This window comes from Saimiri boliviensis, chromosome 2 (genome assembly GCF_048565385.1).
Source record: "Saimiri boliviensis isolate mSaiBol1 chromosome 2, mSaiBol1.pri, whole genome shotgun sequence".
NCBI classification, from domain to species: domain Eukaryota; kingdom Metazoa; phylum Chordata; class Mammalia; order Primates; family Cebidae; genus Saimiri; species Saimiri boliviensis.
The window spans coordinates 207,771,737-207,915,915 of record NC_133450.1 but is presented as its reverse complement, the minus strand read 5'-3'; the positions used below and the strand labels follow the sequence as shown (position 1 = coordinate 207,915,915).

Genomic DNA, 144,179 nt, shown 5'->3' with positions numbered 1-144,179 from the left:
GAGGCTAAGATTTAACGATCCTCTAAAGAGAGTCTAAAAATGTGGATGTCTCAGAAGAGCTTAAAACAATAGAAGAATTTTCAGCAGAAATGAAATATCTTTATATTTGTCTGCTATGTGTAGAATGGATTGGAGCAGCCGAGACTGAGGGCAGAGAGACAAGATGAGAGGATATTGCCATAATCCAGGTAAGAAACACTGGCAACCTAAAAAAAAAAAAAGTTATTTCAGCTTCAAAAGATTCATGGTCCAAAACAGACGATTGGAGATTATTACAAATATTCTGAAGACACAAGCAGAGATTTAGATGCAAGAATTAATGATGTACAGTCCATATTTGTGTACTTTTGTAGACCCAACTACAGAAAGATACAGAAACCTGAGTTTGTATCTTAAGAACAGTTGATCTTGAAACTTATTTTCCAAATAGTGTTTTGAAGGAGGATTTGAATGCAGGGTCCACAAACACAGCTGACAGGCAAGGGAAAGATAAGGGAGTTTGAAATACCTTAAGGTAGCAGAAAAATCTAAGGTGATCTCTCATCCAAAGCTCCATACATGCAGATGGAACTGGTCTCATCCTGGGTCTTTCTGTGCTAAAGACATATTTATGCATGTATATTTCCACTGACAATAAGGAAGGATTCTGGTCATTGTCACTGTCCCTGGCTCACTCCCTTACTGGCCCCTGTAGATACCAAGCCCCACACAAGCCAGGAGTCGATCTTTACAACCGACATGTGCTGAGCCAGTGCTGGCTGACAAGGATGTCTCTGGAATCTGGGCCACCAGCCTCTACATCCTGGGAGAATTTCTCTCCAAACAATGTTAGTAAAGAGACAGATGGTGAAATCCATCTTTCTACCTCCTAAAAAGCCACATCCTGCCAAGATCTTTCCAGCTCTGGATCCAGGCCCCTTCCCTCAGTCTCCCTTCCTGAACCAGGTGGAGATGAAGTCAGTCCCCTGGCTCTTCCAGCTCATCCCTGGCGACGCAGCTCAGCCCACAGCTCTCCCACACTAAGTGAGGTTGACGGCTCATCAGGGAAAGGAGAAAGATGGGGAGATAAGCCAGAAGGAGCAGAGCTCACCGTCAGTTAGGCCCTGTCTTGGCTCCTGGTAGTAGATGATATTACTGTACCTCTCGCATGAAGGATTATATACCCTCATCCTGTTCAATTCTGGTGGAGTCACAGGACTTGTTTTGGCCAAAGAAGCGAAAGCGGAAGTGGTGTGTGTCACTTATAGGAAGATGCTTCTAAGAGGCAATGTGTGGTTGCTGCATTCTCTGTTCCACGTGACATAGAGTTCCAGATAGAGGCAGCTCAGTCGGCTTGGGCCCTAAGCAGAGAATGAAGTGGAACGGAGCCACAGATAAGCAACATGGCCACACAGCACAGTAGGGAGATGAAAGTTGTAGTCGCACATTAAGGCCCTCCTTCTTCAACCCTCTAAAGTGGGCCATGTGTTTCCACTCTGGGTTCCCTTAAAGAGTCCCGTATGTGTTTCTATATTCTAGCATGTACTATGGCATATTGGAACATCTATGTGTTGAGTATCTGTCTACCAGTTTCTGGGCTCTACGTTCCTTGCTCTGTACCTATACAGTTCCTGGCATGAATGTCACACTTAATAAATGCCTATTGAGATGAACTAAAGTTATTTATTCTTGCGATGAATGTTTTGTGTTATCCCTTCTTTGAACATGACACTATGCTCTATACTAAAAAGACATAAAGAAAGAGTAAATACCACCTCTGCCATCATAATCTTCTAGGTTGGCAGGAGTGATGGAAGACCCAGTGGGCTAACCTAACCTAACACACAGTCCTGGTGGCATTCTCGCACCATAGAACCTGGAGAAGCAACCAAGAATGGCTACATTATTTGTCTTAAAGCCAGTATCTACTATACAGTAGATGTTCAATAAGTAAAGACGCTCACTGGATTCCCCTACTAGTCCTGAACACTGGAAATTTTCTGGGTATTTTGGAAATATTTTTCCTTTTCTGATAAAAATGATTGAGTGCAGGTAATACCACTCACTCCCCTTCCTCCTGACTTGAATGAAATATCCAAAACTGTAACTGCCAACCTGAGATGATTATAAAAAATAAAATCAAATACAGATAGCAACTTTGATATTGTTAGGGCCAGATTTCTTAATAAGTGGGAAAAAAATAACTCAGGGTTGTTTTATCCATTGCTAGTCAGATTTTCTGTCACTGGCAACCAAACACATCGTAACTGATACCAGGAAGTAAGTTGTTCATTTTTGGAACATCAACTTTTACCACCTTCGTTTATTGTCTAACTCGTGCTAACTTTTCAGGATTCAACTCAGTCTTACATCCCTCCTGAAGTTTAGTTTGTATGTCAGAACACAAACTCTTGATTCATTCTGCCTCGGTCAGTGAAACAAGTTACATAAATTTTCTATCAAGAACTAGTTTTATTATCTCTACACTTCTTACAATCTAGGAACAAATTCTGCCTAGATCTTTGATTTCTGTAGGTGTCCCCAACTAATCCATTTTCTCTGGTTTGCATACCTTTGAAGTTTCCCCCTACCAGAACTTGAGAATCCTTTCTGTGGACTTCCAGGGACCTTCCTATGACCTGGGGCCAATCTGAAATACCAAGTGAGCAGTAGGATCTCCAGAATCTACCACATACTCTATATTGATGGATATTTTCCAGACCCAAGAGTTGTCTATGGGGATACCTTTTAGTTGTTGTACACTACTAGAAAACACCTAATCATTTCCCAGGGAACATTAGTTTTTCCCCTTGCCACTGAACTTGAACTAACTATGCCTTTTGCTTGGCTTCAATGAAGGCTGTCAATTACACTGTCCCCTACGCCAGTGATTTCTTTCCTATCTGCTAGCTGGGTCATCCCAGAAAACCATCACATGTATCATTGTGTAAAATGATCTTGGAGCTCAAATGCCTGCCATAGTAGATAACTGAACGAAGAAGAGAATGGTGCTTCAAATAAGAAAGCATAATATAAAAATATTTGCCAGATCACTCAGCATGGAGATCATAGTATAACCCAGGGCTAACAAGCAATTTATGGGCTCAGATAACCAGAGCTCAGATGTTGGCTCCACCACTTACTAGCTGGGTAATCTTGGAAAGGTTACATAGCTTCACTGTGTCAGTTGTTCACATCTAAAAAAATAGGGATTATAACAGTATGTACTTCATAGATTGCAGTGAGAATCAGGTAACACATATAAAACACTTAGCATTTTATCTGGCATATAGTAATTGCACAATAAAGATTAGCTGGCAATATCAAGCCATAAAACTAGAGATAAATTGGTTGGTCCCTAGCATCAGAGTATGGAGAAGCAGCTATGAAATTTTGAACATGAAAAAGGCATACAAGGAGTCAGAAAACGGAAAAGCATAATGCCAATGAAAATTAGATTGGTGAAAATACAGTTCTGTAGGCCAAGATTTGTTAATGAATAGAAACTCTTTTTGGCAGGTGATCAAGTAATCCAACCTGGACATGTAATTAGACTGTAGACTGAAAATAAAAATGACTAAAAAGAAAAAAGCGTTAGTTTAATATCATAGTTAAGAGGACTTCCTCATTATACTATGTGTTTTCCCTGGGATGAGCTCAGTTCATGATTAAGAATTTGGTCCCCTCCACAGAGAGGCTGAACAGCTGCAATTCATTTTCAGTTCCTGTCAAAGAAGTTGGATGCAAGAGGCTGGGGCAGGAATACAAGGATCTGACATTGAGAGAGGCCGTATTCACCAGGGAGCCATGAGGTAGATACAGAGGCATCCATGATTACCAGGCAGAAAAATAAATTAGGAAATCTTCAATGTGCTCCAAATATGCATTTCCTCTGTTTCAACTTGGAACTGGTTAAAGGGTGCCCTGGTTGTGTTGGCTGGATGTGTGGGTCTGAGCCCAGGACTGGGAGGCTGCTATCTCTAGCTACTTGCTGAGTGACTTTGAGAAAATGCCTTCCCCTTTCTGGGCTTCAGTTGCCAGCAACTATAAAGTGAGCTAGACCACTCCAAGGCTCCTTCAGTCTTTAGAATGTACACGATACATGGCCATAAAGAATAAGTAACTGACAATTACAGTGGTTTTAAGGGGTCCACATTTAGACACCACATCATTTTCCCACCTGTGAATTCAGAACCAACTTCATACTTTGAAATTAGAGTCATATTTAAACAAGGGAATAAAATGTCATCTTCATTAGATAAGGTGTGGTTGGAGAATATGGTTTAGGTAAGTATGTGTGAAGTCACGAGATTTTTAACACTGCACCTGAAATTAGCATACGGGAACATCTATTCAAGGGCAGCACTGCATAACTGCATGTCCTTCCCCAACTCCACCAGGCAGACCCTTTAATAGCCACATGGCAGAAGACAGACACAGCCTCTCTGTGAGCAGGCAGGCCCAGACAGGATGAAAGAACCAGCTAACTAGTGGTTCTCAAACTCAAATGGCCATCAGAACCATACGGTGGGCTTGTTAATACATAGATGGCTGGGCCCATCTCCACAGTTTCTGTGGAGGCTGGAGGGGAGGCCTGAGAATCTGCATTTCTAACATGTTTCTTCATGTTATTAATGCTGCTGGTCCTGGGACCACACAAAGAACATTGAGCTAAGTGTATTCAGCAGCTCCTAAACTCATCAATTGAATGCATAAACTCATTTCTCTTCTGCTGGAGGCAAAGGAAAAGAGGGAGGGGAGCCAGCATTTCCAGGGACTCTATAACATCTCTCTATGTGGAATAAGGAGTAAGTTCCCTTCCACATCAGCTATTAAGTTTTAGCAGGATGTAGTCATGCAGTACTTACTGATTTTTTGGCAAAAATAAAGAAAAACAGTGCTATTATAACTGTGCTTCCTTAAGTGTAGGAATTGATAATTTACTAGAATACTAGTAATATAATTCCTAAAAGAAGTTATACCACTCTTCCAATCAAAAACAAGATTTAGTAATTTTCAATGTACTGACCAACAGTGAAACAGTATAAGGAACAGTTGGATCAGGGTAATAATTCTTATAATTATTAGCTTTCAAATTATATCGGTGTTGAATTAGATGTTACTCTGGACCTTGCACATGTGCTACTAATTTAAACAATTTGCAGTTTTCACTAAAGAAAGTCAATGGCCTTATTTTCTTCTGGTATGCTGTGTGCTGGCAAAAGTCATTGCACTAGAAGTTATAAGCCAGGATTATTGTCCACGTTGGCTATTTTTTCAGTTGGATTGCCTTGGGCATGTCACATTCCTTCTCTGACCTTCTTTCTTCACATGTCAATTTCAGATGATAGCACCTGTAGACAACTGAAAGGTCTATGCCCCCTTACCTTTGTCTGTACAGCCTTGAGCGCTTTATATTTTTGCAATCTGGAAGTTCATCTGTTGATTGAGAGCCCTTAAAATTAAGCAACTCCTCTCATCTAGTAAAGCAGACAAAATATATGTAAGCGCTTAGAGAGGTAGAATGTTAGTGAAATGCTGGCTGTCAACTTGGCCTTCTTTTCAGTCTAAATTCATTTGGTTAAGGGAGAATATAAGAGTCCCTCACATTCCCAGGTCTAGAAAAGAGCTCTTTACACAAAACAGGCAGCTGGTAGAAGTTTAACCATTCCTCCAGCTTTAGAATTCTTGTAAGATTGAAAAAGCTAAATCAAGTCAAAATATGTCATCATCAAACATCCAAGAGGAATAATTTCAATTATGCAATTACTAAGAGAGCACAGTTTCTCTGCTCTCTTAAGGAAATATCTAGAAGGAGAACTTGAAAACAGGTAAAGAGAAAATAGAAAATGAGACTGAAATAGAAATAAGGAGGTACAACAAGGGTCACTTTAAAACCCACTCATCAGATGAGAGTGTGAGTTGTCTGAGACCTAGCAGCCCATGCTCACAGCCAGCCAGCTATCCAGTACAGGCAGAGCATAGAGATTCAGAAGCTATTAGAGTCAAAGCCCAGGCCTGAATGAGGGCACACTGGCAAGGGAGGATGGTGCTAGACAAAGAAGGATACCAAAAACCCAACCCACAAGAAGCCAAAAAATTTAAGGGACAGAGAAGGAATAGACAGGGCGGTCCAAGCAGAGGAACCGTGCAAATAGATGTCAAAGGAGACTCACACTCCAGCCAGCACTAACTAACATTCTATATTTCAGTGAAGAGGTCTAGCAAAAGAAGAAACAGAAAGATGGCCACTGAGTTTAGTAATATGAACACTGGGTTGACCTCAGTAAGAATAGACTCAGGAAAGGAGAGTGGAGGGAGAAAGCTAATTAAAATGGATTGACAAGTGACTACAAGAGGAGAAGAGGCAGCGAATAAAGACTCTGCACAGAGGAGCTTAAGAGAGCCTGACGCACAGTATGTGATCAAAAATATGGGAATAAAGAAGAAAGAAAGGGATAAAAGAAAAGCAGAGAAATGTATACTCCAGTGTAAGAAGAAAATGCCATGAGAAGCACTACAGAAGGATGAAGAGGCTAAGGTTTCTAGGGGATTCTTTTAGGCAAATTGATAGTTATGTATTATTCAAAGACATGTATCCATGAATTAAATTACAAGCCTGAAGAAAACAACAAAGAGAAAGGTCTCTTCTTCATCTGGACAGATTATTTGCATCTTTGGCACACTTTCTATTCAGTCTAAATATTTATGGAGACAACTTTACTTGAAGTTGCACCATCTTCCATCAAGGGATGTTAGCAACATGACAAAGAACCAGAGAAAGAGATGATGAATGTGGGATGCCTGATGGGGTAGGTGGGAGAGCTCATGGCCTTTCCCAAAAAGACGCTTTGATGGAATCTGGCCTTGTGGGCAGGAACACATTAATTGTGATCTATAGAAATATCTCAAGATGCATGATCACAATGATTCATTTGTTAACAGCTTTGCCTTCCTCTATGCATTGATGCCATAGTATTGCCAGCAATGCTGACCAGGAAGGAAATGATTGAAAAGCCCTACCAACCTGTGACTTGTGTAGTATCTGCAATCTGGTCATCGTCTACGTCTGTATCTCCACCTCTTCCTGTAGTAATCCTCGATAACTCTACTCTATCCATACTGGCTTTTGCTCTTTTCCAAATAAATCAAGTTGGTTTCTAACTCAAGACATTGGTCCTGTTTTTGACTCTGCCTGGAAAGCAGATATTTGCAAGGTTATTCCCTGTCACTTTCTGCGTTCTCTGATCAAAAGACTTCCCCTTGAAGAGGCCTTCTCTGGCCAAACCTTATAAAAAATAAATCCTCAACCCAATATCATTCTGTAGACCTTTGCCTTGTTATGGCCTGTCACTGCTGTAAATTTGAATAATGTTTTGTTTAATTATACTTGCTGCATTTCTCCCATGAGGGTGAGGAATATTTTTGCTTTCTTCATGCTGTATCCCTTAATATCTGGAAGAGTATCTGACACAGAAGAGGTACCTGTTAAATATTTGTTGTATGAATGAAATCATGAATCACTGTAATCAATTAATCCATAGAATCCTCTAATTTTCCAGGCTGGGGTTGGTATCCTCATATTCACTTCTACATACCCCCAGCTATATATTACATAAGATTGTGTAATAATGTATGAAAACAAGCTGTTCTCATGTCTGACTCTCCAACTTGCTCCTAAGTTCTTGAAGCTCATGAACCAGGACTGATTTATCTTTGCATCTCCAATGTCTCCCATGGTCACGTGGGAGAAATGAAGTTGAAAGGCTTTACAGATGAAACAGTGATAATCAACAACAAGAAAAGGAGCTGGAAGAAAAAAGGGGACTCAAGATTTAGCAATGATTTGCCTCAAAGAAAGAGAGATGGTTCTGCCACACATTATTTTTAACCAACCAGCAAAATACATTAACTATCCACGTGAAGTGATGGGCCTTGTTAGAGTGAGCATCCTGAACTGAGGGGTCGGGTGATGTCTGTTCTGGCCCTAGCCTTTGTGTGAGTCTGAGCGAGGCCTTTCCCTTCTCTGGACCCATTTTAATCTGTACCATGAGAAGATTAGACCATGGGATGCCTAAAGGTTCTTCCAATCCTGTGTTCCAGGATTCTGTATACCTAGGACGGTGAAGGTGGAACAGAGCAGGAAAAATGTGTACAATGCATAACTCGGCTTTGAAGAAAGCCAGCCATGCCAGATTTGGAGTCAGACATGCATAGATCTAAACCCAGAGTCTGGGACTTAACTAACTTTGTGAGCTTAGTCAAATTCCTCAACCTATTTAAGCCTCCATAAAATGGAAATAGTAATTCCTAACTACTCACTCCATAAATAACGGCTTGCTCTGCACTCCTTTCTCATACGTCCCATGGCTGGCTGTTTTAGTCACGTTGACTTGAGAAGGAGAAGCTTCTTTTATAAACACCATCCTGGCAGTTTGGATAGCTCAAATGCTGCTGAAACTCCAGCTGATCCCGACACAGGGGTAGACACCCTCCCTCACAAGGCTAAAGTTTTCCAGTCACTGTCTTGGGGTCCTCTGAGCAGACTCTATTTGTGTTACCCAGAAAGCTTCGTGAACCATTTCTTTTGCTAGAATTCCATGGTAAACATTCTTACAGATGACTTACCGCCTGTCACAACATTGTACTGCTCTCTTTCCAGAAAGAATTCCTGCCGAATGAGGTCAGTCACTTACTAACCATAACTTCCCCTTCTTTCACCCCTTTCGGTATTGCCATTAAGATGCTGAGTGACTGGCTCTGGCTACATCAACGGGGTCACTTCCAACAGCTGTGGGAGCAAAATGTTCCAGAGTTCAAGAGAGAGCCCAGAGGATCCACAAGATGAAGAACAGACTCCAAAATATAAGGATACCTACCCCAGCCTGGAAAATTAGGTAATCATAACAGAGGGTCAATGGGAAAATGCCAACTTTGGAATAACATGTCTATTTCCAATAACCATGGAGGGGAACTAAGAAGTTCTTAGATATATTTTTAAAAGGTTTGGAAATGTATACAGTGCAAAGATGCTTGCTTTTTATGAACATTCTTGTTCATCAATGGCCCCATGATGCCAGGAATGTTGTTTCTTTTTTCTATGCTTCCAAAATGCTAGAGGCCCTTAAAAGAATTGAGATAAGGACACTGTAGAGCAGGCATTCCCAAACTACGGCCCGGACCCCGCGGGCTGCATGCGGCCCCCTGAGGCCATTTATCCGGCCCCACCGCCGCACTTCAGGAAGGGGTACCTCTTTCATTGGTGGTCAGTGAGAGGAGCACAGTATGTGGCGGCCCTCCAACGGTCTGAGGGACAGTGAACTGGCCCGCTGTGTAAAAAGTTTGGGGACGCCTGCTATAGAGTATGTAAGTCCTACTGGACAGGGCAGCAGCTCCCTCTCTTCAGCTATGGGGGAGCACAAACCAGGGGCCTTCAGGTAAACACCTTTCACTATTTCCCTGAAGAAGACAATGGATGTCTCCTGTGATCTCAGAGTGGGCTCACAGGAATGTGCTCCCCTTCATAGGCTCATGTTGCTGAATTATGAATAAATTTGCTAAACTGCTTCTTTATCTTTCATCTTGTATAGCTCATGTTGACACATGATGGTTGCAGAAGTAAGGGCTTATAGATTGAACTAAAGACTTGTTGCCAACCCTGATTTAGAAAACTTCCTATTCCCATCTCTAGCAGATAATAATTTCTCTATGGTTGCTTACTAAAATGACACTTCCAAAAAGGCAACAGAACTATATGTCAATCAATCTATCATCTAATCAGTTATTCAACAGACCTTTGCAGAGCCTCTAAGAGAAGCAAAGGCTCTTACACTGTGTTACTTGAATTTCAACCCAGACACTTTAAAAAGCCACCTTACCTCTCTGATTCTCAGCTTCGCAAATCATGAAACGGTAATTGTAACAGAATCTATCTCCTAGCGTTGTTAGTAGAGTTAAGAGTCATATCAACTTTACTTCTTTATTGTTTGCTCAGTCATTAAAACAGTAAATAAAGATGATCATCATTTGGTGTGTAAAGCCTACATGTGACAAAGTGCCTGACATTGTCTGTGCTGTGATGTTCAGTGGGTTAGGTATATTAAATGCGTTTTTGACTTATGATATGTTTAACTCATAATGGGTTTATTGAGATGTAATCTCACCAAAAATCGAGGAGCAGCTGTATTTGGTTGGCTAGTATGACAGACCATGAGATCCCTGAGGATGGAGTTTTATCTGATTTACCACTATAGCCTTCATACCCAGTGCAATGACCAACACAGGGTACCTAGTTAATAAGTATTTGTCAAATGACAGCATGAATGAACAAACAATAAATAAAGAGCAAAATGCTTGGGGGGAATTCCTCTATACAAAGTGGTATTTTTATTTCAAAGGGATAATTTTATTCCCAAATATTGTGGGGATAATTCTTTGGGGTTGATTTTGTCTGAAAACACAATTTATAGGGCTTTTTACATAAAGAATTTCCCCATGATTTTCAGTTCCATGGATTCAGACTGAGAACACATGTTTGGCATTTTATAGATGAGAAGGGTGAAAAAAAAGGCAAATTCCAGCAAAGGATCAAGCTGAGCTGAGCCTAAGCGATAAGAGAAATGTCTAAAGAAGAAACAACATTGAAAAAAACTTTCTGAAAATATCCAAAGTATATAAATCATTCTGAAACCATGGTGTCCTGGTAAGAAACACAGAATAGAAAAAAAAATATTTTCTTCTGTGCTAATATTTCATCATAACTGGCAGTTCAAAACCCATGAGAGCCTGGAGTTTGGAGATCGTTGAGATGGGAGCTGGAAGGACTGATCTCAGAGCATTACCTTGAAGCCAGTTCTCAGGGAAAACACAGCACATTGTGTTGGTTTCTGGAACGCTTGCGGAGACCTCTCATTCAGGTAGAGTTTCAAGGAGGATACAGGGCTCCCTCAGGGTGTTGGCTGATAAAAGAAAGAAACCGTTGAAGGATAAAGTCATACTAGGCATGGTGCCAAAACCCAAGTAGCCCTCGGGGTCACTGTCTATCAAAGAGGCTGTCAGGAGCCTGCCACTCGGTCATTCCTGCAGCGCCCTTCATGCCTATGACTTTGCCTAGGCAACTGAAACCTCGGTCTCTACCCAACATGATGTGACATGATGGGTGGCAAGAGATGTAGATCTAAATGCTGGTTCCATCACTGTATGTGGCTTACCCAAGCTGAACTTCAAACTCCTTCCCTGGGCATTTGAAAAGAAAGAAGGGGAAAAAGGAGAAAGGAAGGAAAGAAAGGAAAAAAGGAAGGAGAGAGGGAGGGATAAAATAAAGAAAATGAAAAGAAAAAAGAAGGAAAGGGAAACAGGAAGGGGGGAATGGGAAGGAAAGGGGACAGGAGGGAAGAGGAGGGGAAAACAGGAGAGGAGAAGAGAAGAAAGAGGAAAGGTAAAGGGGAGGGCAGGGAGGAGGAGAAAGGGGACGGGAAGGGAAGAAAAGGAAAGGGGGAAAGACAAAGGGAATGGAAGGGGAGGGAAGAGGAAGGGGAGGGAAGAGAACAGAACAGGGAAGGGAAGGAGAAAGGGAAGGGAAGGGAAGGGAGAGACAAAAAAAGAGGAAAGAAAGGAGATTATAAAGACTAAGTGGAATTATAAATTTGAAGCATGGTCCCTAGCACACAACATAACTTTGTCAAATATTAGTGCCCTTGCCTACATTCATTCATTGTCAGCATAAGGGTCTTTTAGAATCCCCTTGTTACTTAGTTCTAAATTAGTGCACATGCAAATAAATTAGCCCTACTGCTTGTCTCCAGATGAATATGATTTAATTAACACTTAACATTTTGGTACTTGCTCACTTTGGTGAGAGTATGGAGGAGTTTCTCTTCCTGTTCAACATGCCGTGCTCACCTGGAAATGTCCTTGATGACTACTTTCCTCGCTGATTGCAAAATGTTTTAATGTTTTTGAGCTTAAGATTGGATAAACTTGAATCTCAGTGTTCTAAAAAATAGGTTTAGAATCAATCAGGTCTACATGAAATCTCCGTTTTACCAATTACCAGTTGGGTGATTCTGGAAGCATTACTTAATCTCTGTGACCCAATTTCCTTAGCTATAAATAAAGATAATATCTATATCCCACAGAGTTTAAATATTAAAATGTCATCACATACATTAAATTGTCCAACACAGAAGGTGCTCATTAAATTCATTCATTCATTCAATAAATATGTATCAAGCACCTCCAAGGTACCCAGAGGTATTCTAGAAACTGATGATGCAGTTATAAACAAAACAATATTTCTCCTTTGTGGAGCCATTTCTTTCAGTTAAAAAAAATGCTATGATGAAAAAGAATGCAGAATAATAGGATGGACAGCAATAGTAATGGTGGTGCTAGAAATAAACACTAGATTCTTTTTCCCTGTGCTCACATAGTTCTACTCTTTCTGAATCTCAAACTCTACTACCCACTGACCACAAGTCTCCGGAGTGGATGAAATGAATAAAGGGTTAGATTCTGCTGAACTGAGTCATCTGACATCATTTAAATAAAGTTGTGGACGCCAATAGAAGAGCACATGGTCATCAACAGGATGGATAGAGTTGGGTGTCGCTTTGGAGACCCTTGGAGATGCACAGCTATGCTCGGTCTCCAGGCTTGTCATAGTTTAAACTACAGAGGCGATTCTTGGAGAACGACACTTTCCCCAAAAAAGGCAGTGCTCAATAATGCCATCTTTGTTGCAGCAGAACATCGGCAACCTTGTTCTGAGCTGGGTCCAAGTTGAGGGGAAAGAAGGGAATAGCCAGCTGTGAAAAGATCAATTTGTTTCCAATCCATTCTTTCTTATGGTTAGAGAGGCTGGCTCACTACACTGGCTGGGTCTGTCAGGGACAGATGCCAAGTAGGGCACACACTGAAGAAACACCCCCTGTTCCCACTGAAGCAGCAGCATTCAGCCTCTGCTCTGAGTAAGCCTCAGAGTCTGTGGCATTAGCCATTCCCCAGTGACATTGCTCTGGGGAGACACAAGTTGGGGCAGATGAGAGGGATGCCTCAAGTCTAATTCAAAACTACAGCTATTCGAACCCTCCATTTATTTATATTTGTAAATACCCAGTGTTGGTTGGTTGTGTGAAAGCAGGGGTTCCCATATACCATAGCTGAGAGTGTAAATTGGTATAACCTCTTAAGCTTAAGGCAACCCACTTGGCAGAATTTATGGAAATTGAAAGTGCATAGAACCTATGTTACAGTCAGTTCACTAGGAATGTATCCTTCAGATAAATTCTCAGAAGTCCACCCAGATGAATGCACAAGGAGGATGTTTATTACAGCATTATTTGTTATAGCAAAAAGTCCAGAATCAACTGAACGTTATGTTGTAGAGTAAAAGAATGAGGCACACATAGATTTATGTAGGAAAAGATCTAAGAGAAAAAAAAGGAAAGCAATATTCAGTTTGGTATGCATGGTAAAATCTGTTTGTTATACATAAAGTTAACCCCTCCATTAACATGTATGTCCTGCATCCTGTTGGACCTCTGCTTATACCTTTGTTTCTTACCCCAATCCCAAGATTCAATAATACAAAGCAAGAGGACTCCTATAAAGCCCTGTGGATGTGCAAGTGCTAAGAATGAGTGGATATTACAGATATACATAAAAGTAGAAAACTTGCCAGCCTCTATTACCTCTCCTCAGTAGCTCTGTCTTCCTGGGCCAGGGTGAGGAAGAAACAATAGCCAGATGAGTATTCAGTGGCTTGTATGGTTTGGCATTTTTCCTGGCTCCATTTGGAGAGGCAACTCAGACCATACTCAGTAGTTTCAGGTGTGCATTCTCTTTATAATTGATGGCCCGTTTCCTCCTCTTATCAAGTTGCACAGAGATCAATTGTAAAGGCACCTAAAAGAAAGGGAAGGTTATATTTACTCAGTTAATAATTTGCTCCCTTCCAGTTCTAAAACATCCTCCAGTTTTTCAGTTGCAAATGTTACCAAGTTTACAATGACCGCCAAATGTTCAATAAAGCATAGGTAATTCTTCCCATCCTGCCGCTAATTCACTGTGGAGTTTGGGTCAATCTTCCTGCTCTCACTGGGCTTCAGTTTTCCCTGTGGTCCATGTGATAAGGACTGTATGTAACTAGGGTAGCAAGTGCAGATCACCTGTGCGCCTCTCTCCCAGCTTCCTCTGACAGGCATAACTAATCAATCACAGCATTCTTTCCTTCAGATCTCAGATGATTCCTCTGACTCCTTGACACATAATTCTAAGCAATTACAAATATTTAATCCAAGTTGATATAAAATTCAACATTTAATTGTCCTCTCCATACTAGATGATATCTGAAGTTCATTCCAGATTTAACATTCTGTTTCCACAATTTAAGGATTCATTTAAATCCCAGCTTGTTCATGAAGTCAACCTCGATTGCTAAAAAACAAGTTAGTTTTTTCCATTTCTGAGTTACGGACACCGATCTATATAAATCAATATGAGCTTGACTTCTGGTTTCTTTGCATTGTTTTCTCATTGTCACTTGCATAACAACGCTGCCTCATTGGGGAAATTTAAGTATAGAAAGGATATCCCATATAACAATTTTCAGACTGTGATGCACAGTACCCCCAGAGTTACTTAAAGATTTTCCAAGGGTTCTAGTTGGCAGAGATAAGGAAATTTTCAGATTCTCAGCTTTCCTTTGCACTCTTTCTCAGGAATCTCAAGAGACTCCCATTTTCGGAAACGCTTTTCTCTCATTTTACAAAGGAAAGTCACACCTCTCACTCATCTTGGGTTGCCTTGAGATATAAAAATTTATGGGGGACCAAACAAAAGTACAATCCAAAATTCTTTTGAGAAAAAGTGTTGAGAAAGTGAATGACTAATGACCTCACAGCAAATCATTCTGCAAGTCAGCTGACTTTCAATGCTTTGGTTACCACAAAACTGAAGGGGAACCTAATTAAAATGTCAGCTGAGAAATTATTAAAAATGCTATTTGATGACTGATCTTTATGTAATTTTTGGCATACAACCTGGTAAGAGGTTATACCACTGCTATAAAAAAAGTTTTTCTTTTCCCATCTACTTACTTCTGTGAATAGGTTTCTCAGTGCTTATAACCAAAAAATGAAAAGTAAATATAATTTATGAAATGCCATCTCACATTAGCAATAATGAATATTCCTCAGCAGAAATATAATCTAATTTTTTTAAAAGTTCACCTGATTCAGAGAAGCATTTCTAGTAAAACTTTGTTTCACATCACATTTAGCAAAATTTTAATAAGTGTATGGTAGATTGATCAATTATATGCTTCTAATAATTGTTATGTTAATTTAATCCAGAAGAAATTGAGTTTTGTTAGGATCTTATATTTACAGAAAATTAAAGAAATTTTAATGTAAATTTATATACACATTTTGTTTCAGAATCATATAATAACATGATCAGTGAATGAATTTCCAGTATTAGAAAAAAAACACATTAGGATAAATTTCTACAGAGCAAATGAAATGGAAATAAAGATTTAAGGAAAACAAAAAAAAGAATGATGTGAACTTTCAACTGTTAAGGAAGATTTTATTTGTATATTTTTAAATGAATGAATGATAATATCAAATTAAAGTGGAATTTTGATTCACTAAATCTATAATAGTAAGACAGTTTTATTTTTAAATAACTATATTTTCAATATGCTTTATGTTATATCCCTCACAACTATTTAAACTTATAATAAAAGCACTTATCAACTTAAAAAGTTTCATATTTTTCCAAAAATATTTTAGAGAGTTAAAGCAAACTACTAAGGACTGTATTTTATCAGAGTAAATTCTCTTTAGTAACTATAATAGGGGCATCAAATGGTAAGTGTTTAAGGAGATCCAATGTACTGATGGATAAATCTGTATAAAGGAGGTGAGAATGACACATTTTCTAAGTACAAATATTGCATGCCAAGTTTGAGCTGCAATTGCACTAAGTCTACACTGCCTTATTTATCCTCAGCCAGTCAGTCCAGGTCTTATGGCCCTACCCTTTGACCTATGCTACCCTGTGTCACTGGTCCCCTTAGCTTGCATTAGAAAATTGAAAGATTTTTCAAACTCTAGGTCTTTGTTGAGAAATTTTTTAAAAGATCTCTTTAATTACAGTATTTAATGCTCCATATATAATGCTAATGCCTAGGAATCAATGCTTTATCTGGGAAACACATGCAAAGCAACATGTAGTTGCATCATTTCTTAAGATATTCATTTCTGTTTTGGTCAGTTCTGATGCTCTCTTTTCTGAGCTGGAGTGAAGGCAAGTCAAAGCAAGAAGGTGGTGGGAGGAAAAATGGTATGTCATCTACCTACTGTTGCTTCAGTTTTAACTTGAATTGGCTGATCCTGTGATTCATTCAGTAAAGTTTTCCTAAACACTTACTCTGAGCCATGTTCTGGGTTAGGACTGGGGGCTACCAAGACCAAGAAGATATAGGTTTTTGCCTTGAAGAATCAAGTTTACAAAGGGAAAGACAAACTCAACAAACAATTGAGATGCTTTGCAATAAGCTCTGTATTAGAAGAACTTCAGGGTACCAGGGATCAGAGAAGATAGAATGATCAATTCTATAAGAGGTGGCAAAGCCTTAGTTAAGGAGTAAGAACTGAGGACAGTCCCAGCAGAAGGCACAGCACACATGTTAGCATGGGGCCATATGTGGTCATGACATTTTGATGAATGGAAAGTATATCTAAAGCAGAGGGTAGAGTCAGCACTTAGCAGGTGGAGGCAGGAGATAAGACTAAAGAAGCAAGTTGGGCATATGTTACAAAGGGTCATGAAGTTTATCTTAGTCTTTTCAGGTGGCTGCAGCAGAATACCATAGAAGGGTGGCTCGTAAACAACAGAAATATATTGCTCACAGTTCTAGAGGCTGGGAAGTCCAAGATCAAGGCAGCCGTATATTCAGTGCCTAGTGAGGGGCACTTCCTGATTCATAGATGGTGTCTTCTTGCTGTGCCCCCATATAGTAGAAGAAGAAAGGCAGCTGTCTGTGGTCTCTATTATGAAGGTATTAATCCAATTCATGAGGGTTTCACCTCATGACCTAATCATCTCCCAAAGGCCTCACCTCCAAACACCATCACATTGAGGATTTGGTTTCCACATGAACTTGAAGAGAACACAAACATTCAGACTCTGGCAAAAGCCTTGTTCAACATTTGAAAATTGAGCTTGATCCTTTGCGCAACAGGAAGGAACATGATGAGATAAAGACTTTAGAATGATAATCTGAGGTTAGAGGACATGAGAAAAATGCCTAACCCTAATGCCTAACCTAATCTGTATTGGATAGTACAGATTATCCAAAGCACTTTAACTGACCTTTCAACTTCCTTTTCTCCCTTAAAGAAAGCAGGGCTCTGAATCCCCAACATACAGCACATATACTGCGAAGAGAAAATTAACCAAGAATAAGGTAAGAACTATTCATTTGTTTTGTCAGTATTTATCAGACGTCTACTCCTTTACATATAATTCTGCTTTTTTCTTCACTCTCTTCAACAAATTTGTCAATTAAGAGCTATGGGCTCTACTTTATCAACGTGGACCCCAAATCACAGATGTTACAATCAGTAACTTGCCCAAGCTCACGTAGCCAGTTAAGAATTAAACTACCTGCAAACCCAGCAGTCTGACTTGCACGCACTTGACCATGGTGCCACCTCTCTGTATGCAATATGATTATTTTACTGGACTATGAGAATAAAGACATGCCAGATCAATAGGGTAAGGGCCTCTAAAGGATACTTTGCCTGCCCTTAGCTCCATCTTAAGTGAGAGGGTTCTATATATACACGTGCTGGCAGGCCAAGTCTGGAGATAAAGCACAGGCACGGTCTCCTGCTGAGACCAGGTCTACAAAGGAATCTTTTTGTTTCTATTACCTCTCTTCCTAAGCTGGGACTACCAGGTCCAAACAACAGTCACTCCTCCCTCTTCCAATTCCATTTCAGGATATTACTTCTCTCTACTCTTTACCCATTTCTCACTGATCACCAAACCCTGGCAAGTTTGTCTTTAATATCACTAGACTCTGCCCACTTCCCTCCATCCCCACAACTCCCACCCTGGTTCAAGCCCCATCCTCTCTTGCTTAAATGACTATAGCATTCCCTCACTGGTCTCTCCAACTCCAATCTGCTTGTAATTCTGCTTCACAATTATAGCTAAGATGATATCTTTAAAGCACAAATCTATCTTTATCCCTCCTTGTTGACATCGCAAAATGGCCTCCTATAACCTTTCTAGAGGAGAAGAGTTCAAAATCCTTCCCAGGGCTCTCAAGGTCCTACATGAGATTCTGCCAGTCTCATCTGTCTCACCCAAACCCTCCCTCCATTCTTGACCCTCAGTTCATGGACATTCCCAGGGAGCATGGTGCTTCTCATCTTCACACTGTGGTGTGGATAGACCCCTCTGCCTCTCACTCACTGCCTCCTTTCTTTCCCTTTCCTTCCAAACTGTAAATCATATTCAAGATTCTGTTCAAGTGTAACCCTTTCTAGCAAGCCTTCCTCCCCACATCCTGAGCCACCATTAGTTCCTAGATCCCATACCTACTCTCTAATGACATTAATCACAATAGGTTACAATTGTCACTTTGCTTGTCTGTCTCCTCTTCTAAGCTATGAGCCCCTTAAGGAAAAGCCCCCAGTTCATCTAAATTTCTTACTTCCCAGAACAATGCTCAATGCATAGCAAGAGACAGGTAAATATGTGTTAAATGAATAAATATTCTCATTATCATCTTTAATTCCTAATGAATGTTAAACATTCTCCTAATAGATGCTATGCATTTGCACACTATGATTACAAAAGTTAAGTGAACTTGACCATTGCCATTAACTCATTAGGGCCACTCCCAGCCTCCCTCTTTCAAGTATGGTCAACATGACTTCATCATTGCCACGAGAATAAGTTCCCTTTAGTGAAGGAAACCCACATAACCAGCTTACCGAAAACTAGGGCTAGAAAATGCTTCTGCTGCAATTTTAAAAGTCTGAACAATCTGTCTGACCATACATGAGAACATGATGTATTTTTCACACCTGCACTTCAAAACAGAAAAGAATCCACTCCAAACTCTATAAAAGAAGAGCTCTTGTAGCATTTCCTTTTGGGGGAAAATTTTCCAATAGATCAGGCTTCAGACTACTGAATGGAAACTATTTCCTCACTCTTCCCTCCAACCCCCCACAACACACACACACACACACACACACACACACACACACAGATGTTTGAAGATTTTCCAAAATCAGGGATTGACCTAAGGAAGGTTTGTGTTTCATTAGCTGTTTCATCAAGGCAAAGAGCCACAGAGCCTGCTAAAGTTCAAGAGAGAAGAAGAGAAGGAGCAGAACACGGGTGGCCCAGATACCCAGGCCCTGCCCTGCATTGTGACACACAGCCATTTGGGAGCACAGTACTGCAAATCTTATCCTAAAATATTTCATGATGTTACTGATGTTCTTTCTATCATGATGAAGCACAGAACAATACATGTCCTTTACTTCACAGTAAATGCCTGTGGCAGGAGCCCAAGATGTTTAACGCTGTGACTGCTTGGATACAACACTGTTGAGCTTTCCTAGCATATTTTTTTAATATATGATGGACCTTCGATGGAGATTGCCTTACTTCAGTAGGGAAAAGAAATAGTCCAGGGGTTTCAAGAAAACTCATTTTGTTCCTACCATATCCAGGGAACTGTTATGTTATGCTGATGGAGCATACAGAGCTAGATAAAGGCATAAATTTTAAGCCCACCAGGAGTTCAAATCTCAGAACCTCCATTTTACTCATTTTGTTATTTTTTTTTTAAAGATGGGGTCTTGCTATGTTGCCCAGGCTAGACTCAGTCTTCTGGGCTCATGTGATCCTCCCGCCTCAGCCTTCTGAGTCACAGGAGTACAGGCACATGCCATCACACCCAGCTTTATTTTTAATATGGGGATGACAACATCTGCCCATAGTTAATTTGGGAAGGTTCCATGAAGTATAATTTATAAAACAATTATCCCAGTGTTTGCCACATAAAGGCTCATAATAACGTTACTCTCTTTATTTTATAATCTCATGAGAGGGTCACATAAGAAAGCAATTACTTAGAATCCTGGCAAAGTGGGGTAATCAAGGAATAGAGATAAAAGTAAAATATAAAGAGGCATTCTGGGCTAAATATAGAGGAATGATTTATGGAGCAGGTGGCATTTGGTTGCACACTGAAAGATGAAATGGCATTTTAGACAGAATGACAAGGCCATCTTATCGGAAGTCTATGTTACTGAAGTGCATCATTTGAGCATAAAAAGAAATACTTCCTGGCTTCACTAGTTATTATTGTGTCATTTGTTAACATTATCAAATCTTTTCCATGTGGCTCTGCTTCCTATCCAAAAATAGATTACGAACAAGAAACTGAGATTCTAGTTCCCAAAGCATCCTCATCCCGTCTCCTCCACAGATGCTGGTGGCGGGAAGGGGCTGATTTTCTTCATAGCAATTGTACAGTAACTTTATCTTCTTCTCTGAAGAAAGGAAACAGCTAACTAGTTCCCCAGGCATGCGGGGAGGAAGGACATCATTGTATTAGAGAATGCTTGGCAAAACAAAATGGTACCTAAGTAGGTAAAGAATCAGTGCCTACTCTGGCACACCTTATAGCCATGAGAGACTAGAATGTGTAGCACATGTTATATGTGGGCTACAGCCTCAAGAGTCACGTGACTAGGAGTCCTTAACCTAGTAGCAAGCACACTGGGGTGGCTGGTGGTACCAAAATCATTATGGAAGTTCTCATACGAGTTAGCTGTGGACAGTTCCGTTGTGAAAATCTCTGTTCCTAACTGGACATTGCCATTTTGGGGAGGTCAGAAAAGCTGAATAACTGCACACAGTATGCATCATGATCTCTCTCCCATGAATCCTCTGCCCATTTCTCCTGAACTACCCAGTGCTCCTGAATTCTCTTCCACGCCTCCTTGCTATTGCATGTGTTGTATCTTCCACCAGAATACCTTTCCCAAACTGCTTTGCTTTGAGGATGTTTCAAAACTCAGTGCGGAGATAAGTCAGCTAATCCCCCTGTAGCTTGGGACGACCCTCATCTAGCTTGTACCTACAGTACTGAGATTCGGAGTGAAGTGTATGGGCTCGGCATTGGACAATTCTGGCTTCTAATCCAGACTCCAAAATTTACCAGCATGGCTCTCAGCAAAACACTCGGTCATAGGACTCATCCTGCTGGATTGTAATAACATTGTTCCTTGTCTCGTTTTCACATTTGACTGTAAGCTTTGTGAAGAGCAGGTACTGAATGTTTAGGTCCCTGGTTCCTAGCATGGTATCTAGTATAAAGGGAACTCCTGAAATTTGAGGCAGGAGGCAGCAGTAGCATGTGTACATTGGAAAGGTGTAGAGTCCATGCCCAGGTGAGAGACGGGAGGCTTTAAGAACTCATCTTACCTGTTTCACCCATTTGCTAAAGAGCAACGTCAACAGGAATCAGAGATACTTCCATCACTTCTCAGTTCCTGGAAGATCTTGGATTAGTCATGCTTTCTGCAAAAGATTAGCTATCTTCTCACTGGCACCAAATTAAACCATTAGTGAGAAGCATCTGGCTTAGTGGTTAAGACATAGGTCTTGCCGGAAGTGAGAAATGAGTTGGAATCCTGACTTTTCCACTTAGTAGCTGTGACCTTCAAGTGAGCCAGCTTCGCTGATTTTCCATGATATCTGCTTTCAAGTGGAGAAGCTAATCTACATATCATTGTTTTAGAATTATATGAAACAATACTTGTTAAACACATAACACAGTACTTATTATATCTGCTCAAAAATTAGTAGCTGTTTTGACTCTTTTACATTGCTATAGGCCTAAAATTATGTTGAAACCTAATCCTCAATGTGATGGTAGTTAGAGGTGGAACCACTGGCAGGAAGTTAGGTCCTGAGGGTGATGCCCTCACGAGGGAATTAGTGCCCTAATGAAAGAGGCCTCGGAAAGCTTTCTTGTTCCTTCTGCCAAGTAAGGACACAGCAAGAATATGGTCATCTATGAATCAGGAAGCAGGCCCCCACCAAACACTGAATTTGTTTGTTGGTACCTTGATCTTGAACTTCCCAGCCTCCAGAACTATAAGAAATAATATTTCTATTGTTTATAATCCACTCAGTCTGTGGCATTCTGCTATAACAACCTATAACAACGACACATATGAAATACAGACTCCCTGGAGATCGCTATAATTGATATATTTCTGCAAAAAGATTACTGAATATGTATCACCTGTCATAATAAACACAAGAAATATGCAGGCAGAAATAACCAGGTGCCATTCTCAGCAGAAAATACCAATATCCTTTTGGCTTTTTCTGTTTCTCAGCTTTTGTCCTTTTGAGAGATAGAACTGCAGGTAAGCCCCTCTCGCCCTGTGTGTTGGGGTGACTTTGGATCCTGGAAGGTGAAAGGCCAGCCTGGAGCTCATCAGGCAATTCTGGTCTCTCAGAGCCAGAGCTGCTGGCAATGTAATCCAATCTGGCTACAGAGAATGTGACTAAGTGAAACCCCATCTGCTGCGAGGTTTCCCTGGGTTCCCAGGAGGGACCTGAGCAGGATATGAGGCGGCGGCGGTGGTGAGGTGAGGGGTCTGCAAGGAAATGGTGCGATCCCCCACGTGTAATGTGTCTCACCACAGGCCAGCGTGGGTCTCCCCCAGCATGACATCATCTTGGAGCTCACCCGGGCTCTGGTCTGCTGGCCGCTATAAACCAGGGTTTCTCAATCTTAGCACAACTGACATTTTTTCAGCTGGATAATTCTTGGTTGGGAAGTGTGAGGGGAACTGCCCCGTGCATAGCAGGAGGCTCGGCAGCATCCCTGACCTCCATTCACTAGTTGTCAGTAGCATCTCCATCCAGACTAGTTGTGAAAACCCGAAATATCTCCAGTCATTTCCAAATAATGGGGGACAAAATTGCCCCCACTTAAGAACCACTGGCACAGAAAAAGTAGAACGAATCAGATGCCCTTTCCACTAAAAGCAAGGGAAATAATTCCAGAAAAAAATAAAATACAGTAAGTTTTAAACTCCCTATGTAGTTTTAGAAATGAACTGAAAGTTGAGCAGCTCGCTTTGATGGTTCAGGTGAGAACTGTTAAATACAGAGGAAAACCTAGAAGTAATAAGTGCCATTTATTTAGCACTTTCTGCGTCCTAAGTATGGTGCTACGCACTTTAACTCACTGACCCCTTAAAAGAGCACTGAAAGTTAGCTGTCTAATCTCCCTTTCACAGATAAGGACTCTGAAGCCCAGGGGTGTGAAAGTTTTGCCCAGAAGCATATAGCTAGTAAGGACTGAGCTGGGATTTGAACACAGATCTTCACGATTTTAAAGGAACTCAGAGCCATTTGGTTCTCTTAGTCCATTACTTTGGAGTCTATATCCAACACCATACAAATTTCAAGGTCTATGCTTTACACCAGGGAGTATTTAATAGGAACGTCTACAGCCAGCAAAAGTCTAGACAGAAGGTAGGTAGATTTGAATGGGAGAATCAGACTTTCCACATCCTTACTTAAACAAGACTAATCCACATTTATAAATCAACATGATATAGCATATAATTAACCCCTACATGGGTGGTACATTTTAAAGGAGTGTAAAGTAAATAACAGGCTGAATAGAAAGAATGTGGTTTAACAAGCATGCTTCTAATACATTAGCGAAACTGTCCCTGAATGGGGTGGCTCATCTCTCATGAGCTCACTTATGAGGACTTGGAGTGAAGTGCATGGGCTTGGCATTGGACACTTCCGGCTTCTAATCCCAGCTCCAAAACTTACCAGCCGGGTGGCTGTTGGCAAAACACTTTACAGCTGGAAGCCTCAGTTAACTCTTTAGCAAAATACAGATTAAAATACTTACTTCTCAGGACTGATGGGATTAACTAAAACCAGGAAGTAGAAACTAATATAGAGTGTCTCACAGTCAATTGACTTTTCTTTCAATGCACTCGTTACTATTTGGAATTATATGCTTGTTTGCATATTTGTGTGTATCATGATTGTCTCTTTTATTCACTGCCTCTCTGGAACCTCCCATAGTACTTGGCATATAGTAAATACTCATTTAAAATATGCTCAATGCATGGGAAACATTAATGCACTTTCTGCCTCTGGAGTTCCTTCTATGACAATGAATTTTCAGACACTGGAAATACTCACACAATGGAAATATAAGATCCTCTATCCCTTTGTTTCCCAATCATAGCCTCTTATGGTGACTTGTACTACAGCACTTACGACATTGGTTTGTGATTACTGTTTCTTTGGTTATAAACTCTTTCAGAGCTGGACGGATCAAACTTTCAATCCCTATGACATGGCCCCATTACTTGCACCCCTGGTGTGATACGTGTCTGAATGCAGTAAGTATCTGTAAAATAGAGATATTGATGCCTTAGGGGGCATTGGTCCACTGAATTGGAACTCCAACAAAATTACAATTCCAGGCATTGGCGACTCTACTGCCAACCCTGCTCAGACAACATCTAATGACCAAGAACAAAAGATTGGGTCTGTTATTTTTATTGTTCCAGGAAAAAAATGTAGATAATTAATAACTCTGTATTGAATTTAACTGGCTGCTTTTACAAGGAAAATTGTAAGCCAAATTTTTCATATCCAAGCTAGCACCTCAAAGATGATTAGGTTCAACCATTCATTCTTATAACAAATATTTATAGAGTGCTTACCATGAGCCAGCCACTGTTCAAGATACCGGTTAAATGTTGTTGGATATTTTAAGACTTGGAGAATGATTTTGACATTGAGCATTCTTCTCAGTTACCCAAAGGAAACCAGCTGTTTCTATTGGATTGCTTGAGGCAGGCAGCAATAAGGGGCTCAGGAATCTTGGAGACAAATTCTTAAACCTCTGGTCCCAGCATCCTGGTCCTTGGAGAAGGGAACATCTAAAACACAAAGGAAATAGTTAATAAGCCAAGCCATATATACTTCCTAACTAGAGGTTAGCATCCAAAACATAACGCTTAGGCATTGGAAAGTTTATCATACCCATGGGTCTCATCTCCCCATCATGCAACTTTCATAAAAACAGGGAAAGCTATTACTTCAACTGCAATTGTTTTCTTTTGAAATAAAGAAGGAAACTACCATTTTCTGTGGCTGGCCAGAAGCTGGGCGATACATATATATCTCTTTCCCCATAGTGGGTACATTACAATATTTGAGGGTAAGAGCTATCTCATTTCTTTCAACCGTGCCATACTCCTTTGAGTTCTCACACAAGTGACTCGCAGAAAATTCAATCTCAGCTGTGTTGAGTGTTGCTTCTCTTGTCCACTGGTTCATTCAAGAATCCAGAAGTCTTATATGGCCCAGAACATTTAGCAACCAGTTACATGCCTCTCTGGCCTTAGCAGATATCCTCATTTTTGGGGTCTGTACCCCTAGAAGTGAGTAGCCCTGCTTCTTCCATCTCCAACTATGATACTGAGATCCTGGTGACTCATTTGGGACACAGCCCCTCTGAATGCACCCCATAGCATGATCAGTTGAAGTCTTCTCACCTCCTAAGACACTGCATTAGAAGAGGGTGTTTATACCATCTCATGAAACCTATGTCTCTCACACACCATCTCATTGCATGTCCATTGGGTTAGTTCTGCCCAAGGTCATAAATGTTAGAGTGACTTGGAGGTCCAAGTTCAGGTCTTTTCAATCTCCCATGTGTTGTGGAGGGACTGGTGTGAGGTAATTGAATCATGTGGGCAGTCTTTCCCAAGCTATTCTTGTAATAGTGAATAAGTCTCATGAGATCTGATGGTTTTAAAAAGGGGAGTTCATAGGCCGGGCACAGTGGCTCACGTCTGTGATCTGTCACAATTCTACATCCTACATCCTCACTAGATCAGCATTATTGAAATAGCACTATTGACATTTTGGGACAAAGAATTATTTGTCGTGGGAGACCATCCTCTGCATTGCAGACTTTTAGCAGAATCTCTGGCCTCTGCCCACTGATGCCAGTAGCAAATCCCCAAACTCTGACAGCCAAAATGCCTACAGATATTACCAAATATCCCCGAGAGGGAAAACCATCCCTGGTTGAGAAACATTACCCTAAAAGGTAAGCCTAAGAAGAAAGTGACTGCATCTGCTGTGTTTGTGGCTATATTGCCACCAGCTGTTAACACAGGGCCTGTGTATCCCATCAATATAAATGCAATGAAGAAATGGCTGAAATAATTAGTCAACAAATAAATAGAAATAAATATTACCATGCCTTTTCCTTGCTTCCTCCCCTTTTTCTTTCTTTCAATAAGAAAAGTAAAGCAGTAAAACATTAATATGGTTTGACTATGTCCCCACCTAAATCTCATCTTGAACTGCCGCTCCCATAATTCCCGTGTGTCATGGGAGAGACTGGTGGAGGGTAATTGAATCACGTAGGCAGGTCTTTCCCATGCTATTGTACCAGTGAATAAGTCTCATGATATCTGATGGCTTTAAAAAGGGAAGTCCCCAGGCCAGGCAAAGTGTCTCATGCCAGTAATCCCAGCACTTTGGGAGGCCAAGGCTGGCAGATCACAAGGTCAGGAGATTGAGACCATCCTGGCTAACAGGATGAAACCCCATCTCTACTAAAAATTCAAAACATTAGCCAGGTGTGGTGGCATTCACCTGTAGTGCCAGCTACTCAGGAGGCTGGTGTAGGGGAATAGTTTGAACCCGGGAGGCAGAGGTTGCAGTGAGCTGAGATTGCACCACTGCACTCCAGCCTGGGTGACACAGCAAGACTCCATCTCAAAAAAAGGGGGGAGGGGGGCGGGGGGCGGAGTTCTCCTGTACGTGCTCTGTTGTCTGCCGCCATGTAAGATGAGATTACTTTGCTCCTCTCTCACCTTCCACCATGATTGTGAGGCCTCCCCAGCCATGTGGAAGTGTGAGTCCATTCAACCTCTTTCCTTTATAAATTATCTGGTCTCTGGTATATTTTTATTATCAGCATGAGTATGGATTAATACAAACCTCCTCTGCAGGAAAGCATAGTGAAGAGGATCCTGTGCAAAATAAAGAGTTTTGGGTCCTAATCCCGTATCTGACACCAGCTATTTATTATTGATCAATTAACTTCCTCTTGCCCATGCCTTCATTTGGGACTTATAATAGTATCTATCCATAGACACATTATGAAGATTAAATGTAGTGTATGTAAAGTTCTAAAAACGGTATCCAGCACATAGTAAATGCTTAATGAAAATTAACAATTGCTGTTTACGGAAGATTCCCCAGTGTCATAGAAGTGATAGAGTAAAACTCCATTCCCTTCTAAGGGGCTCATTGGAAAGCAACTATCCATTCACACGTTTGCCCAGGTGTAGCCTCAAGAACACCATGCGTTTTACTCATGCTATCCGGTCATGTCTATGGCTCTCCAAGGGCCTAAACCTGTACTCTGATACTCAGTATCAGCTTGTGATATCTCTTAATTAGGTGTCTTCCTGCTCTACCTAGGTTCTACACATGGTGTTGATATCAGTACAATATCCACAGGTGGGAGAAAAGAATTCATCTGCCAACTATGGCTGTTAGAACTGCAAGCCTGGGGCTACCTCACTGCCCTTCACATATACCCTGCCCCACACCAACTTGGCCTGTCTTTCTGTCACAAGAGTGACAGTGGGTAAAACCTTTTTAAATTGCTCCAAGGTCTGGTCTCGAATTTATCTTTGTCACAGAAGTGGTAGGGCTTATACTGTATTAAGTTTAATCATATTAGAGTAACATTTTCATAGGTCAAATATGGTTGAACAAGAGCAATTTCATATGAATTACTTAGATTAACTGAGCAAACAAGATTACAACTTGCTGAAGAGCCAAAGTACTTCCACTTCCTTCAAAAGCAACCACTTAGGACTGATTTCTTCTCATTAAGCCAGTTCTCAGAAGATCTCTCCTTGGCAATACTTTACTAGTTTAAAGAAGCCACTGGCAGAATATACTTCAAAGTAAGCTTCCCTGGATTGATCTTCCACAATGCAGCTGTCTCGCTGATTCATCCCGGCCCCCACCCCCTCCTGTCCATGGGGATTATTAAGGCTTTGCTATAATTTCCTTATAAAGTATTTCCACAAGGGAAATCTTCTATCATCTGCCTGAAATGATGAGTCATTCATCTATATTCACTCAAGAGGACTCCCCATACACCATTCATCCGTATGTTGAGTCCAATGTTGGCCTGGGCAGGTGTTCCAAAGAATTTAGAAAGTCTTTGAACTTCCCCTAAGACTGCTTTCTGAGATGATGTCTGAAAAACTTGCCTGGCATCTAACTAAAGGGCTCCTTTAGTCGCTAATACCACAGCCACATAGATGAGGGCACCGCATACATACAAAATCAGAGAAAAGCAGGAGAGAGAGGAGGAGTGTCGTACCACTCACAGAACCTCAGAGGGAGTGGAGAGGCTGGTGTGCGCTCAACTACTCCTCTCAGTCCCCTTTTCATGTCATTTCTGAGGGAAGAAGCTGAATGAGTGTGAAGAACTTTTTTAAGCAATAACATCCTTAGGTTTTGGCTGGTCTTAACGCTAATCTAGGCAAGCTCCTTCCTCCACGTGGAACACAGTTTCTCAAATGAGCAGACCTGGATTTTAGCTCCGAGTAGGCAAGACAGGCAACTGCTTTGAGCCCTGCTTTCTTATCTCTAACCTGAGCAGGATTGTCTCGTAGCTCTTTTCACACTTGTCAAAGTGTGCTGTGGGTGAATCCTCTGAGTTATGGATGAGCAGTGACCCAGATAAGCCTGCCGCTTGCTAGGTTCAGACTGACATTGCAATGATAGGAATGTCATGTCTAAGTCCAGATTTACTCCTCACTGTGGGCTAAACCACTCGACACTGCAAAGCTCCCATGTCAACAGGCCACTTCAAAACTCTCGGGCTAATGGTGGAGGTTGCAACTCCCACCAGCTTCCCTTTCCTTCTCTGTCTTTCAGCCTACACCTAAAATGTCATGGAGGAGCTGTGACAAAAAACGACTTGAAAATCTAGCTATGTGCATTTACGTCATAGAACCACATCTCTGTGGAAAAGCATTCTAGTTTCAAGTGAAGTTAATGCCATTTATACCAGAAAAATAATCTCTCAGACCAATTCTAAACATTGCCTTTTTAAAAATTCATTCATCTTTGTGGGTACAAAGTAGGTGTGTATATTTATAGGGTACATGAGATGTTTTGTTTAATAACCATGTCATGTAAAATGTGGCATCCATCCCCTCAAGCATTTATCCTTTGTGTTACAAACAGTCCAATTATACTTTTTTAGTTATTTTTAAATGTACATCTAAATTATTGTTGACTATAGTCACCCTGTTGTGCTATCAAACACTAGATCTTGTTTACTCTTTCTAATTATTTTTTGTGCCTATTAACCATCCCCACCCCCTACCTAACCTCCCACTTCCCTCTCCAGACTCTGGCAACCTTTCTTCTGCTCTCTATCTCCATGATTTCAAGTTAAACATTACTGTCTTTAAGGTTCTATTATGCACAAGGCAAAGATAATCTCTCATTTATTTCTTGTATTGGATTTATATTGCTACTCTAACAAATTATCACAAACTTAATGACTTAATACACTAGAAACGTATTATCTTACAATTATGGAAACTAGAGGCCTGAAGTGAGTTTTAGGTAAAATCCAGATGTCAACAGGGTTGGTCTTTCTGTAGGTTCCAGGGGAGAATCCATTCTTTGCCTCTTTCAGTTTCTGGTGTCTGCTGGCATTCCTTGGCTTGTAGCCACATCACTTCAATCTCTGTTCCCTGGTCACTACCTTCTCCTTCTCTGTAGTCAAATCTCTCTCTGCCTTCTTCTTACAAGGACACTTTTAAGTATGTGAAAAATCATCTCCCCATCTCAAGATCCCTAACTTAGCCACAGTTGCAAAGTCCCTTTCGCCATACAAGATAATATTCACAGATTCCATGGATTCAAACTCACATCTTGGGAATCCTTATTCAGTTTCCCTTAGCCCTTCCTTTATCCCTGTGAAGTAAGTATTCTCACTCCTCTTTTACAGACTCAGATACAAGATGGAGTCACATAGTGAAGGAAATTGAAAAAGGTCAAATGCCAATAACTGGCAGAGCTAAGATTGACCCACTGTCCAGTGTCAGATCATGAGCTTCTTCTTTATACCACTGTACCCCATAAGACCGATAAAATAATATTCTTTACAGATGGTTCTGCAATAGAAACCCAAAGAGCCCAGTAAGTTTCATGTGTGAAACTTCTGTGAGACTGCATATCAGCTGTGTGGCTTTCAGCAAGTCTCTTGATCTCTCCTCACCTCAGTTTTCTCACTTGTAGTAGGGGAATGGCGTGGCATGAAGACTGGGATAATGCCAATGCTTTGTCATGTTATTTGCAAATACAGGTAGGTATATTTGATACTGCCCCTACTATCAGAAAGTTGTGGGGTAATGAACTTGTCAAGGTAAGGATGGCCCAGTATGTGCTCAGTAAAATAGTAAGGATTAATTTACTCTCCTCCTTGAGAAGGGTAAGGGACAAAGGGCCAGCCCAGAGTGCTTCCCAAGGAGGAGAGTGACTCAAATACCTATGTGATGCCAGTCCATCAACCTCTTGGCCCTGACGAGGGAGCTTCTGGCTCTGAGGAAAGTGAAACCACCCAGCTGTCTCTGAATAAAGGCATTTTTTGCACCTCAGAAACAGAATGTACAAGGTTTGAAAGACGATTAACAAAAATAACACCCGCTATTGAATGGATGAGCAAATGTAGTTCTACTTTTCAAAGAAAGTTCAAACACTATGTCTCTCTCAGAGCAATACTAAACATCCCTTCAGGAAAAATATTCATTTCAATGAAGAGAGAGAGAGAGAGAGAGAGAGAGAGAGAGAGAGTGTGTGTGTGTGTGTGTGTGTGTGTTGCATGTGTGTAGCAGGTTGGAGAAGAATTCTATGAAGAATGTTTAAGCACATAGGGTGAATAGTACAGTTCAGTCAACCTTAAAATCTTGTCCTATGATGAAAAGAGCTGTATATTTTTTATTTGCCTGTGTATTTGTTTTATTAACTCTTCTTATTTTAGTGAGCAAAGTTCTGAAACATAGCTAAGACAATATCTTTTCCATCATTTTACAGATGAGGAAGTAAAGGCTTAGAGTAGAATAAGGGACTTATTTACAATAGCCAAAGTCCACCATTTTGAGATTACTTAGAATGTGGCTAGCAACAGCATAAACACTTGACAAAGTATTGTTCTTTGAATCCTGAAACTAGCTCCAAGGAGTATCAGTTATTATTGCACCTGTTTTACAGATGAATGACCTATAAGAAAGGTGTTAAGTAATTTAACCAAGGCCCTACTCCTTTTTGTAGCTATTATTGGTTCAATGAAGGTTTGAAATCAAGTCCACGTTAGGTAATCCCACAACTCCAGGATTAGCACAAATAGAGAGGGACAAAGCAAAATAAGCAAAGCCCTCCTTGCCTCATTAGATCTTTATGCACAAGCTCCAAAATCACTCAGTCTGGTTCATGAATCAAAGAATATCATCTTTGCCTTTGGGCAGTCGTTACATTAAATACATAAGGAAGCACCTACAATAATAGAAAATTGGGAGCAGGAGTCCTCTTGGTGGCTTTGAATCCTCTTGCTACTATTTACTACCCATGTAATCTCTCCATGTCTCACAACCCCCATCTGCAAAATAGGAACAATGATAGGACTAACCCAATAAACTCATTGTAGAGATTAAATAATGTAATACATGCAAACTGCTTCAACAGTGCCTAGATCACAGGAAGTACTCAATCAGTGCTACTCACCATTATTCTTTGTTGTCCACAAAAGAAATCTTAAGAAACCCAAGAGAGAAGGAAAACAGGCAAATTATGCTTCTTCGCCAGTATCCAACCCAGCTGTGGAAAATCAGACAAAGAAATTCAATTTGCATTGATTTCAAAGCTGTATATTCCTTCTGGGACCTGTATTAAGCCCAAGAAGGTTTGACTCACCTGTATTCATCACCGCAGCCTGAGCTCAGACTGGTAAACGTGATCAAAACTGCCTCCCCAGCCCTCTGTGGGGAATACACAACTCCAGATCTTCTAATTTAGCTTGAGCAATGCTGTTTTTTTAAACTCTGTCTCTTTACCTTCAACCTCCAAAGAGGCAGTCTTTAGAATGTGTTAACAAGACTGCCTCAGGTGGCTTCAACTCCCCTCTCCCTGCTGCTAGCCCCTGAAAAGCCCAGAAGTGCTTCAGATAGAAGCTGGGTTCTATGCTTGCATAAGAGGAATACAGCTCTGCAGAGATTGAGCTTTCTATTGGGATTTGGAGGATGGCGTGGGGAAGGGAACCACATCATTTAGCATCAGAAAACGCTACAGAGGGCATCCCAGTTTGCTCTAAACACTTTGTTTTATACCCTCTTATTTGGTCTTCACACAAATTTTGAAAAGGACTCAAGATACAGATTTTTACCTCAGTTTTATGAAACAGGAAACCAGATGAATCCCAAGAAGAGGAGGAGCTTCAGAGAGGGGACATGCTTTTCTCAAGGTAATTCACATTGTAAGCACTTGAGCCAAATAGAACCCAAGACTGTGTGCTAATATCATATATTTTCCATTATGCAGACAATTAGTTGATCAGTCAATCATATCATGGGAATATAAATCGACCTCCAAGTGCTTTGGGTCCGTACAGGTGAAAAGCACAGTACTTGCTGTCAAGTAGTCTGCACAGACCAGCTGGGCAAATGAATGAGTGAATCGATGATAACAATTAAGGTCTCTAAACATCTCAAAAAAGTCACTTCGAGAATGTTTTTACTGCTTACCTCCAAAATCTGCTACAGGTCATATGCTATTCTAAAGACTATGATATGCAGAAACAATATTCAAAGTAACTAACAAATGGTATGGCATAGACAGCAGCCATCAACAGATGCTGATAACAAACAGAACTGCTGACAGATGGAAAGGCACAGTGCCCACCCTCAGGTGTCCATAATCTAGCAGGGTAAACAGGCGAAAGAAATAAAATGGGCAACATACTAAAAATTAGAAAATGATGGTGTGGATGAGCCTGAAAGAGAAGCCCTTCCATCTGGATGTTAGGGTCATAAAAACTTTGTAGAAGAAGCACTATGAAAGAAATCTCAAAAAAAAAAAAAGAAAAGAAAAGAAAAAAAAAAAAAAAAAGGAATTCGTCAGGTTCTTCCTAGGGAAGTGGATGTGCATATGCTTGGAGACTTCTAAATTATTTCTTTAAAAATTTTACTTAAAAGTTTTGAGTTGCTATAATCCATGGGAATTGCCCACATGGTAACCAGGACACTGGGTTCCCAGGGGAAAGGGAATTTCCCAAAGTCACACAGCAAGTTGATGCAGCATCAAGACTTGGACACTCAACCAATGCTCTCCACTCTGCTGTGCTGACCAGACATGACTTCTTGGTTAGTGGTGCAGCTAAATTGCCATAGTCCATCCCTCAGAGAAGCTCTCATATGTCTTGCCACATACTCCATACAGTCTTTGACCTTTTTAAAAAATTGTCCTTTGTGGTCTAAGGAAAAGTGAGAAGAGATGGAAAAGACCACTCAAGAAAGATCTGCAGGCAAGTTGGGAAACCTTGACTCTAATGAAATGCATTTACTTAAATAACTGGTCCACTGTGTGGGATGAGAGATCCATCCTGGCTTTGGAAAAGATTTCTGGTAATTATGGAGTCATATGAGATTTTTGGACTGGAGTTAGCACACCAGATGAATCCCAAGAAGAGGAGGAGGAGGTTGGGAGCAGTGAAGGAGTACGTAATCAGAGTAGGAAGCAGGAGATTCCATGGGGAAGTGGACACTCAGCTTCCTCAGCACTAGTCCTGGCCAAAATGCCACTCACTGGCTGTTCTGTCTGGAAGAAAAAGTATTACATGTAACAGACCGTTAAGGAAATGAGAATGATCTCACCTGAGGCAAACCCCACATTCCTCTGGCCTCCAAACCACAGCCTCCACCAGCAACTCCTGAATGAGAATTGCAAACAAGCAACAACAAAATCCATCTTTGGCAGGAACCTCTGTGCAGAGGTGGTGTTTACACGCATTCTGCCCTCTCACGTGGAAAAAAGTGCTTATGCTTCTGAGAAGGATGCAACCATGAGGGATCAGATGCCAAGAGGTATTGCCTCTGCCAAGCAGGAGGATAATTTCCATAAACATCCTCCGCTGTAATGTCTAGCATGGTTTGGTTGCTCAATTCTGACTGTGACAGTTTTCTTCCTGGAAAACAGGCATAGTGGCTTCAGGCAAGTCATTCTTCCTCTCAGTGCCTCATTTTCTGATCTGTGCAATGGAGGCATTGAACATAATAATCCAGTTTCCTTTTCAGGTTCTATGGTTGTAAAAGGAAGAATTTAATAATAAAACACAATGTGTTAAACATTTATTTGTTCCTCCATTACTTCATTCATTCTATAAATATTTGCTGAGCTTCTATGATATCCAAAGCTCTATGCCAAACACAGAAAAAGCAAGTGTGATCACCTGCCTTGGGCAGCCTAGAGTCTAGGAGGAAAATCTAGACACACACAGGCATAATTATACCATGTAGATGCAATGGATGTCCTAATAGAGTTATAAATGCCATAGCGCGTGGGAGCATTTCTTCCTAGACGGACTTCTTCCGTCTAGGAAGCGCTATAGTGAAATCAGATCAGAATTGATGATAAATAGATGTGAGGACATGGCGGTGAGGATCCTAGGGCTTCCTCCTAGCATGAACAAAGGTTGAGGTATTATACAGTACATGATACATATGGACCCACCTACCAGAAAAAAAGGCTGCAAACAGTACAGGGATGGAAAACACATCCTTGTCTGGGCCTTCCTTACTCAAATGCCAAAAAGCTATGTAGCTTAAGATGCCACATGGCTTTTTGGAGAAAATGCCTTTTACAGGCAACCTCTCCTAAAAATGCATAAATAATCTCTTCCCTATGTTATCAGAATATATTTATATGATAGTTGTTAATGAATAATAGTATTCTTGTTTGTCAGCTCCACTTGGGGGCCAGCCTGGTCACATTTGGCTTTAGTTTCCCTGTGATTGGCTATGCCACTTGCGGTAGACACTAATCAATGATTGTAGAATCCTGAGAGAACTGGGGAGAGGAGTTCAAGTCTGGGATATTCCCTGAAAAAGCCACATTTATCATCCTGTTCACTAGCATGCTCTCTTGTCTTATTTAAAAATTCATACAGAATTATAAATATATATTGATATGTTATATACAAATATAGTTTATATACCATACGATGTGTATGATACACTATTCGAATATTTTACTCCCTAACCCAAGAGATTAACTCAATAGCCTTAGGAAAGCCAAGAGGAGTGGAAGCACTCACTGCTGGTTGAAACACAGCTTCATGCTACTGAAATATGCTTTGGCTAAAGCACAGATTTTAAAATTTCCCAAACAACCAACATTTGAATCAGCCAAAATGGATCAAAAGTTCAAATGAGCAGTTTTATGACATGACTATTTATGGGCTTTCTTGCTGTCTGGGAGGGTCATTTTAGCAGAGGATCTTAAAATACTACACAGCCAAAGCAACCATAGGATGACCTAATCTTGTTTTGTTTTTTTGTTTTTTTCAAATGGAGAAACTGAGGCCCACAGCAAACAATAATAACTGTGGGGATGCTATCATTTAACGTCGAAAATAAGTGGATAGCTGAGACCTCCATTATTAGCAGTTGATTTTTAAAAATCAAAGATCTCTCCTAATTAGCTTTACGTAACAAAGAAATATATTTTCCATATTCAAATATGGCTGTAGCTTCTACAAAAATGGTGTTAACAGTCTAACATGGCATAAAACATTGTTTAAATATCATCCTTCCCTATTCCTAAACAGTAACATGTCATAGAATTCTGGAGCCCAGGTTCTAATATAAACACTTCCCAGGTGTCTTCCCTTGGTGGAGTTTTCATTACTTCTCTAATCCTCAGTTTTCTTCTGTAAAAAGGAGACACTTGTGCCTATCCTACTTAGTGGTTGCAAGGATATAATAAAAATAGTGAATAAAAAGACTGTTCATAAAGTGCTCTGCACAGCACCTTTATTATAGACTTAATAAGGGAGGGCTCAATGGTAGCTGCAGGTTGGATTACATTTGATGTTTCATTTTCCTCCCCTGTCACAAACTACCATGTTCTGCCACAGGCTCAAAAGTCTCTAGGCACGGGTGAAGTGCCACTTCTCCGCTCCCTTAAACGCCCCTGTGTGCCCTGCGGATCCTCAATGCATGCTAACCACCAAACGATCTGATGACTCAGAGCTTGGAAGCGATCCAGGCAGGCTGGAAAGCAAAGGCGCGGCTTAGGACTCAAGGATTAGGTTGTTACCTTTTTAAATGATTAGTTTTCTTTAAAGAAACGGCCGTGGGGGACGCCTTTCAGCACTGAGAGAAAACCTCAGAAACCCTTCCCCCTGGAGATCCAGCTGAGAAAACCACACCAGGCACAGGGCATGAACAATGTCAAAAAGCTACCGCCCTGTAGGACGCTGGGGCTGGGACAAAGTTGCCTCTGAGCAGCTGGGCAAGGCTGGCTCCCACTTAAGAGAGGCAGGGCTGGTGGGAGCGCTCCCCACCTGCTGAGAACTAATCCTGGGTTACCTCTCTGCTGGCCCGGAGAAACCTGAACCGCCCCAGGCTTTTGAAGGACTTTATCTCCTCTTTCCAGGAACTGGGCTCAGTCCCTGTGCTCGCTCCGAGGTGCCACTGAGCAGCTGCTGCCCAGAGCCCAGGCGAGCCCTGGTCCCCCGTTTCCAGCTTGACCCAGTACAGGAGGGGAGTCAGGGCTGCGGCCCCTGCTCCCTCCTGCTCCCGGGTCTCCGTTTCACAATTAGAAAACCCGTGCGGCGAGCGGGGCAAAAATCACGCTTCGCCAACAACGACTCGGGGTCGGGGGCGGGGAGGCGGGAGGGGAAGCAGGAATTCCTACTTTCGCCATAAATTGTATGCAAATGGGTTCCTTCCCTGGCCGAGGGCCAGGAGTGAGTGAGTCTTTCCTGAGCTAACCCTGTTCCGCTGGGAGGGCTGTTCCTTTAATTCGCCAACTGAGAAAGTGGGAAAGGATGTCTGGAGGCGAGGCGTCCCATTACAGAGGAAGGAGCTCGCTATATAAGCCAGCCGAAGTTGGCTGCACCGGCCACAGCCTGCCTACTGTCACCCGCCTCTCCCGCGCGCAGACACACGCCCCCGCCTCCCGTGGGCACAAAGGCAGCGCGGCTGGGGGGGCTCTAGGGGCCGCGCACCTGGGAACCGCCGCTGCTGCCCGCTCCAGGTACTCACTTCTTCCAAGGATCTAGGTCTCCCTCCCATCGGAAAGGTAGGTCTGTTTCTCCTTCATCACTAGAGATCCTTATGATGTACGGATTGCATTCCTGGTACCACATGAGTTGTGGCTTTATATTATTATAAAACTTTGGTTTTTTTTTTTTTTTTTCGCCGATGGAAAAAAATAGGAATATGTATTGGTTGTGATCACATGCACCTTGACTGTTCTGGTTTTGTAATTTTGTTTGTTTTGTAACTTTATGAATAGTCACACTTGGAAGGAGCTTCTTGTAAAGTTACTACCTCTGCTGTTCTGCAGAAGAGTAAGAATTCTCTCCTAAACTGGCCCCCTACCCTAGCCTGGCTGATTCACCTGTGGAGATAGAGAAAATCTTCTTTTATGTTGAGGTTAGGGAAGTAGAGTTTTAAGGTAAAGTTTGCTCACAGCCTGCCTCCTGGGTTGGGTTAAAGGGAGGCTGATAAAGGAGTGCAGGGAGAATACAAAAGTTTACATCTAAACGGCCCTTACGTGAAGTTTACAAAGAGTTTTGTATCCATTCCCTAATTTGGTCCTCAAAATCTTCACCCTGGAAATGAGAGTTGGGGGACAGAAGAGGGGAGGTGGTTCCTGGCCAGATGAATAACTGACAGGCAGCTAGAGAGTGGTGGAGAGCAGCTTTATGGGGGGTGACTGGAGCCAGCGGCATCCCACCTGTCTCTAGAATCACCAGCAACAACTTCCCCCAGGTATGGGAACCCTGCTGCCCTTGGTGTACCTTGGAAAGAAAACAGGGGTTCCTCTCACCCATCAGTGTTGTAAGGGGAATAAGAGCTTAGGTTTGAAGCCAGAGGTGTTTGGTATTGTCCCCACCACCATGCATATGACCCTGAGAAAAATACATCACCGCCTTAATTCTCAGTTTTTACATCTCTGAAATGGGGACAATGGCGTCTGCCGTCATTTTGAGGAGACAATGAGGTCGAGAAAGATCGGCAGTGACTGCTCAACACCTGGAAGTGTGGATAATCATTGTAATTGCCGAAATCTGCCATCACTCTGGAAGTTAAAGAAGGCACTTCGCCAATCGTGGCTCATTTCTTGCACGTTGTTCCTCAGCCCACCCCCAGCCCCCACTTTTTATCTCGCCCAATCTGAGGGTGAGACACTAGGCTGGCAGGTCTGAGACTTGGCTGTATTTTACAAGCAGGAGGTTGTGTTGGCACAGGTTGGAGAAAAGGTAGCAGCCCGGGGCTGGATGCAATTGTCAAATTCTGATTTCAGTATGTCAGGAGGTTTTGAGTTTAGGCATCTGCAGATTCTAAAGCTGACAGCTGTGAAGTATGGTGCTGTTGGAAACTTTGGAAAAGCTCTCTGTCTGGAGGGAGAGCAGGACAGGGAGCCCCACTTGAAGAATGAATGCCTCTTTTTCATGTTTTGGGGGATTTTCCCCCCTATTTTTTACAGAGCTTTCCCGTGTGTGTTTTAGAAATGAAAACTACTACCCACCCCATCCAGGCAAGCCCAATTCAGGACTGAAGATTTATTCAGTCTTAGATAAGCCAGTGAAGAGTTTCTGACATTGTGTGCATATAAGCCATTTGCAGGAGAAGGAAATTAGTGTGTTCTGGCCTTTTGTATTTCAGGAAGGTGACCTCTTTGGGGAGAAGTGAAAGTTGCACAATATGAATATTCTCTGGTTTGCTCAGACAGGGGAAAGGATTGAAAGGGATGTCACCAAGCTCTACAGTCATTAAATATTTTTTTCTCTATGCTTTGTTTTAAAAACCTAGCTCCCCTATTTTATCTCTCACTCACCTTCTCCTTCCCCACTCTAAGAAGTTACTAACCTTTAGCCCTCAGCTTTGTCATTCATATAAAGGAGATGACAAACTATGTCTCACAGGGCTCTTGCAGCATTCAAATGACATGATATATGGCAAACTCTTGGCATAGTACCTGCCACGTGTTAAGGTTTCAATAAATGGAAACCTTAGTTTCTCTATTTATCATTTTACAAGGACTTGTCCAAGATTAATGTTCTAAGATCATGATTATTAAACTTAATGATGAAAATATTCATTATGTGAATTTAGGGCAAAACCCCAGTAATGACAGGTAAATGCGGGTCTGCTTTGGTTGAAGTGAGGTCACAGGGTCTAACACTTACACCTTTGCTCTTAGCCTCTGGGACATTGCCATGGAATCTTGAATAACGCAAAAACACAGTTACAAATCATGAAACCATGCTGTGTGCATTCTGGTTGCAATTCTGCCCTTCAATAAGGATTTTTGCCCATCTGAGTCACCATCTGTAACAGAAGAGCAAATCCACAGATAGTGAAATAGGCAGGAATATGTATGAGAAATTTAAAAGGTTTAACAAAAGCTATTTTAAATCATTCTAATGACAATAATAGCAAAAATATATGATCAGCCTACTTTCTAAACTGTAGACCCTTTGTGGGATCATCAAACTAAAAATCCACAGCGTGTCTCTGAGGTATGGACTATACCTGTTGGACAAAGAGATGGCGTCAAGAACAGAGAGACTAAATAACTTTTCCGAGGTCCTAGAACTCAGAGTGACAGAGCCAGGTTTCACACCCAGGTCCCCGTGATCACCGAGTCAGAGACACATTCTGTCGTGTTCCTTCTGAATGCTTCTCTGCTTCTTGCCTGCCTTTAGAAGGAAAACACTTCCTTTCTGAGTAAATATGCCCCTCCAGGCAGACTGCGGCCACCCATAAATACAGCAGTAGCCTGATCATATAACCAGAATGGAATTTGGAAAGAGAATTCAAGCTGACAGAATGAAAAACATATCCCCCCCAATCCTACCCTTTCTAGTACTTACAATGAATTAAGAGCACCTATTCTCTCCTCTTTCTCTAGATTTGTATAGACATCTAGCTGTGCTTTCTTAAAAGAAAAAATATCCACCAAAGTGCAAGCCCCTTCATACTGAAGCCACTTCAGTTTAAAATGTAAAAAGTAGGTTGCAAACATTTAGTTAGCTCAAAATATACAGTCCCTTTGTGAAGATAAAACACACAAACACAAAGTTAATAGCGAAGGCTATGTGTCACATATGTAATAGGAAGGTTTGCCAATGGTTTCTCATCTAATTCTCACTCCAACACTACAAATTATGAATTACTAGCTCAATTTTATGGATAAAGAAATCGACACTCAAGGAAGTTAGGTGACTCATCTGAGGTCTTTCCGTAATTGAGGGGCAGAGTTGACTTTGACCCAAGCCTTCTAACTAATACCCTACTGCCCTTTGTGCTGTGCCACATTGCCTTCTGAAGTCGGGCTGTGCTGACCAAGTTTAGAACCTTAAATGGTGTCTGTCAGGGAACGATCAAGATGGTGAAGAAGCCCCCAGCTGGCATTGGTGCCTATTGATTTCACAGAATAGCCCTGCATGTATCATTTTTCATGGTTCTGAGCAAAGGTCAGCTCTCAGTGGTGCAACTCTCTGCCTGGAAACAGAAAAGTTCAAATTTCAGCCCTGGAAGAGGGAAGAATGAAACTAGAGGTAGCAGTCAGGTCACTCCTGCTGATTTTCATCTCAGAAAAGCAGGCACACAGGTGAGCCAAACATCTAGTTTTAAAAGGACTGATTGGTAGGTAAAGTGAAATCAGCCTTGGGACAGTGAATCCCAGGACAATTTGGAAATGGTTGTAGGTTCCAAGCCACAAATTCAGCAGAAGCCTCAGAGAGCAAGGTTATGATTCACATACCCCTCACTCTGAGAAGATTGCAGGGAATCCCCTTGAATCTTATCCTGGGCCAGTTTGAACACCTTCAACACGTGGGAAACATTAGATGAAGCCTCCCTTCCAAGGAGGAAAACCCCTTCAAAGTGTGAAAACCCAGCCTCCTACAAACCCCAGGCCATAATTCTATTCAATGTAAAAGACAGAGATGGTGGACTTACCTACGATTGGGGGCCATACATGCTTTGTGACTTCTCTGTAAAGGAGAAAAGTCTGTATACCAACCTGATTCTAACCCTGGTGACCAGGTTTTTCCATTATCCCTTAAAGCCTAGAACTCTTTTCCTTCCACTGTGTCTCACATTTCCAGATTTGCCTCTGCTTCAGAAACAACTCTATCACTATCATTACGCTTTTTTGACCCTTCATTGTGAAATAAAAGTAAAATGCCCATGTTAAAAGCAGATTGTGAACAGAAAATCCCTTCCATGTGCATTTTTAGTCTACTTGTGAATGGAGATCTTAAAAATATGTATTTCATGCCAAGATGTCTCAGAATTTTGAAATTTCCTGAAGTTCACAGGTTCTTTATGATATACCCATGGTAACTCAGGTTTTTTTTTTTTTTTTTTTTTTTTTTTTTTTTTTTTTTGGTGCTTTCACCCTCCCCAAATACCCTATACCAAGAGCAAGAGATATATCTTGAGTTTGGAACATAGATAGCTTTGCTTCAGAATTAACCATTGTTCACCTCTTACTCCAAAGGAGGCGAGCTGGCTGCTGCCAATTTCAACAAGAATGTGTCTGAAACGTTCTCCTAGGAGGATCCTAGGGGATAATCATAATAGCTAATATTTACCGAGGACTCTACAGGCATCATGCCATTTAGTCAAACATAGCTGCTAGTAAGTCTCATTACCCCACCCCATTCAAATATGCACAACGTGAGGCTGAAAAAGTTTAAGTAGCTTACTCAATACTATGCAGAAAGTACTCGGTAGAGTCAAAATGCAAACCCAGTTTCCAGTCCTGAGAAGGTGGTTGTAACCATGTGGATGAGGAAGTCACATTCAGCACCCTAATTCTGTTCATCTTCTGACGAGAGAGAGGGCGAAACACAGCAAAGCTAGAAAAACACAAAAGCGGCCGAGCCCACTGGCTCACACCTGTAATCCCAAAACTTTGGGAAGCTAAGAGGGGTGGATCATGAGGTCAGGAGTTCAAGACCAGCCTGGCCAAGATGGTGAGACCTCGTCTCTACTAAAAATACAAAAAGTATCCAGATGTGATGGCAGGTGCCTATAATCTCAGATACTCAGGAGGCTGAGGCAGAGAATTGCTTGAACCCAGGAGGCGGAGGTTGCAGTGAGCCAAGATGGCACCACTGCACTCCAGCCTGGGCAACAGAGCAAGAGTCTATCTCAAAAAAGAAAAAAAAAAAAAAAAAGGAAGACACAAAAGCTTGTCTGTTGGGCCCTGGTGTTCTCTTTGACAGACTGGCTAATTTTGCTGTCTCCAGCTTGCTCTTTCAGGCTTTCACCTCTTGAAGAAATTGTAATTAAATAATTAGCATGGGACCCATAGAGTAACATGTTTTCTCTACTAGACTTTAAGCTGCATGAGGGCAAAGCCCAATTCATATCACATCCCTGTGACCAGCCTGAGAACTGACGCACAGACACACCTAAGCAAGTGCTGCCCAAGGGAAGCCATGAGTGCCCTGCAGGCCACCTGGAATCCCCCTGCTCCAGGTTCCCACTGAGCTCTGCACGTCCCCCACTGTGTGTGTCATAATTTTCCCTATGATTGCCTTCCTTGTCCCACTAGACTGTATACCATTGAGATCAAGAACATTAGGGAGGCAAGAGCTTTGTCTGCTGGAGTTTATTTTCGCCAAAAACAGGCCCACCATGGGCAGATGCACCATTAATACCATCCTAGAGGAGATGCCCTGGGTTGTGGGGTAGGCTTGTGAAGGTCAATGCAGAGAAATTACAGAGGAATGCTTTAACTTCTATTAAAAGGGCTCATAGGCAGCCTCTAAGCCAGAATCTTGCAGACTGGATTTTAAAAAGAACCTCACAGGAGTTTTGGGGGCTGCTGTGGGGAGACAGGGAGGCCAAGCAGGGGATTCCCCGTCAACCTTATTTCAGTGAAAGCCCCTCCACTTAATCTGTTTTTTGCACTGAGCTTCCTCATGAAATTTCATTTGATGAAAGGGTTCTGTGGGGAAGAAAACAGAACCATTTGTAAATTGCTGGCCTCGTTTAGCATAACTCATTTTAAAGTGGGTGAAACTGAGACAGAGAAGGAAAAGATGTTCCTAAGATCTCCTGCCAGTTGGCAACAGGGTCAGGGTGGAATCCTAGGTCTTCTGACTCTTGCTCTCAGAAGCCAGGGACAATATAAAAAGTTTCAGAATTAAGACATACTTTTAGAAAAGAAAAATGAACAGATTCTTATTCTCTCAACAGCCTTAGCTCACGTGGACTGAGCCAAGGATGACTAGTGTCTCTGTATTCGTTATCTATTACTGCATAACAAATTACTTTAAATCAATACATTTATTATCTCATGGTTTCTAGAGGTCTAAGCATAGCTTAGCTGGATTTTCTGCTTCACGGCCTCCCATGAGGTTTTTATCTGTGTTGGACAGGGTTGATGTCTCATCTAAAGGCTGAACTGGGGAATGATTAGCTTCCAAGCTCACTGATGTGGCTGTTGGCTGGACTCAGTTCCTTGAGAGCTATTGGACTGAGGGCCTCAGTTCCCGGCTGGCTGTTGGTCCAAGGCCACCCTCAGTTCCTTGCCACAGTGACTTCTTCCACAAGGCCATTGACATTAGCAAAGCCAATGAGAAAGACAGTCTGCAAGCAAGAGGCACATCACAATCCTATGTAATCTAATCATAGAAGTGACACTCCGTCACCTTAGCCATATGCTGTTTGTTAGAAGGAAGTCACTGGGCCACCCCACACTCAAGGGGAGGTAATCACACATGTATGGGAATGCCAGGAGGCAGTGTCAATGGGACCACCTTAGAGTCTGCCTGCCAGAAACTGGCAACCTCTTATCAATGACAAGTTCACTCAACCCATCTGTACATTCACTGATGAGTAATAAAAAAAAAAATGTGGCAGCCACTAAAGTGAACTAGTTTTTATTTAACATCCTCCCGTGTATATAGTACAGCCAGGTGTTTTGCATTAGTTGTTTTAACTCATTGGGTAGCCATAATTTCTCCTGAATTTCACCCCAGGGAAGGGCCTTTCAAGGCAATGATTCCAAATGTATTTTATTCTAAAGCAAGATAGTCAATGTGACCAAAACTAAAACTCATCCTTTGACCCCGCCCCCCACGTCAATTGATTCCTCTCAGCAGATATAATGAACAGTAAAATCTTGGATTAATTCTTTTTTTCTTATTGTCCCCACACATAAATGTTGTAGTCTCTATTGTCTTGACAAGCAAATCTGTTCACTACCTCCCCACTTTCTCCATCATCACTCCCTGCCCCACCTCCATTATCCTGGTAGTTCAGGACTTGGCTTCTCACAGATGGGCCACTATAACAATTTTCCTTCCCACTGGCCCCCAGAAACCCAGCCTTCCCTTTCTTCAACCTGAGTTGTAGAGGTTAACATTCCTAGGACTCAAGATTTCCAAGTGCTTCTCTTCTGCCTGCAAAAAAATTCAGATATTCTGACATTTGGGATTCTCTCTGATCTTGCTTCTGGTCTCTAAACAGATCCTGTACTTCAGCTGTAATTCATACTCTCCACATCAACCCTTTTATTCTTTTTATGTCCTTGTAAATGCCATTTCCTCTTGCCTAGAATGTCCTTTCCTATGTTTTTCACCTATTCATATTTTTCTTTCAAAATTCAGTTCAGGTACCACTTCTTCCAGGTAAATTAGATGCCCCTCTACTGTCCTCTCATTCTACCTGTGTGTTTTTTAATCTATCATCCCTCTTATCCTAAACTTGTCTGTCTGCCCTTCTTGACAATGTAGTTCTTAAGAGAAAAAATTGTATCTCGTTTATCTGAAACCTAGCACAACCTGAATAAAGTTAATCTTTAGCAACTAATAGTCTTTGCTGCATCCCAGATTTGGACATCCCCTACCTTAGCAGTTTGTTCAGAAAGCCCAGAGCTTGAAGTTGTTTTCACGCTTCACACACTGGCTTGCAAGTGTGCAGTGTGATGACACAACATATGACAGGAAGGAACCATCCCAGCCCCAGGACAGGAAACTGTCTCAGGACATAGGCTTCAAGGAATGTCTTTGCTTTCAGAGGTGGCCTTCAGGATAAAAACACAAATTGCTTTGGATTTGGAAAAACCAGTACCAAGGACAGAGGATTCCTGTCTGGGGATTTGAAGCTGAGTCACAAGAGATAGCTGAAAATCTGGAAGTTATAACAAAGATTAGTCAACAGCTAGGAGGAAAGAATAGGCTCAAGGGAGGGATAGAGACAAAGAGCTCTCTATTTTAGGACACGGAGAAACTCACAGTCCATGAGAAGACATGAATGATGGTTACAAGTGTGACTCTGGCATCAGAATCCTCTGGGTTCAAGAGATATTTGCTTGCTATGTGATCTTAGCCAAGTTCCTTAGCTTCTCTAAGCTAATATTTCTTATCTATATTAAAAGCAAAATAATAGCACCTTCAAAAGTTTATTGTGATGATTATATTATGTAGCTCATGAGCATTGCTTAGCACAGAAACTGGCATTCAATATAAATGTTTTGTTGTGGTCATTGATCTGTTACCTGTTGATCAAATAGTTCTTGATGATAACGTTCCACTAGAGAAGCAGTTCCCAAAAATGTGTCTTATGGAAAAGCGTTCTCATGGGAATCACCTAAAAGAAGGATTTTTTTGGCCAAATGAGTTTGGGGAACACTTGATACTCTTCTGTTCTTGGAAATGCACAGCTCATGTGTCCATTGAATACATAGTTATAAGGGCTTGTGTCAGGTGAGATCCTTTTATTCATGGAGTTTTCATTTGGATGGGGTATCTTTGTCCATACAAGCTGCTGCAACAAAATACCATAAACAGAGTGACTTAGAAACAATGGAAATTACTTTCTGACAGTTCTGGAAGCTGATAAGTCCAAGACCAAGATAGCACCTTCTATGTCCTCACATGGGGGAAGACATAAGGCAGCTCTCTGGGGTCTCTTTTATAAGGGCACAAATTATATTTATGAAGGCTCTGCCATTATGATCTAAGTACCTCCCAAAGACCCTGCTAACTAATATGATCACACTGGTGGTTAGATTCCAATGTGTGGATTTTGAGGGAACACAAACATTCAGACCATAGCAGGGGGAAGGCAGAAAATAAAAAGGAATCACATAAACTTACAGTACAATTTCAGGTAGTGATATTTGCTAAGGCGAAATATAAAACAAGCTGAGGGGATAAACAATGACTGGTGGTGAGGGGGGTGCTCTTTTAGGTGGGGTGAGATGTGAATGTGCCATTGTGTAGACATCTGAATGAAATGAGAGAAGGAACTCTGTGGGCAATGGCTAGGAGTTTGAATTTTATTCTGAGCGTGGTTAGAAGCCAATGGAAGGCTTGGGGAAGTAGAGTGCATCATCTGAGAATTCTTGCAGTCATTAATCTATTCAACTTTCATTAGCCCACTATCTCCAAACACACCTGACCATAGATACTCTTTTCCACAGGACATCTACCTAAAAACATCTTGCAACATACTCTTGGAAATTCTTCACTTTTGTACAAGGCTTTGTAGATTTTTTAAAGGGACTGCAAATTTGCTTTTGTTCACTTAAATCTTCAGTAAACATCCAAACAAACTGCCTGGGACAAAATAGGCATGCCCAGGTAGGAAAACCTAGCTCTAGAGGTAGAGACAAACAGGATGTCATCCTAATTAGCAGCTCTTTTTGGCAAAGACAATCAATGAGCACAGCCAGGCCTCAGCAGATTCTGGAAGCCCATTTGAGGCTCCAGGAAACTCGCCAGCATCTACCTGAGGGGAATAAGTGTTTGCAAACAATATACCTTGGCTTAAGTATTCTCCAAAGAGGAAGTGTATAAAACTTGAGATCCAGCCAGAGGTTCTGGGAGAAAGACAGAGGTCAGATATTTTGGTGCTTACATGTGCACAGCCACCAAAGAGCTGCTGAAAGTCTAGGAAATGGAAGGTGTATCCACTTGAATGCTGATCTTTCTTTATGAAGCAGTAAAAATTTAAGTTTTTACCTTAACTGAACTGACTAAAATTGCTAGAGGAGCCAGCCCGGTGTAGCTCAATGCAGTTGAAAGCGCACATTTTAGAGCCACAAATAAATCAGGATTCAAAAGCTGGCTCTGCCTCTTAAGCCAGTCATGGAACCTCCCTGAGTCTCAAATTAATTTTCAAATAAGCATAATAGTACCTAACACACTAGGTTGTTATAACAAATGACATGATAAATGATAGCATGTATAAAAAGCATTTAGTGTAAGATTTGGCATGAGACATGTATATAATAGGCACTCAACAAAATGCTAGTTTACCATTCAATGTGTTTTAGGTTTTATAATAAAAGCTGTCATTTATTGAATAACTACTGAATTCCAGCAAAGGTTCACAAACCATAAGGTGGTAGCCTATTTTGATAAATAAAGTTTCACTGGAACACAGCCATGCTCATCTGTTTGTATATTATCTATAGCTGCTATCTCTACAATAGCAGAGTTGAATAGTTGTGACTAAAATTATCTGACTGCCAAACTCAATACATTTCCTATCTGGTCATTTAAGGAAATGTTTACCGATCTTTTCCAGTCAACCCATTGAATTTTTAGACTTATTTTCCAGTCACCTTAACCTAACAAGGTGGGTATTATCATACTTATGCATATAAAGAGATTGAAGCAGAATAAAAAAGTGTATCTAATAAGTTTCCCCTCCAAAAACATAAGGCTAAATTCTATACCTAGAAGAAGTTCAGAAGAATGTTTAAAAGTTATTCATTTATATGATTCATCTTCATTTGCCTCTGCCTTCCTCTGACTTGTATTTCTTTCTGGCTAAATTTCTTGAATTTCCTGCCATATGCTGAATTAAATGATCCTATTTAGAAGGAATTTTTCCCTCCTTTCCTTACTTATACAAATAAGTTGTTTGTTCATGCAAGTCCACACTTTCAAAACTGAAAGTGGTAATTTCCAGCCCCTCTGAAATTCCTTCCTGCCTTGATTGATTTCTTGGAAACCACACTTTTTTTAGATAATACATAGTCTGAAGCCCAGTTTTCTGGAAATGATAGATTTCTAGCTCCCCCGTCTGTGACTTCTCACTGTATCTTCTTCTCACTTATTAACCTTCTCTCCAGGCCAGACTCAAGGAGAACAGGCTGTTCTCCAGGGACTTTAAAGATTTGCCTGACACACAGATGCTATAGTACATTTGGCCTTATGCCCTCTCCTCAAGTTCACAATTGTAAATAAAATAGTTATATGCACCCCAGTTCCCTAACACCATCCCACCTTGCTCCATTTTGGAAATTCAACAACTCTAAATATTAATGATATTGGGTTTCTCTCTGATAGTGATTATATAAATACCAATTCTTTAAATTGAACAATGAATCTTGCTTCAGAGGTAACTTGATATAGTGGAAGGAATATAGAGTTTGGAATTATGAGACTGTTCTTAATTCTGATTCAAATAATTACTGTCTGGGCCACTTACTTAACCTTCTTAAGCCTTCAGTTCTCTTACCAATAAAATACAAACAATGATCCCTAATTCCTACATTTGGTAACATGATTAAACAGCATTTGTAAAGTTCCAGGCATGGCATAAATGTTAACTTACTTTCCTCACTCTCAGTTTAAGTTTCTCAAGATCCTTTAACATGGGTCTTCACATTTTATCCCAGACAGGTCATAGTTAGGTAGATGACTTCTCCTTTCTAATACAGAAAGAAATGAAAGGAGAAAGTATCTAGGATTTGTTCTGTATCAGCCCTTCTCCCATCGTGTGCTGTCAAACCTAATTCTGTGATGCACTATAAACAGAATAATCAAGATTTGGGAAACACTGTATAAACTGTCCCCATTTTTGGAGATTCTCAACGAGCATGAACCTATTAAAAGACCCTGGAAAAGCCTGAAGTAAAGAAAGTTACGTAATTCGTTTGGCTTAAAATCATATTTGGTTTAAAATAATATTTTCCAAACATGTTTAATTAGGAAATCTTTTTCCCTCACATCAGTACCTATCAACATGTTGTAGATTACACATTAGAAAATGCTGTTTAAAGTTACACAGCTAAGGTAAAGCCAAGTCAAGGGAATTGTACATATCTCTATTTTTCAAGTTCTTCTGCAGTTTTTCGTATCCTGTCTGTACATCGTAAAGATATTTCATTGCCAGTAGTTTTTCTGAACCTCAACCTTTGTCATGCAAACTACTCTTAAACATAATTAAAACATGTGAATCAGTTCACCTGATTTAAATTTCTGTTCCCCCTTTCTAGCTATGTGATCTTGGGCTGTGTGAGCCTCCATTTGCTTGCCTATAAACTGTGGAAAATAAAGACAGCTACCTCAGAGGTCTTGGTTATCAATGAGATAATCCACAGAAAACACAAAAAGCAGTGTCTGGCACAGATGAAATGTTCAATTAACGTTCATTAGTAATGTAACATTTAGATGATCCCATTGAAAGGTAAAATAGGCCATGAAAGTATGTTTGCTTTGCCTGGGGTCACACAAATTAATTACTGGAGTAGTTTTAGTTTTCCCTGAGAGTCCGGTTTCCTGCTTCCAGTCCTACAGACATATTTTTGTTTCACGAGTCATAGTCTATCAAAATGTGTCTGACTTTATTGAACTTGATTTATACGGATTTTGTAATTGTCAGTGGCTCCATCTGGCTCCCCCGGATGCAAACTCCACTCAAGCAGGATTCCATTCATTTGAATATTAGCACATTGGATTGGAAAAGATTTCCAGAGCTGTCTAGTTTTGATGTGCCAAATATTTGGTGTATGGTGTCAACACTCTGACTCCTGTACCCATGATGGATATTGCTAATCCATCACAGCACCTTTTCCCGAAAACCTTGTCATGGCCACAGAATCTTTCTCAAAGCAGTTCCAGGTAACTATGTCAGCTCTTTGAGCTGAAACCTAATGGTGATTCCAAACCAATTCTACTTCTTAGCCAGTGCTTGAACCACCTCTACACTATTATTCTTTCATTTTTTTAATATGCCCAATGTGCTGGAGCTCCCTAAGAAAGGGAGACAAGAAGGAAAAAGGAAAAAGGAAGATATACTAACAGTTGGGTAACATTTATTATTAATATGTCAGGCACTTGTAGCTTTGTCGTCCCATTCACTGCCTCAAACAACCCTGAAAAGATTTTATACTTGAATAAGCCACAATTCAGAAGGTATAGGACATTAGCCAAGGCTCCCCAACAGGTAAGTAGAATTTGATCTAAAGTCTTCCTGACTCTAAAGGCAATGCCCCTGTCTCTGCCATTACAATGCCTTCTTAAAATTTTCCAGGGTCTTTCAGGACTAAATTTCTGACATTGGGTGGCTGATAACAGTTTCACAAAGGCCACCATCTCACAGAGCCCTATTCAGAAGTTCTCTTATTTAGGATCGTGTTGCAAGTCTGTCTGTAACCAGTTCTTCCTGGATTAATCTCTTCCATTTCTTAACCTTAGCTCCTGACTTTGAGAACCCACTTTCCAATGCTTGTGAGAGAGCCAATTAGATTTCTTAAAATTCTGCATGAAGGCTAAAATAGAAGAAGCCATTGTTCCATTGGGAAATGAATTCAAATCTATTTTTGAAACAATTGTTTCAGATTTTTACAGAAATCTATATTGTTGCCACTTGGTCAGAACTACTTTTTATTTATCTATTTATTTATTTTGTCTAGGCAAGAAATAGAAGAAAGAAAGTGCTTTGCAGTTTTATTTCAAAAATTGAAACCAGACCACACCAGGGCAGTTTGTGGTCTGAATGTATCAATGGATCTAGTCATATTTCATGTGAGCATTTCTTAGGTATACTAAACCACAAATATGAATCTCATTATTGTGTCTGGATGGAAATATTTTATGGATTAAGATTTGTGGATTTAATTTGGTTGGTAATGAAACCTCTGTTCAAGGAGCAGGAGGGAGGAAGTCGTGCTTCACCAATGGTTAAGCCAAACTACGGAAAGAAACAGTATTTGGAGGGTTTTGTACTTAATGTTGGCCATTCGACCTGGGTCTGAAGTAAAATTCAAAATTAAGTTTAACAAAAATATTACAAAAGTAGCAATGGATCACAGATCACTAGAATCAAAGGGATCTTAGGATTGGAAACCATTCGCAGTCGCTTATTTTACAAGAGAGACTGATGTCTCAATAATGGATGTGACTTGCCCAAGGTCACACAATGACCCTGTTAGTCAGAACTGCTTGGCAGAAGTGGATCTCAGAGCTTCTCCTCCAGATCTTCAGTTTATTGCACTTCCTAGTATATGGCCTCATAAAAGGCCAAATATCTGGTAACTTAAAAATAAGTAATGAAGGTCAAAATTTCAAATGATGAAGGGAGACCTAGATTTAACAATACAACGAAATGACAAACACTGCAGTGAAATTGAAAAGGTTGCTAACTAATAACCCAGGATGCTTCCTTCACACCAAAACCAAATTTTCATGCTGAGTGTGTCCTAGGCCAAGTCCACCTTCTGCCAAAGGAGTTTACTTGGTCATAAAGAAATCTTGTCTCAAGTAGAAAGCACTGAGCTCTTAGAAGCCCTTGAGTTGATGTCTAGAATCTTATGGGAAGGAGCTAGGTCGGTCTGTCACTTTTGTACCCTCTGCACTTAGTGTGGTGTCTGGAACATAGTAAGTACTCACTGAATAACTGAAGGAATAAAAATGGACTAATCACAGAACTGAGGCTGTGATGAATTCCTTGGTATATCTTACTTTAGAAGAGATTATAGCAGAATCAATTACATTAGGGCCGTCAGAAAAATAAGAATATTTGCTCATTCATTAATTCTACAATATGAGAACCTATGTGTAAGTTCAAACCAAGAAATACATTCAGCTTCATTTTATTTAATATAAATATATTGTGCACTTACTATGTTCTAGATAGTGTTTTGCATTTATTCAGAGATGAATGTCTCAGATATATCCCTGCCCTCATAGAGCTTACAGTCTACGTACGGTATAAGTGCATGCAGAATAACTATATGCAAACTGTTTATAGTCTAATATAAATACAAGATAGAATTAGCTAATTTCCTAAGAGATGGAGTTACACATGCAAAATAAAGCTATTCCAAGTCTTTTTAAAATGATAAATGAAATAATATCACATCAATTCCCCAGACAATTTAGAAGAGAGAACGATAGATTTAGGCTGAAGTTACCTGATAAAACTTTCAGTAGTAGATGTTTTTAAGAAGCACCTGGAAGGACTGGTAGATTTGTTCACTCAGAGATGGCAAAAGGCTTCTAGAAGCCTTCAAGGCATCTGGAACCCTCTCTCAATGATTACTGAGAAATGGCAGCACCCCAAATGTATCTGTCAGCTTGCTTCATCTCCACAGCAGCCACAAGCTGTCTGGCATCTTCATGGCATAATTCTGGGGAATTGATAGTATTCTCCTTTGAGCCAGGTGTTGGGAAGCTACATAGTCAGAGGTTGGGGCTGGTCTTGACTCATGTCTCCTTTGCCTGGCCCTCCAACACAAAAGGTTGTACAAAATCATGGTTCAAAGCCCTGACTTTGGACTCAGATGGGCTTTGGTTCAAATCCTGACTCTATAACTTAATAACGTCTGAACTTGCACAAGCCATGTAAAGATTCTATGGCTCATTTTCTTCAGCCGCAAAATGAGGGCACACATACTATTCCCTAATTGTATGTGAATTTGAAGTTGGAGAGTTAATATGCTAACTAAGCACATGCTCTGGCAAAATCAACACAATAAATTATAGTTAATAATATCTGTATTACTTGTGATGATGGTGATACCAACTTCTTCCTAATTCTTATTATTATGTCAACTTCGTGATCTTCCAGGGCCTCTTCAACCAGTATTTGGTGATTGTAAGTCTCTCCTTTTCTAGGAAGCCCTCCATGAACTTCCCAGTGCAAAGAGACACTTCCACAATTATCTCATTCAGGCTGGAATTAATACCAGGCCTTGCTTGTATATGATCTTCTAGTTTCTGAGATCTCTAAGAACAAAAAATAACTCCTTACTTGGCCTCTTTTCCAAAGTACCCAGCATGTTGGGCAGTCCACAGTAAGTGAACAGTAATTCGCTCTTCAAAGAATGTTAATGTTAACATTTATACTCTTGCCATTGGCTTGGGATTGTGTACCATGTTCCCAACCTGCAGTGGCACTTAAGAATCTCACAAATACTAAATTCACTACACATGGAGTTAAAATCAATTGCAGTTGGGTGCGGTGGCTCACACTTGTGAACTCGATCACTTGAGTTCAGAAGTTCAAGCCAGCCTGGTCAACATGATGAAACCCCCTCTCTACCAAAAATACAAAAAGTTAGCTGCACATGCTAGTGGGCACCTGTAATCCCAGCTTCTCAGGAGGTTGCAATGAGCCAAGATTGTACCACTGTACTCCAGCTTGGGCGGCAGAGTGAGTGAGACTCCATCTAAAATAAAATAAGTTGCATTTTTTTACTCTTTGGGAGGAAATTATAAGCTTTTTGATTATACAGAGCATGTTTATCTTCTTTAGTGTTGAATCATTCATACTTAATTCAGGGTTTGGTACATATATACTGAAAAGGTGGATGGATGGATGGATACGTAGGTAAGTAGGTAGGTAAGTAGGTAGGTAAGTAGGTAGGTAAGTAGGTAGGTAAGTAGGTAGGTAAGTAGGTAGGTAAGTAGGTAGGTAGGTAGGTAGGTAGGTAGGTAGGTAGGTAGGTAGGTAGATAGGTAGGTAGGTAGGTAGGTAGGTAGGTAGGTAGGTAGATAGGTAGATAGGTAGATAGGTAGATAGGTAGATAGGTAGGTAGATAGGTAGATAGGTAGGTAGGTAGATAGGTAGGTAGATAGGTAGGTAGATAGGTAGGTAGATAGGTAGATAGGTAGGTAGGTAGATAGGTAGGTAGGTAGATAGGTAGGTAGATGATAGATAGATGATATATAGATAGATAGTCAACAGGGTCAAGAAGTCTAAAACTATTTTAAAACAAACCTCTCAAGGATCCCACCACCAATATTTCTCTCTGGAGATCATTATGATGACCTCAGACTAAGAATTACTGAAAGACTTTCATATGTACTTTTAAAAAGTTTTTTTTTCTCCAGTTTATTGAGGTATGATTGACAAATAAAAATTTTATACATTTAAAGTATACAATGTGATTATTTAATATATGTAAACATTGTGATATGATTACCAGATTCAAGCTAATTAACACATCCATTGCTTCACATAGTTACCTCCATGGGTGAATGATGAAAACACTTAAGAGCTACCTACTATCTTAGCAAATTTGAGGTATACAATATGTTATTATTAACTGTAATCACCATGCTGTACATATGCACTCCTTTTTGAAGGCTTCCCAGTGGCCTAAGGGAAGAGATCAATCTCAATCGAATTCCTTGACCAAAAGGCAAAATCCCTGGATTTTAACATCTGCTTTACTAATTAGCTAATTAGCTGGTGACTCTCTCTGGGTGTTTCAGTTCAGTTAGTCTCTTAAATAATAATTATGGCAAATAAGTTTCATGTGATCCAGTACTTCCATTTATAAACTACTTAACTGGCTGTCTGAAATGATGATTCAGATTCTCAAGTGGGGCTCCTCAGAAGTGTGTTGTTATCGATTAGCAATGTCTGCCCTGTACACGAGAATGTTTTGTGCCACAGACTTGCTGTGCCTGTATCCAGCGATCTTCTACAGTTGCTTCTAAGTCCTGCTCAAGTATGATTTCGATTCTATAATTTGATGTCTGTCTGTGTCTTTGGAAAGTACTGAGAAGCTAGGCCAAATGTTTCCCGTTAGGAACACAGTCTTGAAAGACTAAACCACAGGCAGTCTGTTCTGGAGAAAGCCCTGGCTCAGCAGCACGGACAGCCATCCCAGCAGCAGCACTGCCCCTGAGAAACCTTGGCCAGGGTCCTGACCTCCCAGAAAAGAGCCCCACCCCAGGCTAATTCCTTTGCTTTTCTTGCTACTGAGTTAGAGTAAATAGGCTAAGAGGAAAACCAGGGCTGTAGCCACAGCCTCCTCACTTTCCTAAAAATTTTAGAGTGTCCCTGCCACTTGACAAACTGAAACACTAAGATTTATACATTTCCATGGAAAAGGCAACAGTGGGAAAGAGAGGGCTTCCCAGATTTGTCTTATGGATCTCATCCTTCAGACACTAGCCGTCTGTTAGAAATGCTGTCTCCAGGCAAAAGACACAATAATCATATAATGCCAGTGGCTCACCAGTTGCTAAGGTCTCCCTCCTTTTAAGTGTTAGCTACTGAGTGTTTGGCCTGCATAATCTCATTTTTCTCACTTTCAGTTGTAAGAACTTTATTTGTGGGATTATTAGTGTTACTGTTTTACAGATGTGAAAATTAAGGCCCAGACAGGCAATGTTACACATCCAAGACAGCTACTGGATGAAACCCTGTGAATTTGCTACTACCCAACTATTTCTGACTTAAAAGAGTGGTGATCCCATGTGGTTCAAATTAATAACAAGTGACAGGGTAAGGATCTAACAGCGTTTGTGTGATGCTAGAGCAGGTATACTCAAACATTACATAGATGTTTCTTGGATATTTGTCAATTTTAGCATTTATCATTCTTCCTGACAAGCATCTGTTTACACGTCTGCTTTCTACACTGGACTGTGAGCTCATTAAGGACAATAACTATCCATCACTGGCTTCCGAAACACCCCACCACTACTGAGCTATCGTGTAGCCTGTTCTTACACTTGTTCAACACATCTTTATTGAATGCAAGAATAAATCATTTAAAAAATTCTCGGTCCTCTTGGATAATCACTGGCTCCCCAGCATCTTACCTTGGCACCAGTTAAGCCACGGTGCTGCCTAAATGGATAACTGCTTCTCAGTTCTGGAATTCTTCAAACACCTAGGGTTAGGAGGGTCTTTGGTTTGGCAGTTAGAGTTTTCTCAATTCTTTTATGACACAGGTTGTGCTGGACTCACTCAACTATGGAGATCAGATGTCCTCAGAAAAAAAGAAAATCCACACTTGAGGCTGTTTCCTGGCTCCTCTCTCTTCCTGACACATTCCAAAAGGAATTTATGGATGTTGGGAAGGACAAAGGCTGAGGAATTTCTAGGACATTTAAGAATGCCCATGTAAGCAGCTCTACGCTTGACAGACCATGCACAATAAAACTCTTGCCTGTAAAGGAGAAGAAAAGTTGGGTATAAGCTGCCTCATGGGTTGCCAAAATAATGTGGAAACATTATTAAATTCATCTGCATTTCTAAACAATAGGAATTCTCCTTGTCCTCCCAAACCTAGGATATTTCATGTACATACTGAAGTCAACAAGATAAATATATTCCAAGAGCTACTAAAAGTGAAGTCATGAGTAACTAATTTTGAAATATGATTCTAACCAGTTGGAAGTTTTCTCTTTTCCTAAAAATGAAATTGTTTATTCTCCAGCTGTGATGAGAGGAAAATTCAAAGATTGTTGATTTCTTCTTCTAGCAATGGTCTTTGTCCTGCAGTGAGGTGCCTAAAAATAACTGTTACTTCATTCCCTGCTGCTTCCAAAGGTTAGTTACCAAACAGCTCTAGTAGTAAAAGAGAAAAAAAGAAAGATTTGGCAGCAAGCCAAGAGCCATCTTCATGTGGAAAATTGTATGCTAAGAAGCCATTAGGACTGGCATGACACTGGCCTTGGTTTCCCAACCTGATAAATCAATTGTTAACGCACAGTAATGCTCTCAATAAAAATCTATAATGCCAAAATCTGAAGAAATAATCCAAGACTGGTAACATTTAATACCAAGGCAATTGAAATAAGATTAAAGCCTGACATTTAATCTCTCTCCCACCCTTCACTCCCTCCCCAGCCCAAAAGCTTTCAGGACCATTGTTTTTATCTTATTTTTTGCAGGGGTCTGGGGCCATAAATGTACCAGGTATTTGGAGAATGGGAGACTAAATATTAAAGCTTATATTCTATCCAGTCTTCTCAACAGATGAGTAATGGTGAGCAGTTAGGCACTTAGGCTTACAGAGGTGCCACATTGCTTACTGAGTTAAGTACCAGCTCTTCATGTTGATCTTTTAATATCCTTCCCAGTATGGCTTCTGCCAACTCCATGTGGTCTCTCCCTTTCTGCTTTCCTATGCATTACTTTATACCCTAGTAGAACAAGACCTCTCCATAATTCCTGCATGCTACACCACGTTGGCAAGTATCAGGCACCCACAAGGAGATGCCACTATTATTACAGTCATCTTCTTATTTCTCCTCACAACCCACACATTCCAACTTTCTTGCCTTTTCTCATGGTGCTTTTTTTTTCTAGGGTGCTATAGGCTTCCCTTTGAACATACCTGTTGGAGTTGTATCTAACCATTTTTTCAGAATCGTGCTCATCTTTGAAGTTTATCTCAAATGCCACTTTTTTTGAGATGTCTTTCTTGGGCCCCTCGAAAGAATATAGCCTCCCTCCGCTTTGAGCATTAATGGATATGAAGTTGGCCGGTCTCTTTTGCTACTTGTTATAGTCATTAATGTATCTCCCTGATTCCCCCATCTCTTCTGGATACAAGGTTTTCTTTCTGATCTATTCTCTATTTGATCAGTGTTGTTATTTTTGCTGCTGTTATCATTAGCTACCACATATTAAGTCCCTACTGTGTGCCAGGCACTGTGCGAGTAACTTAACATATGTCTTCTCATTTCAGCCCACTCTTCTGTAACACTATGAGATAGACACATGTATCCTCAGGGAGATGAGGCTGGGAAAGGGAACGGCCATAAGGAGCACTGCTAAAGTGATAGAACTGGATTCTAACACAGGTTTATTTTACTCCAAAGACAAGACCCCCCACAGACAGCTGCTTCATTAATGGAAATGTTTAGATGGCTGAAAGATATGGACTGAGTGTCCTCAAAACTCTGGAGCAAAGCAGTGCAGGGTTAGCAGAGGAATGGGAGCCATGAGTTGTCTTTGAAAGGTTCCTCCAGCTTCTAAGGAGAAGCTGAAGCAGACAGAAAGAGACGTTAGACATGGTCTGAGTGGCTCCTGTAGCAACTTTGTTTAGTTTGACATGGGGAGAAGATTCTTAGGAGACTCTAAGGTGTGCAGAGGGAGGAAGAAAAAAAGATTTCTTAACCCAAGGACAAGGTTGAGAGAGAGGATACAGATCTGAGACAGGGTAGTTATCTCTTCAGATCTGCAAAGGACCATAGCCTCAAGGACTGTTTCTCACTCACCCCTGAATAGTTCAAACATGTAAGATATGGAAACTACCATGCACACACATGCTGGCTATAGTTAAGTGAATTCGTTGCTAAAAAGAAGCCATTTTTTCTCCCTCATCCTCTGGCACTTGTGTCTGAGGTACTCATCCATTTTCATTAGTCAAGAAACTTAACAACATTGAATCTTTCTTATAGATTCTCCTTGACCTCTTTGAGTCTCCATTACCTCATTTTATATCATGGACTTAATAAAAACAAGCAATCCTCTAAACCAGTACTGCTCAGTAAAACTTCTTTAGATGATAGAAATGTTCTTTATCTGCACTGTCTCATGTTGTTACCACTAGCCACATGGGCTCTTAACTACTTGAAATGCGAGTGAAACAACTGAGGAATGATATCTTAAATTGCATTTAATTTTAATTAATTTCAATAATGACATGTGGCATACGGACACAGCAGCTCAAGATCAATCAATTTATTTATTTTTTTTTTCTTCTTTTTTTTTTTATTGCATTTTAGGTTTTGGGGTACATGTGATGAACATGCAAGATTGTTGCATAGGTACACACATGGCAGTGTGCTTTGCTGCCTTCCGTCCCCTCACCTGTATCTGTCATTTCTCCCCATGCTATCTCTTCCCACCTCCCCACCCCCTGCCCCTCCCCCATTTCCCCCCAACAGACCCCAGTGTGTAGTGCTCCCCTCCCTGTGTCCATGTGTTCTCATTGTTCAACACCCGCCTATGAGCGAGAATATACGGTGTTTGATTTTCTGCTCTTGTGTCAGTTTGCTGAGAATGATGGTTTCCAGGTTCATCCATGTCCCTATAAAGGACGTGAACTCATCGTTTTTGATGGCTGCATAATATTCCATGGTGTATATGTACCACATTTTCCCTATCCAGTCTATCATCATTGGGCATTTGGGTTGGTTCCAGGTCTTTGCTATTGTAAACAGTGCTGCAATGAACATTCGTGTGCACGTGTCCTTGTAGTAGAATGATTTATAATCCTTTGGATATATACCCAGTAATGGGATTGCTGGGTCAAATGGGATTTCTATTTTTAGGTCCTTGAGGAATCGCCACACTGTCTTCCACAATGGTTGAATTAATTTACATTCCCACCAACAGTGTAAAAGTGTTCCTATTTCTCCACATCCTCTCCAGCATCTGTTGTTTCCCGATTTTTTAATGATCGCCATTCTAACTGGTGTGAGATGGTATCTCAATGTGGTTTTGATTTGCATTTCTCTGATGACCAGTGATGATGAGCATTTTTTCATATGTTTGTTGGCCTCCTGTATGTCTTCTTTTGTAAAGTATCTGTTCATATCCTTTGCCCATTTTTGAATGGGCTTGTTTGTTTTTTTCTTGTAGATCTGCTTTAGTTCTTTGTAAATTCTGGATATCAGCCCCTTGTCAGATGGGTAGACTGCAAAAATTTTTTCCCATTCTGTTGGTTGCCGATTCACTCTACTGACTGTTTCTTTTGCCGTGCAGAAGCTGTGGAGTTTGATTAGGTCCCATTTGTCTATTTTGGCTTTTGTTGCCATTGCTTTTGGCGTTTTGGTCATGAAGTCCTTGCCTACACCTATGTCCTGAATGGTTTTGCCTAGATTTTCTTCTAAGGTTTTTATGGTATTAGGTCTGACGTTTAAGTCTTTAATCCATCTGGAGTTAATTTTGGTGTAAGGTGTCAGGAAGGGGTCCTGTTTCTGCTTTCTGCACATGGCTAGCCAGTTTTCCCAACACCATTTATTAAACAGGGAGTCCTTTCCCCATTGCTTGTTTTTGTCAGGTTTGTCGAAGATCAGATGGTTGTAGGTATGTTGTATTTCCTGTGAGGCCTCTGTTCTGTTCCATTGGTCTATATCTCTGTTTTGGTACCAGTACCATGCTGTTTTGATTACTGTAGCCTTGTAGTATAGTTTGAAGTCCGGTAGTGTGATGCCTCCCGCTTTGTTCTTTTTGCTTAGAATTGACTTGGCTATGCGGGCTCTCTTTTGGTTCCATATGAAGTTTAAGGTGTTTTTTTCCAGTTCTGTGAAGAAGGTCATTGGTAGCTTGATGGGAATAGCGTTGAATCTGTAAATTACTTTGGGCAGTATGGCCATTTTCACGATGTTGATTCTTCCTAACCATGAACATGAAATGTTTCTCCATCTGTTTGTATCCTCTCTTATTTCGTTGAGCAATGGCTTGTAGTTCTCCTTGAAGAGGTCCTTTACGTTCCTTGTTAGTTGTATTCCTAGGTACTTTATTCTCTTTGTAGCAATTGTGAATGGCAGTTCGTTCTTGATTTGGCTCTCTTGAAGTCTATTACTGGTGTATAGGAATGCTTGTGATTTTTGCACGTTGATTTTGTATCCTGAGACTTTGCTGAAGTTGTTTATCAGTTTCAGGAGATTTTGGGCTGAGATGATGGGGTCTTCCAGATATACAATCATGTCATCTGCAAATAGAGACAATTTGATTTCCTCCTTTCCAATTTGGATACCCTTTATTTCTTTTTCTTGCCTGATTGCTCTGGCTAGAACTTCCAGTACTATATTGAATAGGAGTGGTGAGAGAGGGCACCCTTGTCTAGTGCCAGATTTCAAAGGGAATGCTTCCAGTTTTTGCCCATTCAGTATGATATTGGCTGTTGGTTTGTCGTAAATAGCTTTTATTGTTTTGAGATACGTTCCGTCAATACCTAGTTTATTGAGGGTTTTTAGCATAAAGGGTTGTTGAATTTTGTCAAAAGCCTTCTCTGCATCAATCGAGATAATCATGTGGTTTTTGTCTTTGGTTCTGTTTATGTGGTGAATTACGTTTATGGACTTGCGTATGTTGAACCAGCCTTGCATCCCCGGGATGAATCCTACTTGATCATGGTGGATGAGCTTTTTGATATGCTGTTGCAATCGGTTTGCCAGTATTTTATTGAAGATTTTTGCATCTATGTTCATCATGGATATTGGCCTGAAATTTTCTTTTCTTGTTGAGTCTCTGCCGGGTTTTGGTATCAGGATGATGTTTGTCTCGTAAAATGATTTGGGAAGGATTCCCTCTTTTTGGATTGTCTGGAATAGTTTCAGAAGGAATGGTATCAGCTCCTCCTTGTATGTCTGGTAGAATTCCGCTGTGAACCCATCTGGACCTGGGCTTTTTTTGGGTGGTAGGCTCTTTATTGCTGCCTCGACTTCAGACCATGTTATTGGTCTATTCAGGGTTTTGGCTTCTTCCAGGTTTAGGCTTGGGAGGTTGCAGGTGTCCAGGAATTTATCCATTTCTTCCAGGTTTACTAGTTTATGTGCATAGAGTTGTTTGTAATAATCTCTGACGATGGTTTGGATTTCTGTGGAATCTGTGGTGATATCCCCTTTATCGTTTTTTATTGCATCAATTTGGTTATTCTCTCTTTTCTTTTTTATTAATCTGGCTAGTGGTCTGTCTATTTTGTTGATCTTTTCAAAAAACCAGCTCCTGGATTTATTGATTTTTTGAAGAGTTTTTTGTGTCTCTATTTCCTTCAGTTCTGCTCTGATCTTAGTTATTTCCTGTCTTCTGCTAGGTTTTGAGTTTTTTTGATCTTGCTCTTCTAGCTCTTTCAATTTTGATGATAGGGTGTCAATTTTAGATCTCTCCTTTCTTCTCATGTGGGCACTCATTGCTATATATTTTCCTCTAGAGACTGCTTTAAATGTGTCCCAGAGATTCTGGTATGTTGTGTCTTCGTTCTCATTGGTTTCGAAGAAGATCTTTATTTCTGCCTTCATTTCATTGTTTATCCAGTCAACATTCAAGAGCAAGTTGTTCAGTTTCCATGAAGCTGTGCGGTTCTGAGTTAGTTTCTGCATTCTGAGTTCTAACTCGATTGCACTGTGGTCTGAGAGACTGTTTGTTATGATTTCTGTTCTTTTGCATTTACTGAGGAGTGATTTATTGCCAATTATGTGGTCAATTTTAGAGTAGGTGTGATGTGGTGCTGAGAAGAATGTATATTCTGTGGATTGGGGGTGGAGAGTTCTGTAAATGTCTATTAGGTTTGCTCGTTCCAGGTCTGTGTTCAGGTCCTGGATATCCTTGTTGATTTTCTGTCTGGTTGATCTGTCTAATATTGACAATGGGGTGTTAAAGTCTCCCACTATTATTGTGTGGGAGTCTAAGTCTCTTTGTAAGTCATTAAGAACTTGCCTTATGTATCTGGGTGCTCCTGTATTGGGTGCATATATATTTAGGATCGTTAGCTCTTCTTGTTGCAGTGATCCTTTTACCATTATGTAATGTCCTTCTTTGTCTCTTTTGATCTTTGTTGCTTTAAAGTCTATTTTATCAGAGATGAGAATTGCAACTCCTGCCTTTTTTTGCTCTCCATTTGCTTGGTAGATCTTCCTCCATCCCTTTATTTTGAGCCTTTGTGTATCCTTGCATGTAAGATGGGTTTCCTGGATACAGCACACTGATGGGTTTTGGCTTTTTATCCAATTTGCCAGTCTGTGTCTTTTGATTGGGGCATTTAGTCCATTGACATTTAGGGATAGTATTGTTATGTGTGAATTTGATGCTGTCATTTTGATGCTACCTGGCTGTTTTGTTGGTTAGTTGATGCAGATTCTTGATTGTGTTGCTGCTTTTTTACCATTTGGTGTGTTTTTGGAGTGGCTGGTACTGGTTGTTCCTTTATATGTGTAGAGCCTCTTTCAGGAGTTCTTGTAGAGCAGGTTTGGTGGTGATGAAATCTCTGAGTGCTTGCTTGTTCACAAAGGATTTTATTTTTCCTTCACTTATGAAGCTGAGTTTGGCTGGATAGGAGATTCTGGGTTGAAAGTTCTTTTCTTTAAGGATGTTGAATATTGGCGCCCAGTCTCTTCTGGCTTGTAGGGTTTCTGCTGAGAGATCTGCTGTGAGTCTAATGGGCTTCCCTTTGTGGGTAACCCGACCTTTCTCTCTGGCTGCCCTTAGCATTTTCTCTTTCATTTCAACCCTGGTGAATCTGACGATTATGTGCCTTGGGGTTGCTCTTCTTGAGGAATATCTCTGTGGTGTTCTCTGTATTTCCTGGATTTGAATATTGGTCTGCCTTGCTAGGTTGGGGAAGTTTTCCTGGATAATATCCTGAAGAGTATTTTCAAGCTTGGATTCATTATCTTCATCACATTCAGGTACACCTATCAGACGTAGATTAGGTCTTTTCACATAGTCCCACATTTCTTGAAGATTTTGTTCATTCCTTTTTGCGCTTTTTTCTCTGTTCTTGCCTTCTCTTTTTATTTGATTGAGTTGGTCTTTGACCTCTGATATCCTTTCTTCTGCTTGGTCAATTCGGCTGTTGAAGCTTGTGCATGCTTCACGAAGTTCTCGTGTTGCGTTTTTCAGCTCCATCAATTCACTTATTCTCCTCTCTATGCTGTCCATTCTCGTCAGCAGTTCGTCCAATCTTTTTTCAAGGTTCCTATTTTCTTTGCATTGGGTTAGAACATGTTCTTTTAGCTCATTGTAGTTTCTTACTACCCATCTTCTGAAGTCTGATTCTGTCATTTCATCACCCTCCTTCTCCATCCGGTCTGGTTCCCTTGCTGGTGAGGAGTTGTGATCACTTTTAGGAGGAGAGGTGTTCTGGTTTCGGGAGTTTTCCTCCTTTTTACGCTGGTTTCTACCCATTTTTGTGGGTTTATCCACCTGTTGTCTGTCTCTGTCCCAGGGAGTTGGAGCTTTATGAGTTTCCGTTGCACTACTGCCTTTTTTGATTTTTTTTTTTTTTTTTTCAGGTCGGACCCGCCCAGCTAGCAGCACGCCTAGCCTCTGCCTGCCCGCAGGGGCTTTGCTGAGCTGCTGTGGGCTCCGCCCAGCTGTCCTGAGCTCTTCCCTGTAGTCCTTTTTATATGGGCTTAGTTAGAACTGTCTGGGCAATGGTGGCCCCGCCTCTGTTATGGCGGACTCTCTCTGTTGTGGCAGGTTGCCTCGGCAACGGCGGGTTGCCTCGGCAACGGCAGCCTGCCTCGGTAGCGGTGGAGAGTCTCAGTAATGGCGGAAGCCCCTCCCCCACGGAGCCGGACCGTCCCGGTTCAGCTGTGCTTGGTTTGAAGGACTCAACCCAGAGGGTTTCCAATTACTGTTTTTGTTTTCGTTGTTGTTGGGGGTGGAGGGGTGGGACCAACCGAGCCTGATCACCTGGCTCCCTGACTCAGAGTCTTTTCTTTTAAGTTGAACGACCCCGCGTTCCGGTCGCTTGTTGAAAAGGCGCCGGGATCTCCCGTGCTGCGACTCACGGAGTCGGCTCGAACCGTGGCGCCGGCTCCTGGCGGATTTTTTGCCTAGGAATCTCCTGGCCTGGCTCGCTATTTCAGATGAATGGGCTATTCTGCCGTCTCAGGGCTCTGCTTGGCAGCTAAGAGGGCTCCCAGACCAGTGGCTTTTGTACGGAGAACCGCAGCAACAGGGAGTGGTCACAGCAGCCGCGCGGGCGGAATCAGCCCCACGGGGGCTAAAACAGCCGCACCGGCTGGGACTGCGACGCTGGCGACCCCTCTGCCTGGGTATCTCCTGGTCTGTGGGCAATAAGAGTTCGTCTGGAAATGCGGCGTCCACTCACCCTCTGCACTTTCACTGGGAGCTGAAGTCCTGAGCTGTTCTTAGGCGGCCATCTTGAAAGTCGGTCCAAGATCAATCAATTTAAAGTGTTTTACTTCTTTTTAAATTTCCTATCTCATTAAGTTTTTATTGTGGGTTTTTTTTTTTTTTAACCAGATTAATTTGCTTTTGAGACCTTGACAGGGATGGAGATATATAGAACATCTCACAAAAGTAATTCTGTAATTCACAGGTATTCATTTGACTCTAAATATTAACGTTGATAAAAAGAGAAAGCAAAGTCTGACACACATGTGTACTGTTTTGCATTAGATACATACGCTGAGGCAGAGCAAAAAGCAGAACAACATACTTAGCTTGAAAATAGCTTTGTCCTTGATATGTGACCCCAAAAATCTGTACTTTGAGCCAATGACTAAGGCTATGTCTCTTCCTGATGCCCTTCCTTGCGATCAATGACTTACCAGATCCTTAAATATCACCATGAAAGATACACACACACTTACATATGTAATATATGTAATATTATGTTATATTACATATTATAATTGAAGCAAGTATATTATATATGGGGAGATATATGTGTGTATATACATATATATGTATATATACATATATATATGTATATATATTTATCTCCCAGGGCATGCATATTTATCTGGGATTGCTGAGAGAGGAAAAGTTCTTACTATGCTGTAGCTCTTGTCCTTGCTTAAAAACAGAACTGCATATGCCAAAGTAGGGGTTTCAAGGGTTAGGAGAAAGAAAATCCTGCAAAAACACATAATTAAAGTCCATATTTTTTTATTACGACTGTTTCCCTTTGTTAAGCTCTTACTGCAAACAAAGATTGTGTGCCATTTCTTTTACACACATTATCTCATGCACTTTTCACGATGATCCTGTGAGGACACCCTTAACACATTTATTGATGATGGGACTCTGGTTTGTGGTCATAGATGATACCTTGCACAAGGAACAGGAAGTGATCAATGATTCAAACCTAAGATAATTCGTCTACAAAACATGTGCCCTTCAACACCACTCTATTTATATTCTGGTGCTTTGGAACCTGCTACGTTCTCAAAGAAGCCCTTTCTATTGGGTTCCTACTCCAGCTAGAAAAGTCTTTCTCCTGTTGTGCTCAAATTTGCTGTCTCATAAAACCACCCTCCTTCCTGCCCCATCTTCAGCACACAAACCCATATATGTGCGTACACACACACACACACACACACACACGCACTTGTTCTGTCCTTAGGGGCTACAAGAAGCAAGCCAGTGCCCGCTTTGCCAGGATTTAGACATGGCATCCCTTCTCCACCCAACCTTGGTTTTCTCAACTACAAAATAAACATGCCTAGGTCTATAGTCCTTCCTCCTACAAGATGTTTTCCAGACCTTTTATTGCTGATCACTATAAAGATTATAATCTGTGTTTTTTAAAGAGCCTCTGTAGAATAAGTTGCTCATTCTGAAATTGTAAAAGACCTACTATCAGAACATGATTCTTCATGTCTAACCTAAATATCTTCAACTGCAATCTCAAGTAATTTTTTCTGGGTTCATCCACAAAAGAGACATAAAATAGCCAGTTGTCTGCATGAGAATATTTTACATTCTTAAAGGTCATTACTTGCTCCCTCTTTTTCCCTCTCTCATATAAACATTTCTAGTTCTAGTAAATTTATCTCCTCACCCACCAGTGATTTCTGCAGCTCCTCTTTGATCTAGATCCAAGTTGCTGCTGAGTTTAGGACTGTATTCAACTGGGAGGTCAAGCTCAGACTTAAGCAAAAGGAGGCTATTGGCATGGACTCTTGTTAGGTTTTGTTCCCAGGAGTGCAACAAAATAGGAACTACTGTTTAATGAGTGCCTACTACGGGCTTGACACCCTGCTGGGTACTTCATGTACAGGTCTCTAATCCTTCATTTTCTCTGGAAAGGTTTTGACTCCTGTGTTATAAATGAGTTCCTGGTTCAGAAAGGATAAGTAGCTTGCCAAAGTTACAGGGCTAGTGAGTGGCATTTGAAACCAGGTATGTCTAATTCCAAAGCCTAACCATTTTCTATAACACTTAAAATATAATCAGTCTTTCCCAAAGTATAAAAATATCCACCTACTCTCAGACCACCGTGAGCCAATAGGAAATACACAAACAAGGAATAACACTCCCCTTTCCCAAACGATGCAACATTTGGTTGTGCCAGTCCACATCTCTTAAATATACAGGGAGAAATCCTCACTCTACTCACATTGGTCATTATTACCCTAAACTCATTGCCTTGGAGTCTCAATCGGCAACTATAATGGCTTTTTAGATGGAAATTTAAGTCATTTAGCAACACACACAAAAGTGTTGGGTAGAAGTCCAAAAACATTTCAAGCTTGGCCCATGGCCCTTTCTCAAAAAAAAAAAAAAAAAAAAAAAAAGGCTAAGAGTTGATGGGAAAGGGGTAGGAAAGAAGGACTTTGTGAAGGTGAAGAGAGTCAGAGCAGCCGTCTACTATGTAACCAATAAATATTTGTCCAGTAAACGAATAAGATGGCCAAACTGGTTTGAAAGAAGAGAACACACCAAGTCTCCTTTTTTATAATTATCTTCATTCAGTGGCCTTACCTACATTGCAGACCCACACATTGTTATTAAAAAGCGAATTTCAATGAGAAAGCATGCTCACAAGAAGGTTGGGTGGTTTTTGTTTCTTTGATTTTTTGTTTCTTTGTTAGTTTTTGTTTTGTCTAACTAGGGAGAAGATGCCCTAAGTAGTTACTACAGGGATAGTTAGTAAAGTGTCAATAAGAATATAACTAGAATGTGGTACATATGTGGGTAGGACCTTCTTGGTTAAATGCGCTAGTGCTTTCTCAATCTTTAGGCCCCTGATCAGTCATATAGAAATGCTTCTCAGTTCAGTTTTCGCTGCCACAATTCCTCTCTGAAGTTTTGCAAAGGCTTTCAGTCGTGAGGAAGAAGGTGGTCATTTGGGATCATGCTGATGCCTTCTACTACTAGGATAAAATCTTTCTGGAAAAAAGTTAGAAGCCTTCTTATAGGCTGAGCAATCCAAGCACCACAGCTAATTGGCATAATAACTAACTTACAATGTGCACTTGAATATGCAAGTTTAAGAATAGTATGGGCATAGGGAAATGTCAATTTGTAAATGATGTGTTAAAAACCAAATACCCGCTGGGCATGGTGGCTCACACCTATAATCCTAGCACTTCGGGAGACCAAGGCAGGTGGATTTCCTGAGCTCAGGAGTTTGGGACCAGCCTGGGAAACACAGTGAAACCCCACCTCTACTAAAAAAAAAAAAAAAAATTAAAAATAAAAATAAAAACACAAAAAGTTAGCCAGGCATGGCGGCATGCACTTGTAATCCCAGCTACTCGGGAGTCTGAGGCAAAAGACTCACTTAAACCTGGGAGATGGAAGTTGCAGTGACCTGAGATCGTGCCGTTATGCTTCAGCCTGGGCAGCAGGGCAAGACTTCATCTCAAAAAAACAACCAACCAACAACAACAAAAAACAAACAGCTCTTCAGTTATCTTTTGAACTTTATTCAGGTGCATTTCCTAATTAAGGAAACCCATGAATGACTTTATATGATGTATAGATCATTCTCACATTCCTCCATGGCATTGTGTTAGTGAACATTATAACTACTATTTCTTCCTGTCTTTACTCAGTTTCTCAACTGCCTCTGACAAGTACCCTTTCCTCTGCCACCTGATTGCCCACACAGATGAATAGCTCTAAGACAGATGAATAAGATAACTTGGCAAAGTGAGAAGTGCTTCATGATAGCATATTCTCCTCCGTAATCTATTTCCATCTCATTCTTCTCACTATTTATGGCTCAGCTTAAATTTTACCCTCCATTTCCCATAAGCTATGCCCCACCATTCTCTTTATCTCCTTTTTTAAAAATATTTCAATGGCTGATATTTATTTTTTTTTAAAGAAATGTTCTTTTTTTAAATCTTTTTTTTATTGCATTTTAGGTTTTGGGGTACATGTGAAGAACATGTAAGATTGTTGCATAGGTGTACATGTGGCAGTGTGATTTGCTGCCTTCCTCCCCCTGACCTATATCTGACATTCCTCCCCATGCCATCCCTCTTATTTTCAAAACCCTTAGGCAGTTACACGCTATACCACAAAACAAATCCTATGCATTCTTTCTTGATTTGCTCCCTAAGTACTGAATGGATAATTCCCTTTTCTTCTTAATTCTATCGTGAAGTCCCCTGAGGGTATATACTTGGTCTTATTATTTATTTCTACCACACACAGACCTCTGTAAAAATTCTCTAAGTGCTCGTTGATTAGAGGAGACACCAGAGGCTCTTGGACATGCTTCCTGAGCTGTGAACCTCAGTTTAGACAACTGGTTCAGGAATATGCTATCAAGTTCTTCTAAAAACTGGACATTTGAAGGTTTGAAAATAAGGAGCAGGGAGATGGAGGTGCAGAGAAGTCGATTGAATGCTATGCTGATAGTCACATAACTAGTAAGAAGTTCGGCTGGGATAAAAACTCAGTTTGCTTTCCAGAGTCCTTTATTTTAACCTCTGCCTCTTGACAGAAGAGAACCAGCAGATGGTGTGAAAGTCAGTTTTGAGCATCAGTAAAATGAGGCAGGAGTTACTGAGCATCTACCAGAACTAGGACCTTTATAACACGATAATTTATTCAGAGGATGTAGTAATATTGAGGGAACTAATGAATACACAAATAACTTCCACATCATTCTTTTAACCCTGTCATTAGCAGTTATGATCTTCACTATATAGAAAGTGAAATAAAGAAAAGTTACGTAACTTGTCCAAGGAACCAGAGCTACAGCCAGATACAAACCTATGTCTATCTTATTTCAATATTTTACTTTTTCTATTTTTCTGTCTCCCTAAATTTCCAGAAGTTGAATAGTGAGTGAAATCATTCCTTCAAGTGACAAAGTTCTTTTAGAGACCATTTTTTGATCTTACAAGGGTATATAATGAAAGATTATCAGGAAAGCTTCAAATACAAGGATATAAAATGAAAAATCGTTTGAATTATACATATTCAATATATTCAATAGTAGATACTCAATTTTTTTATTTGTCTTTGCTTGTAGAAGATAATTCTTTCAAGAAGATCAGGGACAACTGATTTGGAGTCTACTCTGTGCTTCTAAATCTCAAATTCTGCTGAGAGTGGGACACCCTAGAACGCTAGAACCCCGGCAACACCCAGCCAAACCCACCTCCACCATGGGGGCCATGACTCAGTTGTTGGCAGGTGTCTTTCTTGCTTTGCTTGCCCTCGCTACTGAAGGTGGGGTCCTCAAGAAAGTCATCCGGCACAAGCGACAGGGTGGAGTGAATGTCACCCTGCCAGAGGAGAACCAGCCAGTGGTGTTTAACCATGTCTACAACATCAAGCTGCCAGTGGGATCCCAGTGTTCAGTGGATCTGGAGTCACCCAGTGGGGAGAAAGACCTGACCCTACCTTCAGAGCCCAGTGAAAGCTTCCAGGAGCACACAGTGGATGGGGAAAACCAGATCGTCTTCACGCATCGTATCAACATCCCCCGCCGGGCCTGTGGCTGTGCCGCAGCCCCTGATGTTAAGGAGCTGCTGAGCAGACTGGAGGAGCTGCAGAACCTGGTGTCTTCCCTGAGGGAGCAATGCAGTGCAGGAGCTGGCTGCTGTCTCCAGCCCGCCACAGGTACGAGCTGGTGGCCCGCCCAGTCCCACACTGTGCAAATGTGGAGAAATGATAAGCTTAGCAGCATCCATCGCTTGCTTTCAAAGTGGGCTCACTAGAAAACTAGCTCCCTAGAGTGTTCATTACAAAGAGATTTCATGTTCAAAGAAATGTGGACACCGTAACCACCTCTCTCCTGCTTGGAGGAGTCCTGGCAACAACTGTTTCTCAGAGGGGTTTGCAGGCTCCAAGAAGTCCTGCTTTGAAAAACCCTATTTCACCTTAATTATAACTTTCTAAAATGTATTTGACCATGAAATCTACCCACTTTCTACCCCAAAACCTATGAATACTCCATGAAATGTCTGTTCCTGAGAGCACTCTCTGATAGGTACTGATGTGGCCGCATTACCTCTTTGTACAAATAGAGAAACTGAGGCCAAGAAGGAGGATGGGATTCCTGAAGGTCCTGCAATACGGGGTTGAGTTCCTTACATCTCAGTATTCTTACAAATACACAATGCTGCCTGTGATAGCGCTGAGTCTATAAAAATTAGGTAAAAGTTCCAATGTAATAGCTATTATAATGATGACAATCATGAGTTAAGCTACCTCTGCTTAACAGGCACTGTGGTATTATCTCATTTAATCCTCCCAGCAGCCACTTTAAGGTAAAGGTTAGATAAGGGAAAGATAAGACCTCTTCTGCAGATCAAAGAAATGAAACTCAAAGGCATTCACTCACTGGCACAAGATGATACAAAGAGTAATAAGAGATACGGGCCTAAGCCAGGCGTGGTGCACTACCAGTACTTTGGGAGACCACGGCAGGTGGATCACCCGAGGTCAGGATTTGAAGACTAGACTGACCAACGTGGTGAAACCCTATCTCTACTAAAAGTACAAAATTAGCTAGGTGTGGTGGTACATGCCTATGCCAGCAACTCAGGAGGCTGAGGCAGGAGAGTCACTCAAAATCAGGAAGGAGAGGTTACGGTGAGCAGAGATCACAAATATTGCACTCCAGCCTGGGTGACAGAGTGAAACTCCACCTCAAAAAAAAAAAAAAAAAAGAGACAGATAGGGGCTTTGCATGTGCCTGTATGTCTCCAGAGCTCATACTCTTCCCATGGATGCCCTGTCTCCACATGCATCCCATTTCAAGAAATTTTGCTGCTTTGGAACTATGTCTTTATCTCCAATACTTAAGTTGATAAAACGACAGAAGTTTCAACAACTTCAAATCAGAGCTGAAAACCTCTGTTTCTGCCACTCAGAAAAAAAATTACCAAAATGTTCTTCAGCAATTATTTCAAGAGTAGACCTAACCACCCTAAATGAAATACTCTTACAGCTCTGCAGGACAGGCTCTAGGTTTCTAAGGAGAATTTTAAAAACATTTTCTTTAGACGTAAGTTAGTTTATCTTCCACTTCTGTCAACTCCCTAGAAAAATGCAGATGAGAATACACAGTAGGAATAATGCTAATTAGTGATTTAAAATGATTGCTTAAAGCAGTGCTGTCTAATGAAAAAATGAGTCACGTGTAATCTTACATTTTCTAGTACTCAAAGAAAGGAGAAACAGGTAAATATAATTCTAATCATCTCTTATTTAATTCAACATAGCCAAAATATTTTTTAGCCTGAAATCAATGTAAAAATTATTAATGGATATTGTACAGTCCATTATTTTATACTATTTGGAATCTGATATGTATTTTACACGTACAGCACATCTCAATTCAGACTAGCCACGTTTCAATGCCTAATAACCACATGTAGCCCAGGCCACCAAGTGGTCAGTACAGATTTAGATTCTCACTTTACAAATCAACTTTAAAAAAAATTTTCTTTCTTCCTACTTTCAAGAAGGAGATGAAATATATTAATATAGCTGTTTGTAGGTACAGAGAACATAGAGTGAATATATTCTAGTTCAGAGACTATAGAAGTGAGTTTTGTTTCTTCTCCTTAAGCTCCATGGAGATCAGACCAGTGACTTCTGCAAACTGAGCTAAGGCAATATTTAGCTTATTTGTCAATATTATGACAAATGAAGTAACGTCAACCTTGACCCCACATTCTTTACGTTGACCTCGACTTAGACTTCAGGATAGAAAGAAAAAAAAAGATAAAGGCAGATACGTTTCTGGGGACAGAGGCAAACTGAAAAATGTCCTTATAGAATCAGAAAGCCACACTTTAGTTACCTCATTTTAGTTGTGGAAAATGAGGATGTTTTGGTTATATAAACCCACATACCAACTTGAGCCAAACTTCCACAAAAATACTTTGGAAAAGAAAACAGAAAAAATTATAAGGACAAAAGAGTGAGCTCTTAATGTGTTTACTTACCTCAGTTTTCTTATAGGCGAAATTGGGCCAACAGCCTGCTTCCCTGGGGTATATCTGAAGCAGGCTGTTGGCCCAGCTTCACCTATAAGAAAACTGAGCGCCAGATCGTCTAAATCCCTGCCCAAATGTGGCATAGATATTGAATCAAAAAGTCAGAATTACATTCAGTTCAACAACTATTTCTTGGGCATCTTTTATGTGCCTGGCCTTGACGAGGCACTTAAGAAATAGCATAGCCCAGCATAATGCATTCCACAAGGCAGTGACTCATAATGATCACAGGTCTTGTCAGACTTCTTGAAAATGTGGCAAAAACTAAGACTCCACTCCCTGGGGGTAGAAATACACACACCCCTCTACACACACACCTACACATAATCACACACTGTCTTTGCATACAAGCCTATAATTTCGGGGCGTCCAGATTATGAATTCCTACCTGGTGTAAGTGGATGTGAGTCTCATCTGATTTCACACACTAAACAACTGGTTATCAAGCCACATGGAGCCTGAGGGTGAAATTCATCCTTCAGCTGAATTTGATTCTGGGTGCCCTGGGTAGATACCAAGAAATGTGGCTGTTGAGCCTGGCTGAGAACTTATTTCTTTTGTTGCAGGCCGTGTGGACACCAGGCCCTTCTGCAGCGGTCGGGGAAACTTCAGCACTGAAGGATGTGGCTGTGTCTGTGAATCTGGCTGGAAAGGCCCCAACTGCTCTGAGCCCGAATGTCCAGGCAACTGTCACCTTCGAGGCCAGTGCATTGATGGGCAGTGCATCTGTGATGAGGGCTTCACGGGTGAGGACTGCAGCCAGCTGGCTTGCCCCAGTGACTGCAATGACCAGGGCAGGTGTGTGAATGGAGTCTGCATCTGTTTCGAAGGCTACTCTGGGGCTGACTGCAGCCGGGAAGTCTGCCCCGTGCCTTGCAGTGAGGAGCATGGCACGTGTGTAGATGGCCGGTGTGTGTGCCACGATGGCTTTGCAGGCGATGACTGCAGCAAGCCTCTGTGTCTCAACAATTGCTACAACCGTGGGCGATGCGTGGAGAATGAGTGCGTGTGCGATGAGGGCTTCACGGGCGAGGACTGCAGTGAGCTCATCTGTCCCAACGACTGCTTCGACCGGGGCCGCTGCATCAATGGCACGTGCTACTGCGAAGAAGGCTTCACAGGTGAAGACTGCGGGAAACTCACCTGCCCACACGCTTGCCACGGCCACGGCCGGTGCGAGGAGGGGCAGTGTGTGTGTGATGAGGGCTTTGCCGGGGTGGACTGCAGCGAGAAGAGGTGTCCTGCTGACTGTCATAACCATGGCCGCTGTGTCGACGGGCGGTGTGAATGTGACGATGGTTTCACGGGTGCTGACTGCGGGGAGCTCAAGTGTCCCAATGGCTGCAGTGGCCATGGCCGCTGTGTCAATGGGCAGTGCGTGTGTGATGAGGGCTATACCGGGGAGGACTGCAGCCAGCTGCGGTGTCCCAATGACTGTCACAGTCGGGGCCGCTGTGTCCAGGGAAAATGTGTATGTGAGCAAGGCTTCAAGGGCTATGACTGCAGTGACATGAGCTGCCCCAATGACTGTCACCAGCACGGCCGCTGTGTGAATGGCATGTGCGTCTGTGATGACAGCTACACGGGGGAAGACTGCCGGGATCGCCGATGCCCCAGGGACTGCAGCAACAGGGGCCGCTGTGTGGATGGACAGTGCGTCTGTGAGGACGGCTTCTCCGGCCCTGACTGCGCGGAACTCTCCTGTCCGAATGACTGCCACGGCCAGGGTCGCTGTGTGAACGGGCAGTGCGTGTGCCATGAAGGATTCATGGGCACAGATTGCAAGGACCAAAGATGTCCCAGTGACTGTCACGGCCACGGCCGCTGTGAGGATGGCCAGTGCATCTGCCATGAGGGCTTCACAGGCTTGGATTGTGGCCAGCGCTCCTGCCCCAGTGACTGCAGCAACTTGGGGCAGTGTGTCTCAGGCCGCTGCATCTGCATTGAGGGCTACACTGGAGAAGACTGCTCAGAGGGTGAGTCCCAGGGCGCAGACCAGCGTGATGATGGCTGTGATGGAGTGGACACCTCGTGTGGGGTGGAAAACTACGTTTATATTTATAAACATACATACACACTGATTCTTTGTACATATCAATCTATCCATTTAAACAGACACACATAATGACTCTTTAAGGGGGCCCTGTCATTCAGCTGTTACAAGGTGACCTGTTTAAGGGCCCAAAGGGCTCAGAGAGGTAATATAATTGTCTCAGGGACACAGCTGACACATCACAGAGCTGGTATTCCAGTCTGCCTAACTCATCTAGACGGAGTTTAACATCTATTATCCAAGATGAGGTAGATAAAGAGATAACCTCTTTTTTGCTAAACATTAGCTTTCCTTCCTACTCTCCACTGACATCAAACCAACGGTAAACAAAATCTCTTTATTTGAATGGACGTAAAAATTCAGCTAAATTGAATAGGCAGTGACAGTACATAAAAACAACTATTTCAAATGCATACTCAGCTAAAGACAAAATGCCTATTATCCGCAAGATTGCCTGCCTTTTAATTGTCTTTTGTTACTGGTTTTGTTTTTATCTTTTGTTGGTTTTTTTAATCCTAAAGCCTGTAAGCTCCTTATTCTTAAAAGGGCACTATTTCTAGCAGTTAATGTGGGGTCTGGTACATATTAAATGCTCAGTAAATTCTGGTTAAATGAAAATACAGGAGAGAAAAATGATGCTCATGTTTAATGAGTCTCTTCTTTGTATTTCTCTCTTCCACACATACTGCAATTGTCATAATGGAGAATTTTTGCCTTTACTAAAGTGACTGGTATCTAGACATAAATAAATGGTTTTGCATTCAATGGGGCCCAAGCAGGGAAACCTGGTTGGAAAGAACACCAGGCTGGCAGGGAGGAGATCTAAGTTCTAAACTTGATGAAGTGAGCAAACTTGGTCAAGTCATTCTGCTTTATGCACATCTGTAAAATAAGAATGTTGAATCAGCTGAGCCCAAAATACTCTCCCAGTGCTAGGGACATGCAACTCACAGTTCAGAGCAGGGAGTCAGGCTGAGACTGCACTTTCCCATCCCAACAGCCTGCATCTGAACTAATAAAAGTTAGAGAGGCCAGAACACCAAAGGCCACATGGCTGACCTGGGACGCCAGCCTGAAGGAAATGGACAAAGGAGCATCCACCACAGGTCTTAAGATGGATCACAGCAGGGGGTCATTGATGCCTTCTGCATTTTAGAGACAATGGAAGATCTTCAGTCCTCTGTGGCTGATGGTGGAAGAGACAGGTCAAGAGAAACAAACCTAGAGGGATGTTATAGGGCACACGGTTGACCTAAGATGTCATTTCTTATTCCTGCCAGTGTCTCCTCCCAAAGACCTCATCGTGACAGAAGTGACGGAAGAGACGGTCAACCTGGCCTGGGACAATGAGATGCGGGTCACGGAGTACCTCGTTGTGTACACACCCACCCACGAGGGCGGCCTGGAAATGCAGTTCCGTGTGCCCGGGGACCAGACATCCACCGTCATCCGGGAGCTGGAGCCTGGTGTGGAGTACTTTATCCGGGTATTCGCCATCCTGGAGAACAGGAAGAGCATTCCCGTCAGCGCCAGGGTGGCCACGTGTGAGTGAGCAGAACTCTTCTGGGCAGCCTCACCTGACCTCAGCCCTCCCTTGCCACGGCCCCTACCATCCTATAGTCGTTTGTTATAGTTACACAAAGTAAGAGCCTAGAATTAAGTCCATAGAATCGCTTCTTAAAGAAATATTTCATTTTCCATAAAATCTTTCTCCTTGCTCTCCTATATACTTCCTGCCAGAGAGAATCATTACAAGTAGCCCTTAGGAAGTGTTTGCTATGTACTAGACTTTGTTGTAAGAAGCCTAAATATTAGTAGAAGAGTCCTCATTTGGCTAGGTGTGGTAGGTCACGCCTGTAACCCCAGCACTTTGGGAGGCCGAGGCAGGTGGATCACCTGAGGTCAGGAGTTTGAGACCAGCCTGGCCAACATGGTGAATCCCCATCTCTACTAAAAATACAAAAATTAGCCAGGCATGGTGGTGCACGCCTGTAATCCCAGCTACTTGGGAGGCTGAGGCAGAGAATAGCTTGAACCCAGGAGGGAGTTCAACTTGATCTCTGCAGTGAGTTGAGATCACAACACTGCACTACAGCCTGAGCAGGAGAGCAAGACTCCCTCTCAAAAAAAAAAAAAAAAAGGCCTCATATTATGAGTTAGTATATGTATGAAATAGGAGCTATTGTTAACCCCATTTTATAGATGGGGAAACTGAGACCACATGGTTAAGCATATTTTTTTTTTTTCCAACATGTTGAAACACATCATATGGAAAAGTTAAGCATCTTATCCCAAATCATGCCGCTAACAAGTAGTAGAAGCAAAACTTTAACCCTGGCAGTCCTGGCAGATTTATGCTCTTCACCACTCTATTGCTTTTCAGTGGAGCTCACTGTCTATTTCTTTTTAAGTGGAAACATTCTGGTTTATGATTTTAGCATCAGTATAATTACCTTCATATCTAAAAAGCAAGCTCTGGCTAGAAATTGACCCTTTCTTGCTTAATAATAATAACATTGGCTGCCATTTATTGAACTTGCTCTGCATGCCACGAACCAGGCCCAGCGGTCTACAGGGAGTACATCACTCACTCCTCAGTGCATTCCAAAGAAGTAGACATATTTATCTTCCTTTCCCAGGTGAAGAAACTGAGGCTTAGAGCATTGTATGCAATTTGCTCAAGTTCACATTGATACTAATAGTAGAGCTTAGATTCTAAGCCCAAGTCTGGCTGATTACAAAGCCTGTGTTCATTTTAGATTTCACTATATGAAATAGACATAATTAATGATACTGTTTGTTCTAATATTAATTTTTATACAGCCTCATTGTAGACCTTATCCCAGAAGAAGCTGTGAAAGGACACCTGCTCTGGTTGTCAGCCCTGACCGTTGCAGACATCCGGTCTGGTTTAGTGGAATCATGGTTGCGTTGCCCACCCACACACCTGCCCTAACCTTACATTCTATTTGTGGTGTTCCTTATAGACTTGCCTGCACCTGAGGGCCTGAAGTTCAAGTCCATCAAGGAAACATCTGTGGAAGTGGAGTGGGATCCTCTAGACATTGCTTTTGAAAACTGGGAGATCATCTTCCGGAATACGGTGAGGAGGACCAAAGAGCAGATCCATTTGACCTCAAGGATTTGAAAGATGATCAAAGGGTTCTGAAGACTTTTGTATCCACTCAATTTCCTTAGCTTTTGGTGGAGGACAAGACTCTAATGAGCACCTTTTGTATTAGCATCTATATTTTAAGGGATGTTGGTTTTCCCCTCATTTTAATATGTCAGTAAGTGGAGCACTTAGGGCTGAGAGCCTAGACAAATAGAACTTGTCATCTCAAGGTTCCAGTCGTCCCTTATCACCTTGGAAATCTCTACTCAGAGGCAAAGAAGAGAAGAAATGGTCTCTCCCTCAAAACACAGGTACACCACAGATTTGAGCAACCCTTCTCTCCAGGTCCAAAAGCACATGTGAGGCAGGGAACTTGTTCTCTGAATTTAAGCCCAGCCTCTGCCACCAACTAGCTGTGTGACTATCCAACAATCACCCGGCTTCTCTGATGCTGGCCTCAGTCTACCAAGGAGGGATTGAGCTTGTGGCTTCAGAAGTCCTTTGGCTCTCAATGTTCTATCATTTGACTTGCATGACAAAGGGGTAGAGGTCTATGAGAGGGAGAAACAAACTAGAGAAATGTCTTTGTCATCCCTGTATCTCAGTAGTTCACATACTGATCTGATGAATAGTAAGTGCCTAATGAATAGATGAAAAAATAAAAGAGGAATGAATGAATGCAGAGTGAATGGATCACATAAATTAAGGGACTGAAACCTCCCCTAAATCTTACCAAGCTCACTCTATCTCTCAGAATAAAGAAGATGAGGGAGAGATCACCAAAAGCCTGAGGAGGCCAGAGACCTCTTACCGGCAAACCGGTCTAGCTCCTGGACAAGAGTATGAGATATCTCTGCACATAGTGAAAAACAACACCCGGGGCCCTGGCCTGAAGAAGGTGACCACCACACGTGAGTATCACCTTTAATACCCCTGATACAATGATAAGGCTGATTGTACCTCAGAGCATCTCCTGGTTGGGAAAATGCCTTCTCATATAGCATCTATATCATTTACCTTTTGCTACATTTTTTAAAGTCCATTTACAGTGATTTAAAATAACAATTCTTTGCATGTTGGTGATCTAGGTTTGGGCTCAGCTGAGCAGTTTATCTGTTCTTGACTGCACTCCTTATATATCTGTGTGATTAAGGGGCAGATTGGCCTAGGATGGCCTCAGCCAGGATGGTGTCTTTCTGCTTCACAGGTCTCTCATTCTCCAGGATGCTGGTCCTGTTCACACAACTGTTGAACAGGTTCAAAACTGGCATTAGATCACTTCTACCAAAGTATATCCCAAGGCCAGTTTATGTTTAAGGAATGGAGAAACAGATCCGTCTCTTGATGAAAGGAGTTTCAAAATTGCCTTTCAAAGGGACGTGAACTACCTGAAGTTAGATAATTAAGTCTGTTGCTAACAATCTACCATGTCACTAGTTTAATGTTAGCACCCAGTTCTAGGACAGACAAGGGGAAAATATTAACGTTAAGTAGTAAAGAAGCGAAATCACTTTAACATCACATAGTTAACACTATCAGGAGCATAACTTTAAGCCAGGGTAAGTTTTATAACTTTAACCCTGTTTCTGCTAACATTGACTAGGCTCTGATTTATGCAGAATGTTGATTTCATCTCTTCAACAGGAACCTAAATAAAAATTTACTCAATGATAATGATGTCAGAACTTCTTGTGAGTAGAATAGGATTTAGCAGTACTAGGTCGTTTGGTAAGAAAAATGTCTGAATTTGGAGTTGTTCTACCAGGAAGCAATTTTTTTTGTTTGTTTGTTTTTGACACGGAGTCTCACTCTGTTTCCCAGTCTGGAGTGCAGCAATGCAATCTCAGCTCACTGCAACCTCTGCCTTCTGGGTTCAAGTGATTCTCGTGCCTTAGTCTCTCAAGTAGCTGGAATTACAGGTACCCACCACCACACTCAACTAATTGTTTTGTATTTTTAGTAGAGACGAGGTTTCACCATGTTGGCCAGGCTGGTTTCGAACTCCTGACCTCAAGTGATCCACCTGCCTCAACCTGCTAAAGTACTAGGATTACAGGCTGAAGTTTTTTAAAAAGAAAAAAATACGTAATTTTGCACTTCTATAAAGGCAAACCACTTTATTTTCTTCAAGATAACATATGCATCAACTCTTTAAGTAATTGCCTCTTCTTGGCAGGAGTTGTTGGAAAAGTTAAATCAGTTGCTAATGACAAGAAAGAACATCTTGCATTTAAATATTTGCACATTTTGCCTAGCTCGTAGCCAATTCCACGGATTTTCTCCTTCATAAGCAAGCGTTTTCCATCATCCTGACAACACCTCTCTGTGGTAGGTAGAAAAGCAGGTACCAACAGGAAAAAAAAAAAACATTAGATCAACAGAAAGACAAAGAAAAGACAAAGCAAATGCTTAGTTGCTATGGAGGAGGTGCAATGAAAATAAAAAAGACTTTTTTTCACTGCTCTTTTCTTTTTAATCTAAATTTGGGAATTGGCTGCTTTATTTCTTCTTATTTCAGGACAAACATTCTCACATTTAAAGTTGCATAATCATATAAATTTCAACATAGGGGGATGGTTATTTACCTGTTCATTTTGCCGATATACCTGAAGCCTTTAAACCTTTAACCTTTTTTCCAGATTTAAAGAGCCTTAAACTATCCGTTCAAAACACCTTTGGCTCCTTCTCTCTGGCATCTATATAAAGGTGGTATTACTCTTACTTTTGAGGTCAATATTGAGAGGTGTTGTCATGTAAAGGGGAAAAAGGATGGGCTTTGGATTCAATCAGTTCTGAGTTTGAATTCCATTTTCACCATTCACCAACATCTTGGAAAAAATCTGTTTTTTTAAGCTTCAAATCCAACAGCTGAAAATGGGTTTACAGTATTCTCCTTGTGGGGTTGTCCTAAGACTCAAGACATAAATAACAAAACACCATGTTTGCAATTGATAAGAACAGAGCAGTGCTAGTTTCTGCTATTCAAAGGTCCAAAATTTGGGAGGCATCAGAGTCCTTGACTGAATCCCAACTTCTTTAATGAAAGGGGTACTAAGGAAGGGAGCAGGTACAGTTTGGGTGCTTGCTAGCACCTATAAGAACATGGAACAGACAGCTTCTGTCCGTTTTTGTGGCATTGTTTTCATTATGCATTTGATAAGTACATTATCTGTGAGCTGAGACTGATGTGTGAACACCTAGACTTCAAAAACAGACAGCAGTTTCCTCACCATCAGCTGTGAATTACTCTTCCTTTTCATTCCCTGTATAAAGCTGATTTCCTTTCACTTGTTATTATTTACTGAACCAATGCTGAAAACACAAACTTTTTTTTTAAAAAAAGGAAACATTTACTGAATACCCAGAATGTGCCTGTCTCTATGCTGGGAATTAAAAAAGACTCACTCTCTGAATGAATCAATGACCCCATCTAAATTGATTCTATAGTACGGAAATCTGTTATGAAACAGTAAGAAAGGTATGACACTAGAATGCTCTTTAAGGACAGCCGCAGCCACAGGGAGGGAATATGTGTTTACCTGATTGCAGCAGGGTTAAAAAAAAAAAAAAAAAAAAGGGTGGGGGGACTTTTCATTAGGAGACAACATTTAAGTGGGGTTTTGAAGGATGCACAGGAGATTTTTAGAGGAGAGAGGTATGATCTTAGAAGAAATGAGAACAGCACGTGCAGAGAACAGGTAGTGCACAACCGCATAATGTGCTTCCAGAGCTCTGAGCATCTATCAAAGTACAACACCAGAGTGAGCAGGGCAGAAAAAGTCAAGATGAGCATGCAAAAGTGGACAAGGCTTGAAATAGCAACGACTTTCTTGCGTGAATTCTTTTTATCAAAAATAACTTTCCATACACTGTTAAGACAGTCTACTGCCTCACTTTTCTGCTTTGTAATTCTGATGGAAAAGTTTTCAGCCACCCAGGAAGTTTTGCCTAATTAAAGATGCAGAAAGAGTAAGTTCATTTTTTCAAATGAAGTATCCCCGAAGCATGTTTCCTCAACTTATGAGAACAGTAATAATAAAAATAACAAAAGAACAACCTTTTTTTTTTTTCATGTGACATCCATGAGCCAGGCTCTGTGCTAGATGCCTTGCAAGCTTTATCTCTCTTAAGATTTGAAAAAAGAAAAACAAAAAAAAAAACACTAGAGGTAGCTGCTATTATCCCTACTTAGAGCTTTTCAAACCAAAAACTGAGGTTCAGAAAGGTAAACTAAAGTCAAGCGTTTAGTATACAGCTAAGTGTTCACCCACAGGCCTGGAGAGTTACGAAGTCCTCTCTCTGCTCAGCCTCAGGCACTGGCCCTGACCTCTGAACCCATTCTGTCCTCTGTCCGTCATAGGCTTGGATGCCCCCAGCCAGATCGAGGTGAAAGATGTCACAGACACCACTGCTTTGATCACCTGGTTCAAGCCCCTGGCTGAGATCGATGGCATTGAGCTGACCTATGGCATCAAAGATGCGCCAGGCGACCGTACCACCATCGATCTCACAGAGGATGAGAACCAGTACTCCATTGGGAACCTGAAGCCTGACACTGAGTACGAGGTGTCCCTCGTCTCCCGCAGAGGTGACATGTCGAGCAACCCAGCCAAAGAGACCTTCACAACAGGTAAAAGGCCTTCCCCTGTTAACAGATACAGTAAAGGAAAGATAGAAAAATTTCCATCCCACTCCATGTTGGGGTGTCTTCCAGGCTCATTTTATAGTAAGAAAAATGGAAGGGGTATTTCTACTCTTTTAAATTTGAAAATGTTGTAGCAATTTGTTAATTTTTCCAAAAAACCCACAAAATTCCAAATAACCTTCCAAAGCACCTTTGGGGGTGGGGGACATACATAGAAGATGCTGGTCTGATATTCTCAGACAAGGGTTCTCCTTAAAGTTCAAATAAATATTTTTGAAGTAAAATACGATATATGTAAAACGTATATGACAAATGAGCCTCCTATCACCTTAGCCTATGGCATTATTTTAAAAGTTCAGAAGTGTCTATTTTTCATTCAGTAAATATTTTTTCAGAGCTCAATAAGCACTTCATGAGTTATTAGAAATACAATGAGGAGGATGGGCACGGTGTTCACGCCTGTAATCCCAGCACTTTGGGAGGCGAAGGCAAGCAGATCACCAGGTCAAGAGATCAAGAGATCAAGACCATCCTGGCCAACATGGCCAACCCCATCTCTACTAAAAATATAAACATTAGCTGGGTGTAGTGGCACATGCTACTCAGGAGGCTGAGGCAGAGGTTGCAGTGAGCCAAGATCGTACCACTGCACTCCAGCCTGGTGACAGAGCAAGACTCCATCTCAAAAACAAATAAAAAGAAAGAAAAGGAAAAGAAATACGATGAGAAAATGCAAAAGACCAGTTCTTGCTCTCGTGAGCTTATTCTTAAGTCTTTGTATTGTTCTTTAAGCACAAGTCTGAGAAAAACACAAATGGCTACATTGTTACAGTCAGCCATAATAAGATAATAGGGAAAGGTGCCAAATTTGTAGCATTTGTTTAGATCTGCACATCAACTATGAGGACAGATGAGTGTGCTGAGAATTTTGTAAATTCTCTCCAGTGACAGGCACCTTTCATATGTCAGCTTCAGCTGTCAAAGATTCTGGCTCTCTTGTGGCTTATATATTCAATGCAAATGTTCCTTCTTCTCTCAAACAGGCCTCGATGCTCCCAGGAATCTTCGACGAATTTCCCATACAGATAACAGCATCACCCTGGAATGGAGGAATGGCAAGGCAGCTATTGACAGTTACAGAATTAAGTATGCACCCATCTCTGGAGGGGACCATGCTGAGGTTGATGTCCCAAAGAGCCAACAAGCCACAACCAAAACAACACTCACGGGTGAGCTCTGCATGTCTGCCTGCCTGAGCCAGCCAGCCCTAGAGGGCCCTTACAGGATGGGCACTTCTTCCCACACGTCCCCATTTGCAACCCTCCGAAATAAGTCTAATTTCCAGAAATACCACTTACTTGGACTGCAGCGAGTTCTTTTGTAAAACATTCTGAAGATCAGTTATAACCTCCAGAGACCAACTCAAAGCCGTTTTTATCATCCTCTGAAAGTCCCTTTGATTTCAGGATGAATCTCAGCTTGCACATTCTCTCCTTAGGTCTGAGGCCAGGAACTGAATATGGGATTGGAGTTTCTGCTGTGAAGGAAGACAAGGAGAGCAATCCAGCAACCATCAATGCAGCCACAGGTGAGGCATACCTGGGATTCCCATCCCACTGAGCTGGTGCTGGACAGACGAGACGGGGGCAATGTGGCCAAAACCTGTTGAAAGAGAAAAAGTAGCAGCTCAGAGGAGAAAGGGCCCTGTAGTACTATCTAGCCCCTTGCTGAAATTCAAAAGGAATATAAGCAAAGTACGTCTATATGATGCCAACATCATCCCCGGTACGGGAAGGGGGATGGAAGATTTTTAAAAGAAAAATTGGAACCAGGCTTTATAATTCACAAACGTTTTTAAATTGGTAATTGCATCTTTTAAATAAACTATTGTCTAGTCCAAACACATCTGTGGGGTTTTCTCTGAGAAAACACCTAACTTTTATACCCCTGTCAAGCAGATTATAAGTCACAGGATCATAGTTTAAGTCTAGGTCTTAATTAGACCTTATAATTAGACCTGTTTTATAGAAGTGAAAAGACAGACCCAAAGAGGTGAATCATATGTGGTCCCTCAGCTCCTCTGTGGCAGAGCTAGGATTCTAGCCCAGAGGCCGTTGACTTTCAGCCCCAGATGCAGCCCTGCCTTGCAACCTGAAGAGCATTCATCTCTGTTCTTTTCCCAGAGTTGGACGCACCCAAGGACCTTCGGGTTTCTGAAACCTCAGAGACCAGCCTGACCCTGCTCTGGAGGACACCGTTGGCCAAGTTTGACCGCTACCGCCTCAATTACAGCCTCCCCACAGGCCAGCGGGTGGAGGTGCAGCTGCCAAGAAACACCACCTCCTATGTCCTGAGAGGTCTGGGCCCAGGACAGGAATACAACATCCTCCTCACAGCCGAGAAGGGCAGGCAGAAGAGCAAGCCTGCACGCCTGAAGACATCCACTGGTGAGTCTGCCCTGAGCTCCCTCCAAACTCGAGGTTGATTCTGAGGTTTTCAGATCTCTTCAGCCAGGTTGTCCTCACATGAGTAAGCCATTTGCAAAAACAAGCCACTTTCTCCATGCCTGAAGCCCCTGAAAGCCACTTTGAAAGGGCTGCTTACTCTTCTTTCCTGCCTCCTGTCAACTGATACAGCAAAGTTCTCCCACTGGGCAATAGGGGTTTTGAAATAGCTCTTCCTAGAAGAACTAAAACATCAGGATTTGTGTTTGCATTTGCCTATGATTTTTGTTTTCTTTTTTTAACTATGTGTGCTTCACAGAATCTTTTAAATTATTTCTTGTCTATCTCCTTCTTTTAGCCTAACAGTGAATTTACTTTTCATTTTATTTCTTTTAAAGATGACCAAGATGTTGGTAATAATGTTTTTTGATCATTTTTCACAAAATGTTTTTATTCCAGGTTTTTTGCTTTCTGGGTTATCCCCGAAGAGTGTGGCATGTGTCCCTTTGAGACTTCCATGGTGCCCTCTCATTTTCTCTTAGTCATTAAGACATAAACGTAGTTTGTCTATGACAACAGCTCAATCCTGACATTCTGGCCCATGCATCCTTTTCACTAAACCTCCTCCCATGCTTACTTGGTGGCTAAACTGAAGAGACGATCAGGTTTTAAAAATCTTTCTTCCTTTACAAAAAATAATCCCATTCAGTTTTGGCCACCAAATATTCAAAATGTGAGTGGAAAATGTCACTTCTCCAGGGTTTGGCAAGTAATAGTCTTCACTTCCAGTGTAGTTAGTAAGCATGTACTGACTACTGTATACATTGTACCATGCTGATATTTGAGGAAAAGTAGTTCCCAAAGTCAGCATTGTTATGTGGACTCATGTGTGCCTGCTCATAGTGCTTGGAGAAGACTGGATACTCAGAATCTAGACAGAACTCAAGAACAACAGTGATCTGGGGAAATAAGGAGTAGCTGGCAAAGAGGTCATAGCAAGAGATGTTATTCTAGTTAAACCTTGATAAGCAAGAAAAGGGTTAGAAGAATGGGCATATTTGGAAATGGCTTGAAGAGTCTTTGTCGCAGTATCCTCAGTCTTGTCAGTCTCAAATCACAGTCATTTACGTTAGATAGAAGTTGGTTTTCTTTCTTATAAAACGAATCTGGAGCTGGGAAGTACAGGGATAACTCAGTTTCAAATTGTCAGGCACCCAGGCTGCTTCTTTCTTTTCCACCATGTTTAGTCCTTTCTTTTCTGTCTTTCTTTTCCATTCTCAAAGTCATCTTAGTGTCACAACACAGCTGTTGTAGTACAGCCATGACATCTGCATTCTAGGAAGCATAAGGCGGGGGGGGGGGGGGACCAAAACTCCCAAAGAGGAGCACCTTCTAGGCGAGTCTTTCCGGAAACCCCACCAATCACTTCTCTGTAGTTCGTTGGCCACTCTTAGCTGTAAGGGAGATGCGGAAAGGTAGTCTTTTATCCAAACATGTTGCTTCCACATAAAATTGAGATTATTTGTAAATTGGCAGACAATGAGCAGTCTCTGTCAGAGTCTGAAATGAGTTCAGGTGGTCAATTCTGTTGACTCTGCATTAACTATGAGATGATAATTAAGGATGCTCTGAAAGAGTAGTTTAATCAAAACTAAGGGGGGATAGAATCAAGAAGAAAGAAATCTACAGTAGAGATTTAAATATTTCAGCTTTATAAATGTGAGCTTGTTATAAAGTGTCAAGGGACAACAAATGGATCAGAAATAGACAAAAGACAAAAATCCCTCTTTTCTTTCTTTCTCTTTCTTTCCTCCTCCCTCCCTCCTCCTTCCTCTGCCCCTTTCTCTCAGCTTTCCCTTGAGTTTGATAAATGCTGTTTCTAAGAGAGATTTTCATTGCCCCTCCGTCACTCCACCTTCTGGTGATGGCCACATTGCTTCCTTCCTCCAGTGAGAAAGCCCCACACCTCAGCAGTCCCTGGAGAGGTTGTATCTCCCAGAGATTCTGGGGTGTGGGGCTTCTCCACTACAGAAAGGAGCTAACGTGGCCATCACCAGGAGATTTACTAGCTAGAATTATTCTGTTTCTGAATGTGAGCCCCATATCAGCATTCCAAAGTCTCAGTAATTTCAGTTTCCCTACCATGCCTCCTTAATACCATTTCAAAGATATCATGTTTCATATTTAAAGACATGCTTCTGTGTGGGAAAAATCTGCAGAGTTCTTTTTGCTGGTTCTTCTCCACTGTCCACAGAATATTTACCTTATCCCTTTCTCCAGAGGGGGGAAATACATATATATATATATATATATATATATATATACACACACATATATACATATATATATACACACACACACACACATATATATATATATATATATATATATATATATATATGTTTTATTTAAGGTGAAGCAGACATTTATTTCCCTCTCTTGAATTCTAACTTTTAAAGTCTTCTGCATTCACTCAGTCAATAGAATACTATCACCATGCTCTGTGCTAAGTTCTGGGGCTACCAGAGCAAAGAAGATGGGTATTCAGCTCCAAAGAACTCACTGTATAGCAAACAGGTGCTAAGACAACATCCTGCTTGCTACGATTGAGGGTACAGAGGGTGCAGCCAGTGCGCAGGAGACACTGGATCTGACTTCAGAGAATCAGGAAAGGCTTACAATGAGAAGACACTTTTGGACAGAGACGTAAGAGGCAAACAGGACTTTATGTGTTACATAGAATAGGTAAAGAAGTAGAAGCCCAGACACCTGGCCTTAGTAAGCATATAGGAAGCAAAGAAACAGGAAAAGTGAGAGCTCTTGGGTGAAAGAACCAGGCGGCTCTAAGTCCTGAAATGTTGCTGAGTCTTAGGTTCAACCCTCAGAAGAAAGAACCTCCCAGCTCTGTATCACTGGATTCTTAATAGCAGAAGTTTACAAGATGCCACTCAAGGTCTGTGGAGTTTATGGGAAAAAAAAATGGAATTTTCCCCAAGGAATCCCAGGGTTTTAGCAACGGACTGGGCCATAGTGCAAGGCTTTCCCTTATGTGGCACCACACTGAAAGTATGCATAACCTGGTAACCAATCATACCTCTTGCCCCAAGACCCAGCCATGGGTTACAGGGCCCTGCAGAATCTGGCCCGGCTGGCCCATTCTCTCACCTCAGTCCTGCCACTCATGCCCTTGCTCACTGCACCGTGGCCTCTTCGGCCTTTGCACTGTTCCTTAAGCTCGCTGAGCCTGCTCCCACCCTCAGGCCTTGGCATGTGCTGCTCCTGCTCCCTGGATACCACTCTTCTCCCAGTGCTTCCCACAGCGTGCTCCCTCCTTTCACTCAGCAGCTCAGGTGTGACCCAGAACAGAGAGCTTCTCTGACCACCAGCCTAAAAAGGCACACCCATCCTGATCCACCCCCCTTCATGCCGCTCTCGAGTTCCTTGTGACATTTATCTGCCTTGATATTACGCAAGTGTTGGCTTCCCATACTATCTAGGGCCCAACTCCCCATCAGTGGCCAGAATGTCACAACAGACTCCTTTATCTGCTGCTGCATCCCAGTGCCCTGAAAACAGACAAGTATGTGGTATGCGCTTCATAAGTGTTTGGGGACCCTGGCTACTCCAGAGTCAGCATTTCCATTGAACCTTCTGATTCTTCCCTTCCACCTCTGCATTCACAGCCCCATTCTTTCCTTAAGGGATGAGGGATGGAAAATCGTTCCCTTACAAAGTCTTAAATTTAGCTTAATCTGGGTAGGGAAGAAAGGAAAGGAGGGAGGGAGGGAAGGAAGGAAGGAAAAAGGAAAGGGAAGAGGAGGAGGAGGAGGGGAAGGAAGAGAGGGAGGGATGGATAGAAGTAAAAAAGGGAGGAAGGACAGGAAGGAAGGAAGAAAACAAGGAGGAAAGAAGGGAAGGAGGGAGGAAGGAAGGAAGGAAAAAGATAAAGGGGAAGGAGGGAAGAAAGAAACGTACTATGTGTGTTGACATTTAAAAAAACCAATGTGAACCAGGCCTCCTTCCCTCTCCTCCTCTCCCATTCCCTTCCTTCTCTTTCCCTCTCCTCCCCTCCATTCTCCTCCTCTCTCCTTCCTCCCTTCTCCTCTCCTCTATCTCCCTTTTTCTCTCTGCTTTTGTACTTTCATAAACACAACTACACCCTGCTTAAAGTCAAAGCCATGAATCTGCTGCATGTTGTACACAGCAGGAGGCAGGGATGATAGGTAGAAACACAAACCCAGCAAAGCATCTTTTCATAGCAGCATAAGCCTTGACAGTGACATCCCAGTAACTCTCAAAAATTTTGGAAGAGGAGAGATGAAATTTTGCTTTTTAGCCACAGCTACAAGTAATAAAGAAGATTCTGCCCTGATTTGCTATTTTGATTTTCTCACAGGGCAAACTGAAGTTTATTCAAATATTTATCCATCCAACAAATATTTATTTCATACCTACCGTGGGTCAGGCGATGCTGTGTGTAGAACAGAAAGAAACAGCTTCTCCTCTCAAGAAATGGTGCACGTTGCTATAAGAGAGAAAACCAAAACCAAAATTATAACACTGTAGCTTATCTGCTTTAGAGAAATCATCAGGGACATCTGCAGAGGGGCTTGGTTCTTTTTTTTTTTTTTTTTTTTTTGAGAAGGAGTTTCGCTCTTGTTACCCAGGCTGGAGTGCAATGGCACGATCTTGGCTCACCTCAACCTCCGCCTCCTGGGTTCAGGCAGTTCTCCTGCCTCAGCCTCCTGAGTAGCTGGGATTACAGGCACGTGCCACCACGCCCAGCTAATTTTTGTATTTTTAGTAGAGATGGGGTTTCACCATGTTGACCAGGATGGTCTCGACCTCTTGACCTCATGATCCACCCACCTCGGCCTCCCAAAGTGCTGGGATTACAGGCTTGAGCCACTGCGCCCGGCCCCGGGGCTTGGTTCTTGACAGTTAAAAAGAAATCACTGAAAGTTTTAAAGGCACCCAGGGCTTCTCATTCCCATTGTCTTATCTCTGAAAAATGACAGGAAAGCCACTTTTAATATGCCCCTTGGGGTTGTCAGGCTTGGATGTGACCATCCCCCCCACTGAGGGAGAATCACCCTTTCTCCCATAAGTAGACACCGAAGTGGGTTCCTCATCAAGCCAGCACTTGGTAATTAGCACCGAGAAGATGGTAACCATCTAAAGGTTTTAAGTTGGCACTGCCAGAAATGCCTCCAGACCAGCTGCTCAACCCACCAGGAGCACAGCAATGGGATTTCAAAATTCTGATTTCCCAGGCCCACTGACATTGTTTAGAGGGTAGATTTCAGTGCACAGCTGTAAGAAAAAGACAACAGCCTTTTCATAAAGAAATGCCAAGAAATTCAGTGTGGAATCTATACTGGAAACACTTGGCTTCTAGGGCAGTAAGTCCACAGTGTGTCATTTGCTGTTGAAATGTGGAGCCAGCATTTATGTGAAGCTTCTTGGTCCTCACCTCAACTATTGTCTACTGTATTTTTATTCATAATACTCCCCCTTCGTTCATAATTCTGAACCCCTCTCTCTTTAATTTAGCTACTGATTTTATTTGTAGAAGCTGTACCTTTTACTTATTTAGCTAGCATTTATTTAATAAAGGGATCTGGGCGGGACACCGATAGCATTCTCTACTGCCATGGCCACAGTACTGCCTCTCTGAGTTATAAACCAATGCTCTTTCTTGATTTGCCTACCAACAACAACAACAAAAAAGTAGAGAAATAGTCCAAAGTGTTAGTAGAAGTACTAACACCATCACTGATACTATTTACTGAACAATATGACATTATGTTTAAAAAAACCACTCTATCAACTATATGAACAGATTAGCAGGATGTGGGGACCATTAGATAAAAGTATCAGAGCCATATGAGAAACCTGATTCAAAGAGATGATTCTCATCAGGAAGACACTTTTTCCAACATGCATCTTCTCTCTCCATCCAGCTCTTGTCACCGTTTAATAGGCAATCCACAGTCTCATTCCCCCAACCCCAGTAAGGTAACTTTCCCAATATCTCTTACAAGCTGCATTAAAATTTCTTTCATGAAAAAAATAAATTTGTTTTATGTCATATATTATTATGTCACAAGATAAGGATTAAAAGATAGACACCCGCAGAGGGAAGATAGTAACTTAATTCACAGGAAGGGGTACGTTGTCAATGACAGATTAGCGCCTGCCAGGTGGACAGCAGAGGAACAAAAACAGGAAAGTGGGATAAGAAAGGGAGCTAAAAAGACATAGGGTTGATTTCATTTTCACTTAGCTCTGTTTTTGCCCTGTATCTCTTTCTACATCAGAGCTGCCGGAATATTTGAGAAGGACATGCTCTTGAGTTTAGTTGTGCTTAAATCCCAAGGTCAGGGGTATAATCAATATAGCAGGGGGCACTGTTTCTGACCTCACAAGGCTCAGCAAAATTAAAGGTAGTTGATACCTCCTTTCTTTTCCTAAATCTAGATACATCGCTTGGAGTTTGGGGTCCTCCCTTTCTCATAGAGGCCGTGTTTAGGTGGTTAAGAACCACTTCAGAGCCTCAGGTATAAGCTTCAGGACACAAGTTGGGGTTAAAGAGTCGTCTGTATACTGGCATTCAAGATCAAGTATTGCAAACATTTTCTGTAAAGGGCCAGATGGTAAATATTTTAGACTTTACGGACCAGGCAGTTTCCATCACAATTATTCAATTGTATTTTTGTAACACAAAAGCAGCCATCAACAATATATAAGTGAACAGGTATGGCTATGCTACAATAAAACTTTATCTGTGGCACCAGAATTGGAATTTTATATGACTTGCATGCACCATGAAATAATATTCTTCTTTGGATTTATTTCCCAACCATGTAAAAGAGTAAAAAACTGTTATTAGCTTGCTGACTACCAAAATAAGCAGCAGGCCAGATGTGGGCCTCAGTTAACAGTTTGTGGATCTCTGTTCTCGATCAAACAAAATTTGAAAGAGCATATGCTCTGACAATACGAAACAAGTAGGAAGACTGTTCCCCAGAACTTGGAAACGTCTGAGTTAAATCAATTCTTGTAAAGAAATGTTTTCTCCTCTGAAAGGATATCCTCAATCAAATTCCAAGCTAAGATTTTCAAGTTAGAAGCCTGCTCTCATGGACGCACAGGGCTCATTTGAAATAGCAGCAATGTGAAGTACAAATTAAAAAAAAAACAACAACAATTTGTTCTCTTAAATGATTTAAAGGCAGTTTCTACTCTCTAGTTTACAGGATCCATTTCCAGAGAAATACTTTCCTTCCTAAGTTATGCAAAGTCCACTTAAGCTCAGCCCTGGGCAAATTTTCTCCCTTAAGTCAAGTTCAGACCAGTGAGTTTTTAGGGAATTTCATGCATTCAGATGAATAAAGAGGGTGCGTTCGGTTTTCCTTGAGCTTCGTAAGATATCTGCTTCTCCCAGGGCCTCTATCTTTTTTTCTAATAAGGAACAGTTTTTCAAAGCGTCTCTAATCTTTACTAATATGATCTGTGTAAATGATTTAGACCCTAGAAACTGACCTCCCAGAAGGTTTTAAGGCAGCACAAAAAAGAAGAGAAGCATTTTTTTTTTTTTTTTTTTTTTTTTGAGATGGAGTCTTGCTATGTCACCCAGGCTGGAGTGCAGTGGCTCAATCTCGGCTCACTGTAACCCCCGCCTCCTGGGTTCAAGTGATTCTCCTAACTCAGCCTCTCGAGTAGCTGGGATTACAGGTGCCTGCCACCACACCCAGCTAACTTTTGTATTTTTAGTAGAGACAGGGTTTCACTATGTCAGCCAGGCCAGTCTTGAACTCCTGACCTCAGGTGATCCACCCACCTCAGCCTCGAAAAAAGGGATCTAAGAGGAGCCAACTGTCTCAAAATACAGAAGGTTAGACAGCTCAAACCAAGACCCCCGGAATAACCGAGAGCCACTCCCTTATGAAGCAAGATATTCCAAAATGAAAACTGAAGCTCAGAATATCGCTGACATAGACGTATAGTTGTCTAAATCTGCAGGACACTGATCAACAAGAAAATACCATTTCCAAGAGAAAAACCCAAATATTCAAGAAGGCAAAATATTTCTTTTTTTTTTTTTTTTTTTTTTTTTTGAGATAGGGTCTCACTTTGTCATCCAGGCTGGGCTGTAGTGGTGCCATCTCAGCTCACTGCAGCCTCCGCCTCCTGGGTTCAAGTGATTCTCCTGCCACAGCCTCCTGAGTAGCTGAGACAACAGGCACCCACGTTCACAGCCAGCTAATTTTTGTATTTTTAATAGAGACAGGGTTTCACCATGTTGGCCAGGTTGGTCTTGAACTCCTGACCTCAAATGATCTGCCTGCCTCAGCCTCCCAAATTGCTGGGATTATAGGTATGAGCCACCACACCCGGTAGCAAAAGAAATATTACATTGTCGTCCTGCTAGTGTTTTAATAAGGAAAGCACTGGTAGCAGATGCAGTGAGCAAAACATGGCACTCGGGCTGCAATGGCCTGTAGATGTGGCATCAAGCTTGCCATTCCTAGGTTCTCAGAAGCAAAACTTTCGGAGGAATAGTTTAACTGACCCCATCTCTGTCATTATTCAGAACAAGCCCCTGAACTGGAAAATCTCACCGTGACTGAGGTTGGCTGGGATGGCCTCAGACTCAACTGGACTACAGCTGACCAGGCCTATGAGCACTTTGTCATTCAGGTGCAGGAGGTCAACAAGGTGGAGGGAGCCCAGAACCTCACAGTGCCTGGCAGCCTCCGGGCTGTGGACATCCCAGGCCTCAAGGCTGCCACGCCTTATAGAGTCTCCATCTATGGGGTGATCCAGGGCTATAAAACACCGGTGCGCTCTGCTGAGGCCTCCACAGGTATCTCTTCCCTTTCTATTTATAGCTTCTATTTTTCCCAGCAGGAAACTGCCAGTGAATCGTTAGACACCACTAGCTTTGGAATGGACATGTTCTCCCACTAGTTATGTCTATGAGGTTTAATTGTGACATCAGGCTACGCAACCCCAAGGCCACCTTTAATGCTTCACTCCACATGAATGACACCCTTGGGAGTTGTACAGAGCTCAACCTGAGGGACTAAACACACGGCTCCCATGGAGAGGACCTTTAACTCCACAAACAGCCTCCATCCTGTTAAGGGACATTAAGGCACTATATACAAAAGGGAAACAAAATCACAAAATTCTCTCATCTACTGAGGGTAACGGCAATTCTTTAAGATTAAAAAAAAAAAAAAAATTCCCATGCCCTCTCTCTTTGCTCCATTTCTAAATGCTAAAGTGTTGCATGATGCATGTTTATGTTTATGCAAAGAAGGTCACATTTTTTTAAATAATACAAAGTTTTTAAGTAATACAAAGTCACAGTTTTTAAGTAATACAAAGTAATACAAAGCTTTTTCTTGTGTTAAAGATTCCCTGGAACTTGTTGTGGGATTTGATCACTAAACTAGTTCTTTGTCCTTCTCCAGGGGAAACTCCCAATTTGGGAGAGGTGGTGGTGGACGAGGTGGGCTGGGACGCCCTCAAACTCAACTGGACTGCTCCAGAAGGGGCCTATGAGTACTTTTTCATTCAGGTGCAGGAGGCTGACACAGCAGAAGCAGCCCAGAACCTCACGGTCCCAGGAGGACTGAGGTCCACGGACCTGCCTGGGCTCAAAGCAGCTACTCATTATACCATCACCATTCGAGGGGTCACTCAGGACTTCAGCACAACCCCTCTCTCTGTTGAAGTCTTGACAGGTATTCTAGACTAACTCATTGATTCACTTCCTCCCCTTTGTCTCTGCTCAGGAAGAATCAAAGCACTATCCTGCTCTAAACTGGGATCAGCTCCTATGACATTGGGGAAATACCAGTGAATCATCTCTGGTTCTTCCTAAATGTCACATCCCTTATTTGGCTAACTCGTAGTTGTAGCCCAGTTCCATGGAAAATTCCACCTACTCTTCCTTTAAAAAAAGTGAGAGGTGACTTTTCTTTCAAAGTAAATTTCATCACAATATCGAAAAAGTTGGAAAGCCCAACCTGTAAGTGAAGAAAAAATAGCTCTGAGCTCATGAGTTCATTTTAAGAACACCAAAGGACTCCCCATAGCCCTATTTGTATGTCAAGAATAGAAATTGTGAACAATTCTTAAAACTACTTTTCATTCCCAAAGGCTGAATAGAAAAACCCTGGCTTTAGTGCCAACAATTTGAGTGTACTCAACACCTGCTGTAAATCATGCATCTGTAATCAACACTAACCAGACGACTCATCCCAACCTTAGCCAAAATGCCATCTCACCTGAATCTGAGAGTGCAATTGCCTTTTTAAGTAACTCAGCAACTCTGTGTCCTTATGCAGAGGAGGTTCCAGTTATGGGAAACCTCACAGTGACCGAGGTTAGCTGGGATGCTCTCAGACTGAATTGGACCACGCCAGATGGAACCTATGACCAGTTTATCATTCAGGTCCAGGAGGCTGACCAGGTGGAAGAGGCTCACAATCTCACCGTTCCTGGCAGCCTACGCTCCGTGGAAATCCCAGGCCTCAGGGCCGGCACTCCTTACACAATCACCCTGCACGGCGAGGTCAGGGGCCACAGCACTCGACCCCTTGCTGTAGAGGTCATCACAGGTATATGATCCTCCTCCCAGACCTGAGACGTGATAGGAGCCAGCATACCATTGAAATAGTGAAAATTCCCACATGTGGCAGAATTCTACCTCAATGTTTTTGGCAGAGAGCATGAACTCAGGAGGGTCCAGGTTGGAATTCTACCTCACTGGCTAAATAGTCTTGGGAATATGTGTGTATATATCTATAGATCTATAACTATAGATCTATAGATATATACACACATTCTATAACTATAGATCTATAACTATAGATCTATAGATAAATACACACATACACCCACACAAATATATACTTATATATAGTGTATTTATGCTATATATTTTCTTTTTTTCTTTTTTTTTTTTTGAGTCAGGGTCTCATTCTTTTGCCCAAGCTGGAATGCAGTGGTGTGACCACAGCTCACTGCAGCCTAGACTCAAGTGATTCTCTCAACCACAGGTGTGAGCCACCACACTCAGCTAAGTGTTTTGTATTTTTTATATTGTTGGAGTTTCACTGTGTTGCCCAGGGTGGCCTTGAACTCCTGGGCTCAAGCAATCCACTCACCTTGACCTCCCAAAGTGCTGGGATTACAGGCATGAGCCAGTGTACCCTGCCTCTATTCTTGGGTATATTTCTTTACAGCCCTGAGCCTCCTCTTTTCATCTTTAAATCAGCAATGATAACCCTACTTCAGAAAACTGTCATGAGCAATAAATGAGCTAATGAATGTCAGTGCTTAGTAAAGTACCTGCCCGTCATGTAGTAAATATTGAATAGCAAATAGCTAAATTTATCATTCAGCAACAGAGTCATGATTTTTAAAATAGCACAAACATGAGGGCTGTGGCACAAAAATAAGATCAGAAATTTCTAGAAAAAACCTTATTACTAGCCTCAGAGCCACCAACACCCAACTGATAGGCAGATCTCTACATAATAACCTTTGGAAGTGATACAGTTAGCTTCTGCTGAAACTATCTAAGACTCTCCTTAACAGATACTCAAAGCAGGGACATTTCTAAGAAAGGACAGCCACCTTTGACTTCAATGCTTTCATTCAATTTGGGAAGGAAAAACAATTCCTCTCAATTTTCCACCAAAATGTTCTGCCCCATCTGTTATAGAAAACTATGTGCTGTATATGAGGTTTCTAGAAATAGCTTCAAAAAGGGCTATGGGAAAAAAGGCCAACTTTTTGGTAATAGGGTTTCTATGCTGAGCCCTAAGCCCATGCCCTACTCTACATATCCTGCCTTTTGATAATGCAATCCAAATCACCCAATTAAAAAAATAATTTCCTTGCTTATATATAACAAATAAACTTGGTGGTTGCTAGAAACTACACACAATTCTGAAAATCAGGGGCCAGGTCATATTCCTGTGTTTCCTGGAATATCTTCTGATCAAACAAGAGCAAAAAGGACCTTTGAGACAGGTGGCCTGTGGGCAAGATGCTCATTATCTTCATCTCCAGTCCGCAAATTTTTGTCTTTAGCAGTACAACTGCTTTAGGAAATCTTCTAAGGAAGCCTCCTATTTGACAGATAATGGACAGCTGTTCTTGGCGAACCTGGAAGGAAGGGGAGATACCTCCATCCATGTTCTCAACACATTTCTTCTAGAAAAGCCCCAGATCTACGTGAAACATAGTTTGAAAACAGCCCTCTGAAAAGGAGGAAGTTGCTCAGACTCTCACAATGCGCTGAATCCTTGGATACCCAAGAACAAGTATCTATCTTTCACCTTTTTTTTTTTTTTTCCCTTTGGTTGAAATCTCTGCAGATGGTTTCCTCCCTAACTTCTAATCTCCCTGCAGATGGTTTCCTCCCATGGCCACTTCAGCCTTCAAAAGAGTGGCTGGGAGATTGCAGTTAACCCTAAGGAGTATCCCACAAAGCAGTGGGTTTTTCCATATCCTAAATCCTAACTTTCTCAATCACCAATAACAACTACATTAAATTTCCTTTCTACATTGTAAAAACACTAATAGTGGGTTCTCTTCTGCACCATTTACTGAGAAAAACATCTTCTCTTTTAATTAAAAGTAGGTACACTCATTGCACACAAACAGCCTTGCTCTATGATACAGCCATTCTTCATTTAGACACAAAGTACAAATAGAAAAAGGTGGAAAAAGCAGCAATCTGAGAACCCAGAACATAACCTTTGATCCCTGAAAGCTGATAAAAGACCAAAGGAGCATACTTGTTCACAGCTGAGACAGCACACAGTTTATAAACCCAGGCAGGTAGCCAGTGGCTAGTGATGAGATAATCTTTCCATTTACAAATAATGAAATAAAGCAGGCATTTCTCCCCTACGTAAGAAATTCCAAGGGAACACACTCGAACAATAATAAATTTATCAAGCTGCCACTTGTCGGCCCTTGCCATGTACTATCTGGTATGACACTAAGAAGTTGATAAATATTGCTATTTAATCATCACACAATCCCAGGAAATAGCACCATTAGCTCCATTTAAAGGTGAAGAGAGGGTGGCTCAGAGAGCAGCTCAGTGGCATGTCCAAGATTACGCAGCTAGCAAATGCTAGTGTTGGGATTCTAATCAAGGAACCACCTACCTCCAAAGTCTGCGTTTCTAACCATTCCCATTTCTCTTACCCTGACCCATAATCCTACTTTTCCATGTGAACTTCAGCTGCTGGTAATGCATGCTCCCAGTGGGTTGTGCATTGGTGCAGATGTCTTTGCCATCTCAAGGATAAATCAGGCAGATGTTCACCTTTCTGGCCATTTTCAACTCCTGAAGAGAGCTGTGGCCAGAGAACTACAGTTCAAATTGCAAATGCTCAGAGACCAAGAATTACATTTTTAAAAAATGTATCTTCCCCCTTTCTCTCTTTCCTAGAGTTGGGCTGTGGGATGTTTGGTTTCCTCATTTTTGGTTTGCAGAACTGACAAATACCTTTCTATCCTTCTTCAGAAGAGCTCCCACAGCTGGGAGATCTAGCCACATCTGAGGTTGGCTGGGATGGCCTCAGACTCAACTGGACTGCAGCTGACCAGGCCTATGAGCACTTTGTCATTCAGGTGCAGGAGGTCAACAAGGTGGAGGCAGCCCAGAACCTCACAGTGCCTGGCAGCCTCCGGGCTGTGGACATCCCGGGCCTCAAGGCTGCCACGCCTTATAGAGTCTCCATCTATGGGGTGATCCAGGGCTATAGAACGCCAGTGCTCTCTGCTGAGGCCTCCACAGGTACTTTCTCTCCCTGACAATGCCTTCTCCCCAAGTTTCTTTTATTCCTCTCCTAGAGATCATGCACAGAGTCAGCATCTCGCTCTAACTGAATCCTGTCCATGTGCCTTTCGGGGGCTGGCTGTGCATGCTCAGAGACCTCCCTGTGGGCTGCCTTTGTCCCCATGCCTTTGCCACTTGGATGGTGAATGACGCAGATCTTGTCCTTTCCAATCTCCAGCCTGCCGCACCCCCCACCCCACCCCACCTTTCATACTTTACCTGGCTGGTTCTACATCTTTTATGAATGATGAATTTTTGTTTCAGGAATCAGCCAGATGGTTTTAATTCACTTCTCCAGTGCTTGGGTCTAACTAAAAGCCCCACTCTGTGTATATGAGTTCTGGTGGAGCACAGATTATTTACTTTAGAGAGTCTTTTGCTAGTTGGAAATGGTGCTTTCCTATCTCTAAGGCCCTCAAGGATATGGGTACTGTGGTTCTTGCATTTAAGAAATGTTTCTTTAAAATGCACCCAGTATAATAAGAGAACTGAATTACCCTCCTCCAGGCAATTCTCTCAGATACTGAGTCATTGTTAGAACATCAAATTAGCAAATAGCTAGACCATAAGGAAAAAAAAAAAGGAATTACACAATTATGACTGGAGACTGTACCAAAGAGAAAGCCATTCATTAGCACAAGTACACACAGCAGCTTTTGGAACAAGGAATGTCCCGGGCTATGAATGTCAAAGAACTGATACCCTTTTAGCTCTTTTAATCGACTTTCTCTCTGGAGTGTTGGTCTTTGGATGGCAAACTCCCAGCCCCAGACCCAGGAGGGTGCATTACTGTTTACTCATTGCTCTACCCCTGTTACAAGGCTTCATTGTTTCCCAGGAGCCCGCTAAAGTCAGCAGGCTTCCCCTGGCACCATTTTCCATTGCTCATCTTTATTATGTGCCTCCATGGGTTTGAAGCTTGATAGAGACTATTGCTTCATTTTGCATATGATTTCCCCCTTTTAAAATAATTATTGCAAGTAAACTCTAAGGCATACCTGTATATCCCAATTGAATCTAGCAAGAGCATAGCTCTACATTTTAACCTCAGTCATTTCACTTATTAAACATAAACATAAACATAAACCACTGCCTGACAGTGACCCTGAAATGCCTAGAATTTGCAGCTGAGGCTACTCTGAAGGCACCCAGGCATCTTTTATCTGATACCCATAAACCATCCCTTCCCAGAAGACTAATCACCTACCACTTCTGATCTTTCCTGCCGATCTTGTGGTTTGTATGTCCTCAGTATTTTTATGTGTGTGTGTTTTTCTTCTTAACAATAGCAACATTCTTGCCACTGATGAATTGGCCTACGGGTGGGAAGGATCGTAATCCCATCTGATCTGTATCTCAACAAATCTATTAGAAGGATCTCAGAGACCAGGAGCCTTCTTTCTGGCTAAAGAGACAGTACCAGCTTTTCAAACCCTGCTCCTACCTGCCCTCTGCACATTTTATTCTTGTGGCTGGGGAAAGCACTGGTAGGACCATCTCCAAGACAAAATGTTACTTGTTCATTGAAAGGGATGACCTAAACTGCCTTGCCTTGGTTTAGACCTCTTGGTTGGCAATGCAGTACTAGCCTTTTTGACCAGCCTAGCAGCAGTTAAGCGAGGACACGCTAGTTCAACAAAATATGAGAATGGCTGGCTAGTCCTTGTATGAAATATAAAAAATTACCAAGAATTACACTGAGAAATTGGTAATTCCCATTAAGTCACAAAATCAGAAGCCTCAAGTTACCACCTTGGGAGGATAATGGCATCAGAATTATTTAGCCTTCATTTGAATAGATGGGAGCTCCTTCAAAGCAAAGAATGTCTGTGGGAGGCAACCAAGTAATCTTGGTCTCCTTAATCCAATTCAAGAGACTGGAAGCTGTCAGGACTCATATCTTTTGACTGGTGGCCAGCAACTCTGAGGTAGGGCTCCCAGAGGCATGAGTGGCTGAGATGCAACAGTTCCTGATAAGATCATTCTGCCCATGTCCTTGGCTAGGGCCTGATTGTATGTGGCAACTGCATGTAGAGAAATCTAATTGCCATACCCTTACCTTCCTTTTTTCTAATTTTTCTTTTAACCAAACTGCTTTTTCTCTCTCTTTGGCACTAATTGGTAACATTGCTTCCTTCCATCATAGCCCTGAACTATCAGATCTCTCTACCCAGCAATGGTTCCATTAACAACCCCAATCTTTAAAAAGCCAAATAATTAACTCAAATTTATTTGTTTCTTCTCCCCTATCCCCTCCTTTTTCAGCCAAAGAACCTGAAATTGGAAACTTACATGTTTCTGACATAACTCCCGAGAGCTTCAATCTCTCCTGGACAGCTACCGATGGGATCTTCGAGACCTTTACCATTGAAATTATTGATTCCAATAGGTTGTTGGAGACTGCAGAATATAATATCTCTGGTGCTGAACGAACTGCCCATATCCAAGGGCTGCCCCCTAGTACTGATTTTATTGTCTACCTCTCTGGACTTGCTCCCAGCATCCGGACCAAAACCATCAGTGTCACAGCCACGACAGGTACCTGTGCATTCTCCCTTCTCTAACACACTCTCTCCACAGTCTTCTTTGCAGGGTGAAGCCACTCCTTCTCCTTGCCCATTGCTGTACAACCCACAGGGCACTAACTCTTCCATGGTGCTAGGCTGGAGTGCTGTTTAACATAACTCTTTTCCAACAGCAACCCAAATAATAGATTGCCATGAAGTCACCTGCCTGATTTATCACTGATCAGGGTATTTACAGCATAAAATGCAGTTCAGTCTAGGTTGCCACATGGAATCTAGAAAAAAGAATTCTAACCTCTGATAACTAAAAAGCTATATAAGAAGAGCTGTTCTTGACTTTGAAAGATGTCTGCCTCAGTCAAAGAGGTCTTATAAATATTTTTTTGTATTAGCTTAGTGTCTTTGTCTTCCTCACCTCTTTGACCTTGCAATACCCAAATATCCCAATGATTTAATAATTGTGTTTATGGTGTTGGGTGGTTTTTTTTTCCCCCAATTGGGAAAATAAAGAGAAACAGCAAAGATTACTTATCAGATGAATGCAGGAGGCAACCATGCCATTCAGACCATTTCAGTTCCAACATCACCTCTAGAAGACCAGCCCATGCTGTCTTGCCCTCAGAATAGTGAATGATAGATGGTAAAAATAAAAGTAGAATAGTTGTGTTTCAAACAAGGGACTTAGTTTAAAAAAAGAATGATGTGCTCTCACTTTAAATTTGTGGTATCTGTGAGATGTGCAGTAAGTCAGATGTTCTTTGCCATGCAGTAAAAGAGAACTCTAAGTGAATTTAGAAAGGGGACACACGTACATTCAAAATAATAGTCTTAGCACATTTTAGACTGTGCCTTCTCTTGAGAGGTAATGAAGAAATCACAAACTAGAAAAAGATCAATACAGAACAAACACGGGAGAATTTTCCCTTACAGTTTACAAAAAGGGGACTCATAGTCTGGGAAATCCAAGAAAAGTGTTGACATTGTAGCATCAAAATTGCCTGTCATTTAAGTCACTCATGGTTGAGGGAGGGTCTGTCCTTCTTCTATATGAGGTTACAAATTGTCATCAGGTGGTTCACAGATAAGGCAGAGAGCCAACAGTATCTAGTTCCTATCTTAGCCAGATTCAAGTATAAAAAATCCTAGAGGAGAAAATTAGGCAAACATATATGCTTATTTCTCATGGCTCAAACTGATTTTCAACAAAGGACAAATTATTTTACTATTAACAAAGGATAAAGTAAAAATTTATGGATTTAGTCTTATGGGTTTTGATTTTGACTCTATAATGGTGTTTTAAATTGACACACTTTCTTTTTTTTTTTTTTTTCCTTGCTTTAGTAGCTGAACCTCTTCTTAGCCACTTCACTGTCTCAAACATGACCTGGGGCAGTGTGTCCATCTCGTGGGAAGCTCAGGAGTCTGCCTTTGATAGCTTTCTTATAGAAGTCAGTAATTCTGATCACCCCCAGGAGACCATGGTGCTCTCTGTGCCTGGGGTGTCTCGCAGCTCTGTCATCAACAACCTCAAAGCTTCTTCTAATTACACTGCCCACCTTCATGGCCTGATTGGTGGGCATCGTGCTCAGAGCCTGATGGTCCAAGCAACCACAGGTATTTCCTATGATAGCTTCTTCACTCTTCATTGAAATTCCTCTGAATAGCATTCCAAAAATCACTCACTACCTACTTTTCATCCTCCTAGTTGCTCCAAATCCTTCTCAAATTTTATAGAACCATCCAAATAAAAGCTTTAAAACTTTAGAATAACTCTCACCCCAAATTAAAGAATTTCAGTGTCAACCTCTTTTTCCTAAATATCCATTCACATCTGGAGTCGTTCTGTTTGTTTGTATAGAGTTAACCTGACTTGCTTTGGTTGAATTTCTAAACCATCCTTTCCTCTGATCTTGAATAATCTTTTCCAGTCCCACCCATTATCATCTTCCTGTGGTCTTTCTAATCAAAGTTTGCATATGTCATGTTCAAAGAGGTATGTGCATGCCATTTCTGGTGCCTTGGTCAGAAAAATTACACTCTCTTTCTCTCCAGTAGAATTTTTTAAAAATAAGGGTGCCCTGAGCTGAGCATGCTGAAAACAAACACTGAATCACAAATCAACAACTGCATGAGAGGACCCAGTGGTCTTATTTTGTTCTTGAGATTTTTGTCTGAAGACTACCCTTTTTTTTTTTTTTTTTTTTTTTGACATGTACTTTGTCAAGCGTGTTTTATCACTCACTGACAGCTGTCACAAAGTCTCAGGCTCTTCTCTCCAGCCATCATCTTGTCCAAATCTTGGTGCATGTGGTGAATATTCATAGCATTAAATTTTTGAGAATGTTTCTCTTTCCTGGAAGCAGCTAGCATGTCAAGGAATCATTTCGGAAGGTTAGAAGTGGTGAGAGAAAAATGCCCCTCATTTTGCATGGAACACTGACCATATCCTAACTACCACTATCTTTCTCTGTTTTTTCTTGCATCTCATTTCTCAGCTTGGTTACACCCTTTGAGAGCCAGCTGGAGGCAAAGCTGACCTCAAGAATCTTAAGTCTTATTCTGCATGGTGAATCTGTTGGCATTGACAATCTGTCTGGTAGCATAAAAAGAATTCTAGCATGCATCCTTAATTTGGGAGATTGCTTCTACAGCAAAATATATGGAAATAACAGAGTTCCACTTGGAAAATTTTTATCTTTTGTGTGATTGAGGGAATTTGCTGAGGTTGAGGTTATAGCTGAAAACAATTGCATTGTTGCCTTCTCAAACTAATTGGTAAGTAGGAAATCCAAAGTCAATGCTAATGGCTATATACTGCTTCTATACCAAATCCTTTTTGTTCTTAGAGATTTTATTGCATCGAGTTATGCTGTACAATTGTGCAGATAAAGTTTATCCAAATGAGCCCCTTATTTCCTCCAAATTTTGGAGCTGGAGCAAAATAACTCCTAAGGCCGTGGTGTGCCTCTTCCCAACCCTAAATTCTGATCTTAATATCTGAATCCCTCAGTACTCTCCAAAGTACAATATGGGTTGCACTTATTTTAAAATAAGTGCATAATGTTAAGGGGCCTATATCTAGCCATATAGGCCCCTTAACATTAAATGAGTTGCTCTCAAAACTGAATGTCTGGATTTTAACAGAAAAGAGATATATAACCTCAGGGAAACCATCTATCTGTCCAAATTATCCAATAAGTGAGTTTCCTAAGCAGAAAATTTAATGCCTAACTTCAAGTTGTTCTTTCACTTTTACATTCACCAGGAGTTTCTAATGGAAGCCATCTTCACCTTTATGGTATTAAAGAGTGAAATATAGATTTTTCTACAATGCACATTAAATACTGTAAAAATTTTTCTTATATGGATATTAGCCTTTAATTTGTGCAACCAATAGATACTAAAAAGAATACTAAATGAGGAAACTCCAAAGAAGCATTTTCTAAAGGCATGTTCACTGGAACACCACTGGAACATTCTTGAGATGTTCGAAGATTATTCCTCAGAGAGTGTATGCATTGATCAGTAAGTTTATGAAATTATTGGCTAAAGAAAATGAAATAGGTTTATTTACAGAAGCAGCCTGCCAGAGCCTTTAAAATGCAAACCCGCCTTGTGAATCTCTATGGTAAGATACAATATTCAGTGTTTACCATGCATACTTAATCATAAAGCTGTCTTGTCTTGGAACATCTTACTGGGCTTGTGTCCCCATTACAAACTTTAGAAAATGTAGCCTTAATAGCCTTCACATTATTCTGATCTACCACTCTAATAGCTTGTCTTCTCTTCTTATACATGACTAGCAAATGGTAGTGTCTATGCTTTAAAAAAGCACAAATCTAAAAAATAAAAATAAAAAATAAGAAAAAGAACACAAATCTATGCCCACAGAGAAAGCAATATATTCTCTCCCATCATATTCAGTGCAGGTGTAGACCCAGCCTAACACACTACCTCTTCTGCATATATTTGGAGATATCAGTGCTTTCATGTTCAATGGCTACATTCTGGAGAAATCTACTGCTTCGCCTAATAATGTCTCTCTCTTTCTTTCTACCCATGTTCCTTCTCCTTTAGAGCCAGAGCCACAGTTGGGCACGCTAATTCTTACCAATATTACTCCAAACAGCTTCAACATGTCATGGACTACTCAAGCTGGGCTTTTTGCAAAGATTGTTATCAATGTGAGCAATGCTCACTCACTGCATGAGTCCCAGCAACTGACAGTATCAGGAGATGCAAAGCAAGCTCACGTCACGGGCTTGGTGGAGAACACTGGCTATGACATCAGTGTGGCAGGGACCACCTGGGCTGGGGACCCCACCAGACCCCTCACTGCCTTTGTTGTTACAGGTACTCAATCAGAAGTTCTCACTTGCCTGTTTAAAACTCTAACACAGGGAGAAAAAGAGATAAGGCATCTTAAAGGAAAATTCACCAAAATACAGTCTTCACTCCAAATGTACACTTTTATTTTTGATGGACAAATAATAATTGTGTACATTTAGGGAGAATAATATGTTGTTTTGATATACACATACATTGTGGAATGATTAAATCAACCTAATTAACATATCAATCACCTCACCTACTTCTTTTTTTTTTTTTTGGTGTGAAAATATTTAAAATCTACTCTTTTAGCAATTTTGAAGTCTTCAATATGTTATTATTAACTATAGCTAGTCACCATGCTGTGCAATAGATCACTAAAACTTATTCCTTCTGTCTAACTGAACTTTGTACTCCTTGATCAACATCTCCCCTTTCTTCATCTCCCCAAACTCAGTTGCTGGTAACCACCATTCTATGCTGCTATGTGTTCAGCTTTCTTAGATCACACATATGAGATCATGCAGTATTTGTCTTTCTGTGCTTGGATTATTTCACTCTAAAATGTCCTCCAGGTTCAACCACGTTACTGAAACTGAAAGAAAATTTTCTTCTTTTTCAAGGTTATGAAATATTCCATTTTATATATCTGTATCTATATAGATATAGATATATATACATACATATGGAATATATATATTTATAAATTATATATATATATATATATATATATGCACACATACATTTTTTTTATCCATTCATCCATTGACTGACACAGGTTATAATACATTATTCACAATAGCCAGATAATACATGTAAACTTCTAAGTAAAGAGAAGGCAGATATTATTACAAAAAAAAGGTCTTTCACAGCTACCCTTGGGAAATGGAGACAATGTTCTCAAGAGTTGTATAAAGCTTTCAGGGTTTTTTTGTGCCCAGTTTTATTGGCTGTTTTATCCACAGTTTAGAGATTCTACCTAAAAAGTGAAATCCTAAGTTAGTAAAGGCCTAAGATAGAAATTCTGCTCATAAATCATGTGAGGTAAGGCAGTTTATATATGTGCCCCCAAAGTATAACCATCCCTTTCTTTTAAAAACAATTCTTCTTAAAATTGGCAATACAATAGATTGATGAAGGTTCACCCTCAGATGGCAGATAAATTCCAAGTTTAATTAAGCCCTACCCATTCATTAAACTTGACTTCTTGGACATTTGCCAGTGTTTAATTTGTCAAATGCTCCCAAATGGTGGCAGCCAAGACTGCAATGGCAAAGGCTGCACATGGTGTCAGTTTACTAAATTTCTATCCCAAAAAGCATCAGACAATATTTAGAAGTCTCTAGCTTTGCATTAATGGTAATCTTCAGACTCCAGACTTTGCCATCTGATTTTTCACATTAAACCAGGTCTCTCTCAGGGTCTAAATTGCCATAACTAAGACATGTTAATTAGTACAATTAAATATTTAATTATAGGCAGCAAGGCGTCCTGGAATAGTGAGAATTTTGAGATCAAACTTACGTGGTTTCTAAACCTCAGCCTTTTAGTTACATAACTTTGACAAGTTCTTAACTTATTTGAACCCTAATTTCCTTATGCATGGAGAGAGGATGCCACAGGTACTTCTGGAAGCCTTGTCTCATAGATTAAACGGAGTTGATGAAATTTAACTGCCTAGCATCCAGTAGGTATTTTATAGATGTTATGGTCTTCCTACCATCTCCCAACATTATTGGGAAAGTGGCTTTCTTAAAAATAACCAATAAGCCTAGATAGAACAGTAGAACTATGCAATCATGAATTCCCTCTCCTTTTAAAGAGAACATTAGATGTGTTTTAATATAAGATTAAAAAGTGATTATTTTTTCCTATCGTTACCTAATGAGAATTAAATCATTTAGATGAGTCTTCAAATGCAGAACATGGTGATTTCTTAAGGGAGTGAGACAAGGAGGAACAAGATGAGATTCTCACTGCTCAGGAGGGGAGAAATGGCCACAGATCCCATCAGGCTGTTGCTTGTAGCTGCCTGCAGGACCTCCCACATAACAGAAGAAAGGGAAGCTAAGAGAGCTGGTCTTGGAAATCCTAGATCCAGTTACAGCATTGTCTCAGCTAATCCACGATGTGAAAAGACTGTGTTTTAAGAGAAGCATATTAAAAAAGAAAAAAATGAAACAGGAGGGACTCTTAAATAACAAGCCCTTGATTGACTAATTAGCCTGAATGCCCTCAGTTTCATTGGAATTCACTGCTTTGATGGCATGGAGGTGCAAAGAGGCCAGCTATCAAAGAGAGATGCCACTTATCTAAACAAAATCCAGGAACAGAATTTGATACCCTTGTCTCTCAGACCAAGATTGTTTGCACAGTATAAATGATTTCATCTTCGCCTTTGATAGAATTGTGATCCTTGGGAAATCTTTACATGGAAAAAAAAATGCCTTAGAATAAACACCAAGTATTTCCAAATAAGTACAGGAAGTCCAAGCCACAGCAAAATTTAAATCTCTATTCAGGGGATGAAGGCATTCATTCCCTTATTCATTCAGTCACCAAATACTTCTTTTTAAAATATTTTTCTTTACATCTCATGGATTAGACCCTGAGCATTAGTGAATTAATGCAAGAGGATTTACCTCTTTAAAAGTTTCCATTTAGCTGCAGTGGAAAAAGAAGTGTCTAAACTAGATGTAGCTAACTTTGAAATTTCTGTCTCTTTTTCTTTCTTCTGATTAAAAAAAAAATGCATTTACCATTACTATGGGTTAAAAACAAACAAAAGCTAGAAAAGAGATACTGGAACTTCTCCACTAATCCTCCTTATCCCTCAGGATTGCCATAGCTGATTGGCATTGGCTTTGGGTATGGAAAAAACATAGCACTTGGAGTCAGAAGACCTGGTTGGATCTCAGCTTAGGCACCTAGTAGATGTATGACCTAAGCTAAGTCATGAATATCTCTGATTTTTTTAGATGTGATTGGAGCTAGAAGGCAGGTAGCAATATCCATTTTACTGTATCATTCTGAGGATTAACTAGGATAATGATGTGAAGCTTTGTCAGTTGGGAACTATTAACAGAAACAGCCAACATAAACTCCCTTCTTTTGGATATCCCAATGTGTGAATAGGCCCTTTAGCACCTGAGAAATCAGAAGGCCTGGGACCTACATGTTTGGTGAGTGAAGAAAGGAAGGTAAATGAATGAAGAAAGGAGGGATGATGACAGAACTTACTAAGACAGATGTGTCCTTGTTTTCTAACTTTATTCAGGAAAATAAACAGCAAAAGATTTAGCAAATCTTTTATTTTCTTAGTGGGTTATAACTATGAGCTATTAACTTTGACACATAAACAAAAATTACCTCCTCTTTTTATTTCAGTTTGTAAGAATATGGCACTAATTGACTTCATTAATTTGACTCAAAATGTGCATTAGAAGAGGGATAGAAACATATGAAGTATACCCCCCAAAAAATTATACTTTCAAAAAAAAAAAAAAGTGGAAGGCAGTGGAAGTAGAGAAAGAGACCCAAATTCAACACAACGTATCCTATTTGTATAGAGAACTACGTAGCTTTTGGAGTAAGACCCAACTAAAAACTTTGCTTTGTCCCTTACTAGCTTGTGACTTTGGCCAAATCAATCAACCTCTTTGAAACTCAGTTTTCTCACATGGAAAATGAGAGTAATACCTACCTCACAGGCTATTAAGAGAATTGCACAAGAAAACGCGATCTGGCAACCAATAAGCTCTTACTGAATTTTCATTTTCTGAGCATATAACACAAATTGAATGATGGACTTGGGTATCTATTGGTGTTCTTGGAAACGTGTGCTATCCTGACAGAGTCAGTGCTGCTAACCTGAGTTATTTTCACTCCTCCCTTCTTTCAGAGGCCCTGCCCCTTCTGGAAAACTTAACCATTTCCGACATTAATCCCTACGGGTTCACAGTTTCCTGGATGGCATCGGAGAATGCCTTTGACAGCTTTCTAGTAACGGTGGTGGATTCTGGGAAGCTGCTGGACCCCCAGGAATTCACACTTTCAGGAAACCAGAGGAAGCTGGAGCTTAGAGGCCTCATAACCGGCATTGGCTATGAGGTTATGGTCTCTGGCTTCACCCAAGGGCACCAAACCAAGCCCTTGAGGGCTGAGATTGTTACAGGTATTTCAAACCAAGTGAGCCATTCATTCCTCTTCCTGGTCCCCTCCTGTGTAACCTGTCTCCCAGATCGCCATGACTTTAACATCTTTGTTCACATTCCCTCCTTAATCCACAAATGTGGTCTGCTGTTTCACGTTCTCCCCACACTTCCTCTTATCATATGTACCTAATGAACACTTCCTACTCTCACCCCAGAAATGAGAAGGTCGAAATAATTCCACTTTGAATTCAAAATTCTTTAGACCATGTCTTGTTCATAGCTCTTGTGTGTTTACCTTATATCATCTTCCCTGGTGATCAACCTGGCTGGTTCCCAGCTACATTTCAGCCTTCTCAAAAGAAATATACCAATGAGTATATTTCAAAAATGTGTTTAAAACCTATTCCATCTCAGAGTCTCAACCATGATCTTAACAAACTTACCCAGTGGGCTCATCACTGGAAAACCAAATGTGAACTTATTTTATTGGTAATCACTAATATAGAGAGATTCTGCAACACAGACTAAATCCATAATATTCTCAAGACTAATGATTCCTACAGAAATTAACAACTCTACCAGTCAAAAATCTGTGTTTCTCAAAGTCTTTCTAGAGATTACTAGCTCCATAGAATGTTCAAAGGTCCTACTTGGTGAAGAAATTCCACGTTCAAGTAAGTTTGGAAAGATTGAGTTAAAGAGGATCTTTCACTGCAAGCCTCTTCAGAGCATCCTACCATGCATTATCTCCAAGAAGTACTTACCCAGGCAGTATTTTCCAAACTTATTTGACAGTGGATACTTTTTAAGGAAGAGGATCAAACAGAAATAGTATGCTCTGAGCACACTTTGGGAAACTCAGCTCTAAATCTACATTGACATTGAGTTTTGTCTAGTTAAGGCAATAGAAGATGAAACCCTGCGTCCACAGTATGTAGCAGAAAAGATTCCAATCTCAATTCTACCGTCTGAACATTTATCTAATGGTTAATAAAATAGCAAGAAAGAACACAAGAAAAAAAAAAAGTCAAGGGTAGGAGCCTTCTTTAGTGAAACAGCACTAAGAACAAAGCAAAAAGACCGTAACATTTTTAAAGCCATTTTGGTTAGACTCAAGGGGAATGTAATCAGCAGTATCATCACGAGCAGCTCTACAGATCGTTAATGCTGGTTTATTTGTCTTTTCAAAAATAAAAGAAAAAGGTCCTACAGAGGATGGGCACTCAGCCACTGGAAGACAGAGAGCAAATATAAACAAGTTACTGCCTTTGAACTTACTTAATAATATGTAGGAGGGGCCGATGCTGAGTCCAGATGTGGATTTGCAGAATTGCTTTTAGACAAAACTCACATATGCAAGCATATGCTTGACTTGTGTTGAATGTTGCAACTCCATCTTTCCCTTCTCCTGATCCTACTGGACTTGTTAATGTTGAACGATTTTATTTTCGGTATCTCAGGACACTTGTATCTCTGAAAGCTGGGGCATCACCACATACTGATACCCCCACTGGAGGGAAGATTGCATGGACTGGTAAATGATGTTGTCTTTCCTCCTTCTACCACCATTCTCTCTCCCTCTAGAAGCCGAACCGGAAGTTGACAACCTTCTGGTTTCAGATGCCACCCTAGACGGTTTCCGTCTGTCCTGGACAGCTGACGAAGGGGTCTTCGACAATTTTGTTCTCAAAATAAGAGATACCAAAAAGCAGTCTGAGCCACTGGAAATAACCCTACTTGCCCCTGAACGTACCAGGGACATAACAGGTCTCAGAGAGGCTACTGAATACGAAATTGAACTCTATGGAATAAGCAAAGGAAGGCGATCCCAGCCAGTCAGTGCTATAGCAACAACAGGTACTGTAAATAAACAGGAGAGAATAGAGAAAAGTCGTGACTCAAGGGTCTTCCTCTCACAGGGCTGGGTAATCACAGGAGCTTTGGGTGCAGGCAACCTGGCACTCCCACCCTGGCTCTTTCAATTATAGATTGTATTTCCTTAAACAATTTGGCTAAGTCCTTACGGGAAAAAAAAAAAAAAAAAAAAAAAAAGTATGATGCCATTTACTTAATGGGGTTGTGAGGATTAAATGAGATAATTCATGTAAAGCCCATAGTGGAAGTTCTGGCACATAGCAAGAGCTCCACAAATGACAGCTATTCACATTGTCATTAATGCGTCAACATCATTACAATCATCATTTTTTTTTTTTTTACATTCCACAGATTCTTCCTTCTATTATCTCATCATATTTTATCCAGAGATCCACCTCCTTGTTCTCTGGCTAAATGTTCGAGCTACACCAACCAGGGAGATATGGAGAAGGGGCACCTCTACCTATAAAGATTAATATTTATAAAGTGCTATATGTGAATAATCAACACAGTGATCAGCAAGGATAAAGGAGAGAGCGAGCAAGATTAACATGCTACTCTTTGTGAAGCTCTCTAACTTTATCTGATACTCATAACAACTCTGAAAGGCACCTAGAGTGTCCTTGGAGTTTAATCACCTTTTTCCATAGGAGCTATTTCAAGGTATGACTCTTAGGCCCAGGGTGATGGCTCACACCTGTAATCCCAGCATTTTGGGAGGCTGAGCCAGGAGGATCACTGGAGTTCAGGAGTTTGAGAACAGCCTGGGCAACATAGTGATACCCTGCCTGTACAAAAAAATAAAAAGAATTAGCCAGGTATAGTGCCTCACACCTGTAGTATCAGCTACTTGGGAAGCTGGGGCAGGAAGATCTCTTGAGCCCAGAAGGTCAAGGCTATAGTGAGCTGTGTTCATCCACTGCACTCCTACCTAGATGACCGACCAAGACTCTGTCTCAAATAATAATAGTAATAATATAACTCTTTATAATAATAATACTAAGATGAACATGACTAAAGAGAAAAGGAAAGACCCCCAACAAGTAAATCATTTCATGAAGCTGAGGGAAATGCAGAGATATGGCATTCGCTGGTGACAGCTTCTTCAAAGGAAATCAAGGGACAGAACCACAAAATCACCAGGAGAGATAAAAGGGACCTGAGAAATGATGTAGCTCAACAACCTCTTCTGTTTGTACATGAAGACTCCGAGGCCCAGAATGGTGAAGTGATTTTTCTAGAGTCATGGAGCTAGATTTGGAGTAAAACCCAATGACCAGCTTATTCTAACACTATTAAAAATGAGCAGGCTGGATGACAGAAAACCAATCAATATACCTGCTTGCCATCTCTGACAGGCATAGGCATGACATTTGCCAAAACCTCTCCTCTCTGTCTAAAGATAGATATTTTATATTGTCAAGTTTCAGGACCTAACAAGCGCCAAGAAATCACCAATGGAAAAATTATAATCAGTATTTGTAGACTTGGAGAAAATGCTAGAATCTAGGCAGCAACCTAGTAAGAGGAAAAACCCTGTTGCATATTAACAGGGACACCCTATCCTGGGATGCAGGTCTGAGTCTCCTCCTCCCATGGCTGCCCATAAAATGACTCCAGATCAGAGGCAAAGCCTTGATTTTGACCTTGGTTTATAAACAGCGCTCTTCAAAGTTTACTTCTGATCATTGATTTTGTTTTGCTGATCTTTTTTCTACAAGCCTTGCAGTTCTAAAGCAAAAAATAGAATGAATAATCATGAGTTACATTTTTTAAAAAAAAAGAACAAAAAAAAGGCAAGGCAGACCCTCCTCTTTTGGAAACCTCGCTCTTTGACTTTCTTCTCTAGATTCTTGTAGTTTACAGCCAAACATAGGAGCGTGTGTGTGTGTGTGTGTCCACGTGTCCACATGCCTGTGCTCCAGAACCAGGAGAAGACAGGAAAGGAGGCTCTTGAGTACAGAAGATGCCTAATTTCTATCTTCACCTTATCAGATTTATAAATTTCCCCTTTTGTTTTTTTCGTTCTTTCTCCTCTCCTCTCTTCCTTGCTCGTACCATTGTAAGCTCTTCTCTATAATCATCTATCCTTCTTCCTCCTGAGAAGGCCTGCCACAGTTCCTCCTCTCACTCACAAGGTACGTCTCCCTAGCACAAACTGCCAGCTCTGAGTTCCCAGGGCAGTAGAAGGGGCAGTGAGAGACGGTGTTGCCTAGTGGTTAAGCCAGCAACCGTGGGGCAGTGTCCTTGGAGTTTAATCATGGGTCTACCTCAATTCCATCATCTGGAAAAGAGAATTTAACTCAAAGCTCAGCCACAAGGTTTAAGATCATGAATGTCAAGTATTTAGCAGAATTTCTTTACCCACCATAACTTTATTAGCTATTATTGTGTTTGTCCATAAGATACACCTACTAAAATGTACCTACATCACTGAGTTTTTCAGTCATTGGTGTAGGTACAGTGAGAGTACACCAGGTTGGCAGAGGGAGATCCTCACTGCCTGAGTTTATGCATCTTACTCTTTTGTTTTGTTTTGTTTTGTTTTTCTCAGTTGGCCTCATCTTGATATTTCCTAGGGGACACCTTAAAGTCTAGTATGGCTCAAGGAGGAAAGAGGAATATTGGAAAGAAAATAAAGAGAGGGCAATCATATTTACTGAATTCTCACTGCATGCCAGATGCTGTGCTGGGAGTTTCACATTTATTATCTCTGCTAATCCTCAAAACATTCCTGTGGGTGGGTACCACTTTTCCCTCTGGACAGATGGAGCAACTGAGGTTCACAGAAATGAAGGGACGTGCCCCAGGTCACCCAGCCTCTCAGTGGTATTTAAACAATTAAGATCTTCCAGGCTCCAGAGACCCATGTGGTTTCTGAAACTTTCCATGAACAGGGCAAAAAACCAGGCAGCCCACAGAGTCTGGAGGTGGCTACCAGGTCACAGAAGAAAGCTGAAGGAGAGATGTCTTAGATGAGAGGAAAAAAAAAAACCCTTGCTGAGTTTCTATGGGTTTCAGAATGTAATAATCCCTGTGGGTTGGAGAGGAGAAAAGATGAGGCAGTGGGTTCCCTAGAGCCTGAACATTGTTTCCTGAATTCTCTGGGTAGGCATGGTCAGCTGAAGAGGGCAAAAATGGAAGCCAAAAAAATACACAGAGAAAAGCCAAATGAAACTGGGGTTTGAGGGGAGGTATTTGGGGAGGCAGAAACTTCCCCTGGGCATCACTTTCCTCATTGCAGACCCAGTGTCCACTAGGTGTTTGTTTTGGTGATGGGCCTGAGGTTCTCCTGGCTTTGGACCTACTTCCAGTTCTAGGAATGGGTTTGTCCAGGTCAGTGTTTGTGTGAATGTGATTTCCAGGATTCCAGACTCTGCTTGGCTCTGCTGCCTACTCCTGGGACCCCGAAAAATCATGTGACAGGAATGTTCATGGAAACCTTGGTTTTGTCCTCTGTAAACATGGCTACAACCACATCTTCTCGGGGGTTTCTGTAGGAGGATTAAGTCTTATAAATTACAAAGAACTGTACAGTTTTCAAGTCTTGGTATTATTTAATAAAAGAAATTAGAAAGCAAAGATTTAAGGAAATGCTAAACATTAAAAATAAAAGGGGGACATATTCCACTCCAGGAAACCATTCTCTCTTGATTCCTTGGAAGTCAGCTGTGGCGCTATCACTCCCCTTGAATTGGACCAAATGACTCTTCTACAACCCTGAGCCCTGTATCTGATGTGAAACAACAATTAGTCCTAGCAAGTCACAACTTAACCACAGATCACCACATTCTGCATCCTAAAGGCTTGGCTCAGACACAAACTCTAGGCACTGAGTTTTCCTGAATAAGGAATTCAAGAAGAACCACTGAAGGACCAGATAGTTAACTGTTTCTGGGTTTCTCTCGTGTTTTCTTCTTGACAGCCATGGGCTCCCCAAAGGAAGTCATTTTCTCGGACATCACTGAAAATTCAGCTACTGTCAGCTGGAGGGCACCCACTGCCCAGGCGGAGAGCTTCCGAATTACCTATGTGCCCATTACAGGAGGTAGGAGACTTGGAAGCGGGGTGAGGGAGAGGAGGTGTGTTGCGGGTTTGGATGGATTCCTGAAAGAGACTCTAACAATTTTCATCCCCCCAAACAACATGGCCAAAGAAAATGAATTCTTTATTTTTGAGACCATCTGGAGAGAAGAGACCTCATTCGTAAAGTGCTATGAGATTCTTAGAAGAAACTATCATGTGAAGCGTCTTTTGAACGAGACCTTTTTAGCCTTGAAATTATAAAATTCTATGAGCAATAGATCTCCAGTACTGTTTGCACACCATGACAAAAGATTCTAAATTTATTGGCATTTCTCTCTCTGAGCACACTCATCTGAAAAGCTAGTCTTGGATGTTTGCAAAGTTTTGCCTTTGGGTACCAAATCTGTCTGTTTCAGTAAACAATGGCAAGTTGTGCCTTACAAAATTTGTAAGTTCTAATTCAAAGCATATGGGCTATAATAGAGAGCACAGGGTGGAAGCCCAGTCAAATATGCCTAAAGACATTCCGGCAGGTAGTAAGCTACCTGTTGCTGGAAGTGTGTGAAGAGAGGATGGTTAATAACCTCTTCACAGGAATGCTGTTGCAACTGTATGGCAAGTCTGACCAGCTAATGTGCAAGCTCTCCACTAGCCCCCAAATTCTAAGAAATATAATTTCTGTGTTTTTTAATAAATACAACAGCACAAACTTGACTCTGACCAGCTTTCTTTTCTTAAGTAGAATTTTCACTAGTAAGAGAGTCTCTATAATCCTAAGCCAAGACAATGGGGGAAATAGATCAGATATATATTACATAGTAAGCGTCCCATATTCTTTGTGGGGAAATAAAACTTATACAACATGCCAGCTCTCTAATGAATGGAAACTTGCCATTTTTAGTACATTGTGACTTCATGTTTTGTTGTGGTTTCTCTCTCTCTCTCTCTCTCTCTCTCTCTCTCTCTCTCTCTCTCTCTCTCTCTCTCTCCTGGCTTCATTTTTGGCATCTGCACCAATGGAAAAAGCATTATACAAAATGTAAGGCTTCTTCCCTTATGCCAGAGGGTAGGAGCAAATGAGAAGTCAAGAAAGCGGCACTGGATGAAAATATAGTTTCATTTCTAAACCAGATCCACCCTTTTTGGGGGCAACCGTGAATAAGTGTCAATGAGGTTCATTATTCCTGGTCTTGCTTTTACTGTGTTCTAGGTAAACCCTCCATGGTAACTGTGGATGGAACCAAGACTCAGACCAGGCTGGTGAAACTCATACCTGGGGTGGAGTACCTTGTCAACATCATTGCCACGAAGGGCTTTGAGGAAAGTGAACCTGTCTCAGGGTCGTTTACCACAGGTGAGTTGGTGGGTGGGTGGGTGTGTGTGTGTGTGTGGGTGTGTGTGTGTGTGTATTTTTCAAATATCACTTGTACATCTTATGTCATTTCTCACCTTCAGCCCTGTAGCTCATGACTCAGCAGCTAGAAATAAAAGGGTTTCGTTCATGAGATCCTAGTGGAAAGTGAACAGGATTGAGAGTGCCAAAGGCCTCATTTCTGGCTCATCCCAGCCTCTGGTGAGCTGGGTGACCTTGACTTCATCGGGCCTCTATTTCCTGGACTATGGTGAAAGAAAAGGCCCAAGTTTGGCAGTCATAATTACCTGAATTAAAATCCAAATTCTACCAGCTACATGAGCCACCAGTCCATTTTTCTGGGGTCTACTTTCAGGCACAATTCTGCTTCCCTCACAGGGTGTAACTCACATGAAACTGTATTTGTAAAGCATCTGTATTAGCCTACCACCTCCTTCCCCTCCCCGCCTATTGCCTGGAACCCTCATGAGGGTCCCTCAAAGCAGGTGTTTCACATGAGCATGTAATGGTGACAGCAGCAAAGCCAACTCCTCTCTGTTTGGTGGCTCCTGCATTCCAGGCACTGTTTTGTTACTAAACCCTTCTCATGTAATTCTCACAGCAATTATCATTCCCATTTTACAGAGGAGACAACTGAGACTTGGGGAAGTGAAATACCTTGGCCAAGCCCACATAATTAGTAAATGCTGGAACAAATTTGAACATATGTCAGTCTGACTCCAACCTCTCTATCCTTCTGAAAGAAAGGGTTCCTTTCCTGGTATAACCTGATTGGTAGAGTACCCTGTAAAGAGGAGGAAATAATGAATTGCATTGAAGGAGAATGAAGTGGAAAATTTCTCTTCAGACAGCCATGTCTCTAAACAATTTATCCTTTGATATATGAGCAATTATCCAGTCCAACTCATTAAGGGATACAAAGAATGGGCCTCATAGGAAATTTTAAAAATATCCTCATAGCCAAAAAGAGTTGACAACACACAATTAAAACATCCCATCTGAACCCAGAGTCCCATCCACCCTTCCTCACAGGCCCTTATTTCCCCAAAGAAATCTTTCATCAGTGGATTCTCCACGGCAACAGATGGCAAAAGCTGGACGTGGTCCCTCCCAATGCCCATTGTCATCATCAGTTAAAGGAGATTCTGTCCATGCACAGTGAAGCAGGAAGAAACTCAGAGTGGGCAATGTGGGCTCCACAGTTGCCCTGCCACATCCTGGCTCTCAGGCCGGTCATTTTATCCCTCGAGGCTCAGGTGCCTCTCTGTGAAATGAGCTGAGGATAGCTTCCCTCCACCCCGGCCAGGACTGTCATGGGCGTAATTGAGCAGTAAGTGAAAAAGCAAGAAGAAATGGTTAGATTCAGGTTAGCTTCTGAGAAAGTGATGTTGGGGAGTGGGAGAGGTCAGTTGAAAAAGGCCAGGGATAAACACCCTTTGAACAGCCATCCTTTCTCAGAATAAGTCATTTGAAAAACACACTTAAGACTTCAAGTACCTTTAATAGAGATCTTAATAACAACTGCAATTATTGAGAGCTTTCTCTAGTACACTTTACATACGTTTCTTAGCTAGTCTTTATTAATTAAACAGTCACCCTTTGGCAACTAAAGAAAGTGAGGTTTGGAGAAGAAAAATGGATTTCCGCAGGGCACGGAGGCACCAGGCCAAGAAGCCATGGTAGAACCCAGGATCACCAGCCTCCAGAGCCTGGCTTTATATTCTCTGCAAGCCGTCTAATGAGAGATGCCACTTAAAGCTCAGAAAAGGCTTTGAAGCCAGGCACAATGGCTCATGCCTGTGATCCCAGCACTTTGGGATGCCAAGGCGGGTGGATCACCGGAGGACAGGTGTTTGAGACCATCCTGGCCAACATGGTAAAACCTCGTCTCTACTAAAAATACAAAAATTAGATGGGTGTGGTGGTGTGTGCCCATAATCCCAGCTACTTGGGAGGCTGAGGCAGGAGAATCGCTTGAACCCAGGAGGCAGAATTTGCAGTGAGCTGAGAACACACCACTGCATTCCAGCCTGGGTAACAGAGTGAGACCTTTCAAAAAAAAAAAAAAAAGGAAAGGAGAGGAGAAAAAAATGGCTTGGGCAGTCTTAACTATGCAAGTCCCTTCTGTTTGTGTAAGTTCTTTTCCTGGGGAAAGTGATATAAACTATAATAATTCTTGTCATGTAATCAACCCTGTTCAGTTTACACAGCTCCTTTCATCCTGTAATGTAATGGGAAAATCAAAATAACACTGAGGATGAAGCCAGCCAGAATTACTATCCCTATTTTATATGTGAGGAAATAGAGGCCCAAAGTAACTAAGCCAGCAAGGAAGTCATTACTCAAAGCCAGGTCAGCCTGGCTCCAGGCTCAGGTCTCTGAACCGTTCCATGCAGCTGACACTGTGTCCTAACACCAGGACTCCACAAGCAGTGTGGAAAGCAGAGAAGCTGGGATCTGATGTCTCACCCAATGACTTCCCTCCTGTTCACCCTCTTTCTTTGCAGCTCTGGATGGCCCATCTGGCCTGGTGACAGCCAACATCACTGACTCGGAAGCCTTGGCCAGGTGGCAGCCGGCCATTGCCACTGTGGACAGTTATGTCATCTCCTACACAGGGGAGAAAGGTAAGGTTTTGTCCAAGTCTCTCCTCACTCTAAGGAGTGTCTTTCCTGCTGTAAACACTTCCCATTCTCTCTTCTCCATGCCACATTTGGTACAGGATGGTAAAAACGCACGGGTAAGTTGAAAAGGCCAGTCGTGTTCTTGTGGCTCCCAACTGCAACCTCAAGGGAGTCTAGTAAACCATGTAAATCAAAGTAATAGATACATCTCCAGCCTCTGCATGTTTTCCTGGCTTATTCCTCCTTTCCTCGTAGTCTCTCTTCCTACTAGCATGAGACACCCTGTTTAGGAAGCAGCTGTCATCTTTTACAAAGAAGAAATCCAGAATCTAAAATCTTAACCAGACAGCTTCAGGTTGTACTTAGGTGTCTCAGCTTTTCAGAGACTCCAGGAAAGGCTAGTTTTAGCAAATTCGATTAAAAAGTGAAAAATTTTAGGCCAGATGCAGTGGCTCAAATCTGTAATCCAGCACTTTGGGAGTCCGAGGCAGGCGGATCACTTGAGGCCAGGAGTCCAAGACCAGCCTGGCCAACATGGTGAAACCCCATCTCTTCAAAATCTATAAAAATTAGCTGGGCATGGTGGTGAACCCCTGGAGTCCCAACTACTCAGGAAGCGGAAGCAGGAGAACTGCTTAAACCTGGGAGGTAGAGGCTACAGTGAGCCAAGATCGTACCACTGTACTCCAGCCTGGGTGACAGGGAGATTCTGTCTCAGAAAAAAAAAAAAAAAAAAAAAAAAAATTAGAAACATTTTTCTTGTTTGGCAACCACCAGTGCTAATTTACCCAGTTGGCAGATTAAACAGTTGCTTAGAGCACCAGCAAACTACAGCCAGAGAAAGTAAAATCAAATACAAGTATGAGACAGGAGAAAGAGAGAGTCCTTTTCAATGATCCTCTTCATCATTTTGTAATGAGCTACTCTAGAAAGAATTGTGTAATTTTAATTTCCAAGTATAGGTAAGTTTTATATTTTATGGTTTGGTGTTTTACTCTCAGTGACAATATGGGCAGGCACCAGCATCTGTGTTTGGGGCCTCTGAAATTTTTAATTTAGCCCTGGTAAGCATCTAGGAAATGTCTTTTTGAGGACAGAGTACAGATGAGGGTGGGGGAGAGGCAGGGAGGAGGGATGTTGGATTTATTCTTTTTACTCTTTAATTCTTAAATAGTCCCTGTGAGCAAACTCTTCTGAGTCAGGGAAGATGGTGTTGCACCTAAAATAAATCAGGGTATAGTTCATGGGAACCATGGAGATTGTGGATTCAGGGCAAACAAGGGTCTTGGTTCAGAGGAGAAGGGGTGTTCACAAATGATGAGGTAAGGTGACCAACTTGTGTCCACTTGCCTAGTACCATCTCAGTTTTAGCACCGGAAGTTCCACACCTAGGAAACCCCTCAGTCTCTGGCAAACCAGGATGGCTGCTCACCTGTGAATAGGAAATAAACACATGGCCCCGGACACTGTGGTCAGTATCGCTTTCTACCACTAGGCATGACCCAGCAGTCCTGAGAGACAGTGGACAGGCTCTGGTGCAGCCATCACTGTCCAATTTTTGTGACCCTTCAGCCTAATGACTTGATGACATTTAGTAAATTTAAAAAGGGCATGTGAATAACTGACAAAGAGAGGAGAGCATGCATCAGGACAAATTAAGCATGGGCAGCACAAAGCTTGGGATGTCCCCTTTAACTGTCCTCTACCTCGGGCTCAGTGGCAAAGCTGTTCCAGCTGGCCCTATGTGGAAAAAAATCTCCTGACCCTCAGTTTCCCTTCCTTCTGATTTGGTGCCTGGAAAAATTCAATCTCCATATGAAAAATCCTTTACATGTGAGGTGAGTGCTCAAGAGAAAGAGAGCGTGAGTCATTTCAGCAATCAGACCTGCTTTTCTGCAGGGTCACTGAAAGTTTCTATGTTTGAAGGAGGTGTGTGTGCGGTTTGCCAAGCCCACTTGTGGCTCAGACAGTGAGAGGTAACTGCCTCGGTATGTGTATTTCATGTTTAGTGCCAGAAATTACACGCACGGTGTCCGGGAACACAGTGGAGTATGCTCTGACCGACCTCGAGCCTGCCACAGAATACACACTGAGAATCTTTGCAGAGAAAGGTCCCCAGAAGAGCTCAACCATTACTGCCAAGTTCACAACAGGTACAAAGACACTGAGAGCTGGAAGCTCTCCCTTCTGAGATGCCCACCCACAGCCTGCATTCTAAACGGTAACCCCTAGCCAGTTCTTTAAGTCAGGGCCTTGCAATGTGATTACATCAGCAGCAAAATTCACCAGTGCCCACTCAGTCAAGGCGTGAAGAAACACACCATTTCCTTTTGAACTGAAATGACCTTGGTCTCCCCACGGGCAAGGAAAAAATTTTAAGAGGAGGGCTTTGTAAGTGGAAAAACAGTTCCCACTGGCCCTAAACCTAGCATTTAATGATCCATGTTCCAGGCAGGAAAATATTTTTGAAGAGATAGATTTTTTTTTTAGGCAGTTTTTTTCTAGATGTTTGTTAGGTTTCTATACATTGAGATTTTTTAACAAACATATAGAGATTTTTTAACAAACTATTGCAAGCAGGGAAACAGAGAAACCATCTTCTCTGTCAGGGTAAGAACCAATATTAGCCTTCATCTGTCCTCTTATTTAGAAACAATGGGCTTCATAATGATGTTCACAGCTGTATATTTCTCCCTAAATCCAACCAAGGCCAGTTAGGAACACCCAGCCCTTGGGATGAGATAAACCATAGAGAATTTGTCTTTGGGGGTCATCTGGCTCAACCACCTTATTTATAAACAGATGAGTTTCTTGCCAAAGATCACATAGTTCAGTAAGAGGGAAAGGATTTGAACCCAATCTTCTTGATACCCAGCCCAGATTTCTGTCCTACGCTTGCTGACTTTATCTGATATTAATCGTCCTATCTTCTCCAGACCTCGATTCTCCAAGAGACTTGACTGCTACTGAGGTTCAGTCGGAAACTGCCCTTCTTACCTGGCGACCGCCTCGGGCATCAGTCACCGGTTACCTGCTGGTCTATGAATCGGTAGATGGCACAGTCAAGGTATTTTAAGTATATAACAACTTCTCACTACTAGTTGAAGCATTTTCATGATCTTCAAAGTATGGAAGAATGACCTGATGCTGTTTTTCTACCCCAATGCAACTGGGGAGCTGAAAAAAAAAATTAGTAGAGATTGGACGGCATGCCAGACCTTCTGAATCATACTCTCCAGCCTCTCTTTAACCAGACTCCAGTTCTGATAGCCAGCCAAGATCAAGAACCACTGCTTACAAGACGTGAGGACATTTTAGGAGCTGGAATCTTGATCCTTTAATGTTTTGTTGAACAAAGACCAAAAGGTTCCTCTGCATGTTTGTCATATGTATTATCTCACAGACGGTATCATTATATTATGTACTACAATTTGTTTCACCATGTTCTTATGACATCAGCTGTTAATACTGTTTTTATCCAGTGTTTATAGTATTTATATTCTCTATCCAATAACTTTATTTCTTTTACCTTTTAATTTGAAATAACTTTAGACCTTCAGACAAGTGAGGGAGATTTCCTAAACTCTACCTTCCAAACCTGTTATTTAATTTTTCATTTTTGTTCCCTTACTTTAAATTTCCAAGATCTTTTGCTTATTCTCTGCACATTCATCTTTTTCTAGCACTCTGTGTTTCATGTATCATCGTCTCTTTATCTCTAAGAATATATGTTGCTGGTGTTTTAGTCTATATCCTGCATAGCGTTTGTTTCAAGTTTCTCTGTTTTGCTGCTGTTGTTGGGTTGGGTTGGGTTGGGTTTGGGTCTCTACCTCTCATATTGGAGATATCCACCCACTGTCTATTGGTCGTGGTCTGTCTTTTGTATTTGAACTAGGAATGAAAGAGCTCATTGGAAGTTCCAACTGCACAGGCAGGGCTTGTCCATTCTGTGGCTCCCTGCAGAATGATTGGGCAAATACCCAACAGTTTTCTTGGGGGACCCCCAAATAACAGTGCCATAAAGCCTGGGCTCTCATTATATACAAACCTTCATCTTATTATGTTTCCAGTGTAACACCTCGGCCTCCTTGAAAACTGAGCCTGGTGGATTTGAACCCAGAGCCTCCTCTCTGGCTCAACCTCTCTAGAGAATAAACCTCAGCCACCATCTGGACAGAAAAGGGCAGTCATTTAGACTGTTGAAGGGAATAGGGAGATTTCAGGGTCTGTTTCTCACAAAAAAAAGCTTCTAAACAAATCAAACCTTTGTTCAACCACATTCCACATTGGCTTTCGAAGACATCTCTGCTTTTGTACGCATTCCTTTCCTGAACTTGCTGGACTCCGTGGCTTGCACTTAACAGCCTTTCACTGGCTCTGCCCATGCTCCTTAGTTAACCTCGGCTTTCTTTATTCGTTCCCCTCCATGGTCTCTCTGCCATTCACTTTCTACCTTCTTTTGACATGGCATGCCTGTTGCTGTCTCCTCTCCCATGCCCCTCATCTTTGTGAATTTATACCTTACATTCTCTTGCTCTCTTTTTAGTGGGTTTCAGAAAAAAGTAGAGATAAGTGGCTATATCCAGTCTTTCATTTAGCCAGACTGGACACATTGCTAATTACTATCATACCCCTTCCTGGAGTTGATATAACAGTGAACTATCTCACTGCGTGAGGTAAAGCAAATCCATTCTCTTCCCTGGGTGTCAGTGTTCCCATCTGTGAAGTGAATGCCTTGGTCTTATCTTTAAGGGCTTCTCCTGGTCAGGCATTCTAGGATTCTGTGTTTACCTGAATTGTGAGTCTCATTTTCACCTAGGGTACCCTAATTGCCTAGAAAATGACTTTGCATAGAAGCCTAGAGAGCTGACAGGTAATTGTATTCCTAAGTAATTCAATGAGCCCAGTTTTTTCCCTGACAGTTAATCTTTCCCCCAGGGACTAGACCAGGGCGGCACAAAGGCAGCTGGGTATTAAATGAGCACTCACCCCACTTTGTTTTTCTGCATGTTTGTTCACTAGCTTTATATGTCTTAGTTTAAAAAAAAAAATCAACCTGGTAGAGGAGAAAACAGTCCTAGTCAGGGTGTTGGGAAACCAGGATGCAAGATCATCCTCTGCCTCCAACAATTTATGAAATGAGAGCAAGTCTTTTAGCTTCTCTGAAACTCAATTCTCCCATTGAAAAAAAAATCAGAATGAGGTACCTTCTTAGTTCCTAGGATGCAGGAGAACCTTCCAGGAGTCTCTGCACTGACACATGACTGCCCAAACTCAGCTGGGTATTTGCAGATTGTAGAGAACAGCATTGCGTTTTGTTTACTAGGAGTGTAGGTTGAATTCCAATCCCAGACACCAAGATCATTTGCTGAAAAGAACTGGAAGCTAGCAAGATGACCTCCTGCAAACTGAAACCAATCACCTTTGTACAGCAGCACAGAGACCAGCCACAGACTACAGGCATAGTTAGAGTTGGTCAATGTGTCTCTCATGGATATCTCTGTTCTAGAAGAGAGGCATGCGGGGTCAGCTTAAGTTTTCATCATACCATGCCTATGGGGCTATATAATCATTTCCTAACTCAAGAGATCTGCAAACTGACTAAACATCCAAATCACTTGGGATGTTTCTTAAATATAGCCAGGCTCAACTTCTGGCTCTGATGATTAAGTCAGTCTGAGATGAGGCCCAGGCGTCCTATTGTTTAAAGCTTCCCAGAGCGATAAAGAGCTGTATTTAGGGACCACTGACCTAACTGACCTCTAAGTCCCTCCTTCTGTGTGATTCATCTTGCAACCAGATTAAGCTTCTTAAAGCACAGCTGGATTTGTGTCATTCGCATGTCCAAACACCTTCCAAGGCTCCCCCTTCCTTATAATGATCAACTTCAAGTTCCAAAGCTTAGCATTTAAACCGTACGGAGATCCTCACGCCCTATAATGATAAACTTTAAGTTTCAAAGCTTGTCATTTAAAGGCTCTTTATAATCTAGTAACATTTTCCACTGTTCCGGCACCTGAAGCTGAGTATGCTTGAAGTAGTTTATTACCTTCTCATATTATTTCATTTTATTTTTTAAATCTGCTTTACTCAAGCTTACTGATTTAAATATTAATCTCATCTAGAAAAAAAAAAAAAACTACCTTCACAGAAATATTTAGAAAAATATTTGACCAAATACCTGGGCCCCATGGCTCAGCCAATTTAACATGTAAAATTAATCATTATAATCCCATTCTCCCAATATAGTTTGGCAGGGCCTTGGGCAGGTGGTAGCCTCAGCTCTAGAGTCTACAGCAGGGTTCTTACTCTCAGATGCAGTCTCCGCCTTCTCATATTATTTTAACTTGCTCTGCACTTCTGGCCCGAGGACCTTTGCTTATTCTGCACCCTCCTCATCTCTGATATCTCAGCAGGCCACATGGACCCTGGCACAGAGTGGGTACTCAATGAATTCTTGTTGAGTAAATAAACGAATGGATGGGTAAATGAATGAATAAATAAAATGACTTCTTTTCTATACCCTGAGAATTTCTGTGACCAAAAGCCATTATACTCTTTCTTCTGCTCTTAGGAAGTCATCGTGGGTCCAGACACCACCTCCTACAGCCTGGCAGACCTGAGCCCATCCACCCACTACACAGCCAAGGTCCAGGCACTCAGTGGGCCCCTGAGGAGCAATCTGATCCAGACCATCTTCACCACAAGTAAGGAGGCCCACGGTGCAATCCGGCCTTGAGATCTAACTTTGAATCAACCCTTGACTTCCCCTTTTGACTTTAAATTTTTCAAACAAACCTCTGAAAAGAATCAATTCACTACTACTACTTGGAAGCCTGAGGAAGGCAAGTGTGGGAGGTTATGAGCATCCTGGTGAAAGGAAAGAAGGGAGCCCATCTGGATTCAATCCCCATTTCTATCACTTGCTATGTGTGCCTTAAGAATGCTACTTCCATCCTATAATCTTTAGCTTCTTCATCTATACAGGGAGATTAGTAATAATCCCTCCCTCAACAGAGTTTTACAAGGGTTTGTGAGGTATCGTATTTGAACTCCTAGCCCAGTATGTGGCCCATATAAATGTGTGGTCCTTTTATTGTCAGAGTTTAAGATAAGCTCAAAGCCTCTTCCTTTCTCCTTCATCATGCCAGTATTTACAAAGCCTGTCCACATTCAGAATCACAAATGGTCCTCCCACCAAGCTGGTATGATGGGCTGAATGCCCAATGTCCTAGTAGGGAAGCAGAGGCTTTCAAAGATTAAATGACCTTTTCAAGACTATCTTGTGAGTTACAGTCAGAATTGGGCTCAGATATTCCACGCCCAAGGAGCCTCCCCCTGCAACTGCCACGGAGTCTTCTGCAGATAGCAAACCTGCAAGTCGTTCCATTGGTAAACAAAAGTAGCATTCATTCCTGAGAATGGGAGGAGCTGGCCTTTGGAGAGCCCTGTCTTTCACAATTCAAGCGACAGTCATTCTGCACACATCTGCCAATGAAGGTGCTTCCTCTTTGCCAGATCTTATGCCAAATGCTAATGATAAATGTGTCCTAAAGATGCTCTTATACAAGGGCTGTGAAATAAATAAGAAAACAGCTGATGATACAATCTCAGATGAATGTCCTTGGGTCAGAAAAAAGAACTGCTATGACCATCAGCTCCTACGTCCATCTACGAGGCATAGTTCCAAGACTGCTTATTTCTATGAGTTTTTAATTGTTTGCATCACATTACTGCACTTGGAAATTATCCAGACATTCTAGTCAATAGAGCTAAGCTGAGACTTAAGCTCCAGCTCAGTCCTTCTGCTCTGTGAGCATCACCATTTCTCCTTATTCCACAGTTGGACTCCTGTACCCCTTCCCCAGGGACTGCTCGCAAGCAATGCTGAATGGAGACACGACCTCTGGCCTCTACACCATTTATCTGAATGGTGATAAGGCCCAGGCACTGGAAGTCTTCTGTGACATGACCTCCGATGGTGGTGGATGGATTGTGAGTACCACCAAGAACTGCAGAGCTCTCAGGCCTAGGGGAGGAGGGACAGGGCACAGCAGGGGAGGAGAAGAGGGTAATCTTGACACCCACATTTGTGAGGCCTTGCAAGATACTGCCTGTCACACAGAGGCCCTTGGGAATTCTCTTTTTTTTTTTTTTTTTTTTTTTTTTGAGATGGAGTTTCGCTCTTGTTACCCAGGCTGGAGTGCAATGGCACGATCTCGGCTCACCGCAACCTCCGCCTCCTGGGTTCAGGCAATTCTCCTGCCTCAGCCTCCTGAGTAGCTGGGATTACAGGCACGCACCACCATGCCCAGCTACTTTTTTGTATTTTTAGTAGAGACGGGGTTTCACCATGTTGACCAGGATGGTCTCAATCTCTTGACCTCGTGGTCCACCCGCCTCGGCCTCCCAAAGTGCTGGGATTACAGGCTTGTGCCACCGCGCCCGGCTGTGGGAATTCTCTCTTAAACGAAAGGATGGGAAACAAGCTGGGTACCTTTTGAAACGAGGAAATAAGTTTCTTGTAGTTTATCTCATTCGATCTTCATCAAACAACTCTGTGATGTATAAATGACAGGGATCATTGAACCCATTGCTTATATTAATTAGCACTGACTAAGGATTTATTATCTACCAGGCACTGTGCTAAGAGTTTTAGATGAATTATTCCAACCTCATTATCATAGGAGCTGGGTAGGATATTTTTAAATTAATAAACTTTATTTTTTTAGAACAGTTTTAGGTCCACGGTACAATTAAGCGGACAGAAAGTTCTCATCTATACCTGACACCCGCCCACACAACCTCACCACTATCAACATCCTGCACCATAGTGGTTCATTTGTTACAATCAATGAACCTACATTGACACGTCATTGTTATGCAAAACTGGATGGTATTTTTAATACCATATTTGGACCATATTTTCTTTTGAAACAAAAACTTTCACATATTTATTGCTGAATCCACCTTACTAGCACAGAGCATATACAAAAAGAGAAGGATATATTCCAAGTAAAACATGTTCAGTAGTCCAGATAGTGGTGACGTTTTCAGCTCGATATTGTAAGATGATCATGATCTTGATACAGCATAAATGTGCATGTCATCTCATGTGCAATTCCTCATAGACCCAGCTTGGTTCTTCTCCAATGTCTCCTTTTGGAGTTATACCTGATTTTATTACCAGTTTTCATCTGAATCGACTGGGGAATGGGACGATTTTGCTTTTGTTTCTTGGCCAGGAATCGCTTAATGATGAATTAAGCGATTTTTCAGATGAGAACACCAAGGCTTAGGAAAGAGAGGTGACCACCCAAAGTCACATGGCAAATTCAGGATGGACAGAGCCAGGGCCTGGTGCTCTGTCCACAGTGCAAGGTTTCTTCCTCTCAGAACAATGCCCTTGCTTTCCTGCAATAGCTTAAGTACACCCAGATTTATCGATATGTTTATAGGTGTTCCTGAGACGCAAAAACGGGCGTGAGAACTTCTACCAAAACTGGAAGGCCTATGCTGCTGGATTTGGGGACCGCAGAGAAGAATTCTGGCTTGGTAATGCAGCTCTGCATGTTTGTATCTCGAATACCCTCCTTGTCATTTTTTCTAACCCACAGTGACTGACCGGGCAGAGAGAAAGAGATGAGGAAGAAGCACTAGTTCTGGTGGCAGACACAGAATATCAAATTCTGTTTTTTGGGGTTTTTTTTCAGACGGAGTTTCGCTCTTGTTACCCAGGCTGGAGTGCAATGGCGCGATCTCGGCTCACCGCAACCTCCGCCTCCTGGGTTCAGGCAGTTCTCCTGCCTCAGCCTCCTGAGTAGCTGGGATTACAGGCACGCGCCACCATGCCCAGCTAATTTTTTGTATTTTTTAGTAGAGACGGGGTTTCACCATGTTGACCAGCATGGTCTGGATCTCTTGACTGTGTGATCCACCCGCCTCAGCCTCCCAAAGTGCTGGGATTACAGGCGTGAGCCACCGTGCCCAGCCCAGAATATCAAATTCTTAATGAAAAAGACTATTGTTTAAATGCTCTGAAACATTAAAATGTAAACCAAAAGTATCTAAGACAGATCTCAATCAATTTAGAGGTTTACTTAGCCAAGGTTAAGGACATGCCCAGAAGAAAAGGAACACAGAGCCACAAGAGCAACCTGTGGTCCATGCCTTTTTCTCTTTTCTTTTCTTTTCTTTTCAAAGATGATGTTGAGAGGTTTAATATTTAAAGGAGAAAAGTGGGCTGGTGGGGAAAGTGGAAGGATATGATCGCACTATGGAATCCACATGTTGCAAGATTTTAAAAAAAAAGAATGACAAAAAAAAAAGAGAATGGTCGATTACGTATTCATCTCACACTCAGCAAATCATGCATGTAAAGTACTCAGCACTTTACATAAGATAAAGGGAGAGAGAATAACTACCTGTGGAGATATCTGGCCTTTTATCTGTAGCATCTGCTTAGAGACAAAAGGAGAGGCAGTTTCTTGCATGACTCAGCTTTCAGTTTAATTTTTTTCCTTTTTTTTTGAGACAGAGTTTCGCTCTTGTTACCCAGGCTGGAGTGCAATGGCACGATCTCGGCTCACTGCAACCTCCGCCTCCTGGGTTCAGGCAATTCTCCTGCCTCATTCTCCTGAGTAGCTGGGATTACAGGCACGCGCCACCATGCCCAGCTAATTTTTTTGTATTTTTAGTAGAGACGGGGGTTTCACCATTTTGGCCAGGATGGAATTCTTTTCCTTTTGGCAGTTGAGCTGAAATTTGGAATTTCCCAAGTCAACTCTGCAATTCTATCACCCATCCATTCATCCATGCAACCCACCCTTTCCAACCACCTACCTGCAGAGAACATTGTTCTATGCACCACTGCTTATGCCAGGAAATGTTTATCATATTATCACCCATTGTCCTTCATTTGTAAGGAACTTTATTTTGTTTATTTATTTATTAGACAGAGTCTCACTCTGTCACCCAGGCTGAAGTGCAGTGGTGCGATCTCGGCTCACTGCAACTTCTGACGTCTGGGTTCATGCGATTCTCCTGCCTCAGCCTCCCAAGCAGCTGAGATTACAGACACCCACCACCATGTCCGCCTCATTTTTGTATTTTCGGTAGAGATGGGGTTTCACCATGTTGGCCAGGCTGGTCTCGAAGTCCTGACCTCAGGTGATTCACCCCCCTTGGCCTCCCAAAGTGCTGGGATTACAGGTATGAGCCACCGAGCCTGGCCTGTAAGACATTTTAGAGTTTAAACAGTACTTTCAACACCTTATCTCCTTGGATCTTCACTAATGCACTGGGAGGTTGGAAGTGGGGCAAAAATGTCAACCCAATTTTACCTGAGACTCAAAAACATCACACATTTGGTCAAGTGTTATACCAGCAAGCAGAAGAGTGAGCTTTCAGTCCATGACTTGTGCAATATGGCCGTTTTTTTTTTCCCTGAGACAAAGTCTTACTCTGTCACCCAGGCTGGAGTGCAGTGGCACGATCTTGGCTCACTGCAACCTACACCTCTCGGGTTCAAGCAATTCTCCTGCCTCAGCCTCCCAAGTAGCTGGGACTATAGGCACTCACCACCACACCTTGCTCATTTTTGTATTTTTAGTAGAGACAAGGTTTTGACATGTTGGCCAGGCTGGTCAAAAACTCCTGACCTCAAGTAATTCACACCCCTGCTTCCCCATGCCTCAGTGTCCCAACGTGCTGAGATTATAGGTATGAGCCACTGCATCGAGCTCATCCTCTTTTAAGTGTACCCAGCTGCCGCTTTTACAGAGTGAAATAGAAATAAGGGCCTCAGCCACCTGTGCTTCTTAGCAACCCTTGCCTGTCATCCACAGGGCTGGACAACCTGAACAAAATCACAGCCCAAGGGCAGTACGAGCTCCGGGTGGACCTGCGGGACAATGGGGAGACAGCCTTCGCTGTCTATGACAAGTTCAGCGTGGGAGATGCCAAGACTCGCTACAAGCTGAAGGTGGAGGGGTACAGCGGGACAGCAGGTACAGTAGCAGCTGCTCTTAGAGCCTACAAAGCCATGGAGACCTTCTTGGCATTTACAGCTAATTTCTCCATTCATCATTCTTTCATTCCTTCCTCACTAATGAAATCAACATTTATCAAATCAATGTTATTAAGCCGTTTATTAAATCAACAAATATTTAACTACCTACAGGGGGCCAATCCAGAAAAACTATCATTCAAATCGGTTGGATAGATATTTGGATCCTGAAACTGACTACATTGGGAATCAGGGCAATCAGTATTGATTTCATCTTTCAAAAAAAAAAAAAAAAAAGGGTCTTTCTTATCCAGTTTTAGATATCAGTTGTAGACTGATTAAAAAAAAAAATTCTCCCAAAGGCCTTAATATTCACCCAATCCAGCACTTCTCAATTTATTCAGGGCATATGCACTCACTGGCAATCTTGTGAATGTGCAGATGCTGATGCAGGTTGTCTGGGATGGGACCGAGATTCTGCATCTTCTCCAAGTTCCCTGCTGATGCCAATATGGCTGGTGTTGCTGGTCTGTGGAGCACACTTTGAGTAGCAAACTGTCCACTACATCACCTAACTGCTTGAATCTCTTCCAAGACATCCCTTGTCATCTAGTTTCAGCCTGCATCCCCATGAACAGAAGGTCCCTGCCTCTCAAGTGGCCCCTTTATTCCTTGTCTGGCTCATAACCTTCATTTAGGTTTTGAAGATTTCTTGGACTTGAACTGGTTTGATGTGGTTTCCTGGCTCCACATAGGAGGAGAAATAAATAAGGAAACAACACATATTAAGTCCTACTAGGTACCATTTTTTGTAGATATTCCCCTTGTATTCATCTCATTTACTCCTCATAAAACCATTTTATGAAGATGTTATTTTTATACACAAGAAGAAACAAGGGCAGAAGAGCTCAGAGATTTGCCCAAGGTAAAACAGCTTGTAGAAGGTGGATGTAAGCCTGGCTACAGAAAACTGTTGCCGACAGTGTTCTTGGTGACAAAGAAAGGTCATGACTGAGAGTGTGGACCACCCCATGCAACCCAGGCCCACTTTGGGTGGCTTTCTGTTATGTTTGTGAAAGCAGAAGAGACAGATGCTTGGCACATTTCCAACCTCCCTGAGCCCTGAAAGAAAACATCCATGTGGGGAAAACTCTCCAGACAAAAGGTTGCCAAAAGCCGGAGGCCTGAGGAGGCACTGAGCTCTTCTGAGATGGCAATTTAGTGATAATAAAGAGAGACATCAAAGGGCAAACATTGCTTTCTGTTTCTTGAATCCCTCAAAGAATGTTGGTATTTTATGACCTGGAAATAAATGCCTCTTTGGTTGAGATGGCTTCAGGCAAGAAGAATAATATTATAGGGCAAGCAGATTCATCAAGCAGCAGGAATGCGGCCTCTCTTCCTCTCTCTTTATACTTCCTTTGAGGAATGAGCCATAATATTTCCCTTTAGTGCGATTATATTTGTAAGGTTGTGTTTTCCTGTGTGATTTTTGGCTGCAGCCAGGTCCTCTGCAGGAGAGAATCCTGTTTCATTAATACCTACGTGCAGTCCTCAGGCTCTGGGTAGCATCATCAGTTAAAAAGGTATCTGGGTCCCTTTGACAACTTGCTTCAAATTATCAGGGTAAAATACCTCGAAGTCTTGAAATTTTTGCACAGAGCACTTGGCTGGGTTGAGGATGAGGAGATGCCACAAAGCAATGGCATCGCAATGCTTTGAAAATTTAATATATTAAATTACAAATTAGTTTCCAAATAGTACTATATGGAAATGGGCTTCTTGTCTAAGAATCACAGAACAATGGTCAGATAAAAACTTTAAAAAATAACTATGTGATACAGGGGCCGTTTAGGGACATCTAATGTCTGAAGGGCTTAATTATGACTAATAAAATTTATGTGTGGGAGAAAAGCATTCCATTATTAAATGCATGCTTCTCCTTGCTCTCTGAGGTCTTTTATGTAAAGGAAATGCAGAAAAGTCATAAAAATAACAACAATCATAGTAAGTATTTGCATGTCATGCCAGCTGTTTGGCATACACCTTTATATCCATTGTCACAATGGCACTGCTCAGTAGATAGAATCAAAGTGCTGGTTCCATTGAATAGATGTGAAAATTGAGGCTCAACAAGAGGCTTGACTTGTGCAAGGTCACAGCTAAAAAGTGAGAAGATGGGACTCGAAGCTGGACTCTCCAAAGCCAGCTACAGCCCTCTTCCCACCCCATTACGCAGCTTCTGTCGGAAATAAGTACTGGGGGTAACGCTCATGCCCCATTCAGTTCCACATTCAATCCTGACTCTGGGCTCCATGTTCAAGGCTAGTCCCACCCCCAGAACCTTCCAGCGGTCACCTCTAGTTCTCTACCCTTTACAGTCCAGGAGGGAAATTTCAGCGGGAGTTTTTCTGTTTCTCCCAGGTGACTCCATGGCCTACCACAATGGCAGATCCTTCTCCACCTTTGACAAGGACACGGATTCAGCCATCACCAACTGTGCTCTGTCCTACAAGGGGGCTTTCTGGTACAAGAACTGTCACCGTGTCAACCTGATGGGGAGATACGGGGACAATAACCACAGTCAGGTGAGTGGACCATGAGGGCCCAGAGCAAGCAGGGCTTGGGAAGCAGGAGGGGCTGATGGAAGCAGAATTTAACCCCCTATCCTAGCAGAGATTAGAAGGCAGGAAGCTTACTTATATAAGAACGTGTTTTTCCCAAGATGGTGAGCAATCTCAAGGACACTGCAGGTAGGTAAAATAGAAACAACACGGGTTAACGCTTGACAATCCCAAGGACAACCACTGGTCAAATGGATTCCAAACATAGAGAGGTTTCCTCACACAGAGCTTTCCTTTCTGTCTGAAACCCAAACATAAAGCAAATAAAAGTAGAGGCTGTTTAGGTGAAGCAGGGTTGATGACACAGAACCCCTGGACTGGGGCACCTTCAGGATCCCAAGAACACCTTGAAAAGTCTCCTCATTATGTGAAGACCAAGGCCCAGAGAAAGCTGACTTTCCTGAGATCAGAGTAAAGTTGGTAGCAGAGCCAGCTCTCCCTGCTTCCAGCACCTGGCATTTTCTCTGCACCACACACACCTCTAGCACTTCTTCTGCAGTCACAGAAACAGATTTTTTTCCATCCCCTGTAGAAATAGGCCAATGGATCAAATTCAGTCATCTCCCTTACTCAGAGCCCTGCCTACACTGGCACGTTCCTGAAAAGTATAAAGATAAGTGGGACTGGCCACTTAATCACAAGCAGGCACCTGCCCAGTCCCTCCACAGAAGTTAGTCACCATCCCAGGGAGGAGAGATGGGTGTTCCCACGTGGCCACACCATACTGATCCCTGGACCGCAAGGATTCTCAAGAGGTCTGATCACTGGAATCCCAGGGAATTAATGAAAATGCAAAGGCCCAAATTACACTTTATGACAACCCCAGGGATTCTGATTCAATGATCTCAGGCGAGACACAGCATCTTATCTTTTTGAATATTTCCATTTTTGTTGTCGGGTTTTTGTTGCTGTTGTTATCCACAAGTGATTCCTGACATGCAGCAGGTGTTGGGACCTGTTGCCCTTCAATATTAGTGACTTTGATACATGTGTTTATGCCCTAGTTAACAGCTAGCAAGTAACACCTGCAACCTTAAGTGTAGACCTTACCTTACATAATTTCTGCTACTTTTCCAAGCACTCTTACCTTCTGTATCTCAAGTGCTTATCACTTTTACCCTGCACAGGAATTGGGATGTGGTTTTTCATGCCTGTGTTACAGAAGAGGCAAGAGTTACAGGACATTTCTTGACAGCAGTCCTGTGTTGTTTCCATCTTATTGTGCTACTTCACCAATACTTCCATTCTGGTTTTGTTTTGTTTTGTTTTGTTTTTAATGATCTTTATTGCCCTGTCTCAAAACACCTGTGTAACACAAAGTTCTGGGAGAAAAGTAAGCTACATGTCAGAAAGCAAGCCTCTCTTTCCATCCTTCCATTCTGTTTTGGAAGAAGAAAGAGATGACATGGAATAGAGCCACAGGAGCTGAGCCCCAGCTCCGGCTCTGCTCCAGCTGCTGTGTGGCCTCTGTGAAGTCACTCTCCCTCTCTGGCTTTAGTGTCCACCACAGTACGAAAAAGTGTGGCTCCCATCCCTGAACTATTAGAGGAAAGAACCAGGACAAACGGAGGCAGCGTGTGCACCAGGCTGTTGGATTACCATACTCACTGTAACTGAGTGATTACAAGCACATTTGCCCATGAAATGAATGAGCCGTTCTTAAACCTCACGTCCCTATAAGACGCCGTTCATGTCAGTGAATGCCAAAAAATTAGAAGCAAATAAACTGTCTCTATTTATCTCCCCTCTCACTAGCCATTACCTTCCCCACAGTGGGGTAAGGGGCCATGTGGGGTTCAATGGGTGGACTCTACCATCTGCAGACTTCGCTAAAGGGTCAAACTTGGAACCTGGAAGCCAAGACACAATTACAGGCTTTTCTTGTAGAAAGCTTTGGCCAAAATTTCCAGGATATTTCCCCCTACTTGAGACTAGGGAAGTAATATTTACCAATCACCTACAATGTGCCCAGCTCTGTGATAACTCATTTACAAATTCATTTAATTTTCATCACATCTTTCAAGGCTAGCATTGTCAGATCTTAAGAAAGAAAAAAAATAGTAAAACTGAGGCTCAGCAAATATTGAGAACTTGTTTAAGGCTGTTTAGCTCTCAGGTAAGAGCACTAATATTAAACCCTATTTGTCAAGTTGCAAAATTTGTGTTTCATTCATGTTTTTTCTGCTATTCCATATCAAACCCCTATTAAAATACTCCATAGAAATCCTGTGAATTACAGACATACACACACACACACACACACACCCTGTATATAGCTACTCAATTCCAGAACCTCTAATCATGACCTTAATTCCTTCACAACTTATTCCTTAGGATGGCAGGTTTCATCAGCCACAGTTTGCTTCAAATGGCAGCCCAAAGCTCCATGCAAACTCAGATGACTCTTGACTAAGGTGAAAAATTGGGTCAGATTCAGCCAGTCCCTTTGAAAGTTTTCATAACCCAGACCAACAGAGAGATAGGCAAGAGGCAGCTGTGATACAACAAACATTCAAGTTGAAACAGAACTCATTTAGTTTGAACGACTGGGAACACCTTGCCTAACAGTAACCAACCTGGGGGACTTCTCTTTTCTTTTTTCTACAGGGAGTTAACTGGTTCCACTGGAAGGGCCATGAACACTCAATCCAGTTTGCTGAGATGAAGCTGAGACCGAGCAACTTCAGAAATCTCGAAGGCAGGCGCAAACGGGCGTAAATTCCAGGGACCACTGGGTGAGAGGGGAATAAGGCCCAGAGCAAGGAAAGGATTTTACCAAAGCATCAATACAACCAGCCCAACCATCGGTCCATACCTGGGCATTTGGTGAGAGTCAAAGCTGACCATGGATCCCTGGGGCCAACAGCGCCAGCACACACCTCACCTCCTATGCGATTTCTTTCTTGGCACCAAAGACACCAGTCTCCAACATTTTTCTGTTTTGTTGTTTCGATTCAGAAAAAATCTTCCAGTGATGACTTCACAATGGTTTTTATTTCTCTTGGGTGGCTCTGGGAATGGGAAGAGGGGTAGGATGTACAGGGGTAGTTTGTTTTAGAACCAGCCATATTTTACATGAAGCTGTATAATTAATTGTCATTGTTTTTGTTAGCAAAGATTAAATGTGTCATTGGAAGCCGTCCCTTTGTTTTTTTACATTTCATATGACAGAAACCAGATAAGCAGTGCTGTTTCCATTTTAAGGATATGATTAATATGATTAATATAATAATGATGATGATGGTGAAAACTAAGGATTTTTAAAGAGATTTTTCTTTCCAAAACATTTCTGGACAGTACCTGATTGTTTTTTTTTTTGTTTTTTTTTTTGTTTTTTTTTTTTGTTGTTGTTGTTGTTGTTGTTTTAAATAAAAGCACACATACTTTTGAGTTTGTTATTTTGCATTTTGTTGTTGAGTCTGAATTTCATGGAAAGTCCATCATTTGAACAAAGGGAGGAATGTTGGGACTGGAAAGGCAAGTAGGAATGGTGGTCAAGTGGGAGGGGCGGAAGGAGACTGAAGACTGCGAGGAAGGAAAGCACTGTTTTAAACAAAGTTGAACATGCTCGGGAAAAGCTTACAGGCCAGGCATAGTGGCTCATGCCTGTAATCCCAGCATTTTGGGAGGCTGAGGTGGGAGGATTGCTTGAGCCCAGGAATTGGAGACCAGCCTAAATAACATAGTGAGATTTTGTCTCTACCAAAAAAAAAAAAAAAAAAAAAAAAAAAAATTAGCCAATTATGCTGGTGCACACTTGTAGTCTCAGCTACTCAGGAGGCTGAGGTGGGAAAATCACTGGAGCCCAGGGGTTCAAGGTTACAGTGAGCTGTGATCACACCACCGCCCTCCAGACATTTAACAGAGGGAGACCTGTCTCAAAAATAAAAAAGAAAGAAAAGCTTACAACTTGAGATTCAGCATCTTGCTCAGTATTTCAAAGACTAATAGATTATGGTTTAAAAGATGCTTTTATACCCATTTTCTAATGCAACCTTTTAGAAACTCTTTGATATACATGAGGTGAGGATTGTTATTGCACAATGGCTAAGATCCCCAGAGGCAGACTGCCTGAGTTCAATTATTGGCTCCACTATTCCTAAGTTCCCTAACCTGTCTATGCCTCAGTTTCCTGTTCTGTAAAGTGGGGATGCTCACACTTCTTATTTCAGAACGTTTCTGTGAAGAATCAATTATGTTATCCATTTGAGGCCCTTAGAATGGATCCTGGGGTATAGTAAGTGTTAGTATGTTGTAGCTATCACCATTATCACTTTATATGAGATGGACTGCGGTTCATAGAAACCCAGTGACTTGATAGTGGCTGCTACTCAATAAATAATAGAATTTGGATTTAAACCCCAGTCTTCTGGCTCCAGTGTTCCTGCTCTCTCCCAGTCTCTTAATGAAAATTTCTCCATCTTTGAGGAAATGTGTGCTGCGGCAAAAGAGTGTGGGCTGCAGAATGGAGTATGGGGGAAAGTTCAACTGGATGCTCCATCAGGCTTCTACCTTCCTGAACTCTTAGAACTAGGAAGAATGTCTATTAGGAATATTGCCTTCTCCCCTACATCACAGTCCCCAAAAAGGGACAGAGCCCATGTTCCTTCAACCTCAGACTGAACACATCTAGTGATGGGGAACTCATTGCTGTGGATGGCAGATCTGTTCGTCCTCAGTAAATACAGTGAGTCGAAACCACTCAACATATAACATTTCTGTTTTTAAACGAGGGCAAGGAGAGTAATCCCCAGTTCATTCTCTTAGGGATTTTCAGAAAATTGACTTATTTAATAAAATAAGTCAAGTTTAGGCTGATAGGCCTCATTCAAATGGAATGTGATGGCTCTGAAGCAAGCATCGGAGGAATTTATGGCTCCAGCCATATCCTTTGTTGCTGAGTTTATCTTGCTTTAATAAATGCTGTCATGTTATATATACAACTTGCTGTTCCAGATCATAAGAACTGTTTGCATGCAATTCAGCCATAGCAACACTCTCCTGGCTGTATAAATCCAAACAAATGGGCTCCCTGCAGCAACCAGGCCTCAAGCTGGAGGCTTACCTCTTCATTGGCTGCTGACTTGCAAGTCTCTAAACCCAGGCCCTATTATCTCCTCTCCAGAACTGTGGATGTACCTAAGCTTTAAGGTATTCCCCACAAGCCACACAAGAATCAGATTGGGATTGGTTAAGAAACCACATCGAACAGGAGTCAGTAATAACCCAAATGGGAACAGGGCAGGCAACAGGGTCTGAGGCCAGGGCATTCAAAGACCACAGTCTCTAGTGTGAGCTTATCATTTCTCAAACAGGTCCTTCAGTCTCTGCCTCTGTGGCTTAGTTCAGGGAACCTCCTCCGTCTCGAAAGTTCCCTTAAAATTCCACTTCACCCTCAAGGCCCGGGCCCTATCCCTACCCCCATGAAACAGTCAAAACATCTCCATTGGGAAGTAATTTCCAGGGTGTTCGACCTTCCCCTTGATCCTTCCCTCATCTGCTCACGTTCTCCCTGCTCTGTGCACTTCAAGGCCATCCTGTGTGGATTACATCAATGATCCCCAGCTTCCAGGTGGGTGTCAAAATGGGAAGAGCCAGCAGGACATTGAAGGGAAGAGATTAAGAGTGGGGGTGGTCAGGGCACTGGTTGTCCAGCTCTGTCTATACAGCATCACTGTGATCACTGTGGGCTGTCAGTGCCCACATAAGAGAGCTGTAGCCACTGTTCACTGGCTGTCTCCATACAATTCTCTCTTCAGGTTTAGAAAACAGCTCTCTCACTTGCCTCTTCTGGCTTATGAGTGGTCACTGCACCCTAGCTGCTGCTAGCCTTGAGGACCTGTGCTAGCCTCTGTGGCTCTCCTCCATCCTGCCCACACCTTTGGAAGAAACCCCTCTCCTTTAACTCTCCTCAGGGACCCCGGCAGGCTCGTCCACCCTTGGGAGCACTGAATGCCACCGTTGGAGCTGCCTCCTGGCCTTAATCCATTATAATTTGTACTTCCTGCCTCTCTTCCTGTAGTGATTATTAGTCATTTAATGGCTTCCCAGCCTCCAAACTCCTTTCCAGTTTTAGGAAATTTGAGAAACTTGCCTCCCACCAAGGAAGCCACAAAGGAAAATATTCTTTCCTCCTCCCTTTGGTAGCCAGGGCATGGGCACGTAACTTGGGCTTTGCCGATTGGATACCCACAGAGGGACTTCTAACCTTTAGCAAGGAATGCAAAACAAAGAGTGTAGGACACTGGCTCCCCCATGGGGTCTAGCAAAGGGGCCATCTATCCGTGGGATCTGTGGCCCAGCACGTCTCTCTCTAACAGTGACAGTTGTTACCAGCAGTGACAAAGGCAGACTGGCTGATCGTTCCTACTACCTGGCCTCCTTTGGTTCCTGATAATTTTCTGTGCCTGCTTCTTCAAACTTCCCGTCAATTGTATGAGCTTCCTGATATCCTTCCAGAAAATTCCTTTTCTGCTTAGGTAGTCCCAGATGATTTCAGGTACTAGAAGCCAGATACCTTGGCTAGCACTTTCCTCTCTAGACCATGAGCCCGTGACACTGATTAACCTTCTTGTAGTCCAGCACTGTGATTGAGTCATCCAAGCATCACAGTCACCTGGAAACCGACGAAACTATTGTATGTCACATAGGAAACTAGGCCTCAGAGGGGTCAGGTGGCTTCTTGCAGCCGCACCGCTGGAATCAGACCAAGATTCACAGTCAGGCTACCTGATTCCAAAATCAGAGTTCTTTTCAGCAAGGATATCTTATTCATTTCAACAAACCACACTGAATGGAGAACAGCACTTTATTCATTTTACAAATGTTTGTGGAGCACCTCCCATGTGGATTTGTCAGTGGAAAAAAGAAGAAAAGCTCCCTGAGATCACAGTGTTTATATTCTAACAAGAAACAGTGAACGATGAATGTAATAAATGATCAAATGAAACGGTATAGTCAAGGGTACTAAGTATTGTGGGAAAAAGGAAAAAGTGAATGAGGGTAAGGGGACAGGGTCGCAGTGTTAAAGTAGGGTGGTCACACAGGTAGGGCTAAGAGAAACCCTCAGGAGGCACACAAGATGTGCTCAATGAATACATTTGTTGCACTGAATTCATGCTTATTTCTTTCCTTCCAAAGATGCAGAAACAGCAGTCCAAAGGGGGCTGGGGATTGTTCCAGATACCACAGCATCCAGGCAGTAGGTTCTAATGAGAACCCATCAGATTCTGCTCGCTCCTCTGCAGGATGCCATGACTGTCTGTTCTCCAGAAGGAGACACACCTTGAAGGTTCTTCCTCACTGAGCCTCCTATGACCTGTATGCTCTCAAAATAGCTGGCTACACAGCCCAGTCCTTCCCCCTTCTCAGCTTGCCCCATCCAAGCCATTCTGCCCACCATGCCTTGCCTAACCCCAGAAAATCAGAGAGCTCCTGTGGGCTATGCTCATCAGCCCTCTTCTCCCAAGATTCTCATTTCTCTTTTCATTTAAAAATCAGTATTAAGCACCTCTCCGCTTATGCCCAGCACTGCGTGAGCAAAACAACCACATTCCCTGACTCCAGGCAGCCTCTGTGCCCCGGAGAGGCCAGTGACAAACACATCATCAGACAAGCAAATGTGTAATTACAAACTGAGGGCTGTGCTTTGGAAGCAAATAGAAAAAGCTATGAAGATGTCTAAAGGGGATCTGATGGGGAAGGCTCTCTGAGGAACAGGCATTTGAACCCAGATCCAAACAGCAAGTAGAAATTAAGCAGGCGAAGAAAGCAGGGGAGGCAGAAGGCAGGTATCTCTATAGACCTGTAGCTGTCAGGCTGTACACAGAGAAAGTCAGAGGCATAGGGGCAAAAGACGCATCATGGAAGATGAGGTTTCAGGAATCTGCAGGAACCCAGCCATGCAGATCTTTCTGGTCCAGAATAAAAATTTTGCTCTTTACTTTCAATGCAATGGAAAGCTACTGAGAAGTTTTAAGCAGGAGAGCATTGTAATCACAACTAGTTTTTTTTTTTTTTTTTTAAAGTCATCTTTTTTGTTGCATTTGTATTTGGGCTGGGAGGTGCAACGTGGGAAGAGACCTATGAGGAGGCTACTGCAGAAATCCAGGTGAAAGATGACAGAGTTAGGCTAAGTCCAGTGTTGCGGAGACAGAGCTATGATTCTGAGAGATATTGAGAAAGTCAGACCAAAGACCCAGGGAGCTCTCTATGTTCCCACACTTGTTCCTAAGCAGCCCTCAATTCCGATAGTGGATTTTTCCTGGATGTGGGTGTCAGTTTTAATTAAAGCAGGCTAGTTAGGGATAAAGGAAACTGGAGTCAGGGGCCTATTAACTCCTGGAGCTGAGAGGCCACAGGGTCCTGGAGCACTGGGTTAGGGAAGGAATCAGGAAGCCTCCCTCGAGGTGATTGCAGTTAGAAGTAAAGACCGGTGGTAAGGCCTAGGGGAGGCTTGTGGCTGGACACAAGGGGTGAAGGCGTGGGGAGCAGAGGTGAGGGTGGCGGTAGGTTCTTGCCTTGAAGGCCGGGCATCTTGGAGCCCAGCTGAGAGTTGCTAAGGGTTTTCAGCCCCAGGTAACATCATCAACTTTGCTCTTCAGAAAGCCCACTTCCTCACTAGAAAGGAATATGCCCCCGGCCACCTGTGCCCACTGGCCTCAGTGGGATACCAGGGGTGCCCTGCATGTACCTGCTGCCCGGGTTTGGCCTGGCAGGACATATTAGCAACCAGCAGAGGGCTCACTCTTCATCTTCCTCCCTCCCTAGGAAGCTCCCAAAAGAATTACAATCTCTAGAAAGGAAGCAGAGAAAGAGTTTCTTGAGAATTGTTTCAATCCCACCAGGATGTAACATAGATTTCAGTGTCTTACAGGAAAAAAAAAAACCACACACATGCAGTCAAAATAAACAGCTCCAGCTCGGTGCAGTGGCTCACATCTGTAATTTCAGCACTTTGGGAGGTCGAGGTGGGCGGATCATTTGAGGTCAGGAATTTGAGACTAGCCTGGCCAACATGGTGAAAACCCATCTCTACTAAAAACACAATAATTAGCCAGGCATGGTGGCTCATGCCTGTAATCCCAGCTACTCAAGAGGCTGAGGCAGAAGAATTGCTTGAACTCAAGAGGCAGAGGTTGCAGTAAGCTGAGATTGCACCCCTGCACT

General features: G+C 41.8%; 1 protein-coding gene across 17 annotated transcripts; it reads left to right on the top strand.

The window, feature by feature from the left end:
- Positions 1–37,312: 37,312 nt before the first annotated feature.
- Positions 37,313–138,193, top strand: TNC (tenascin C). 17 transcript variants are annotated; one of them, XM_074395238.1, is made up of 30 exons: positions 37,313–37,497; positions 70,357–70,949; positions 73,903–75,312; positions 76,670–76,933; positions 78,377–78,492; positions 79,259–79,415; positions 82,865–83,134; positions 84,193–84,378; positions 84,648–84,737; positions 85,333–85,596; positions 94,190–94,462; positions 95,076–95,348; positions 95,955–96,227; positions 99,158–99,430; positions 101,738–102,010; positions 103,339–103,611; positions 106,078–106,353; positions 110,231–110,503; positions 112,068–112,340; positions 116,284–116,406; positions 117,595–117,738; positions 120,264–120,383; positions 122,390–122,533; positions 123,317–123,447; positions 126,955–127,087; positions 128,224–128,375; positions 129,839–129,935; positions 132,227–132,388; positions 134,812–134,975; positions 137,619–138,193. In XM_074395238.1, exons 2-30 carry the CDS (start codon positions 70,493–70,495, stop codon positions 137,727–137,729), a joined length of 7,155 nt encoding a protein of 2,384 aa, XP_074251339.1. In that variant the 5' UTR covers positions 37,313–37,497; positions 70,357–70,492; the 3' UTR covers positions 137,730–138,193. The 17 variants fall into 17 exon arrangements, with proteins under 17 accessions (XP_074251339.1, XP_074251324.1, XP_074251325.1 ...); XM_074395223.1 differs by lacking the exon at positions 103,339–103,611 and having other exon boundaries at positions 37,315–37,497; XM_074395224.1 differs by lacking the exons at positions 95,955–96,227; positions 103,339–103,611 and having other exon boundaries at positions 37,316–37,497.
- The last annotated feature ends 5,986 nt before the right edge of the window (positions 138,194–144,179 follow it).

Coding starts and splice junctions, on each gene's coding strand:
- TNC (XM_074395238.1), top strand. CDS start 70,493: ATGGGGGCCATGACTCAGTTGTTGGCAGGTGTCTTTCTTGCTTTGCTT. Junction 70,950..73,902: donor CTGTCTCCAGCCCGCCACAG/GTACGAGCTGGT, acceptor CTTTTGTTGCAG/GCCGTGTGGACACCAGGCCC. Junction 95,349..95,954: donor CTCTGTTGAAGTCTTGACAG/GTATTCTAGACT, acceptor GTCCTTATGCAG/AGGAGGTTCCAGTTATGGGA.